Source organism: Scomber japonicus, chromosome 19, assembly GCF_027409825.1.
Source record: "Scomber japonicus isolate fScoJap1 chromosome 19, fScoJap1.pri, whole genome shotgun sequence".
NCBI lineage: Eukaryota > Metazoa > Chordata > Actinopteri > Scombriformes > Scombridae > Scomber > Scomber japonicus.
In genome coordinates this window covers 22,038,404-22,146,389 of record NC_070596.1, presented here as the reverse complement: position 1 = coordinate 22,146,389, position 107,986 = coordinate 22,038,404, and the positions used below count along the sequence as shown (strand labels likewise).

The 107,986-nt window shown below is 39.3% G+C and overlaps 1 protein-coding gene across 1 annotated transcript; it reads left to right on the top strand.

The window, feature by feature from the left end:
* Window positions 1–32,224: 32,224 nt before the first annotated feature.
* Window positions 32,225–100,262, top strand: garnl3 (GTPase activating Rap/RanGAP domain like 3). The gene is made up of 29 exons (XM_053340081.1): window positions 32,225–32,333; window positions 56,035–56,104; window positions 71,829–71,903; window positions 73,845–73,944; window positions 75,666–75,784; window positions 77,916–77,980; window positions 78,658–78,721; window positions 78,853–78,879; window positions 79,406–79,481; window positions 79,590–79,688; window positions 80,270–80,373; window positions 83,117–83,225; window positions 83,348–83,393; window positions 83,552–83,658; window positions 83,753–83,868; window positions 84,361–84,465; window positions 87,229–87,303; window positions 87,819–87,933; window positions 88,242–88,346; window positions 89,288–89,404; window positions 90,841–91,001; window positions 91,352–91,510; window positions 91,715–91,781; window positions 92,141–92,248; window positions 93,576–93,694; window positions 94,164–94,299; window positions 99,112–99,330; window positions 99,893–99,981; window positions 100,074–100,262. The coding sequence occupies exons 1-29, from the start codon at window positions 32,236–32,238 to the stop codon at window positions 100,260–100,262; spliced, it is 3,039 nt and encodes a 1,012-aa protein (XP_053196056.1). The 5' UTR covers window positions 32,225–32,235.
* The last annotated feature ends 7,724 nt before the right edge of the window (window positions 100,263–107,986 follow it).

Sequence of the window (107,986 nt, the reverse complement as noted above, 5' to 3'; positions counted from 1 at the left end):
CTTCTTCTTTTCCTCCCGAGAGGTGGCCTCCATCTGAGCCTATTAAATACCAGACTGCGTCTGATCTGCGATCAATCCGACGCACCTGCATACAGCCAGATCTCAGTTTGATGGTGGCGATTAACCTTGGCTCTGTGGCTTTACATAGCTGCTTAAAGTAGATGGCCACTACTGTCCTTTATGGGCCCATTAATGCTGCTGAAAAGCCATTAGTCTTTATCTAGACAGGAGTGAGCCTGTCAGTGATCAAAGCTTTGTGTATGAGGCTGGTGATCAGAGAGACAGGACTGAACTCACATCACATCACATTCCAGCCCATTTTAACAACCACCAGCAGCAATAAGGATAAAACACTGTCAAATGTGTCTTTCTTGTTACTTTAAGAGCTTTATGAGATTTTCTAAATCAAACATGTCTTAGTACTACATACTGATTTGGATGTTGGCATCAGAGTAGAAATGACTAATGCTTCAAAGACAAACAGCCCCCCCCTTCCTATATTTACACAGGATAATACATTAAGTAAAAACATTATACTACACAATCAATACACTGATGAATCACAATAACAGGGAGAGGAGAGGGAGGAACAACTATGGCACAGTCCCAGATGACTAAGCACAATGTTGATCATAAGGTCTAAATGACCTGTAAAGCAAACCAAGCTCCAAAATTATCTCAGTTACAGACTCACAAAAAAAGATCAAATGTATTACTGCAGCCAGGGCACTGCAGAGCTCATCATCTTTTAATTTCAATTCAAGAGACAATTTGTAATATAGTTCCTGTCTTGATCCCACATTATTCCAGGGTCATAATTCATATCACTTAACATATCTGCTATTCTTTCCTTACCAAGAAGATTTAAAAATTCAAGCAGTCTAAGGCTGACAGCAAGCAGTGAAGCTGAGGGAAAAAAGGATTTCAATTTTTTAATGTAGGTTGGCATAAAAGACATAAAGGCTGTAATACCTTAATTTTATACATTTTAAGGATGATACTGCACTTTGCATGAACAACAACAACATGAGGGGAAGAAGCAGTAGCTAAATACAACACATGTTATTTTAGCTTTTTAGCTTTTTCTATTAATATTTAGATTGATATCAATTTGATCAAAAGCTGAGATTGCATTTACATCTACTCTGCTAAACTATAGTCACCATTTAACATGACAAGTTTAGTGTTGGCTGTTTTTCTTCCTTCATAAAAATTGAAGCTGTGTTTGGTTGTAGGTTATTTTCACAGAGGTTATAGATCTCTATGGCATAATTTTATCATGGTAAAACACGTTTAATTGAGTGAGATTCTTCTCTTAACAAACATTTTCCCAAATGTACAGTTATTTTTTTGCTTTTTTAAAAAACAACTAATGAATCTTGAAAATGAAACAAAACTATTCTCTTTGCAGCCAAAAACACGGGCTGGCTATTTTTCACAATTTGTTTTGATCTTTGCTGAGCAGACAGAGACCCCAGCAGGAAAGCAAGACATTTATCTACATTAAATGAATTAATGATTTTGAATGAATCACTCCTGAAAAGAAGGATTTGAATGCTGTACCCACTCAGAAGAGATTGGATACTTTTCACTCAATATTCCTTCACACTCTGTAGAGGTGGGTAAAACCCCTATTAGTCATGTATCCATTGTAACTGAAGGCTGAGAAATGTTTAATGTTTAGGCTTTTCTGTCTAAATAGATTCATTACTATCAAAGATTAGCCTATAAAACTCAGGAAGTCAAACTGTCATGAGTGGGCCAAAATTTATTTCGGACACGATAAAATCTGTTCTCATTTATTGTATTTAGTGTGTTCACGGTAATGATGCAGGGACGGTGGAGCATCCATCTCTGGCTCTTGCTAGCTCGAGTCTTCCTACACTATGTCGTTGCTTTATTAGGAAGACAGACATCTCAGATATGTAAACACTGGTGTCAAGGAGACGGATGGTGCCGGGAATGAGATGAAATGACGGCGGGATCGTGGAAACATGCAGCAACCAGCTAGAACTTGATGTTCATGGAGCTGCGCTGTTTTTCTGTCTGTTCTCCAAAAGTTGTAAACAATAGACGACCTCTTACATCTTCAATGCAATATTTAGAATTTGCTGGCATTTATTGTCTTTCCATTTATGAGAGGAGTGCCCAATTAGGAGTGGTTAATGTTCCTCCCCTCCACGTGTGATAAAATGCACACACGAACATAATTGATCTGTTCTTGCCATCTTTTTTATTAGCTTCTTCCAAACTCAGTACAAGAACAGACAGGATTAAATTGTTGTTTTGAGTCGCCGTGTCTCTTGAAGAGCTGTTGAGGTACCTCTGAATGAGGGGTGTCTAAAGTCGGGCCCTGGGGGAGACACAATAACCCTCAGCTTCAAACCATTTCCTTTCCACGGAAATGTTTTCCTCTGAGGTCAAGTGGAGGAGAAGTAATACTCATGGCAGCCACCCACTACTTTTACAACCTGCCAAAAAAGGTCTGCTGCAGTCTGAATGCCAGGCGGCTCTTGTTTATGCACGACTTCTGGGCTAATACAACCTGGGCCCTTTTGCAAAGCTAAATATAGCTCATGATGACCAAGACTCGAAAGTGATGTTTGCTTTTTTTTAAGCCAACAGGGGTTGTCTAAAGAAAGAAAAACTACCTCAGTCTGTTCAGTAAGTAGACAAGAGCTCCACAGGACATATTTCTTCAGAGCTGCTGCTTGGCTAGTGAACCACTTGGCTTTCGAGGGGTTGAAGCTGAGGCCAGGGGAGAGATCTGTGGAGGTGGGTTAAAGGATAAAGGCTGGTGATTTTCTGTATTTTTTTATTTTATTTTTTTTTATTGTTAGCAAATCTCATGTGCAGAGCCAAACCAACAAGGGATCTTATCCTGCTTACAATGTTTGTGTATCCAAAGCCTGATATATCATATTCCTCTGTGCTGAAGACCTCTGTTGTCCGTTGACAAGTGAATGAACCACAACATTGCGCTGGGTGACATTTTCCTTCAGTTACGGCAGTTTGTCATATCTGATCACGTTTTCAGTCTCTGGAGAGTAGTTTCATGTGAGGGAGACGTCCCTGTGCGTGCTACATATTACATTCACAACCTTTTGACTTTGTACTGCATAGTAAATTAGCAAATTGCATGGTCAATTTATCACAGAACGCCAGTCAAAAGGTTGTGACATGTAGCATAACAAGCGAGTGAAGCACTGTTAAAGCTCTCCTGAGACTGGAAACATCATCACAGTTATTAATCTTTGGGTCAGTTTCTAAACAGAAAAACTACTACTGACGTGTTTTTAATCGTTTTTGGATGACAATGGAGGTCTACTGCATAGAGCAATAAGATATATCACGCTTTGGATACACATTCAATAAGTAAGATTAATTAATTGTTGGTTTGGCTCTGCATATGAGATATGTTGACAATAAGAAAAATGATAGAAAATAGTCATATGGCTAGTATCCTTTAAGCTGTGATGCCCTGTTGGCTCCCAAAGGGTCCACCTACTATATAACCTGTAACAGAGCAGCAAATCTGTCCACTCGATTCATTTCACTTGTAAATTTCTCACTTTCAATGCACAGGTGAAAATGATACATGTAAAAATACACATGATATAGACAAAGCCAGCAATTCACACGCTTATTGTTTATGAAGCAACATATATTGCAAAGAATAGCATTGAGTAATATACATGTTTTTTTAAAATATGGCATATGAGATTAAATAAAATGTGCAGATGAAAACTGCAGCAAATTATTTTCTCTTCTATTGTGTGAAAACACTGTAAACATTTTGTTGAAAGCTAAATATCCAGAGGGAATCACAGGAATATGATAATTGATGGTTTTGCACAGAGAGTTTGGAATATGGAATTACAGCATAATATTATCTCTGGCAGCCCCGAACTGAAATGTGGTTTCAGCAACTGTTATAGCTGATGGGCAGCAGGCTCACATCTCCTCACAGGAGATCAGAGGAAAGAAAGAGGAGCGAGGTGAAGATTACTGCGTGTTATGGAGGAGTTAACATGAGGTCGGAGGTTTGGCACCCTTTGGTCTTCGCGAGCATGGATGTGGTGTGGTGCAGAATAGTAATGTTAGTATTTTTTCTCTACGTGTGTGTGTGTGTGTGTTTGAAAGCCTTGAGCTGCCCAGGGAAATTTAACGTGTGTCATTAGAGAAAGCACATATCACTGTGTACTGTAGATCTGAGGGAGTTTGTTCAAATCTGATTATTTTTTCTCCTGTGTTTTTACAGCTTTTCAACCTTAACCAGGTAACAAGATGATTACATGAGATGAAACCTTTCAGACTTTAATTTATCCTCTCACTTCCAAACAAAAAAAATCCCCACCTATTCATTTACTCAACCACCAAACAGTCCTAATTCTCACAATATGCTCCCTATGTTTGAAATCCACCAACGTGTAGAGTTTATCCGTTTCTACTGTATATTGCCACAGGACCAATATCCTTGAAAACCATTATGTCTGGTCTGCTAGGTAAACAGTCTTCCCTGCCTGTCACAGCACAGTCAGTATGTTCACAACACACAGACTTCACTGAAAATAGAAAATAGTATAGGACGCTTTGTCCATTGTGACTTTATATTAAATATGGATGGATGGGTGGATGGATGGATGGATGGATTGATGGATATTTGTACTAACTACAATCATCATCATGCTAACATGTTCACAATGACAATTCTGTCATGCTGATGTTCAGCAGGTATAATATATGTTTATCATGTTCATTATCTTTTAATTAATTGTGTTGGCATGCTAACATTTCATATTTAGGACTGAAGTACAGCTGAGGCTGATGGGAATGTAGTTTTGCTGGTATTCAGCCATACCCGAAGTATTGAACTATTTAAAATTTGACCTGATGATGGCACTAGAAGAAAAGTTAACACAGTTCATTCATTCTGTGACATAAATAAATGAATGTCTGTACCAAATTTCCAAACAATGCATTCAATAGTTGTTGTGACATTTCACTCAAAAACACAAATTCCTGTCATTGTGGCTGCTAGGATACCACGCAAACAGGTACAAATGTCATCACAATAGTTTTAGATATTTTGAACAGACAACAATCACTAAACTAATCATAAGATTAGTTGAATCTGTACACTGGCCTGTTCTGTAAGACCCTACATCTCTCATGGCTTAAATAAATCATCCCACTACTGCCAATCTATTTTCCATTTTTGTTCTGTTCTTACCCAAAGGACATATTATCATGCAGCCCTCTGCAAGTATTCAAAAAAAAATCACAAAAGCCAGAACAGAGCCATCCTGCCCGGCCCGCTGTAGAAATCTTCATTACATAAGAGTGATTATTGCTGCTGGTCACATCCCTTCTCAATATCTCACCCAGACTCTTTCTGAGTGGGGGAAGGATGTGTATAATTTGTAAGAACAGTTTTATGTACCTGTTTCTGTTTCTGTTTCCTGTCATATTTACTTTGTGGTAAATGATAAATGTGTTGTGTCAACAGACCACCAAAGCATACCAAAGTCTTTACTAACAACATCCTGTCAGGGATTTTCCATTCTTTGTTTTTCAAGCCGTGACAGACTTTCAATTTTTACTAATTCAAATATTCATATATGGCGCAGCTCATACAATAACCTCTTTAGTCTTGTTTCTGTAATAGATACTTACAACAGGTAACAGTTTGAAATCAGTCCATACTACAAACTTGCTCTTCCATGGGATCCCCTCAAGTGATTTTGACACATATTGTCATACATAAATACATTTTCACATCACCTCTAAAATCCAGCTTTCAGTACAGCTTCCACCTCCACCCATGTAGTTTATCAACAATGAAGAATTACAAGACCTTCACAAGATTTAAATTATTGCTCTTTATGTATATTTTATTTTCCACATTAATTGTGAGAGAGTGCTGTATTAAAACCTGTCCATAGTTAAATGATTCACCACGCACCATAAGACAGGCTGCATCAGAAAACAGAACATAAGGGGAATTTAAAGGTCTTAAAGGATATTTTTATAACTTGATTTTTCTGATATCAGTCAGCTGTTAATGATGCAGAAGCTACTTCAGTGTCATTGTTCACTTCAGCCTTAATAAAAAGACTGTACTCCAAATTATTCAGATCAAATTTCAAGGTTGCTTTTAATTCATTGCTGTCTTTACGTTTCTGAAAATGTTTGTCTGGTTTTATGAAAGCCACATCATTGTATTAATAGGTTCCACTCTTGTTTCTCAGACAGAATGGTCATTGTCTCTGTAGGTGATTCATTTTGGGGTACCCCTGGGTTCAATTTTGGATTATTTATTGTTTTCTGTATTCCATCAAAAGGACAAATGACAGGTACAAAATCAGCTTATAAAAAGGTTGCTTTCTCTTCGTTTACACTCTGACCCTTTTCCTCATCATCCTTATGTTTTACCATGTAGGATATTTATTTAGTCAGTTTTCTTGGGTTAATGATTGATTATTTAAAACAGGTGTGCATCATTATGTCCATGCAGTGAATGACTGGGTGCTTACAAAACATGGAAAGAAGACTATAACTGTTCTGTATTAGACTATATTCTTCCAAAGTGTGTTTGCTTGTGTGTGTCCATGGCCAAATTTGGACAATTGTGTATCTTACATTACTTTTGTTTCCATGTTGTGTGTATTCTTTGAAGGGTTAGGCAGTGTTTGGAGGCAGTGGGTTTCATTTGTTGATTTTATTTCAGCTCTAACTTGCTGTGGCTGAACTGAGGTTTTGCACCTGTTCCATTATCATTTGGGTGAAAAGAGCTACACCTTTTTCAGTACTAATAGGAATTACCATTGAGTTGAGCACACTGATCAACTGCCTCCATGACATAAAATACTGCTTAATATACAACTTTCTGCTAATTATTTCAACTGAAATAGAAGACGTCTTGACCCCTTATGTCAAGCACACTTTCCGAGCACTACATAAATGAACTTGAACTTATTAGTATTGTGCATGCTATAAATTAATACATGCACTGAAATCCTAAAAACTAAAATAAACTGTTTCACATACTTGAAAAATGACAAAATGAGGCTAGAAAGACCTTAGAGACTAAGTCTGCCATTTGTTTCTGTTAGAATAACCAGATTAGCCACAGACAAATGACAAAGCTGAAACAGCTTTTTTTTTCAGCCTGCTACAGTATGTTGACACTGTGTGAATGCAATCGTTTAAATTGTGCAACTGTCACTGTTCCTAAATATACTGTACGTGACACCCACACCCATGAACCCTAAATGAGTCCCCACCCGACATTCAACATTTTCTGCACAGTCTCGCTTCCTCTTTGCGCTGGACAGTGGCCCAAAGTTCAGAGTTGACTTCCCACGCAGCTTGTGTTTGAATTTGGATGTTCAGTTGAAGGAACCCAGAGCTAACTAGTTCAGTGCTAACATTAATGCTATGATAGATAAGATGATGATATGTTACACAGTAAAAAAGAAAAAGACAAAAGAAGAAAAAAACTTTCACTTCTGCAAAATGTATTTGTGTATAGTGAAAACCTGCCTCACATACAGAAGAAGAGCAACTCCGAAGTAACCTACGTGTGAACACTTCAATTCTCTACCATTTTATGAAAATTATGAGTTGTGTCATGGAGATAAATAGTTGCTAGTATTTATTTTCCTGTTGGGGTCATTAAACTACCACAGAAGAAGAGGGTGCAGCTAGATGACATGGTTAAAATAATGACCTAAAAATGGTGTTATGTTTCTATTTCAACTGTATTTTGCTTTTGTTTCCACTGTTTTTTCATGTATAAATTGAAAATGTGAATAAAAACAGATGACTGGAACAACTCTGCTTCCTCCTTCATTGTTTATTGATGCAATGCTGTCACTGAAGTATGATATTCTGAAACTTGATATTATCTCTTGTTTTGACTACGGACTTGCAAATCAAACTGAAATGAAAACACTAATGAATGAAGATAGGTACAAAGATAGAGGAACCAGATGTAGACACAGGGCAGCACAGGTTGGATGGGGGGGAAAAAGACTATAAATGACGTCTGTAAACAAGCTTACACGTTCAAAAATCTGCCAGGTCAAGAACGGACAGAAGGTCTAAACCATGGGCAACAGCAGGAACAGATGGCAGACAGGATAAGAGTGTAAAATGACTGAACACTAATGTCCATAAGACCAAAATAATAAAGATGAACTGGCAGGGAATGAATGACTGAGACCTGTACTGTAAATGTGCTGAGGAGCTGATGAGGGAATGGGGGGCAGGTGAGTGCGGAGGAGGAGCAGGTAGGAGCTGATTGGCTGGGGGAAAAAACACTGAGTGCAAGGTGGGGTTAATGAGGATTGATGCAGGGCAGGTGTGGAGGGGAAGAGCAGGCTGGGGAAGGGGCACAGGAACACAGGAGGGAAACACAGTGCAAAGAGACACACAATAAAACCAGACAGGACTACAACAAAAAACAACTAAGTAGCAGTTCTATATCCAAGTCACTCATTTTGAATAAATGTCAATATAACCTCGAGGGGCCAGAAATACAATTTCACCTCCCCTTGCTGCATTTTCGTCTGCTTTCATGTTTGCTGCACTGTTCGTAATGTGTTAACAGAGAATTAAACAGACTTTTTTCACATGGAACAGTAACACTCAAATAAAATCCTCACAGCAGCAGATTCCTATTGATTTACCAGCAGAGAACAATCGTTTCATTAAGACCTTCTGTGTTTATCTTTGTTTGACCTTGCTTTTAATCTGCCATCTGGATAAAGCGCTGAGCGTGGCTTTCGACACACGGGCAGTGGGAGAGAGATACTCGCTGTTCTTCTTCTGCAATCGAAAAATTTGGATGTTGATGAAATGCCTCTCTTGCACTCCCAAACTTCCCCTTCCTTCAACAACTGACCTAGATTTCTACATAATGTTTCCCTTGAGTGAAATAACAAGGATTTTCTATTATTGTATGTTAATGTGGGATACAGTAATTGCCATAGTCATTTAAGGAACAATATTGGACCATGGATTGCTTTGTTTTTTAAGTTTTTTACATTATTGAGGGACAGCACTTTCTTTTTGTCTTCTCTTTTGATATTTAAATGTCCTGTCCACTCAAAAATGTATTTTACTTCTTTTTCCTGCATACACCATGACTAATTTGGAGCCAATCGCAATGCATTATACAATTTATGGAAGTATGATGTAAAAATTTGAAGCCTCATCAGGAGGAGTAGATGTCATTTTAAGGATTTTAATTAAATGATTGAACATTTATCAGACACAAATTATCATAGCAAGATTTTTTCTTTATATATATTAAAAGTAACTGGAGGGAATCTTTAAAGTACATTTTGATGATAATACTTTCTATTTTTATGTAAGTAGGATTTGGGATGCAGGGTATTTACTTCTGATGGAGAAGTTTCAGTTTGTTTCATTGGTACTTGGATTTGAACACTTCTTCCACCACTATAAAGATCTAATTGGAAGTTATAGATTAGCATTAGATTTGTCGGTGCAGGTCAAAATAAATCATATGTATCTAACACTTGGGAGCAGACAGCTACCCAACAGTGGACAATATTACGAGGCTGTAAATGTTTGAACGATAGAGTGTTTAAGGCCTGCGAGTTCGTGCCATCTTTATTAAATTACACAAAAGCATGAGTCAGCATCTTAATGCCTTACCCCTGCCCCCCCTGCCCCCCTTGCCTGGCTGTTCATTAACTGAGATACCTGTCACCTCTTATCAGACCCTATGTACCTGGTTTTAATTTGTGTGTATGTGTGTGCTTGACAGTAATAATATAAGTGACACAGTGCAGTAAGTCAGCCAGTATAAGCTCACTCGGCTGTGCTGCTTCAGCTCCCTTCAAATCTGATATGTTTTCACACTCAATTTATTTCATCACATCCCGAGAGGAGATGGGATTTGACAGCAGCACGAGAGCAGTCTATATGGAAGAGAATTATAACATCAAGACACCATTTTGAGTTTTATACGAGGGATATGATTATTATTATCATCATTATTATTATTATTATTATTATTATGTTAGTAGTAGTAGTAGTAGTATGTCTTGCTATTAAACATGATAATAGGATGATGAGGATGATGATGATGATGATGATGATGATTTTTAAGTTACTTTTTGTTTTAAATCTGCTGAATATTATTATTAATATCGTTGAATATTATTACATCAAGACTCGAAACATATCCATATCCAAAGCTCCTGCCTTCTCTGTAATTCACTCCAACTTCAACTCTCTACCTTTTTAGTTCTACATTTCTTCTGATTGTGTTATATATTAGCTATTTCATACTTCATGAATATACATCAGTCTTGTTCATGAATATCATATTCATGAACAAGACTGATGAACAGACTGATTTCTGTTCTACTTATCCTGTGAAATAGCTGGGAAAAACCCATCTCCTACACTAAACACCTCATTTACACTCCTTATTATCTCCTATTCCCATCCTTTTATATGGAATGTATCATGCCAGGATCTATTTCCATGTCTATATTTATATTCTGGGGTGTTACACTGTAAAATGTCCTTCAATAGTTCTGTATAGATTATTAAATAAAAAGTAAGAATATTTAAGTAACCCATTATTTAGTTTGAAAAAATTATTTCACTGAACTTTACAATAAATTGATTTTGCAAAAAGTAAAATGTCATGTCATGTAAAAGTCATGACCCACCCACATGCACAAGGCATCTTTTGGCTCTCCTAGCATGCTCTTTACCAATGTATTTATTTGGATATGAGGGGAATACTTAACCTAAAACATGAGTATTCATTTGCATTGTTTACAGTTAGATTTTACCCAAATGAGTGGGATTTTATTGCAGTCTAATGCAAAGCGTCACCTCTATTTCCTCTACTAGCTTTATGCCATTGTTTCTAAGGTAATTGGGTGCCAAAAAGTCAAGTCAAATGCAGTTTCTACTTTGTGTCCTGTTTCCAGGCAACAAATGGCATTTCTTTGTTTGTTTACAACAACACATTTGGCTGCAATATCTTCACAATTGGTGACCTGCTGTCATTACTGAAAACCTATGGTGTAGGTTTGTATATTCAACATTTTTATAGGACAAAATTATCCCTCTATTAGTTAAAAATCATTACTTTTTCTTTGTTACATTTGAATGTATCCCACTACATACACCTCTTTTATTTACTTATTATAATGTGTTCATTCACATCGTCTGAAGAGGCAGGTGGTCAGCTGGTGCTCTTGTTCTTCTGCAGCCACTCGACTCCATTGAAAGCAGCATCAGTGCTTCAGCAGGGGTATCGTGTGGCTGATATTCACAGCTGCATTACAGTGTGCAGTGCAATGGGTCATAAGTTCCTCACTGCATTATGTAAACTGAGGTCAAAAGTTCTTTGCTGCATTTTGTAAACAGAGGTCAGAAGTTCCTTGCTGCATTTTGTAAACTGAGGTTAAAAGTTCTTAAAACATTTGAATATTATAATAATTTAACATGGAATACAATTCAATAATGAATCCAGATATACTTAAATATTAAACTATTTTTGAACTCATCACCACTATTTGCATGACAGAATTCACTTGCTTTTGTTTAATAAATGTTGGAAACAAATTTAGCCTTTATCTTTATTTGTTAAATTTGTGGTATTTAATTATTTGAACTGCATCAGGCCTAAAACATAGAAAAGATCAAATTGGTCAAAATTAATATAAATTTAGTGTATAAATTCAGTCATATCAAATTGTTAATTTTTCTTTTCTAGGTAATTAAATCTGATGTGGTAATACGCTTGACCTGTTTCAGCTCGAGACCCCCCTCACAATGAGCCCACTCTCTTCTGATTGGTTAGCTTGATTTTGGCAGACTTCCAGCAGTTCAAGCGGCTACATTAATAAAATGTAGTAGTCAGATATGATGTCTTTTCCTTGTTCTTTATGCAACACAAACAGCACGTGGGAGAACCTTGGCAACAAAGCCTACACAAGAGACAGATGTTTGTGGGCATGTGCGAACAATCTGACATCATCACGAGGAGGAAGTAGAGGTAACTTTGCAAATGGAGCGTTCATAGACAGCTGAAACTGTAGCGTTTGACTTTCAGGGAGCATTTTTATACACATTCACCTCAAGTTCTGGACTTTTGAGCTTAGACATCCAACATTATAATCATATACAAACTGACAGAAAATCACAATGTCCCCTTTAAATTGGCACTGCTTATATGAATATATTACTCAGCTGTCCCACAAAAAAACTTCACTCACTTTCTGAGACTTTTATAGAATATGTAATGGATTTTAAAGCCAAATGTCTCCCTCTGGTCACACTTCTTTAAATGAATTCCTCCCTTATGGAGATGAATCAGATAATTCAGAGCATAGTGACAAATTGATTGGAGCAATGCTGAAGCAGCATGTGCACCACTCTCAGGAGGGACACATAGCGGGGAAACATCCCGTCTCATTTGCAGCACTGAATCTCATACTTGTCACAAAGGAAAGAGGGCACATGCATGGACACACACACACATCATACTATAAACACACACGTGGACCTAAGCTGAGGCAGCAATAATTTATCTATTTCTGTAAGACTGATTTATGTCTTTTAATTTATCCTCTCTTTTTTATTGGAGGCGGTGACTGTATGATTATGGCAACTTTGTCATGTTGCCAAGCAGCAGCCACACAAAGCGCCACTCATCTGCCATCGCCACATCAAACCCCACAGCAGCTACCACAAATAATGTTCTCATTGTATTATCTTAAAGTGTTGATGAGCTTCAAAGCCTGTTACTGCAGCTGTGTTTTGCCTGCCCAGCAGTGACATCAACCCATCAGGCTCATTCGAATAGATGACTGCGGCCTGTCCGTGACCTTGGTAGGTCATTTGTCTGTTCCACCATCTCATTTATAAAAATTATCATTCTGCCTCAGCTTATCTTCCTGTTTCCAATAGTTGGTTCTATTTAGTCTTCTCCTCTATTCATATTCTACCAACCTCTTCCTATTCATCCACATTTTTGTGCAGTTTTTCTCCATTATCTGTGTAGTATGTGTGTGTGTGTGTGTGTGTGTGTGTGTGTGTGTGTGTGTGTGTGCGCATGTGTCTTGGATGTTTCTCATACACACCTGTTTGCAAGTCCCCACCTGGGAGTTCTTCGTTAGATTACTCGGAAATTGACCGAGACAGATGTAACCTGAAAGGCAGAACATGAAGACTTAATCTGTTTACTCTAATCAACTCACAAAGCCATTTCACTCAACGCTGCAGCTGCTGGACTTAAACGGCTCTGTGCACACAAGCACAAACCCACATCCAACGACACATGTTACCGTGATGCATTAGGAATGTCATGTTTGCTGTAGATTTAGCTGAAGAATAATATGAAGAGTACTTAAATGTTTGATAAGATCCATATGAAATATTCACACATGACATGAACAGCTCATACCCCTGGTGTGTTTTACACTTCATTTTCATTTTTTGACTGAAAAAAGTGCCTTGCCCTTGTTATAATGGTCTCATGCTTAAAGTAAAAGGCACCCAGGGGAATCATTACCCAAATTAATGACAGAGTCTGGTGATCTTCCTGTCTTCTCAGGTTAAAATAAATGTTTTCGTGGTAATGCTTTAATTTGAGAAATGTTCTATAGAGAAAAGATTTTCAACTTTTCACTTTAAGTGTGGTCTCACTCCCACCCACCTGGTGTTATACAACTTGTGTTTTTGTCACTTGTTTTGATGAGCTGTCTACCATATAGCAGGTATCTCAGCTAACTTCTATCTGTGAAATCACAGCAGGTTTACTATAGCTTGAATTATTCTGTTTCTTACTATTTTACACCAATTTTGATAAGAAGATAGTTGATCATAACCAGTTATCAATACAAAGTGCCTATGGAAGATCAGTATCAATGTTAAAGGGGACGTATTTACTGTTCTAATGTTGGATGCCTCTGTTAAACATCGTCAAAGTTCATCAACATATGTAGAAATGCTCTATGCAAGTCAGCAGTCCAGGCTTCAATCTCTTCTGAACGCCTGGTTTGCAAAGATTTTTTCTACCTTACCAACGAACTGATGTCAACTCATTGCACATGCCCATAAATGGCCTTCCGTTCTGCAGCCAGTTTTGCTAAGGTTGTAGCTAAGGTTTTACCATGTATTGTTTGCATTGATCCCCACATCAGAAAAAAACATCCATCTAATAAAAATGTTAAGCTGTCTAACATGTTCCCTTCACTGGCAGCATGGTGCTTCACCCACCAAACAATCCTCTTCAGCTACCTCCTCTTAGCAAACAACAAAGCATTTAGTACGTCTCTTATATCATCAGCTAGAGTAGCACTACAAGGTTAAAATGTGTATCACAGGGTGCAATTTCAATATTGAATTTGTATTTGTATAAGTACTTTAATATTGAGATGTTTACCATGTGAATGCATTTTAAATGATACCTCAGATTTAACAAATAATACAACAGATTCATTATGCAGATGGACATGTTTAACAATAAGCTACAAATTATATCATAAACAGTCACCTCTGAGTAAAAGTGTCTTTTGAGCCAGCTTGCAACAAGTATCATTTCTAATCCAGTCTGAAGCAGGCCTTACAGTGAAATGCATGGGTGGCAGCTTTGTAAAACATACATTTACACCAGCTGGTGCCATCACCGTGGAGAAAAGCATAGAAATAGTTTTAATTGTTTCATTGATTTGAAGCAAGCTATTATTCAGATTCATATCGCCTCTGTATTCTTAAAGTACACCACACAAATCTTGGTCATTGTGTTAATAACAGATGCTCACCACCCACCTGATCACATGTTTAGGAGTGTTACAGAAATAGAATACTGTTCCTACTTGAATCTTATTAATGCTGCAAAATACAATTAAATCAGGAGCTTTGGGAACACAAGACACTGTTATCTTGAATGAGATGTGTTAATAAAAAAAAGAAGATGAATCGGTGGACTCTTGAACACACACATACATACGCAGAGGGAGAGAGACAAGAGTGCAATTCATTTGACAGCAGGAGGAGCAGTCTCTGATGAAAGAACAGATAAAAAGCCAGTTGTTGGTCTCTCTACATTTCTTCTATTGTCTCATCTCTCTGAATACCATCACATCTCTCGCTGTCTAATAGAAAATGCGCCACATGAGATCGTTCTCTTTCTCCTCCTTATCTTGTATTATCTGAATTCAAAAAGGAAAGGACACCTGTGTTTGCACACACAAGTGTGTGGGTGCACTGCATGGGTTTGTGGTCTGTGTGAGACCACGCAGAGAAGAAGTAGTAGTGAGTGAGTTATTGCATATGGAGCAGTAGGCTGTACCTATACTTTTCCCTTTCATCCTCCAAAAGAAGCATCAAACCCTGATTAATGAGAAGGGTGTCACTATTAATTAGTCACCAGTGGAGACAGATTTTAAGCTTATTTTGAAAACCATTCTCATTATTCTGTTCCCAAGAGAAAGACAAACAGGAAACGTAAACTGTGAGTGGGTGCATTTCAGTTGACCAGTTGAATGGGGACAGTTTGTCCAATTGGGGACAAAAGCTGTGTCCCCAATTGGTAAAAAAGCTGATTTTGGGGTTAATGGTTAAGGTAAGGATGACGTAAGTTGTGGTGATGGTTAGGGTTAGGGTAAGTCTCCTGGAAATGAATGTAAGTCTATGTAATGTCCCCAAGAGGGACCTACATGGGTGTGGGTGTGGGTGTGGGTGTGGGTGTGGGTGTGTGCCTGCCCAGTGGATTTTAATGTAAAACATGCATTCCTGTGTTCAAGGGCGAAGTTGAATCTTCGGTTATGGAAATAAGGCGGAAAACAATAAAGAGCCGCCATCACTCAGGGACGTCTATGTGGAGGACAGATTTGATTGTCAGACTATGATTGTAGTGTGAAGACATGAGCCTGCAGCCTTGTCTAGAGCAGTGTGAGTGACAGTTTCCACCCAATTTCCTGTGTAAAGACACAGATGTCCACAGCCTCTTCTAGAAGATTTATCAAATAACACGCAGAAACTCTTGCAAGTTTTTGCACAAAGCATTTGCAAAAACACATTATTTATAGAACATTTGTATGTAATTGGAGATAAAATGTTGCTCTCATGCGGTGCAAGGTGCAAAACAACTGACACACAAGAAGTCGGGAAGATTGGGAATATTTTAGCATTCTCATGAATGCTAATCAATGCTAATGTAAGGTTTAGTAGTTAATTCATATATTTGACTTAATTTACTAAATAATATCCTCATGTTACAATTAATAGGAATGCTAACACGATAACAGCCCATTGACGCAGATTCTGGTTGTTCTGTGGAGAATAACTGCAACATACTTAGTATTTGTGTTTAGCACACCACTGGTAATGGTCAACCTTAATTTGTTTGCCTCTGAACGTGTTCAAAAGCTACATCAATGATATGATAATATCTTTTGGGTAATTACTGTAACTGTGTACAATAGAGGCAACAGATGGAGAACAGAGACTTCAATTTATTCCATAATTTGAGTGAAGTGGCCCTGTTGAGTCACCTAATGTCCTTATTAACATACATTTAAGTTTGTTTTTCCATTTATGAAGAGCAGGGTTTTAGAAATCTCAGACACTTGATGCTAGACAGTGGGCGAGTGGGAGGGATAAGAGCCAGAGAACAGAGGTGATGAGGGACGGAGGAGAGGAGTCTGTAAGTCTCTCCTCTTTTTAATATTACATCTGTATCCCTATGTAGGCCCACACTATAACTGGAGATGGGGAAAGCCCTCCAGCTACAATCTCCCTTGTGGTGATTGACATTTGTAGTGACTGGAAATCCCTGCCTGGAGCGACTGCACCTGTTTACCCCACGTTCCCAGGGTAACCGCCGCAACGAAGTGTGTTTCTGTGTGTGTGCACATCCTATGAACGAATATGTGACCGCTTATGCAAAGTGTTCCCATCTGCTAAATCTGATACACTTAAATGCCAAAAAATAAATTTAGTTTTTAATCTCATAGCATCCAAACAGTCAGAGTGACATTTAAGAGGAAGGATGTGGTCATCACATGGAAGCATCAGGCAATCTTAATCCCATTTCTGAGCACAACTGTGGCACGGAGACCTCATGAATAACTGACATCTGTTCTTCTGAACCGCCCACAGCTCTGGGAAGCCATCAACAGCCAAAGAGACAGGAAAGGGGGAAGAGACTGATTTGCATAGCTGCTGCTTAAATAACTTGTTCTACAGATGAGAGTAATTATGTTGAATCATCCTGTGTAACTGTGCATTGTGTACAAGGGGTCTAAAGCTAATGCAGGCAATCACTGGGAGAGATGGATTCTGAGCCAAGGAGATATTGACAGTTTAATGTAAGTAAAGGGAAAGCTGGAAGACACATGATACCTGAATGCATTTATTCATTCAGTTAGTCATCCATGTCTCCATGAGGGATTTCCTCTGCTGTAACACAGCAACTCACCTAACATGTGTGTATGTTATAGAAAGAATGGATGACTCTATCCTGCATTTCAATATCAGCATTTATGTGCTGGTGATGTTTTTTCACTAAAAGAATAAGCCTGATGATTATTCTAATTCTTAATAAATCCCATGAAAAGATGCAAACCAACAATGAATTGGTCCTACTAACAAATATTGCCTGTATATCCGAAACTTAAGACTACATCTACATTAAAGCGTCTGGAAATGTGGTTTGAAATAGTTAACATGCATATATGATATCAAAGAGGACTGTCTCATTAGGCATCCATAAAAATCTGAGTGAATATTAACATGCATAACCATGGAAAAACCTAGTTCCAAAATAGCTCATTTGGCTGCTCAAACCATTATTCAGGATTGTGAGGTGACCAGATCACATTTGATTGACAACTAATTTTCAGCCCAATGCTCTAATTTTTTTAGAGCCCACGCAAATCTGTATTTATATTCAGTTTTGTACCCCCTGGTGTATGGCACTGATAGTATTAGCATTCTCCATTCACATACTGTATATGCGATGTTTGGCATAACTTAAACATGTTGCAACCAAATCTATATAAAATGGACTCTACATGATTAGAAAGCTTGAATAATCCACTAACCAACAAACTAGGTTAGACATAGCTATGTCAAAGGCTATGTTCTCATATTTTTTAAGTGTTTGCTAAATGTATACTAGATCCCATATTAGATATTGAAGAGCAAATCATTGATTTGCCTTTCGAGGAGCTTTAAGCTATTTTCTAAAACATTGTTTTGGAGCAATAACGACACGCCTTCACAGCAGGAGTTTCAGTTCATTTCTGCAATAACTCCATCCACATTAAAATGCTAAAATGGGTAATTCTTCTTCTACACAGCATTGCCAGAGGACAGATGAGTCAGCCGCAGAAATCTTATTCTGTTTCTTTTTCTTCCTCTTTCAGTGCAATACAAATGAAAAACAGCAAAACGTTGCCTTTCTGTGGAAACTTTCCATCTACTGGTGGTCCTTGAGGAAAAGTGAGAGGATGTCCAAAGTCAGTATGATTCATCCTCTGGAGACCACGAATGTCCAAAACAAGTTGTTGAGATATGTCAGTTTGGACCAAAATATTTGACTGAATAACTGAGCAACATTTGAATCCCAAGAGCCACACTGCTGACATGGCTTATATTGGTGACCTGTTTTTAAAAAATATCTTCTGTATTTACTGTAGTAGGAATGAATGGGCTGAAAGGAAAGGAATGAAAGTCTAAAAGTATTGTGAAACAGTGAAATGCAATGTTGATTGTGCACATTTCATTGGATATGTTCACAATAAGCAGCTTTATCCTTACAGTTCATCATGAATGTGTTGCATTTCCTGTTTCTGCCTCTATGTAGTTTCTTTAAAAAGAAGAGTTCAAACACATTTTAGAGAGACAGTAGGCACACAATTAAGTGATTGTCTTGATCTGACCTCTCACTAATCAAAACTCCTGGAGGGGAACAATTGAGTGGCACCAGATCTGCCCGTTCAAAACAGCTCACTCTTACAGGTCACTCTTGGTGACCCCAAATCCGCTGAGGGTGGGAAAGAGTGTTACTGACATATTGACAAGGAGTGGGCAAATGTGTGTACGTGTGTATTCGTGTGTGCATTTGAGCGTGTCTATTTGAGTGGCTTCATAGTGATAAGCTATGAGTCACCCTGTAATAGGTAGAGGGAGGAAGGAGCCAAGGCACATAGAGACCTGAGGATGGAGTTTACTCAGGATCAGCAATGAGTCAGCAGCGCTTGACTTTCTTTAGGAAGAACTCCAACATAGTTTTTTGTCTTCGTTCCATAAATACACAACTGTACAGCTCTGCCTGACAGCTACCACTCCCAGTTTATTATAACTTTAAACAACAAAACCAACCACAGTGAAAATGGGATTTTCTTGCTCTATTGAGATGTCATACACTGCAAAATACAAGCAGAACACAAATTTACAGACGTGACATAAATTCATAGTAGTATCAACACACACATGCACCCAGTTATTAAATCAACATCTGTGATTACAGACCACCACTCTGTAATTGTTGTGTCTCATTCTCCATTCTGCTGCTGATGAAGGTTCGGGTTTCAATTGACCCTCAAGTACACACAAGGGGTGGATGTAGTGTCACAAATACTTGCACAACCTAATTTAATACAATAATCCTGCATTAAATGGTCAACTAATGTTAGATTTTTGAACACTAGCTTAGACCTCTCCTACTGTCTGGCATCATTTACTGCAAAATGTAGAATAGACCATTTGTGGACATGAACTCAATTTATGAGTTCTTTTGGAAAGTAAGTCACCTCCAGTAACTCTTGGACATAGATTTCTGATGTTTTGTTCCCTCAGTGATTGTAATATAAGACATACAGTAGTGTACCACAGCTGTGTTATGGTATAATTTCCTGTTTTTGATTTTTTTATTGGATAAGAAAACTTTTTTTTTTCTGTCTTCAGTTTCTTCACCCACAGAACCCAAGTAGTAGTTATAAATGGTGGAGCATCTAAATCCCTTTTGTACTTCTAGCTCATTGCAGGGTTGTGTCCTTTCTCCTTTTTATTATATATGAATAGAACATACAATATACAGTATACAGAATATATTGTCACTCAGTCAGATCTGTTACACAGGCACGCAATGCTAGAAATTCTGGACTGGTGCACTGGATCTTTTTATTTTTAGATTTTGATGTAACCAAAACTAAAATAATGAAAATTTTACTGAAACACATAAATACTGGGGAATGACAGATTGAGATTTTGTTCAAATACAGATGTCGTTATGAAATATGCTCGGCAGCATCTCACCCGTACATCAAACTCCTCTGGAGTAGAACAGAACGAGTAGGACTTTTATTGAAAGTAGTTTATCATTTTCATTCACTGTTGTCAAAGGACAAAAGATAAGGTGCAAGGTGTCGTTAACCTCAACTCTAAAATTATTGGCAAACCACACAGAAATCCCAAAGCACAGTTAAATACAGTCTTCAAAAGGATTATCGAACCCATACATGTCCTTTATGATTAAACCAGTGTCATGAAGGATGTGTTTTATATTGCCTAGATAAATAAGCTGAGTTTTTTGTGTATTTTTTATTCATATATTTGTAATGTATATACACGTATGTACATATGTATATGTATATTCATATATTTGTAATGTATATACACATTACACATACGTGTATGTGTAATATGCAAAACCTACTTTCCTCAAATTGGGATAGAATGAAGTACTTTTAATCAAATTGAACTGAATTGTGAAATGCTTCCTTTCACTACATTGAAGGAGAGAGTGATAAAACTGCAATCCAATAAGAAAACTGTCTTACGTGCTCAAATTTCAATGTTATAAACTTCACAAAGGTAAGATTTATTGCATGGATTTCATTATATTGCATTATATTGTCCGCCTGCTTCAGATGGTGTTCAAGCTATATCACACTATATTTATACATATGGTTGTGCATGTGCCTTTATACTTCTGTATGTAGGAGGATGGTGATAAAAGGGCACACAAATACAATAAGGGTCTGAAAAAGTGCAGTAGCAAAGAGGTTGGAGGATTAGTGTCAGAGCAAAGCAGAACTGTGGGTAAAAATAAAAACTCAAGGACTCCTGACAAAGCTGGTTGATCCTGGTGCAAGAGAAGTAGAATAAAGACGTTATGGGGGGTGGGGGGGGGGTGATTGACAGCCAGCATATCCTAATAATTACATTTATGAATGGGAACACTGGAGGCTGTGTGCTCCCATGGGACAGCAGAGATTAAATGGAGAATGAGGACATTACAATTCATTCCAGACACATGTGTGCTATATGAAATAATCCATAAACATGACAGGATTATTTTATATCCAATCTGTGGATGTCATATTGTCAAAAGGGGGGGGGGGCAACAAAACAAAACAAAACCACTGAAGGCAAGTGTTTTTTGTTCTCTTAAGACAGCTGAAAATCAATATAGAGTAAATTTTCAGACTGTGTTTTGTAGACAAAGGTCAAAAACACTCAGCATAGAACATTTTTCTCTCCTTAACAGGTAGTGTAAATGGGATTCTGACATTTTTCATCTTTAGAGGAACATCTTGCATCTTGACTTGCCCAAACAGGCTTGTCAGCAGCAAAACAGTTATGACATGATTGTTTTCAGCTGCAATTTCAGAGAAAATGACTACAAGGCATCAGTATTCAAACGATTTACCATCCCTGCCTGGCTGATTGCTCTGACGTTGCATCTACATGATGTGTTTAAGGTGCAATCAGTTGCTGCTGCTGTTGTGTGCAAATGTATTCGACTCTGTGTAGCTGATGTTCATTACTGGAGGACAGAGTCTTTTGAACGTCTTTGAACAAAAGTATAAAAGGTGTGTGTAGCTTCACCACTTAATGGCTCTTCTGCTGCCGATTTCCTTTAAAAGAATATTCCTTGTGATCATAATTTCCGTGTGTGAAGTGACTCTCTGATTCTCTTATTATGCATGTCAGTGTGAAAGAGAGTCAAAGGTGTACAATCTTTTAATGTAAGATTTGTCTAAGTGTGAGTATGTGTGTGCGTGTGTGTGTGCGTGTGTGTGTGTGTGTAGGCATATCTGAGTGCCGGGCAGTAGAATGAACAGGAGGTAAACAAAAGGTTGCCCTGCGTCACGCCCAACAATGCCCTTGAAGTCTTTTTCCCCCAGCCTGAATGAACGACGTCAACCCCAAAGAAACCCCGGCACCTGTTCACACACAGTCCAGTACACACATACACACACGCACGTACTCACACACACAGACACTGTATGCTAACAGCTTGCCTATAGCTGACAGCCTCCTACGAATCAATTTGAATAAAGATCATGATCATCTTGTAGAGGACTGCAGCATGTCGGAAAGGTCAGTTTTCAGTTTAAAGGGTACATATTACGCTTTTGGTGATTTTCTGTCACTTATATACTGTATTAAGGTTGGATATCTTTGTTAAACATGATCAACTTCCGAAACTTTAAGTGAACATATGTAAAAATGCAACTTTCAAGACAAAATATTGGGCTCCAGCCTGCTCTTAATGCATTATTTGCAACGTTACTTCCTCCTTTTGTCCGTTCTGTAGCATCTGATGGTAAGATTTATCCTTGAGTTGTTAGCACATTCATGCATTCATCACACCACTCATATTTTGAAACAGATTTAGGCTCAAATATATACAGATGTATTTAAGAAGTTTACATTTTGAGTAAAGAACAAGAAAAAGTTGTGAAATCCTACTACTGCTATAGTTTTATGGATTGTTGACATAACCTCTGGAGGTGGTAGATGTCTGTTGAGGAGCAGATAAATCAGAACAGAGTGGGCTCATCAGGAGGGTGGAATAAAGACACGGGCGCTAACATGCCCTGTTTCCGACACAGGCTGAAGTGAAGGGCTGATAAATAAGGAGTATATTTAAACTGTAAATCATGTAAATATATTCCAGCAGAACCCCAGAATGTAAATATAGACCTGGGAATGTGCATTTCTGTGGCAAGCACTGGCAAAGCACTTTAAATGAATAAATAAATGTTAATAATGTAATACCTAATTCTCCATATGTAGACTGACCTCTTTATGAATTGCCATCAATATTGTGCAAAATGGTCACTCAAAATTTACATGAATGTCAAATGTAAACCATTCCATGAAAGATGGTATGAAACAAGGGAATTGCAAGATTGACAGAAAGGAGGAAAAACAATAAACATAGACCAAATTAAATGGAAAGCGCCTGTAGGTCCTTTGATTTAATGGCTCCCAACTGGAGAGTCAGGATAAATCTGAGGGGTCTCGATGGGATAAGACAGAAAAAAATATATTTCTGTTGCACAAAACGTGTTTATTTATTTATTTTATTTTAGACTTTTCTCAAATTTCTTTTGTTTGTACTGTACCTATGTTATTGTCAAATACTGGACCTCTAAAAATCCTTCAGATGAATCAGTCCATAAAAAAAAATCACTCTTTGGTTGAACTGCTCATAAAAACCCGCCCACACAAAGGCCATAATATGTGAAGAGGGGTCATAAGTGCTTCATTACCTCCCTTTAAAGGATCACAAGTCAAAATGTTTTGCAGCCACTACTTTAACCCATAATCACGTCCTTCTCTTCAGCTTTCAGAAAACCATTTCAGTATGACTCAGAACTAAATTGCAGCTTCTCCCACTGTATTACTATTGAAAGTGTGGTCTCTGCAGTGGCATTTGGCCTCATGCCTCTCATCTCTGTACACTGCTGCCTTTTGAGCCTTCTCAGGGGGATGAAAGCCTGCTGACAGTTGTACCCTCTCTGCCAGCCACCAAAAACCCTACACCCCCTCTAAATGTGCCAGTGTTGGCATCACACAGCTAAATGTCACCGTGCTGTGTTTTAGATTTGGGATGCTGCGGCTCGCCCGTGTCATTGATAGACTCACCTCAGCAGTGGTTTGGCAACATCTTGTGTGCTCTGCTCTCCACCTTGCTCCGTCTTTATTGCTCAGGTCAGCAAGACACCGATGAATCAGTCCATTTACAGGCAGTTGAGACTGGAGGAGGAAGAGTTATAGAGGAGGCTCCATATTCATGTTGCCAGTTTGTACTTTTCTCTCCCTATCACTACAGCTATCTCCACCAGCTGCAGGGAGTTGGTGTTGTGTTCATTCAAATATTTGAGATTAGATGACTTTAGAAAATGTTAAATTCTTTTTTCACTTAGCCTGAATAATGTTATCTTTTGTTATATAGCAAGTATATGTTTAAAAATCATTTTTGAGTATTTTTACATCAAAATCCCTGTCTTTTCTGTTTCCAATCAAATGTGACTTTGGGCAACTAGCTAACCACACCCATCACATAAAACCACACTTGACCGCTTGTGGGTTGAGCAAAAAGCTGCAAAAAGCTTGCTGTTTTCATAATTCATTCATTTCTCCCTCTTCTTCCTCCTGCTCTAACAGCATGGGTGAGGGAAGTGTGTGTGGAAGCCAACAGCCTTTTACTGCTCTGTTTCTCTCTGTTGTCCTCCTTTGCTATAGCTTAGTAGCTAAATTATTGTTTTATTGCAAACACATTTTCAGCCCTGAAATGAACATAGGGAGAATTTTTTTTTTTTTAATAAAGAGTCAACAGCTGAATAGTTTAGGTATACACAGTAGCTGCATATTTTGTTTTCTGAGCTTTCTTAACTAATCAACAATGCTAGCTAGCTAACCAGCTAACATTACACCTGATTTTAAAGCATTTTTGCTTATCTTTACTTGTTCAATATAGTGTTAATAAGTGTCATTTGATTATAGTTTTAGATAGTTGCTGATAGTGTGTGGTAAACTAAGACCCCCTTTACATCTTAAATTAAAATGTGTTGTGGATGATCGGATTGCAGTTGGATTGTGCTTGACCACATGAATCAAGATGCAGTCCAGATGGATCAGTCCAATCAGCCAAACCACCTCCAAAGCTGGTCAGAGACACATTGTGACCACAGTACAGATAGGCTTACAATAACTACATGTGAGAAAATATGTAATTTTGTGCAACTGTTCCAAATCAGCGAGGTGCCAACCATTAGCCAAGACAAGTCAAGACAAAATCAAGTGTAAGTTTCCCCCCTCTCTTCAAAAAGCAAGCAAAGGTCCACACAATAGAGCGGCTTCACATATGGCTACCATCTATTTTTTTGGACCTGCTCAAACAAGGAGGATGTGGCCTAAATGTAATCAGGTTAAATCATATCTAGATACAATCTGGAAATGAGATATATTTTAATGCAAAGTGTAATTGAAGTCGTAGAATAATTATTACATTAACAACATTACTGGTCACAACTTGGTTTGGTGCACACACTAACATTAAGAAAATTAACTGTACAATGCCCCTAGTTATACACATTTCTCTTTTTTTTTTGCCTCCACAAACTTTCTCCATGGCGTGCTGACAGTGCAAAGGAGCCCTTTGTTCGGCCAAATACTTCAGACAACAAGGGATGCACAGATTCAGCACTGCGGAGCATCTTGCAGCAACAGTCTTGGTTTCAGCTGGCTGGGAAACTGTTGAGAACTGTTATTCAATAATTACATAATAAATTTCTCTCATTTTGCTTGCTGATGTGTGCCTGGGCCAGTAATAAATATTTTCTACCACCGGCTCTTCTGTGAGTTGTTCAACATTCACTTGTTCACTTTCTTGTTGAAAGTTAAATGAGAAGATTGCTACCATAGAGCTATAGCATGGAGATTGTTAACTTATCAGACTATATTATTTATATGAAGTATTATAATATATAGAATGTAGAAATAACATTTGTGGTTTTACAGGTTATATGCTGGACTATTTCTTCATTGAATCTTGTCACCACCGTGAAGTTGCGTTCACAAAGCAGCCCCTGTTGCACCTTACCCTGAATTTTATTGCTCATCCCTTTCTTCTTCTCTCTCTATCCCTCGCTCAGAGCACATGGGTTGCTTCCTCCTTTAAGAGTGAATGTTGCCTTTCATCTTACCCTCCCATCCTTCCCACAACTGGCAAACTCTGGCCACTTCCTGACTAATGGAGGCTGCAGACAAAATTACACTCTGCTTCTGTCTGGATGAAATGACCCTAAAATGCACATCTAGAGAGTATTGTTTGGTCTGGCTGTGGAGTTTGAGCTATAATCAGAGGCTAAGAGGCTAGCTGTAGTTCAAACACCACACTCAACATGACACAAGCATGTTAAAAATGACAGCCAGTGATTACTGTGTTGGGATGAAGACTTTGCAGAGAAACATTTGAAAGTCACTCAGTCCATCATACATCCAGTCAAGTCCCTGCTGGTTGCCTGGTAACCTCACCATGACAACAAGACTTAAGGAAGTCACCGCACTCGGCCAAGAAATCATCCGGCTCATAACCCCCATTTGTTTTTTTTACAAGTTTGTTTTATTTTCAATTAAATAAACAACCTAATTAACCTAACGTGTTCATTAGTGAGCTTTATAGGTGCTTGTAGTACAACTAGCCAAGTTAACTATTTCCAGTCTTTATGCTAAGCTACGATAACCAACTCTTTGGTATAGCTTCACATGAGAGGTACGGATCCTGTCATCTAATTCTCAGCAAGAAAGTGAAAAATTAAGAGTTCCTTTGGCAACCAGGAATATTTATGAGAAATATTTTATCGCAAGTACAATTCATATTTTAAATACTTACAAGTGACCAATACGCAATATGCACACAGGAACTGATATGCACTTTTATGTATTTATATATTTTATGTATTTATGTATTTTAAGAATTATTTTATGGAGTTTATGGATTCTATGGATAATGCAATTTTTGTATACTGTTAGAAAGGCAACCTAAGCTTAGCACATTAGCAAATGTATAAAATGCATGGTACCAAACATAATTCATAGGTACAGACAGAACAACAGAGCAATGTAACTACACAATATGGAGTATTTAAACAATACATACTAAGTAAGTTGAACAATTCCTAATTATTATATTTTCCCAAACAACTAAATGACTTTAGGCTGCTATAATCAATACTTTTGTTTTAACAGTAAATCAAATTACTGCTGTCCTTGTCATTGGGGTTGCTTCCAATGACAAACCCACAGAGGATTATCAACCTACTCTGCAGCTCCCCCTCAGCTTGAAGGATTGTTTTAGTGTCTTTAAGCTCTTTTTTTTCTTGGTTTCCAGCCTGTAGCTTTACTGTGTGCTTCACTATCACTACTCTCATCACGCAGCATTGTTTCCAGGCACAGCAGGCAGCCACACACCAAATGGCAGACAGACAAAGTTAGTGACAAGCTTGTGAATGTAAGCCTACTTGATCAGGTGGCCAGACACACAACTCCAAATGAATGCTAATATGAAAATAAGTGGCAATTTGCTAACATCTTTACCATATCAACTTTAAAAGGTGATAATATGTCACTGTTGTGATCATTACTTGCTCATTTCTAAGGCCACCAAGTGTCCAAAAAATCAGTTAATGCAGTCAATTTAAAATAATAAATGTTAAACTGGTTTGTAAGACATTATTAAACAATAAACTAATTCATGCACACATCACAGCGACAGGCTAAAAGCAAGAATAATATAATTTAGTCATCTTTTTGGTTCCTGCTCCCCACAGTCAGCGGCAACACTCTAAAGGCCAGAATATGTTTACACTCATTAAACTCATTAAATCTAACACACAGGTCACAGACCCGCACACATTCAAGGCCTTTTAATGTCCTCCGTCCTTGTTCTGTAAATACAGAATGGAGCTGCATAAACTTTACATAACCTCAGCCGTCATCCTCTGGTGTTTGGATTTTATTGAGTCGAGATGATATTCAACACTCAGGTATGGTATTAATTTGGAAAATGTGATTCATATTTTTAGTGTTAAGTAAAAGTTAGAACCAATTCTTGTTAATGGCAAGCAAGTTGTTTCTGAATATCTCTATTCTCTCTAAAATCATAAATCACAGAATCCCACTATTGAAACTCAAGAAAATACATCTTATTTCAGCTCAGGCAGCTGTACTTTATTCTGCTGCTATTATAGTAGCTACAAGTTGAGACTGAAAAGTGGTATCGGTGACTATTTAAAGGCGTCTCACCATAAGATGATGTGGTAAGAGGCAGGAGTGCTGTTGAATCACAGTGAGTCAGAAGGTTTGAGCAACAAAACTGAAGTCTTTCCAATCACACAAACAGGGCCGAGTCTCTCTTTGAATGCAGCTGTGTGAGTCATGTTGAGAGAATTCCTCATCTAAACAGCGGGCCGACAAACTAGACCCAGCAAAGTGTGTGTTTGTGCATAGGTGGGAGTAGTCGCTTCACTTTTTCCTCTGTTAGATGGAGAAGGTGAAGGATACCAACAACCAACAGCCTGCAGACAACAACCATATAACTATTACAGTAACTGATCAAAGTAGAAACTACAGATATGATCTGCCTTTCCATCCTCCTATCCTTGTGAGTTATTATTGAATCCGACCACAAATCCTCATATCGTTTTCTGTCTATAGTCCGTGAGGGATGATTTAACCCCTGGTGTCTGCAGAATGATTTCAGGAGCCATAGATCGAGGGTGATAGCAGAGGAGATTGCACCCTGCTGTCTTGCCACATTATTTTCAGATGAATTACAACCAGCACAGTAACAACGGGAATTAAAGTGATAATTTCTAATTTCTAAAAGAAGAGAAAACACAAAGTTCCTCTAACAGATGAAGATTTGAATTCATAAGCAATAAAACATACGCCTACTTAGTTAGTAGACTGCAATTATAAACGAGCAGGTCTAAAACTGTTAATATGACACTACTACACACAAACACACAAACTCCAAATAAGCTCAATTATGACTCATGCATCAGGTGAGTAATTGTTATTGGACTATTGGTATCCCAATCTTATAATACATCCATGGCTTTCACGCTTTGTTTGCAATGTTAGTGCTACTTCCACCTCATGATGACATCAGATTGTTCAAGCATGTCCATAAATGTTAGCCTTTGTTGATAAGGTTGATACAAAGTATACAAGTTGTCCACTTGTATACTAGTACTACTGTTTGTTTTGGTAGCCCTCTAAAAAACGCCATTAGTCTGTTGAGGGGCAGCTTCCAGAAGCTATCCAATCAGAACAGAGTGGGCCTTAAAGAGACAGGAGCTAAATTAGCCTTTTTCACTCCGTGGCTGATCTGATGGGCTGCATAAAGAACCAATATAAGATAAATAAGAAGTTTTTTTAATTGTAAATCATGCAAAGATATTCCAGTTGAGCCGCAGAATATAAATATAGACCTGAAATGTGTACGTTACGTCCCCTTTTTAAAAAATTAGGGAGATTCAATGAGCTATTATCCCGTAATTGCTATGTTTGAACACAGTGGTCGCTGTTCAGCAGAAGCAAAGCAAGACTACTTGTCTTTTGCAGCCAAGGTAGCTTTAGCAAAACTAATGTTTGCTGAACAGTGGCCACAAACAACAATTATAGGGTAAAAATAAATACTAAAATATGGAAGCACAAATGGAGAAGCGTCATTAAACTGTCTAAGAACCCAGACGAAAAAAGAATAAAAAGCAATCAATCTGACTTAGTGCATATTAGCTATTATTAGCCAACTTAAGTTAATGGTCATATCGCACCAAATGCCGCTGTAGTAGCTTGTGTATTAATCAAGATGCATTTTAGAGAGGACAATTCGTTTTTCATTCTTGTGAAAATGCCTTTCTCAGTCTTATGTTTATAATGTGTCACAGTGTAGAGATGTTAATTATTATAAATGATGATTATTCTCACTCAAGTGTAATTTAGACCGAATATAGACTGAAGATGTCTAGGAGGAAACATATTTATAGTCTGGTACATTATTAGCCTCTTCTGTAATGCAACAGTTAGAGTATTTCCAGTAATTAGACCTAAGTGTATATGTCTTTCCTGTCAAGTATGTTTCATCCTATTTCACACTGTTTTAGTTTTAGCATGGTTAGGACAATCCAAACTGTAAAAGAAAAAGATATAGCAGTTGCATTGTATAGATAGATAGATAGATAGATAGATAGATAGATAGATAGATAGATAGATAGATAGATAGATAGATAGATAGATAGATAGATAGATAGATAGATAGATAGATAGATAGATAGATAGATAGATAGATCCTAATAAAGCAGCACATCAAACCCACACCACTATATTTTTAGAGCTAATCAAGGAATCTGTCTGCACCACCCACAGCTGATTACACTTGCAGCTGAGTCGGTTTGTTTTGCAGCATAAGCCACACTTAGAACATTAGAGCACATCTTGATATTTTGTCTGATTATTAGTTGTACTCTTTGCTCAACTTGATTGAGTCATCTTTATCACCCAAAAAAAACGTATTTAAAAAATCCCCCAAAATCCCCAGGGTGCAATGCAGCTTTCAAAACAGACTTTTTCCTCTTTCCACAGAGTTTGCACCAGAAAAAACACATGTGGCCTGTTTATGTTGGCGTTAATAAAATCATATTTAATTTCTTATTTAACTTCAAAAAGCCTATTGAACATAGTGATGTAAGTTAATACTCCACCATTGACTTTGTAATACCAAAAAAAATATGTTTTGTACTTTTTAAAAAGTGGTGGTAATGTTAATTTAAGGTAAAAGTATTATAATGTTGTTGTTGTTAATTTTATTTTAACAAAACTAACATGAATTTTCTCGCATGGATTTTAGGTGTAGGTAATGAACAGTGATTGTAAGGTAAATCCAGTTTGATACCAATAATTCCAATTTAAGCACAAATACAGTTCCATATATTGATCACTTTACTCTGATTACTGAAGGTAGGTAGAACAACTTCTGCTCAGGGTGTATCCAGATTGAGAAACACTTGCTGACTCGTGCCTGAGTTCAAGTCAGCACTGGTTTGAAAAATACCACACTAGGATTCATTGTCCAAAACACTGTTATACTGTTGCATCAGAACACTAATGATAGGTCTTATTTAGATCTGCAAAAATCATGCTGCATATGAAATGATTTGTTTGTGGGTTTCTTGTTGTTGTTTTGTTGTTATTGTTTAATTGATACTTCATAGTCACGTTTAATGGAAAAGGTTTGATTTCTCAGGATGTATATTTTGCTTTTGTCTATAAAAAGAGATCATATTTAAAAACTGTGTCAATATAACTGAATGAATGAAGACAAAACCTGCAGATTTGCAGATTGTCAAACATACTTTTTAAATGGACGTTTACTTTAATAGACATTTGGTAGAAACATTTGGTAGAAACGTTTTTTTTGTCCAAAGGAACCAATAAATATTCTTGGTGGGATCATTACAGCGTTTAAGACCAAGAGCACTCTTTATTTTAAGGGTCAAAGGCCACAGTTCCCACTGTATTGGAGATCTGCTAGATTAGTTGACTAAATCAATTAGTCCATTGACAGAAAATGTATTGGCAACTGTTCTGATAATCGATTAATCTTTTTTAGCCATCTTTCAAGCAATAACACACACATTTCACGCACATCTAACCTATTAAACATGACAATTTGCAGTTTTTCTTTCTCAGATATAAGTGTAAATTGATATTTTTTAACATTTTAGTCTGTTGGTGAGACAAAAACAAATTGAAAACATCAGTGCGGACTTTATTGTGGCTGTAGGTCTATTAATATCAGTATCTCTCTTCCTTTCTCACGCACAGAGTAGCTAACTTAATTTTAAATTTAACCCTGCTCTCTCTCTCTCTCTCTCTCTCTCTCTCTCTCTCTCTCTCTCTCTCTCTCTCTCTCTCTCTCTCTCTCTCTCTCCATCAGTTTCATGTGGTCACCACCGAGCAGCCACTCAGTGCCGGGCTGAAGCTGAAGGAGCGCTGTGGGCTCCACACAGATCAGGATCACAGTATCTCTGAAGCCTCAGCAGCACAGTCCGCTCAGGTTGACAACTGCAGCAGTCGCCTGCTCCACAAAGCCCGCATGGAGATACCGACCAGCCGAGACCATGCACCTCTGAAAGCCTCAACACACACGTCTTTTGTTTAGCCTGAGGGGGAAGAAAAGTCTGCAGGACCACTTTCCTTTGAGCGTCAAAGGATTTTTTTTCTCTCCTCTTCTTTTTCGGCCAGCCCGTCTCTCTTGCTTCCGCCTCGCAGTCCACTGCTCGATTTTTGACTTTTTTTTTCTCCCCTTGGAAAGAAAGCACTACTGTTTCCACGAGTCTACCTGCTCACCCAGCACCCATGAATTCAGATAAAAATGTGTACCTCGGCAGAGACAAAGGCATCATGCGGAAGAGAGCATTGCTCCTTCGGAAAGGTTGCAGCTTCGAGATTACCAGGTAGGTGCCTATTTTTGGGGAGGGGGGCGATGTCTTTATTTTTTTGTCTGGGACAAGAGGAAGATCAAAATGTACCTAGAAAATACCTAAAAGTGGTACTTTATATGAAGCCGCACAATGAGTTTCTAATGTGTATTTCACCTTGTGGAGTGGTGAATTTGCAGGATCCGTTGAATGTGTGCGTGTGTGTGCGCGCGCGCGCATAGATAAGGAGGGATGCCCCGACACACTGGTTATAATGCATCCAGAGGTTGTGTATTCATACAGATGACTCTGATTTCCGCCCGTCTGGACAAAATTACATCCTGATTGCTTTCGTTTGTCAGCTTATCTTTTTTTTTTTATCTCTCACCACATGTCTTATCATGGTGTGGGGGATGCGTTACGCACGGATACATCTCGTCTGCACCTGACTCTGCAATATTTCTGACACTGCTGTATGAGTGGCAGGACGACGTTAATTGTTATTTTATAGCTAGTCAAAGTCAGGCATTGATTGTCCATCCCAGCAACCAGGATGCAGTCCAACCATAGGGTCCAACCATGCCATAGAGGGTTGAGAATATGCAGATTTCATTTCAACCTAAAAACTCCCACAAGAGATCAATTATCAGTGATCAGTTTTTCTCCAGTCTAAGACACAGTTATGTCACAGAGCCAAAGCTGGACACCTGTGAAGTCACAGGCACCCTGAGGGCACAGACATATGAAGGCAGGGGTCTTGGTGACAGCTAGACCACATAAGGTGCAGCTGATATGACTTCTCAGCATGGTGCAGCTGGGATTTTGGCAAACCCTGCTGGAGGCCTCCTTTGAAAATTTCCAACAGGATGATACCGACTGTGTGCCACTGAGGTGTTTCGATGTCCTAACCTCTGCTGTTTTCTGTGTGGTCCATGCTTTAAGTTAGCTGTCAGAAGTTTCTATTCTTAACGGTGTTCACTTTTACTGATGTCTCACCAGTTCCTTCCTCTTTACGTAATCTCACACTGTCAGCAAGACTTCCTAGCTGAGTATTGTTTGTCAAGAACTGATAGCAGTTGTATTGGAGCGTAATCTTTTGCACATAATATATCAAATGAGTTTGGAGGTGTTTTCATTATCTCGATTATATTGTCTTGTTCAGCCCTCACATCCCACCTCCACTCTAATTTTCTGCTATTTCAGACAGTATTCGGAGGTGTGCTGAAGTGTAAATTTACTCAAGAATTCTGCTTCATTGCTTTCGTAGCTGATAAGTTTGTCTCAGTATGTGTGTGATGTTGAGACTTGTGTGCTCCATCCGGGCTGTCAGGTCTCACTGTCCAAATTGGAGGCTGACTGACTTCAAGGTGCAGGCGGAAGTGAGATTTGGTCAGATTTGTGCCAAGCACTTACTTTCAAATTACACAGACTTTCTAATTAGCTTGATTTATCCTCTGTAGCGAAAGAGCTTGTGTCCACTCTGTGCGCTTTGGACAAAGAGTCACATTGTAAGGCCTCCTTGCAGACCGTCTCTCAGACACTAGCAGCGTAACAGATAATCAATCAGAGTCAAGCCTGAAGTGCCACTGCACTGGGAAATAGATTCTCCACTGAACTGGGGGGACATGAGAGACACTCCAGTAAAGGGGACTGCTGCTGCTGCTGCTGCTGCTGAGAAGTCTGAGGATAATTCACTATACTGCAGAGACCCAACACATTTGGACAGCTTCATAAGCACACATGCAGTTGGAAACCTGCTTTCACGTGCATAACCACACATGCTCACACACAGACACTGGCTCAAGTGTTTCCACATGTTGGACTGTAGAAGTTTGTCATGAGGGAAGCTTTATCTGGACCTTGATCTGACCTCTTTTTCTCCTCCAGGGTTCAAACACTCTGACTGTGACAGACATCTCACAGTATAATAATGTGTTTTGATTATTGTAAGCAATAACTATAATAATAATTTCACTATGCAGAGTTTGTCACTAGGAGACAGTTTCCACATTATTTTTGCCAAAGAAGGAAAGTTTCTCTCTGCTCACCTTATATCTGAGTTTAAGGTGTGTACTTACGAGCACAATTTGTGATCACAGCTTATTTGGAGCCAGTCGTGGTCCAGTAGGCAACTTACACAGGTGTGATGTGGACACTTTAAGCCTCTAGTGCTCTGTAAATGGAGTAGATGTAATTTGAAGGGTTTTTACAAGGTTAGACATTAATAATTATTTAAAGCAGAGAACTTCTATATCTCTTCAAACATGTATGAGAATCAAAGGGAGAACTTGACAGTGTAAAGTTGTCAGGATCAGCACTAATCTTCAGAAGTTAATCTGTTTCGGGATAAACATGTCAGATCACATTATTATATCTGACGGTGTTTTGGACACTGCTTCATCGTGACTAAGCCTTATCTACTAAAGTCAGCAGACTGCCAGTTGGCAGATATTCTCACTGACAGCAGGTAAGTGTATAGCTGCAGGTGAAAGCAAAAATGTAGAATAAACTACTGGAAAAAATGATGTGGTCATTTTCCTCTGCTTTGCCAGGTTTGGTGGTTGCAGGTGATGCATGTTTGTTTAAGATTTGTAGTAAAGGTATGTGTATCTACAGCACATTTTGTGTGTGACCTACTCTTGAGCTTGACAAAAAACAGATCAAGATTGACGTTGGAGTCTTGATGTCACACAGGAATAGCAAATCCTAATCCTAACAAGGTGTCCCCTTCCATTATTTTCCGTGACAATTGTGGCATGCCGCTTTGAGACCATCACTGAACTCTTGGCTCTGGTCTTTCTGTGCTCCTTACAAAACTCTCGCTGTCAGCCGAGGCTAATTGTGTGTGAATGAGATTAGGCTACATGGTGACACTTGAAGGAGCCAAAAAATCACTGACTTGGCTCTGACCAAGAACTGGCAGAACAACTCTACAAACCTAACAGACTAACTGCCAGAGAGGAGAAACGGACAAAGCTACCAGGCCATAAAAACATACTACTAACCAACAATCTAAACAAAGGATGGATACCCGGAATAAAACAGAAAATATTTCAAAGATAATCACTGTGCTTTCTAAGAATCTGACGGCAAAATCAGCAAATTCTGATGCGGTGGAAACTAACCTCATTGCGTTGGAGTGCTTGGGCCAGCTCGTCAATCCATAACAGAACATTTGTAGTTCATTTAAGGAAAGGCATGCACTGGCAGAGAGCCGTTAAGTACGTTACTGGATCATGAGGGAAGAGAGACCCATTTATCATCCAGCTAACTAACGCAGGGCAACGTGTGATTAGAACATGTTACTATGGTTTGATTTTGTAACGCAGACCCAACGAATGCATGGCGATAAGGAGCCTGTATACATAGGAGGGGCAGTTTAGGTTTGACAGCCTGGATTAGTAAGCTTTAAAATGTGTACTGTTCATTAATCAATCCGCTCAGTTTGCCAACGTCCACCATCCCTTCCTTCCTTACCGTACATGCATTCCTCCATTCAGCAGCTACTGAACAAAAAGCTTCTCATAAAGCCTCCAAACCTTCACCCTACATCAACATTAACAGAGCAAAAATAGACTCAGCCACCTAAACTCTGACAGATTCCTTCGCTCCCTCCTCATCCTCCTCTCTCTCCCTGAACTTCTCACTTCTGCTCTCAGAGGTCATCTGAGTGCATTCGCTTTGAAAAGCTATCTGCGTCTACATTAACCTCCCTTGCTGCCAAGCCCACAATGTTTTGTGGCTACAGTTGCCAGGGGTCTTGCCGTAGCTTGCTGCTCGTCAGATTGGCACAAGACTGGATCCAGATGGAGCCGGAGTGCATCTCGCTGCGTTTACGTGCTTTTGTAAATGAACGGGAGAGGGGAGTTTCGAGCATATGTGCCTTTCAGAGGGGAAAAAAAAGAGAAAAGGAAGTATGTATTAGGGCTTGTCCTCTTGAGGTTTCCTGGTGAAGCCTTTACAGTAGGCTTCAAAGCGGTATGTGAACGAAGAACATATGTTTTGAATGTCTGACTTGTTTTTAGATCTAACAGACTGTACATGGACGGGCCCATATTCATATTCTTTTGTACAGACTCAGTGAAAATGGCTGTGATAGGCCAGGCTGCTGGGTTCTCCCTCTGCGTTACAATCTGTCATAAAGCACCCAGCAGGGACTGAACTGATGGACTAACTGACATTTTTGCTGACTTAAGGCACTCAACTTTGCTGCGAATGTGATTTAGTTCTCACACACACATTTGACGCAGAACACCCACAAAGTTTCTTTGAAAGTGTGTTTGCATTAGATTAGAGAGATTGATGAAGCAGTGCCTGAAAGATGACAGACTGCCACTTACATTTATTGTCATTATTGGTCAATCAAAAAATTATGTTGTGATTAGTTGCTTGGTCTTTGAAATATCAGGAAATGCCATAACCATGGGCTTGCCTTAAAATGTTGTCCAAATCCAAATATATTCAGTTTACAATCATAGAAGAGTAAAAAAAAAAGCTAGGAACTATTCATGTTTGAGAAGCTGGAACCAGTATATTTTTGGTTGAGTTAGCAGCTAAAAATGGATCAAAACCAGAAGAGATATTGTCTATTTATATCCTGCATTCTTCTTGTCAAAACCTGGTGCCTACATTACCCACAATGCAACGTGACAGCCAAACTGTTTGGTCAAGGATTCTGGTGTGTTTATACAAGTCACGGCTAACTTAGTCATGATTGATGTGGTTCTTTTTGTTATAGGAAAACAAATATTACATTATGTAATTGTTTGTAAATTGTTTGTGTTTTGCGCTGTTCCATATCACAAAGGGAAGAGCACATATATGTGGTATTAGTTCATGTTATATACTTGTCCCTATACAAATAAACATTAAGTCACGAGTAATGAGCCTCTAAAATAAAGCAGAGGTTAAGAGCGGACTGCAGAGGTCTTGTAAACTCACTTGTTTCCACATCCTCAGATTCTTTTCATTTTCAAACTTGTAGTTTTCAGCCCCAAATGTCACTGACTCATGTGACATCACTTGAGGAAATGTAGTAGACTTTGCCCAGCTCCCCCTGGAGCCCCCAAAGACTCCATACAGCTTTCTTTACATATGCAACACCTGTTAACAGACTTTTATGTATAAAAATCAACATTATCAAAATGGTATCCCCTTAATGACTAGTCAATTATTAATCCTGAGGAAGATGCTGCTTCTACGAATTATCATTGCAAATGCAGCGAAGATGCAATATTGTTCCAATTGTCTGATTCCCATAGAAGGTTGCAGCTGGGATATTGAAATAGTGTGCAAGGCTGGTTCTGCTCTGCTCAGCCGTACAGTCAGTCTCTCAGTGAGGTCTGATAAACACTGGACAGTAATCACTCCCATATGTGGCTGCATAGCTCAGCACAACCCGGCACAGTCCAGCCATGCGCACAATACGGCGCACCAGGCTCATTTAGACAGAAAAATAGACTCAAATTACGAGAAGAAAAATACAAAAAAAAAAAAGAGAGAGAGAGAAAAATCTCTCGCTTGATTACAGCTCTATGTAAACTTTTACTCTTCGACTGGAACATCTGCTTCCATTTAGGGCTTTAAGGCGCATACCTACACATTAAAAAGCACTGTGCACTGCTCCGGGAAAGCTTGGAGGCTGGAAAAACATTTCCCATTATAGTTGGCTGGAATAAACCCAGCGTAGAGCGAGTTGTACTTAAAGCAGGACATGCGGCCACAAGCCACATGCATACATGAGTCATATAATCGAGAGTGTTTTCTTTTTTCTCAGAGTTGTACAAACTTCCTTATTTACCACGGTCACTATCAGGGATGACGCAAAGTGAAAGTGTTTGTGTGTTCAAGTGCCAGAAAGCTGAGTTTAGCCACGGTAGAAGTATAAAAGATCAAAAGACATGTGAGCAGTAGGGGCACAGTCTGTCTGTACACTGTGAGCTGCTTCACACCAGCCAGGTGCCCCCATCATAACCCTTAAAGAACGATCCAGGAGAGACGGAGGAGGAAATGGAGCCTGTGAAGGGTTACTGTTGTACATTTTTACCCTGCGGTTTTGAGGGAGGCCAGCCAAAACCTCCTCCTGGTTAGAGAGTAAGCAACAGAAAGAAAGAATGAAAGAGATGGCAGTACATGTAGAGACATCTAGGAAGGGCATTTTTTTCAGAGGACGTTGTAAAGCTGTGGCTCAAATTAAGTTGTTGATGTGTGGAATGAAAAACTAAAGAGTTGGATTATATTACATGTTGCTATTTCTTCACAACCATTCTGCACGAAGGACTCTGCATGTTCCTATTTTTCCATTTCAGCTTCATTGTTTTTGTTAAGTTAAAAAAAACAAAGCAAATTCATGTAGAAGACTAAAATATCTACACACACACACAAGTGTTGGCCTCACTTATCCCCCTACTGCATTGTACTTCCCTGAGGCAACAGAAGGTCATAATGACCCCGACACCCTCTTATTTATAATTTGTTTTTTCACAATGTAATATTTCATGAGATGCTTCTGATTTAATGAAATGAGTAGTAAATGTGAAGTGGGTATAATGTTGGCTTTTGGTGTGGGAACAACTTTTGAGGAAGTAAAGCCAACCAATGAACACGTGGTACAGTGCCAGAAAGGGGTCAGATTGATGTGAATATTTAACACTTTAACACAGACAAGATGAGAAATACTGTACAAGTATGTGCATGAATGTCTAAATAACAATCATTGATGGCAAACTGATTTTCCAATTGTTTTCTCAAATGTGCCATTGGGTCCTTATGAAGACTCAATGATGGAGACATACTGTATTATGATGTAAAATGACCTCAGTCAAAGTTTTTGCTGTCTACTCATGTCACTGGCGGTGATGGATGTAGGTACTTTGTATTGTCTAAAGGGGTGAAAGGAACCTGATGGAGTGATTTCTTTTCCCAAAAACATTGAGGACATTGAGACATTGATTGACATTGATTCATATTTGCTCTTTACTTCCTTTTGTGAAGAGCTGCTTGTAAGCATGGAAGTAAGGAATATAGAGATTTATCGTGCAGCCATACACATACTTGTATTTCTTATGCAAAGGCAGAGTGCAAAAAGGTGTGTGTCCTATTTCTGTTTCACAATTAAAAGCAGCTGCTCTCTGCTACTGGAATGAGAAACCAGAAAATAAAGAAAGGAGATGATGAAAATAATCTGGAAAATTACAGAATTATTACATAAAGACACAAGTGACCATCTGTTTGTTCTAAAACTGTGTTTCCAATGCTTGTTTTTATCCAACGTGATTAAATTAGTTCCATTCTTGTACACTTTACCCCTGACAAAACCTTTGCCCTGTGTGGGGTGGGCAGGAATGACCTTTTTTCATCAGTCGGTTATCAGAAGAAAATAATAAGGTGAAAATGTTTTCCTCATAACAAAATATAATAATATAATGAAACAATAGAGGGTTAATGTCACTATAACAATGCAATTATAAACAATCAGTGTTCATATAAAGCTTTGAGTCACAGACAATATAAACTGTACAATGTGTTTAAGTTCTTTCTCATTCAACTGTGATAAAAGTTTTAACCACAAGAGGGCAGACTCTTCCTGTAAAAACAGTGACGTGATCATATGCGTGTGACCACTGTTTCCATGCTTTGGATCTTTATCAGTTAATTTGAGCTTTTACTGTGTCTCAAAATCTGAGAAAATTAAAATGATGAGTTGGCAGCAAATTCAAAATGTGCTTTTGTTTTTGTAAGCAAAACAGTTGAATTAGTATAGAAAATACTCATTGGTTACACTTTCCACCAGGAGGAGTAAGATACATGAGGAAGCAATAACATTTATTTGGGGAACAGGTGGACTCCAGTAGCTTCAAATGAGGGTTTCATTTAAACAAGCTCACTGTGTTTGTTTGTGTTCTGCATAAAGAAATATTTTGCTGGAGGCCAGGCAGATTGTTCCCTACTCATGCATCTCATCATATTCATCAATTATTTAGGAGTAAAGTGCATTGTCAGTGTCCAAAAAACACACTTAGAGACACAACACGTTTAGCTTAAGGGCCAAGGGCAGAGTGGTGTCCAAGCCTGGCCTGATTATTGCAGACAAAAGGTTAATTCACCTGATCACATTTAATGAGAGTGCCATCATCAATCGCTGCAGCCTGACACAGTGACATTTCGCAGAGGCCATGTGGTGACCTGCTGGCATTTGGGATGCACTAGAAACAAAAGGGGCAAGGTCTGAATTCAAATCGTGTGTGTGTGTGTGTGTGTGTGTGTGTGTGTGTGTGTGTGTGTGTGTGTGTGTGTGTGTGTGTGTGTGTGTGTGTGTGTGTGTGTGTGCGCTGCTAGAGAATATGTAATCTTCACCCTCTCTAACAGCTGTGTGTTATGCCCCACAGTGCTGAGGTTTTGGTAAAAGATATTCAATATTATGTCTGAGACCCTACACACACTGATAAAACCAGACTAATGATATGAGAAACTTCAAAAGCTCTCACAATCCCAACAGACATTTGTTTAAGGGGACGTATTCTACACATTTCTGGGTCTGTATTAATATTCTGGAGCTGAACTGGAATATATTTGTATGAATTATAGTTTAAAACACTCCTTATTTATCTTATACTGGCTCTTTATGCAGCCCCTCAGTTCAGCCTCTGTCTGCAACAAGCCGTTTTAGCTCCTGTCTCCTGTCCTTCCTGTCCCCAATAAACCCACTACGTTCTGATTGGCAGACATCCACCAACTACGGAGGCTATGTCACCAAACCATGAAAAAAACTATGATTTCACTACTTGTTCTTGTTCATTAATCGAATTCTCAGCTACATCCGTACATGTCTGAGTCAAAATCCAATCTGAAACATGCAAGTGGACAACACGAACAACACATGGAGACACGTCAGCAACAAAGACTACAGAATGAACAGCTTTTTATGGGCATGTGTAGAAAAGAACATTCACATCTGACATAACAGCAAAAAAATAACAGAAAACCAATAAAAAAACATGATATTTCCCCTTTAAATGTTGTATCACTACACTACACTATCACTACAGCAAAATGCCTGTGTTCAATGCGGAAAAGTAAAGAAACACCCACTGAGAAGATGTGGGTCTCAGACATGATCAATACCTCAATCGTTTAAACTATCTCATTTTTGGGGAAAGACCAGATTTGACTCTGTTTGGTAGACTTTTATACAATTCATAGGAGAATACTCATGATAGGATATTTTTGCTTTGTTGTAATTATGCTCAGATGATGATTTTTGTTATTTTTGAGTATGCACAGTATTAAAAAAATAGCTGCAATTTTAGTTGATGGACAAAAAATGTATTTAATTCTAATTCATCATAATCAATTACACTGTTGTTTTACTTTATAAATGCCAAAATGATTGTATTCCAGTTCTAGTCTAAATATTTTCCGCTTTCTTTACTTTGATAGTAAACTGACTGACATATTTTATCATTTTCATGTTCTAGACCAAACGGCTAATCTATTAATCGAGAAAATAATCGTGAGATTGATCGGAAATGGAAAATATTTATTTGTTGCAGCTTCAATGTAAAGCATGCTTTAGAGAAAGAAGTAGCAGACTGTCAAACAAGCACTGCTTACTGTTTGCTGAAGTGTACAGGTTTAAAATCATAAAACTCTTTGCTCATTTGTCTACCTTCTTAAACTCACTGCTTTGCTATGCCTGCTGTGACAGTGTGCAGTGCAGGTGCAATAATATTTGGATCATCCTGTAATCAAATTAAGCTATGTATTGGTGCCGGTTCCTCCCGCAGGTTACATATTATCTAGGGGACAAAGGCTCATCATAGAGAAGTGACATCATGGCACATACATTGATTTGCATGTTGCGATGTTTGAATGTGTGTGACAGATAAAAACCATGCTGTGTTGATTCTTGTAAAGTTTGTGGTTGTCATGCAACATTGCTACTTACTCATTAATTTTTATACATTTGTATTTAACTGAAATGGCTCACAGTATGCTTTCTCTCTTTCTCACACACACACACTTATTTATTATACGCGTGGGAAAGGTGCTGTGGTCAGACATGGCTTACGTGGTGAGACTAAAAGGCCGGAGTGGCAGCTGTCCAGAGAGAAGGCAGCGTAGCTCCGAGGGATTAGCACACTATTGAGTCAAGAGCTCCTGATCCCTGATGAACTGCTGAGGCTAACGTGCAAAGTGCCTGTGCATACACACACACACATTTTGTGTCTACTTGTGCACTGAAACACTTCCTGGCATGGACGCATGGATTGCAAACCCACACGCTATAATGCTTACACCTACATATAAATATCCTGCTCTTTTGAAGTTGCATTTTGTCTGGGGAACGTAAAGCCTGGGATAGTCCATCACTACTGGGTCTCACACAAACATAAGAGTTGAAGAGTTGATACTTATTGAAGGTTATTGTGAATATTTCACCTCCCATCATTCAATAGAACCAAAGTACAAAGCTCACTGGTCATTCAACATAATGAGAATTGCTTTTGAGGTTGAGTGTTTAGGTCTGTTATAACAGCACTCAGTAGCTTGATAATACACCATTGTTTAATATGGTTACACAAACTGTTCAAATAAAAGGCAACGCCATGCCTGAAGATAAAGAAGTCCCATCATTTTGTCATAAATACAGCAGAAATAATTAGAAAATGAATCGACAACAATAATTGATAGTTGTGTTCATTTTCTGTTTCATACCAAAAAGCATTTGGTGTATCATTGAAGCCTAATACATCTGTTGAATGCATCTCCTTTCTCATAAAACATTTGTATTGTGGAAGAATTTTAAACCTACATTATTTATCGTCTGCATCTTGGTAGCAGTTGTGGATCTGTCACTTGGTCTTGTCTCTTCGCATTACTCAAAAAAAGATCAGGCATTATTTGACTCAACTCCTTCCACATTCAGTAAACTTCTCTCACCTTGACTACTTTAACAACCTTCTGGCAGGGCTTCCAGCATGCAGAGTAAAAGCTCTGAAAATGGCCAAAAATGCAGCAGCACGTCTGGCCTTCAACCAGCCAAAAACAGCTCATGCCTCTCTACTTGCGTCCCTATTTCTGGCCTACAGAGCGGCCACCAGCACGGCACACACATACTGTAACTGAACTCCCTCAGTCAGGTTTCTGCACCTTCTCGTTCCCTGCAGTCTGCAAACGAACTTCAATGCAAGGCAGAAAATCTCAGTCTGAACTCTTCCCCTTTTATAAAAGTGGCTGAAACAAGTTGTTAGACTCTATTGGGTCAGCAGAATCCCTCTACGTCTTCACAAAACCACTTGGAGTCCAAATCTGAGAGTACTTATTAACTTAATATGCTCTTTCACCATGTCTCAGTACTTCTCAGGCTCTTTCTCTCATTAAAAATGAAAAAAATCTTTTCTTCAAGTACCTGCAGCCTTGTATCAGGTGGAACATGGAACTGGATTTCAAGGCACTTATTCTCAGAGGCTTCTTCTTGATCTACTGTAGCCTGCAGCTTGTACGTCGCTTTGCTGCCACATCACTACGTTTGCTCTTGGTAGTCAAAAACTCTACAGGGTGTCTTTTAATTTTAGAAGTGATGTTACCATCTTTAATTTAATTGTCTTTCAGTTGGGATTAAGCAGATTCTTCACTGTGACTGTCTGTTTTACGAGCCATGAAAACACCATATTTATCCTGTCAGTTGTTCTGAATATGATCCTCTGTGTCCACATGTCAGTCTGGTCTTGACAACTGTATCCTACCTTTAATGTTTTAACTGTTGATTGAGTAAAACATGCTATTTGAGGAAAGGGAAGTGTTCTTCAGGCAGTCTTAGGCAAAGCAAGACAAAGATTTACATTAATTACTGTTATTATTATATATTGTCTAAAACTTGAGACCAGTTTCATGGTCTTCATCTGGGCAGAAATAGTTAAAACAGATTGTTTACACCTGCTCTAGATAGACAGTACAAACAGAAATGATATTGCATCACATTATAAAGTAACCAAAAGATGTTGGATGTTGGATGTTGGATGTTGTATGATATATGTTTTTAACTATACTACAAAGCTGCAGCAATTAGTCAATATTAATTAGTAATTGTAGTGAAATTCCAAACATTGCTGGTTGTAGCCTCTGAGATGTGAGGATTTGGGGACTTTCTGTGTCATACTGTACATGATAGCAAATATTTGAAGACATCACCATGAGCTCTATATCAGGCATATTCCACTATTTTCTGACTTTATCTAGAAAAATTGTATAATCAAGGAAATAATTGGCAGATGAATCATTAGCCAACATAATCCATAATCATTAGTTACAGCTACTGTATGATTAGCCGATTAATCCATCAGTCGATTGACAGAAAACGAGTTGGCAACTATTCTGGTAACCACTTAAGGTGTTTTCAAGAAAAAATGCCAAAAAAAATGTATTTGTGCATTCTTGTGTTACATTGTGAGGAATCAGCACCTTATATTCATCACCTGGACCACACTGCTGTCACATTACACCAGTTCTTTCTCTCATAGTATTTTTGTTTTGCATTCAGGGTGATATATCCGAGGCTACACATTAACACATTCATCTACGAACAGGAAGTCTTCCCCTCTTAACTTCCCTCATAACTGACTGATGTCATAAACAGCCGTTAGAAGCCAGAAGCTCTTATGCAAAAAAGCTGTGTGTGCCACTGCATGTTAGCGTGTGACAATGGGAGGGTGTGGGATGAAGTTGTGTTTATGCAACATGTATGAAGGTTTCTATGTGTGTACATCTCTGTGACTGGCCTCGGGGCTCTAATTAGAGGTGGGGGTGTTCAGGTATCTCAGGTTGGTTGTTTGTAACTCGATGCTGATGTGAGAAAATGAAGGTGTCGCTTTGTTTTCAGTGGTTCTTTTGAAAAAGTGTTCTCTTTCTTCAGGCTGTGGCAGATTACAGCTGCATTTCAACATGAGCTATTTTTAAAGGTAGTCACATTCAGAGAGAGAGAGAGAGAGAAAATGTACGTTGGTAGCTTTAGGTGTTTTCCTGTGGTGTGGCGTGCCACAGAGGGGGGTTTCTACTGATTAAAAATTGATGAGCAGCTGAGTGCCGTGTAGCCTGAGCCGAGCATTCCTGCACTCTTTCATGGTGTGTGTGTGTGTGCGTGTGTGTGTGTGTGTAGACTGAGCTGGAGACACAGGCTGTGGCTGAGCTATTGTGAAGGTATCAGATTTAACTAAGCTCACATTTCACCTGCTATTCTCTCTTTCTCTTTCTCTCTCTGAGCGTAGAATTAAGCCCTCCTTGACATGGTTTTTACCACATTCCTCTGTTTTTGTGACGTGTCCTTGCTTCACATTTTGTTTTCTTTACTGCTTTATTCTTTTATTCCACAAATGAGGAGTATTTTCTTTCTCATTCATTTTCTCCTCCATCCTGTAGCTTTACTCTGAGTGTTCGAGACCTTAAATGGTAAATGGACTGCACTTATAGCGCCCTTCTAGTCTTCCAACCACTCAAAGCACTTTTACATTACAGGCCACATTCACCCATTCACACACATGGCAAGCTACCAACACAGGGAGGTGGGGCAGCCATCAATAGCAATTTGGGGTTCAGTATCTTGGACACTTTGACATTTGTACTGGAGGACCAGAGATCTTCCAATTAATGGATGACCCGCTCTACCTCCTGACCTACAGCCACCCATACAGAACTAATGTTATGTTTGGGGACCAGTAAATCCAAGACCCCTGCTAACAGTGTAAAAATACTAACTTATAGTCCCCCTCCACTCTCAATTGTGAAGCCTCCAGTGTACAAACAATGAGAACGGACTTTACACTGACCCTAACCCCTTTTAATGAGGGAGAAGGGGGAGATGTCATTTAACTTTTAATAATTAAAACTTTTTCAGAAAAGAAACTATGTTAGAAATAAATTCTTGTGTGTTCTACAAACATCTTAAAACATGTCTGGAGGGGATCTTCAATAATACTTGTGAGAATTGCTTATAAACGTAATTTCAAACTGATAAACTAATTCAGATGTCTGCTACAGAAAGTTGCACATTTCTCCTCCTGTTTGAGGTTTCATAGTGTAAAACTGAGATCTGGATATTCATATTCTCTATTTGTGTGATCACAATAGCATTGACAGAACTACCCTCCCAAATCTTGAATAAGTCTATCTGTGGAGGTCTAATGGGGTGTTTGACTGACTTTAAACATGAGTGATGTCACCATAGGGTACATTATTGTACTTTTAAGTCTCTTAATGACTTTCTGGTTAAAAGAAGACATACTGTATGTGTTCATGCATTGCTCATATAACTTGTAACATATGAACTACTTCCTTATTTGGTGTATTATTAATGCTTTATGGTTATTTTCGTGTTTTGTCACCTTCATCAAATGTGTCAGCCGTTTCTATTAAAGGTAAGCATTACCACATCTGTACTTACCACATGCATGTGGTGCTCTAATAAGGTTAAAGGAAAAAAATGCAGCTATTATTATTGTTTGACATACAGCAGTGGTGTCTGTTGGACATCTAAATAATGAGGTAATAATGAGAAAGTAAAAAGCATCAACAAAAGACTATAGCTAAAAAGAGTTTGTTGTGGTGTGCAAGCAATCAGTTTCAGCCTCTAATGAAAGTAGCAGAATGAGTGTGAGAAAGTGTGTTATAAATGCCAGTCTCAGATCCATGTGTGTGTCCCTCCATGTGTTGGTTGTATGTTCACGACAGACCACGTAGTGTGTTAAATAAGCCAAGAGTTAATCAATGAAAGGCCTCGGAGATCAGGAGAAAGCAGGAAAGTGCATCTTTGAAGAGGTAAAAAAGAGGCGACAGATGAAGATAAAGAGAGGAGAGGGAGGGAGGCTGCATGAGTGAATGACCTCATCATTGCCTGGACCTGCTGTTGAGGGGGATTATGGGCACATAAGAGTGATTGATTGCAGGATCAAAGAAGCCAAAGAAACATAAAGATCTGTTTCTCCTTTAAGAGAAATGTTCGTAAATTTCTTACTGTTCTCTAATGTGTCATCCTTTACGATAAATGATGGCCTGAATCTTACTTAATGCTTTATATATCAGCTATTGATATTAATAGGAACACGCTTTGAGTTTCCTTTGACTGTTTGACTTAGCTGAACCAAAATCCATTCATAAACAGTTTGTAAACATTTATAATTGCAGACTTGATGGATCAAAAAAGACTACCTTAAAAATACCATTAATTGCTCCTTAATTTACTCATGAAATCATACCATCCCCCTTAATCTAAGACTAAGGGGTTAATTTGTGCCTTAATTTGATAAATCAAATTAATTTGTAATGCCCTTAATTTACTTAATGAGCACATTTAAGGGATACATAATCCATTAATGATCAGTTTAAGAAGTTATTAAGGGGGGTCCTAAAAGGCAGAAACTAAACTACACTTGGGTTTTCACCCCTTTTTAAAGAGATTCTAACCACCCATGAGTCGCCCCCAATAAGAACATAAAAGAATTTAAGGTAAAAATTAAGGGTAAATTTAGCATTTAAGGTGTTTTACCCCATAAACCCCCAATACCATGCAAGTAATTACTGAGAAATACATACATTGATTTCAATCCATTGATGAGTCCACCCCCTATAAAAACACATTAAAATGACTTAATCCTATATTATTAATGGAAAAATTGATAGAAGTTTCGAGGTAAAAAAATTAAGGAATTTGGTTCCATAGTGTTATAAACGACTTCCTAACATTTATAACTTCAAAGCTGACGGCTTATTAAAAAGTGACACACTCATTATTGTTTATTAATGAGTTTCCATCATAAATAACTACTCAGAGCCTACCAAAAGGATAAACACCTGCCAATACAGTTTTATTTCTGATAATTGGTCTATAAAACGGTAATCAATTATTAATAAAGCCTTTATTTACAGCTTTTAAAGCCCATGGTTTATTCATTAGAGAGTGCTACTGGTAAATAAGCTGATATCAGAGGATGCACACACACACATTTGTTGCTTTTTTTTCCTGCTCCAAACTGAACAGGAGTCACATTTGATAGAAGAAAAAAAGTGCTCACACCGGATGACATAATGCGATCCATGTAGCCTCAGTCCTGCATCCTGACATCACTTTACGCTCTAGGATAACTGGAGAGGAGCTGGGTGTAAGTGACGATGATGTAACAGCTGCGCTTTTCACATCTTATATTGAGAGAAGGGGAAAAAAGCGATAAGAATAAGCTGCTCTGAATGGTGCCTTTTGCTCTGCGGAGCCTCCAGCAAAAAAAAAGTGGTAGATTGAAATGAGTGTGTGAGTGAGTGGGAGAGGGAGGGAGGGAGGGAGATACAGAGACAGATCACACAGTAAACACAGTTCCTATGGCAGAGCCGTTCCGCTTCAACACCATGCAGTGACCAGTTGCGCTCAGAGAAGAGAGACAGCCAAAAAAAAAAGACTGCGACCACCAACTGGGGGTTTTGATCAGCTGTTGTTGGAGTTTGCGCCGCAGTGATGTTCCTGCGTTCTTAGCGAGAGGAGAAACAGACTGGAGGAGAGAGAGAGAGAGAGAGAGAGAGAGAGGGACAGAGAAAGATAAAGACACCGGTTTGTTGTTGTTGTCGTCTTGTCCACTGGACTGACATCGTATGGGGACATGAGCAGTGCGGATCCAGCGTCTAACAAACTGTTGACTTTCAATCAGCGGTAAAGAAAAAAAAAACTTCATCTTTTCCTGTTCTTGTCTGTGTTTATGCATGCTACCTCTCATCTGTTGAATGCATACAGCTCTCTGTCGACGGTCTGTCGTAGCCCTGCAGCACTCACTGGCAGATTTTATGCAGCCCTGAGCAAATTAGACAAAGCAGAAAACACCTGCTCCGGCGTCTGTTGGTGCGTAAAATACTTGGATAGGCTAATTATGTTTGCAAACGTCGACTGTTTGGGTTAAGTTTAGATACTTTTATGTGGCAATTGCATGTTTTGTTGATCTTTTTTCCTCATTTACTGTTGGGTGACTGGCAAACTGAGCGCCACTGAATCCACAAGTCTCCAGTCTGGAAGTACTGACGCGCCACAACACACTTAACATCTTTTAATTGAACCACTGCGCTGGTTTATGCGCAGCCTTGTCGCTAGTTTTATAAATATATATTTAAATATGCTGTGGCTTATTAATTGAACTGTCCTTTTTTCTATTTTTCTTCTTCTGAGAACAGACATTAGACAGTATGTAGGCTACATGGAAAACAATGAATTATTCATGGCATGCTTTTCAGTTCAAGGTGGAGTGGACGTACATGCAGCTCTAGTAGTATGACAGCAACAAGAATATGTGGCCACACTGAAGGCAGGCATCTGGCTGAAACTGTGTAGCTGAGCTGTAGCAGATGTAGTCCAAGGTTAGGCCTTACTCTGCCGTAGCTCATTTCCAGCCTCTTAGATGGATATGATAGTGCCACCACTGCAGCAGCTCTTTACCAGCTGAAAAAACAATACCATGGAGCTCGGGCTGCAGTGACACTTGAACATACAGATTGAGAGATGAGATCATATTGTATACATGCAACATTTCATGGCATAGTGCCGCCAATACTGTAGAAAGAGTTTCACACTGCACCAAATGTGCAGAGAGTGAAGAGAGGAGGTATTAAATGTCCATTTAATATTGTCATGGAGTGCTCTAATGAGTTATCATACTGCTGTGTAATGAAGTGGCTCGGTTTTTTTCTCATGCTGTAGCTTTTCTATTATTTTTGCTGTAGAAAAATGACTGTGACTTCTTATTCATAATCCAGAGGCTTTGAATGAAAAGTGTATGATGGGTTAGTATTTATGTGTACTGTAGTGCAACTGTATCTGTAACAGTACAGTAGACACATTTTTCGTGTTTAAATGCCCAAACGATTTATCAAATTTCACAAATTCAACCTTACGACTGCAAAACACATCTAATCTGTAGCTTTTAACATTTTCTAGTATGACCTCACATCCCTGCAGTAATTCATAGGAACTGATGCAGCTCAACAGTAGACTCCTGTTTAAATTATTTAGATTTTCACATGTATTTCCCAGATGTGGATGTATGTATGAGACAAACTAGGAAAGCTGGAGAAATGTTAAAAGACATCTGAATTTTGTAGCAGTTGGTGGGCCTTTTATGCGTCCCACAGTCGCTCTCAACACAATATGTTTGGCTTTTCCACCAAGACTTTTCTTTTTAGTGCAACACCCAAAGAAGTCGTTTTATGGGGTGATTTAAGAGTTCAGACAGTCATACAGTATTTAACTTAAACGATAAAAGGATTGGCTTTTTCTTGAGCAGCACTAAGAGGTTCAGTATGATGGTGGGAGGGGGGCTTGATTTATACTTCACATTTCACTGTATGGAGCCTTTCAGTGGCCACTGTCCATTGTCTTGTGACAGAAACCACAATTTGTAACCTTTCCCGTTCTCCATTACTGAGGGCAGCAGTTGAGTAATGAATATCCATTTTACCTCTTTCTGTTTCAGAGCAATTTCTCTTTGGTCCAAGCTTTCAAAGTCATTTTTCTTTGGCTAACAGCCATCACACTGCTGGAAAGTATCTCAACTGTTGTGGTGCAGAGTTCAAGTTATGGATGTCCAAACAAGTGGGCTAAATGCAGGATAATGATTTCAGCTGTGTTAACCAATATAAAATACATATTATGCAGCATGTCAGGAGTATAAAGGTGAAGCCCATAATCAATCACTCTTATTATAACAAGGGTCTAAAGTTGTGCTAGACTGTAGTTAGACACAGTAGTGCTTTTAGCCAAATGCTACATTAAGCATGGCAATGTTAACATGTTGATTGTAAAGTAAAACATATTCAAATGGATCAGGAAAAAATTCTAGGATCTTTGTGGGGGCTAAAAAATGCTAATATTAGCACACTAACATGCTCATAATAACGATGTTAATATGCTGTCATTAAGCAGGCATAATGTTCAACATCTTAGTTTAATGTGTTACCATGCTAAGAATTTGCTAATTAGCACTAAGCACAAAGTACAGCTGGGGATGATGGGTATATAAAGCAGTGTATTGGATAGGGTGACTGTATTTTCAAGCCCACAAACTGGGACTGGGACACTTAAGTGAACTGTACTGTCATCCATGCGCTTATGTGCGCACCATAGGCATTTTCATCAGAATGGGGGACAGTTATTTCAGTACTTAGCACACCTACCAAGCACACCTTTTAACACCATGGACAGCGCATCAGCGGACAAAAGAAATGATCTGCTGTCTCCCAAAATTGATATATTAAAATTAAGATATTTGTCCGTCTGTAAAAGTGCAGGCTGCGGGCTAAATGGTCATAAGTGACACCTTCCCTGACAGCTTTTTTTTTTTTTTTTTTTTTTTTAAAGAAACCAAGTCACAAATCTTTTTCTGGCCTATGAACTGTACAGGCTATGAATTGAAAATAACTAATTTCACAACGCTATGTCACAAAAGTTACTAAAACGTCAAAACACCATTGCATCTTGTTAATTACAAAAACTGAGAAAGAGCCTTTAAAGAAAGTTAACTTTCAGAAGTTTGTTGGGTATGTTATACTTCATCTTAGAGTTTTTTTTCTGGAGCTCTCAGGGAAACCACTGCTTATGATCTTTTATGACGACATTTTCACTGTGCGCGACATAAAAAAAATCTTGCAGTACCTGCAGAATGCAGCATTTCTGTTGGCAGGTACTTTAGGAAGAAAGGCGTAAGCTTCCTAGATCTCTTTAGAAAAGGATAAGGATACAAGGATACTTACAGGTTCTGTCAGAAAGAGCTGCGTGCATCATAGGGCTAACAACAGCCTTGTCAATGGAACATAGATTGATTGACACACATACAGACAAATCAGTGTTGAATTCAGGCGCATTGTTCAGCATTTTCCATACAGGACATAGGCTGTACCTAGGCAGGCCGCCCAGGTAGATCACTCAGTTCTGTTTAGGTTGCATAAGAACACCTTATTTTACCCTTTTTAAACACATTTTTGGTCACATAGCTGTTAGTTTTGTGAGCTGCAGTAACTGAATTGGGATCAGAGGCTTCTCTGTGCGAAGTTGTCTAGCTAGCATCTACTGATAGTCTGCGTGTGAAGCATTTTAGGGACAACTCCGTGAATTGAAGCTACAGAAAATAACCTAAGTTACACTCTCCCCCTCTAAACTGCATTAGTCTCTGCATGCACATTGGTCACATGCCACACATCCTACCACCACAAGTAAAGTATCAACCTACTGTATGGGAAACACTGTTGTTTCTGTTTTTATATTGGGTTAGGTAATAATGAATAGGACAGAATATGATAAACATATATGTAAGTGCTGAAAACAAGTATAAACTATCAGTGGTGAAAACTGGGACAAGTCGGTATTGGATATTGAAAACTGTATCACTGCACTATAAATTAAAGCTGAGCAAAACCATGATTGAGTCCAGTTTCAGCCATTAGTTTGATCGAACAAGACATCTTACAGGTCAAACACTAAGCTCACACTGAGGATCCCTTTTTGTGGCAATGGTTCTTTGTACTTACTGTACTTGAAATCTGAATATGTCATCTCCACTGCATTGCACTCGCAGACCTCCATTGACAGGTACTTGTTCCACATCAGACTCAAGGCACTTAAACTCCTTGGCTCGTTATACCTCTGTAATAGGTGTCAGCACAGTTTAAATGTTGCTTATCTGTTTGCTCTGACAGAAACTACCTTGTGCTCAAACAGCTCTTAGTTCACCACAGGCTACACATCTTACATGTGTTAAAATATATCTTATTTAAATAGCAAAAAAGCTAAAATTGGACAATGAACATTTTCCTAAGTACACAAGAAAGCATTCTCACTCTGGCGAAAACACGGGCATTGCACAGCCAAAGGTTGAGGTTTAAAAGAAAATGTGATGCATGTATTAACTCAAGCCAAAAAGCCAACTAACCAACTAAGGTTATAAAACAGAAAAAAATCCCTCAGGGACTATAGCCACAAGCAAGACGCTGATCATGGTGCATGCAATTTCAAAGCCCAACCCAACTTAAAATGTCCATCCATAAGTACTGTCAAACATCTCAGCAAGCCCCAAACTCATTAAAACCTATACAGAGGGAGAGTGCTTCACTAGGTGACAGTGGTCTTCATTAGGCTTTGAGAAGAAGGTGGGCGGGGTGTTATCACTTAATCATCCCCCTCCGTGGTTAAAGTGTTTTCATTACCCCCTCTCAGAGGACAGGTGAAGGGTAGGAAAGCCCTGGGTGTTGGGGAAAGAAAAACTGGGAGCACATAAAGGTGAAAGCTGTTTGTCTACATGTTGTGATTGACCCCACCCTCGCTATACAGTATGTAGAGGAAGCAAGCGTGCAGGAAGAGATCGAGCGAGTGAGGAAGCGCTGATGGATACATCCTGTAGGACAGATGCACTTTAAAATGTGTCCTTTAAGCTCGAGTGTATATTATGTATAAACAGCTCCACTCTGCCTTCATCTCCTCTGCAGAGAGAGAGAGAAACCTGACCAGAGATGGGAGAGTTAGGTGGAGACAGAAGAGTGAGGGGGAGATGTGGTTCAAAGAGACAGAGGATGTAAAAAGCATGCACGTCATCACCACTCAGACAAACAGACACAGAAATCAGAAGCTAGAAAATCCCCCCAATCTTACACGAAACGAAACACTGGTGGTTACTGAAAGGTAGGAAAACTACAAACTGTCGAAAGTTGGTTGTAGCGAGGTGTGACTACTATGCATACATAATCACCTAAACCAACTTCTCATCTCGACATTTTCCCAGTTTATTCAGTGTCTCTGCTTTGTATGCAAAATTACTTTGGCATACCTTGACACTTCCTCCTGGCAACAATTTTGCCTCACTAATGGCTTCATTTCTAAGTGGATTTAACCAGATTCTTATGACATTTAGTATTCCAAAGAAATCAAATGCTATAAAAAAAGAGTTTAATTGAGAACACTGCTGTTGTGCCTGGCTGAATGTAGACAAATTAATTGATCATTTCAGAATTGTGTTCCAGCTTGTTCTTTCTGCTTAATTCCCCTCTAAGATGATGGGCCTTTCCCAGTGCTATCAAATGATTCTCCTACTTGGACTGTGGTGGATCAATAGTAATATGATCATCATGACTGAAAATAAGGAGTGATACATGGGCTGTTCAGTGATACATGGTTACCATTGGCTAATTCACTGCCAAGACACTGAGCTTTGAGGCTCCAGCAAAGTTCTTGTAGGTGTAATGGTAGCCAGCAGATACAGCGCTGTGCTTTGAGTAAACCTCACTCCTCGACACCTTGAGAGACGTGCTGGCGGCAGACACAACCCCCCCTTGGGTTTCACATGCCCATCTCCCATGTCTGAGGTTGTGAGTTTGAGTCTGTGACTGTGCTTGTCTATGTAGATGACATTATGTAAGTGAACTGTAAACAGGTGTAGGTTTCAGCTGGTTAAAAGCCAACTGTCACAGAGGGGGACAGGGGTGATGCAATATTATGTAAGTACAGGGATAATGGTGCATATTTTCAGACTGTCTCTCTTGGAAGGTGATAATAGAGTGGTACCCAGTTGTTCATCTAAAAAGTTACAGAAACAGACATGAATGGAAAAGAAGAGCTATAGAAATAAGTTCAAACCCATACAAAGTCCCCTCAATCAGCCAAAATACATGGATGGATGGATGGACAAACCCAAATATAATAGGTTTTGGTTTTATAGAGAATAAAACTCCGAGTATGTTTCATTTTCACATTTCTGTCCCAAGATCCAACATGTGGTTGATGGATTTTTGAACTTTTGCAGTGAGTCACATTAGCTGTTTCCCCCTGAGCTAAACTAACTGACTCCCAGCTGAAGCTCTTTGCATAAACATGACAGTGGCATCCAACTTATTCTCAGAACACGAATTAGTGGATTTCTCAAAATGTCAAACTATTCCTGCATTTATTTTTACATGTTGACTCGAGAGAAAGGCATCTGCAAATGTCGGTATTTATTTTGCTCTTTTTGTTAAGATAGAAGATAGAAGAACTTGAAGGCTTTCTGTAAAGTGTATTTTTGAACAGATTTAAGTGTGGAATTGTTTTTTTGGTAGTATTTTTTTAATATAAAAAATAGATAAACAAATATCTGTGCTGCATGTGATAATATAGTCAATTAGAGCAGGTTTTAGTGCCTCATGAACTTTAAAATAATCTAGAAACTGATATTTTATTCATATTGAGAGAATAATCAAAGACGTTTGTAACTACTGTGTGCGTTTTGTTAGGTTTACTTTTATACTACTATCGTGTGTGTGTGGGTGTTTTTTCCTATGTATTTGCCATTGTATCCACTATTTGACCAGCAGTGCGCTCTGCCAGCCAGTCTCCATCTATCACTCCTGGTTTAATTCAATCAGGGCCTGCATCTCAATCAGAACGGGGCTGGGCCGCCGCTCCCAGCCGGTCACCATACCACTGCCAGCCCCGCCACAGCGACAAAGACACAGACAGGAGGAAGGGAAAGAAAGAAAAGGGGAAGGGGATAGAAAAAGACAGGAAAAAAAACAGTGTGTGAACAAAAAGGCCATGAACAAGGAGGACAAAGTGAGATAAAAAAAATAGACTGGAGAAAAGCAGATGCTGCAACTACCACTAGTGTACGAGCGATGTTTCAGTTTATCAATGTTAGTGTGGTGTGATTGAGGACAGACAGGCCGTGTGTCTGACCATGCATTTGTGTTACAGCTCTGCCTCGGAGGACTTGGGCTGCAGGCGTGGAGACTTCAGCAGGAAACACTATGGTTCGGTCGAGCTGGTGAGTCCCACCCACAAAGCATTCATCTGTTTGTTGCCCTCTTTCTGTCTCCTCATCCTCTTCATTGCTTCTTTTCTTGGTGATCTCCTTTCCATTTCTGTGCCTCACTCTCTCTTTCAAACACTGCATTCCCCTCTTTCTGTTGGCATGGATGGACAACAGAGGGGGACTGATGAGTCATGACGTACTGGGTGTGGTCCAGCGTTATGCTTTGCCAGCGTGGATCACCATAGGTGCTTCTTTCACAGTGATGCAGGGTACAGCCTCCAAAGTTCATTTGTTTTGTTTTGACGCTGCTGGTGCAGAGCTGCAGCACAGTGTGTGTTTTTGTGGTTGATTACTAAGCTGTTGAGTCATTGTTGCTCTGGGGGAGCATGTGTTTGTGTGTGAGCGCACATCCCTCTACTGTGAGCTGAGTCTGTAGATCCCGATAGCCCAGAGGGACAGGAAGTCCTAGAGTTTAACACTGCGATCGCACATCCTACCAGAGACACATTGTGGGTTTGTTCATGAGTGCTGCGCGCCACGTGTGTGTCAGATTAGTGTTGAGGAGAAACCACATGCTGCCTATCAGTACAGGCAGACTGACACTACACACACACACTGCTGCGGCGTGTGTGTGTGTGTGTGTGTGTGTGTGTGTGTGTGTGTGTGTGTGTGTGTGTGTGTGTGTGTGTGTGTGTGTGTGAGAGAGAGAGAGAGAGAGAGAAAGTGAGACAGCAGTATCCCAACACAGTTGCAAGTGAGAGCCAGGATGAGGTGACTGAGGTCGCAGCCTCAATCGTCACAGTTTGACTCTTTTACGCTATACATTTGTCTTGACTTGTTAGATGTCATCAGTGGTGTGTTCTCATCTTCCCACCTCTGCTTCACTTAAAATGTTGTGTTTTTGTGGTGTGAACTACATTTATCAAGCTAAAGGATGTACTGTGATCCACTGTGATGAGTTTGATATTGGATGTTAAGACATTATACAGTGATAGATTAGAGTTGATGCAATAAGAGGCACTGCTTCTGTTAAAACTGTCTCATAAGGTGCTCACTATAGGCTGCAACTAATTGCTTTCATTTGTTACTGATTGATTAACAGCAAATTCTATAAAATGTCACATACTGTAATAGTAAAATACCATCAATGTGATAAGGCAAGATGACGTTCTCATATTCCTTGTTTTGTCTGTCTAACAGTCCAAAACCCAAAGATATTAAGTTTGCATTGATGTAAAACCAAGAAAAACTGTAAATCCTCTCATTTGAGAAACGGGAACCAGATAAATGTTGCAGTATTTGCTTGTTTGATGACTTAAACGATTCATTACCATCAATAATGTAGTTAAGTCAGTTTCTGTCATTCAACATATCTTATTAAGCAGTAGTGCTCACTTAAAAAAAAAAACCTGTTTGTTCAGATGCCAACATTTACCTGACAAGAACCTCTATAAATTATGTAACACCACAAAACCTCTTTTAGGGGTTGGAGTGGCTTTATGCTAGCAATGACTCTGCTAGCCATGACTCTGCTAGCCATGGCTAGCATAAGGCTTCCTCTAAAAGCTCCTGTAGTGTATGTTAACCAGCACCACTACGACCTCCTTGGTGTTGGTCAGTTGATATTTGAAGCGTTAAGTAACTATTGCTACCTGAGGAGTAACATCATAGTCTCTCTTTAATGAGCACTAACACATATTGGGTTTAACCAAGTAGTGCACACCAAAAGAAGACTCACATGAACCTTAAATAATAATCCCTTCATGTATGTCTGTCTTTAAAGACACAACAGTTTATAAAGGGGTAAGAGGTTGCGTGGTATGTTTAATAGAGGAGTAAGTGGATAATGGAAAATGAATGGCAGACCATGATAAACCCAGGTTGCTCTTCAGAAGAAATCCTCAGGGAGAATAAGCATCAAGCACATCATGCCAAGCTTATGCTTTAGCAATTACTGTTGGTCCTTGACTCTGCAGTAAAATTAAGTCTTTGTTTTTCTGTTAGAGGAGAAATATAATTGCTTTCAAGTGAACATACAAGGGAAAGTGTGTTTTTGTGGAGTCTGGCGTTCACACTGTTTAAGGCTGCATGTCTCCAGGGGAGGCTTGTGCAAAGTTCGGGGAAGAATCTGTGGAAATTCAGTTCCTGGTGCCTTGTAGCTATTAAACAGCTCCTTGTTTTGACACTGTTGAAATTATGAAAATCTGTGTGCTGTGTCCAATATGAAGTGGGCAAGATAGTAGCACCAGATGTTTCCATAAAAAAAATTTAAAAAAATCATAAAATAATTATAAAAGTCATAATATTAACCAGGTGTTTTGTCTTTGATGTCCACTCTCCTGATATTGGAAATATTTATATTTCTCTCTGAGCGGCTGAAGCAGCCCAGAAAGGGATTCACTTCTTCCAGCTTAGTACTGTAGCAGAGCGGCAAGGACTCTCTCTATCATTGTGATGCTTCGGCCTCATCGTTGGCCTTTGGGAGGCTGTGATGGATTCCAGCAAATTGTCAGTGCAGCAAGAGCAGCATCCAGCAGAGACTCTGTTGGATACAGTCTGGTCTTTCTGGATTGCTGACAAAAAGGTTTTATAACTGGACAGATGGTGGTTTGTGCTTTATACTGGTTTGGCTTGCTGGAGATGGATGCAGGATAATGCCTCAAGTAGTTGGAGAAATTACATTTATGAGCGATTGATACTGTTTTAGTTTCATCAGAATCACAAGTTTTGATGGAAGACTGTAAATACTCACGTCTGCTGAACCTAATACACTTACACTTTTTAGTTTTACAATTTCATGCTACACTTGACATAAAACTCCCTTTATACTTAGTTGTCACACTGACCTTTTATCAAGAGAAATTCAAGTGAGTCTTAAGTGGAACCAGGGCCATATTTTACAGATGATCTCACACAGCAATGCTCACAATTATTTATGTTTTTCTCATTTAAAAAAAATAAATAAATAAACAAACTGTTCAATTATATTGCTAGTAAATGTCATCCTCCATACTTTCTGGATATAATTATGATGTAAAAAAATACTAAATCCTTTACACCTTGCACAAAAAAAGGTTAAGTACACATCATTCACCTTTTCATTTATATTTAATGCAGTGTCACACTACTAACTAACAGCTACATGATGAATGTACAATAAGTTACATTTTGAATCTGTTACATGGATCCCATATCACCTCTACTGGTGTCACCTGTGGAACTTGTATTACATTTATGCACAAATTGGTCTGAAATGGCTTTATATTTTTTTCTAATAAAGTCCATAAAGGAATTGAATTTAACTCAATCTTTACATGAGTGATTTTACTGTCTTTCACCAAAAGGAGAAGATATTGCAATGTGACATGAAAGATCTTCTTCACAGAGAATAAAAGACTCAAATATTCGACTTAAGATCAGTTATTTAATAACTCTTTCTATTTGAAAACAGCTATTTGGAAAGAGAGTTAATAATAAACTCTGATCCTTTTCCCTGCTGCACCAATGAAGTATTGTGACCACCTTGTTTACCCCATTATCAAATGACTTTTCCCCTTTATGTCGCGTCTTTTTGAGACATGAATTTGACTCCAGAGCTTTGAAGATGCTGTCAAAATGTCTCAACACAAGTGGGAGATACAGATTCATAGCAGGGTCTCCCTAATAAGAGGAACCAGCGTAAACAGAGCTGTGACTCATCCTGACTGTTTTCTTTATTTTTGGCAACATGGAAGGCGGCACTAGCGGTTGCCAATAAAGGCAGGTACCGCCACAGACACCATTATGGTGATATGATTCACTCTAGTACACACACACACACACACACACACACATACACACCAACCACATTTGACATTATAGAGCTTTATTGGGTTCACCTATTTCAGTATGCTTATGAAGAGCTGCCAGAGTTTTAAGCTGAAATTAGAGATGCAGCTATTAATTCATCAGTAAATGGAACAACACTAGGTATTGAATAGGAGTATTTTATCAAAAGGAAAGCAAGAGTGCAGAGTCGGTGATGTGTGTGTATGTGTGTGGCTGCTTCACAAAATGCCTGAGGACCTTCCTTTAACATGGAAAAGAGTAAGAAACAAAGTAGGAAGTTTAAATAACTAAATACACCAAGGAATATGGAAAATCAATACTCTGCTGCTGCTGCTGCTGCTGCTGCTGCTGCTACACCACACACATACGCAGGCCATCAGCCCATATTACATGCCCAAGTCACTCTAGTCAACACATTTTAAAGTTTCTATTAACCTCTGTGCCAACATACACACATACACACACACACACACATTTTGAACTCTATGATGGCATCTGCACTCACACAAAGAGACAAATAAAGCAAACACAAAAGCAACTCCCACCACGTCTTGTCACTTCAGTCACTAACACCACCACCAACTAGCAACAATTAAAGTCGTTTCATCGTAGCACGACAGCATGGGAGGCAGCAGTGTTTTTCCAATGACTTGAATTATCTTTATTTGCGGCCCAGAGATGAAGGCGGTGACAGATAGATGAGGTGGGCGCTGGCTGTCTCATAAGCTTTGTGGTCGACCACACAGGAAGACAAAAAAAAAATTGGAGGTATTGAAGATAAAGTTTACAGCAGCAACTGTGACTGAGACTGTGTTAGAATCTGTGTGTGTGTGTGTGTGTGTGTGTCACCATTGAGAGGTTAGATGTCGGTCTTGCACACAGACTGGTGAGCAGACGGCTACACTCCCACCTGTCTACCAGTATTACTGTCACTGCCCGAGATTCTTTTGACTGCACTGTTAATTCATTCCCACTTTCAGCGTGTGTGTGTGTGTGTGTGAAAAAATGTGACTTTCGTAGATCGTGGCCACTGTAGCCGCAAATGTCAATTACAAGAAAAGGGGAAACTCAGTTTGCCATTTTCACAGACTGTAAATAGAAAGTGTGACATCACCCATTGATTTGCTTTTGATCTAATTTGAAACCCAGACTTCCTTCTTATGATCGTGCATCTTTTCTATTTGGTTGATCAGCAACTGTTTTGATAATCAGTTGCATGCCAAGTCATTTTTAGGCAAATATGCCAAAAAAAAACTCACTGGACGTTGCTTGCTGTTGGTCGGACAACTTTTGGGCTTTGGGATATTTTGAATGGCAATTTTCACAGTTTTCTGAGGAAAATTTGTCAGATGAATGAATAATTGCAGCCTTACAAAGAAGCATCCTATAATTTGAACAGTATTTTAAAATTCATAGTTATTTGCATCTGCGCTACAGCCTGAACCTATGTTAAAATTATACTATGAAAGAAAGCAGCAACTATGATCTTGTAAGTAATTGACCCTGTGATCAATACTCACAACAGTCCACTTTAGCTTCTGTTGGCTTTAAACATTGCTCTGCTAACACATGCACATGCCACATCTTTCTAAAAAGTCAAAAAAGTATTGAAACTAAAGCACAGTCAAAAGTTCAAACTCGTGAGTCATAACTAAGATACTGAGGTTGCTTAGTTGACAGTAATAGAGAAAGTGGGTGGATTTTGTCACCCAGATGCACACAAGAACACACACTTCACAACTGCTGAGGAAATAAGCTCTTGTCACCTTGTTTATTGTCTGTGAATCTAATGACCACAGTGCTAAGAGGCTGCCATTTGTAGAAACCCTGTTGTGTGCTTTTAAGCAGTTTAGTTTTTCTGATGGGTCTCAATTGCCTGTCTTTCATACTTGAGTGAAGCATTAAGTAGGGACTGATGGATCCCAAAGCTTAGGGTTTCTATGATATTCTGTTCACATGAATAAAACTGCAGTGTTTCATATCGTAATCAGAATCACATCTGACTCAAAAATGCTAGCTCAGAGCATCAAGTAATTTAAAATAACTCAAGTAATAACAGGTGCAGTAGCCCTGCTCCTCCAAACATCCTAAAATTAAACACTCTCCTTCTATCTCTTGCTCTTGTCTCTCTATCATTCCCTCCGTTTCCCATTTTCTTCGATACATAACTAATGATCTATTAAAGCAGCTGATGCATGGCGCTCTACAGTTCGAGGCTTCAGTGCAGCATCTGCCCACTCTTGAAGGCCCTCATAGCTGCTGCACCCCAGCAGCGTGACTCCTGGATGGGTGGGTGGCCCTGATGCCTTCAGTCCAAGTCATTAGATTAGTCATCGGAAGTGTTGCTGCAGTATATGGGCAGATATTGATGCGGTGTTGTTGTTAGCGTGGCTGGATTTGTCCTAGCCACAGGCAGCTCTAATGCTAATCAGGTGCAGTCAATGGCTACATGGCAAACAGCCACAGTACAGTCATTGTTTGTCTTTGATTTGAATTTTCACCTCTAATTGTCCCCTTCATAGGTCTTGGGTTGTAATTTAATTTCTGTGGGCAACATCATGCATTATACATCATTATTAGCATTGAAGGATTTTTCCAGAACATGTTGTCCAGTGATCGGTTTGTCTGATCGCAGCTTTAAAATAACACGATTTAAATTCAAGACCATGATTATCTTATTGATTGAAATGGTTAGATCATAATTTAGTGGACTAAATGTCTTCTGTAGCTTTTAAGATCTTTTCCAGTGACGGTAGGATTAAACTTATTGTTAATGGTATTTAATTGTGAGCTACAATATCTTGATGAGAGAAATTTGTCACAATATGGAGTTGATTTGAATCATCGCCTAGTCCTAATGTCTAGTTTACGTGATCAGTTTACTGAGTTCTGCACACTGGATTTGTAGTTTTAAATGAAACATTTCAAATTAAATTATTGATTGATCAAAGTCAAAGTCTCTGTGTGACATGAATACAAAAAGTCCTTTTTAAAAAACAAATAAATAGCCTTTAACAGTTTGGATGTTGCATGAAACAAGTCATGAGGACACCTTCAACAGGAGTGTTTATCTCCTCATGGTTTCTGTATCAGTGAACGATGAGGATTGAGATATTTTATATTTTTATTTCAGTCTATTTCTCAGTCTGCCAGCTTTTTTGTGGCACTCAGTCCCAAGCCCATTTGTTCCTCCTAAAGATGAAAGTCTCGAATATATACTTTTACCTTTTAGAAAACTAAATCATTTATAAATAGTGAATTTGTTGGGAACTATTTTCAGCTGTGGATTTGTCACTCTATGGATGGTGTATGTGGGATCAACTCTGAATGAACTACAGTGCCCATATTGATGGTAATCAACCTGATGTGACTCATTGATGTGTTTTTAATAGTTTTTGGACAGCAGTGTATCTCCACTGCATACATGAATAAACTGTATGAGGCTTTGTATACACAGACAACACTTTTAAGTATCAATTAATTGTTGGTTTTCTTCTTTTTCTCATTAAAAAAATGCAGAATATCACAGGATGTATCCTTCAAGTCTGGTTCAGATAAGGTTCAGGCAACATGCAATATGAATGTAGGCAGTCTGCTAAAAGAAATAATAAAACTCGGCAACTGTGTGGCCACTGGACCACCAAAGGTGGTGGTGTTGCGGCAGTGGCACCATCCCATAATCGATCTATGAATAAAATATGATCAGGTCATTTCAGGAACGACAGACAGTACACGGTGAAAAGACAGATATAATAGATATAATTTTATATTTGTTTACCACACTCAGTGATTTAAAATGCCACATTTCACTTCCTTCTTTATAAACAGTTGCTGTAGTATTTTTGCAACTGTATTTTTGCGACTGTCTGAATCATTGGATGAACTACATATATGTGACAAAGTGAGACATTCACATCCGTACGCCTCTCTGTTTCTCTTTTCTATCTGCACAACGTTTAATCCTAACTCTTCTGAACTCTTCCACTCTCTCTCGTTCCACCCTCAAATAACTAGATATAAAGACTCACATATTCATTGTGTCCTAACTGACCATTCACTAAGCCCTGCCCTTCTGACTTACTGTTGCTATCATGTACCATGCTATTAGTGTGTGGCACGTAATGACAGATTCACCAATCTAAATTCACTCTTTTGAAACAATTGGTCTTTGATTTCATACCAAAGTAAACAGAAGCAGGCTTTGTTTTACTTTAAAACCAAAAGTCAGCTAAACGGCCTAAACATGCATTCAATGGCTACATACATGCACTAAAAGACTGAGGCTAAAGCTATGTTTGCAGTATAAGACATGTTTGAAATTTAACTAGCATTGCTCTTGTGTTCTAGTTAGCCCCAGTTCAGTATTATTTATAAAAATATAATTAAAATGTTATTTGTTCTGATATAACCCACAGATGGTTTGGTTGCTTTGTATAGAAAAACATACTGGATCAAGCAACAGTGGTTAGATTTGAAGTTTTAATGTCCATATTTTATGCTTCACTTTTACGGTAGAAAATTATTTGATTATGTGGAAAGAGCCGCTGTTGTTACTCCAAAATCTGATTTATACCAACTTGACTCCCATGTTGTCCCATTCTTGAAAAGGTTCTTTTATAATATATGCTTTTGGAAGTCATGCTAGCTTACTACTGGAGGTAGCTGGGCAAGCTAACATTTGTTGAATACACCCAGTTTAATGCATTCCTTATGGTGTGCTCAGACAGAACAAAGATTAAAGATTTTCTTCTTGCGTCATTCGTGTGTGTTTGACAGCTGGACCGTCTTGTGTTTATTCACCCAGAAATACCAACTCTTACCATGTCTAATAATGTGTTTGTTTGTATTCGACTCAGCTTCTGTCTGAACTCAGAACTCACCAGAGACACCCGACACACTATGAATCCTGCATTCAATGGAAAGAAATTTGCATAAAAATTACATTTTTATATTGTTATGGATTGAGTTGTAGCTAACCCAAGTTGTAAAGGTTGCAAAATGAGCCCATTCAGTGGAGCGCATTGACAGATAGTGTTAATCTCTCAATACACTATGATGCTTGTGCAAAGGGAAAACATACCAAGTTGCAGAGATTTCACACATGAAACCAAATGCATAGCAGCGCTGCATTAAAGGAATTCATTTCGGCTAGCTGCAACACAAAAACACAAAAGTGTCCTTAATAAATCCACAATACCATAGGTTAATGTTGTCAGTTTTTGATAATGGAAGCAGCTACATTGCCCATGAACCTCCGAGTCATGAGCTTTCTACTACTGTTTTGGGTTGTCTGCCATCGGTGGGCTCCTAATCGGCCACCACCCAAATCAACAACTATTGTAATTAACAAAAGGTGTAGGTAGGTATAGCGTGTGATTCTAAAATGTTCCTCATTTCATTTTATATTTCCAAGTATATGTGGTAGATATGGAGAAAAAGAGGAAAGAAAAAAGAGAAGCTAACAATGATTCCTCTACAGCCTCTAACCTTTAAATTATATTTTTGATGAGAGCTTTCTCTGTTTCGTCTGCCGGTCTTTTCTTTTATTCATCATTTTCTGCTTCATCTCTTCTCCTCTTCCACTCGTTATTTCCCTCTTAATTTTTTATATTTCTTCTTTTTTTCATCTGTCACATGTATCCTCTCCCCCCACATCGTCTCCAACTGTGCACCTGCCTCTCTCTTTACCCCCCCCCCCCCCCCGACCACTTACTACTTCCCTCCTCACCCTCTGCCGCTTCCTCCCCTGCTCTGCCGCCTACGCCTCCCGTGTTGTCTGCCTTCCTAGAGGATTGTGAGTGTGCATGAACAGGCCCACTGATGAGATCAATTATCTATCAGCAGTCACAAAAGTATTGATTTAATACCCCAACACACACTCAAATCCTCACACACACATACATCTCTCTCTCTCTTTGCAATGCGGCGCTCCTTTGTCCCCCGTGGGCCTTGGGGAAATCAGAGGCTCTCTGAGTACGCAGTGAGCTCAATTGTGTTTGTGAAATGTTCAAGTCATGCCCTAAAATGGGAGCTGTTTAAGTCTGTGTGTGTGTGTGTGTGTGTGTGTGTGTGTGTGTGTGTGTTCCCATGGGGTTATGCATCGTGGAGACGGCTATTATTCTTTTATCATTCTGCTTTTTGTTGTCATTACACATCGCTCTTTGCCTCTCTTCCCCAGTGGCCTCATCCATTCAGTCCCTCTCTCTCTCGCCATACGTTTAATGCCCCTGCTCTTTTTTTCCCCCTGCTCCATCCCTCCACTATTGCTCCCCGGCATTGGTGAGGTGTTTTATGGGTTGTTTGTTAAAGCATAGAGCAGAACAGACTCCCCTTTTTTCCCCTGTTTCCTCTCCTCTGCCTCCCACTGGCCCACAGGGAATCATTGGAGTGCAGCTTTTCCTTCTTGCCACTCTTCTGTTGCATGATTTAGATGCAGAGGCAGTGTGATGCATGCATATGTTTGTGCACACACACAGACACACACACACACACAGACTCCCCAGAGCGCTTAATCTCTCCTTTCTCCTGCCATTTTTCATTCTTTCACCCAAAAACAGCAGAGAGCCTTTTCACACACAGCAGCACAAACACTTACCTAAACGCACATTTAATACAGAATGTCAGACGTTATGTTCTCTTTCACTCTCACACATGCAGACACACACACACACACACACATATACACACACACTAGGGAGGCGGTGCATTGCTCTGTCTGAACGCTGCATCGGTTTCCCCTCCATTATCCTGCGATTGGACAGTTAATGTTGCAGGCGGCAAGAGAAATGGAGGGAGATAGAGGCCCATAGCTTATACATTTACTTTACAGCTTTTAATGGAATAGCAAAGCTCATTTACAGTGCAGTCTCTTTCTCACATATTAACTCTATAGCTACTAACTCACTGCTATACCAGGAAATGTGTAGAAAATATATTTGTTTTCAAGTCTATTAATATGCATATGAAAGGATGAAAGGCAGTATTTTTTTCTGCAGCGTCTCCTAAGACACAGGCAATTATTACACAGAAACCTCTCTGTCGTTTATCAGAGCTTCACACCTGCAGTAAACATGCTTGGCACTCTATCTATTGGATTGTGTTATCTCATTATACACAATATACCTAAGGGAGAAAATTCAGCTTCTGCTTAAGTTCTGTGCAGTATAGGAGCATCACGATATAGCCGTGACATTTAAAAAAAAAAAAAAAAAAAAAAAAAAATATTAATATGACATGGTGTAAATAATCCAGCACATTGATCATTTTCATGTCTTTCTGTTATCACTTTGTCTCCACTCCCTCCATTCAATTACTGACAAAAGTCATACATGTAAAAAGAAAAACAACTGATTTTCTTAAAGTGTAGTTGATGTATAGTATAGTATAGTATAGTATAGTATATAGTGATTGTCGATATATAGTGTGGGGTAAATGGGTTAAATGGTATGACACAACCATAGACGGTAAAAAATATTGGACGTAGCCACCATGATGCCACCCATTAGTTTGCAGACTCCTGTTTATAAACCTCAACCTTTTGACCACCACCATCTTGGATTTTTTTAAACCAGAAGTGACCATATTTGGACAAGAGGGTGGAGCTGACTAACACAGGCTACTAGCTTGGTGTGCAAACTGTTTAGGGGTTTTGTAGTGCAACCAAACTTTGAACAAGATCTTTTCAAGCCACCAAAATTTTACAATTAATGTTCACTAACTGAAAACACACTGACATAGCAACACCTCAGCCTATACTCTGTGAATGTGGGGTTATGCCATGGTTACCTTACCTATCCAACATTGTTGTTGTGGTAGTGACCTGCCTGTGATGGCACCCAGCTGTCACCCAAAGCAGACATTACCTTAATTATGCATAACGTTACGATTTAATACAATTTGAACGAGCGGGTTATATTAAAAAAAATCACCCCACACAGTTGTCATGAACGGGGAAATTAGCTAGATAGATAAAGACCAAAATCATTTTTTTGTACCAGGCTGTAGACATTTTATTTCTGCTGTAAAATGTATAGAGATTTAGAGCCAGCCTCAAGTGGCCATTTGAGGAACTGCAGTTCTTGGCACTTCCCTACTGGCTTCATTTTTAGCCCCAGAGCCTGCCACTCAGACACAACACAAAAACTAACTATTTACATATTTGTTACAATATGTTTGACTCTCTTAAATCCAATTCCAGTAACGCCAAAGTTGCAGTATTTCATTAAAGAGCTTTCTAATCCCCCTGCTACAGTACCGCATATCAGATTTAATTTAGCATGAACAATAACGTTAGTGTGACAGTCCTTAATGATTTTCTTTTTTCAAAGTGAAGCTCCTGCCTCTTGTCCTCACTTACTCACTGGAATGTTTTCAAAGGACTTTAACCCTCTCGCTCTCTTTTTATGATAAGTGCTCTCTCATCACTGTCCTGCTCATTGTACTGTCTGACATGATCTAATGAGCTGCTGAAGTAGGGCACGCTACCTACTCTCCAAACTCATAAACATTGTGCCCTGCTTCGTTGTGTACAGATTGTGTCAGCGGTTCACAGTATGGTTTTTAAGCTATCTGTTTATCATTGTGCATAATTCTTAGACCTTTACAGCAGGAAAACCTCACTTTAAAGCATTATCTGAGGTGTATGAAGCATTATGTATGTGAGATAGTCGTCTGTGAAGGGGGAAATGGTTTTCTTTCCTTCTTTCCTCTATTTGGTAATGCTTTAATTTACAGGTCCCTTCATTTTGGTCATTTGCAAGTATGTAACAGTTAATTTTAGGGCATTTTACAGAAAGGGTGGTACTGTTTGCCACAAGTTATAAGAAAAATGTTGGGGGGAAAAGTGTTAGTTACTTGATGAGTATGCACACATTATGTTAGGGTCCATAGTTAGGGTTTGGGGCTGTTAATTTGCAAAAATCTCCTTTGCTTTTAGTGTGCAGCTTTATGTGGATGCAAGATTAGCATATATGGTTATTTCTTTAAAAAGTCTATTATGAGTGTCAACAATTTCGGTAACACATTATTCTACGGATCTGTTACTTTCCCACCAATTTCTAGGGCATTTTTTCAATCATCTCTTAAAAGTCACTGCTGTGTAACGGCCACTTCTTTGAATATGTAATTTATTAGTGTATGGGAAATAAACTTCAATCATTATAGAATTAAAGAAACAACCTTATATGCTAATGTGTAGTTTGGCACACAAAACTACCTATGAGCCCAAATATAACAAGTATAACTTTTTTTCCTGCTTTTTTTAATAATTCGTACAAAGTCGCACTATCCTTTTAAATAAAAATTAACTGCTAAATACCTGCACATTTCCAGATAATTAATACAAATTTAGAAGACCTGTAAAATAAAGTGTTATCCTCTATTTCAGTGTGGCATTCTAACATTTCCAAGAGGTCAATTACACTCAAATGTTAGAAGCTTATCATGTCTAGTCCTTTTCCTAGGAACGTCCTCTTTCATCCTCTTCATGTTTTGCTCCTTCAGACCATTTCGGGCCATCTGGTCCCCAACACACACACACACACACACACAGATATACCACATCATGAACAGGGATACACACTACGACATTTACACGTCGGCAGAGCAGAGACCTCTATCGGCGAGGGGAAGCAAAATAGAGCATGACAGTCAAGACAGTCAAAGAGCAGAGGCCAGCGACGCAGAAGGTAACGAGGAGAAAGACCAACAAGGGAGGAGAGGCTCTGCAGTCCGTTGCCTGGCAACCAAGCATCATTCAGCGCAACAGCGTTGGGGGGGTTAAAAAGGAAATGAGGACGTGAAGAGGAATAGATTGAAGGTGGTTTCTAGGTGTCCATAAGGTAGAAGAAGATGGTAAATCAGTTGACAGCAGCATCACTGAGAGACCTAACACTCTTCTTCATTCTTTTATGTATTTATGCAGTTTTTACATTAATATTCATAATATCAATATTATTTATATTTGTTTGGTGAGTGTAACATGTTTGTTTTCTACACTGAAGCAGTCATACATCAGTCACACCAGGTTCAGACGAAAATGTATTGGCTCAATTGTTACAGGTCTAAAAACATACAGATCACAACCTGACACCGACCAGAGACTGCAGCCTACAAACACAAACACACATATGTATAAATACATAGCAAATGAAAAACACATGAACCAGCCAAATGAGACAAACTTCTGTTCTTTCCAAGATCAGGGAATTGAATCAGCAATGTTTATTATCTATATGAAAGTTAAAGGAGCAGTTCAACATTTTAGGAGCTATTCAACCACTCTTGTCGCCAAATAATGAAGCTGGTTAGCTTAGCTTAGCATAAAGATGAGAAGTGGGGGGGAAACAGCTAGCCTGGATCTGTCCTAAACTAACAAAATCTGACTACAGTACCAGCACTTCTAACGCCCACTAAGTAAGGTGCTATATCTTGTTTCTTTAATCCACACAAAAAGCAAAATGTAAGTTGTGGTTTTAAAGAGATTATGTGTCGGGCCATGCGTAGTGACTTCCTTGAGTCAGTGAACCTCATTTGTGACCTAAGCACTCAATGTTATACCATAATTTGGACACATAGCATTCCCTGCACAAACCTTAGGAAAAAAAGTCAAACTGTTTGGTCTTTTTAACCTGTTCTCCAGTAGTGATCTGTGTCTTCAAAGGTATTTTTGTGATCTTACATACTTACATATTTTTTGCCAAGAAAGATAAAATGTTCATCCAGGGTAAAACCAACATTTACATCCAATATTTCCACAGACTACTGTATTGATGTATGTTCCAGCAAAGAAGAAGAAGGGGATTTAAACATGATTTTAACCAGGCAAACACTTTATATTTCCATCCAGATGTCTTTGAGATCACGAAAATAACTTTGATGACAAAAACGGCTGCTGGAGAACAGGTAGAACAAGACTCAGAGTCTTCAGCCTGGCCAGTGTCTCTGTGAGGCTGTAGTCAAATGTGAGCATATCAACATACTACTGATGTTTTAGTAGGTATGTTCACGATTTACACCATCTTAGTTTAGAGTATTAGCATGCTAACATTTGCAAATTAGCTTTAAACAAAAAGCACAGCTGAGACTTGTATGACAAATTGAAATGTGCTAACGGTGGATATGAACATCCAAACCAAATTTCACATCCTATAATTTTGAAGTATTTAATGTTTGGCCAAAGTGGTAGTCCAGTGACCACTGCCACTAACTAGCATGTCTACAAATAATAATTTGACTTTCATGCTAATGCTAACATTGTGTGACAGAATCTTAGAGTAACATATACAGTGCTGAGGTGAAAATGGGGCTAGCCAACAACCAAACTCTCATCTAAATCTCGCCAAGAAAGTGAAAAAAGCATACAGTACATTTCCTGAAATGTCACACTATATCTTTGCATTATGTACACAGAATACATTTTGTTCTCCTCCCCCCTGCCCTCTCTTGTTTCTCTCAGTCTCCCACTATCATTAACTGTCCCATTTACGCTTTTGTAATGTCTCCTCTCCGATGCTGTAGTGGAGAGAGGTGAGTCAGCAAGAGCCAGATAATTGGGGCGATAAGTAGAGGGTGGCAGATGAGAGCATGAAAAAAAACAAAAAAAAACGAACATCAAAACAGGTTATTACAGGGTAGGGAGTTGCAGGAATCACAGCAAAGATTTAAGTAATTATTGATGATTAAAGAAGTGTGGTGATTTCATACAGAAGGGAAGATGCTGTTTAAGGATGGGACTCATGCTTCTGTCCGTTGTCACATGGAGGTGATGTGTCTGCCATATTTCCTCTTTTGTCAGTGATGATAGCCAGTTTCAATGTATTTGTGACCTTCTTATTACTGTCTGGACTGCACAAGTCATGGTTGGTCAGGTGTCTAATTTTAAACATGTCTCTCTCTCTGTCTCCCTCAGCTGATTTCAAGTGACGCAGATGGGGCCATTCAGAGGGCAGGACGCTTCAGGGTGGAGAATGGGTCTTCAGATGAGGTACATAAAACATAATGCACTCTGTATACACATGCATCTCCTATCCGTCCACTCACTACTGTCTCGCTCTCAGTTAACCTTAGGAAATGATGAGCAGAACAATTAACAACAACAGGTAGTAAATGGCTAAATCTATTTTGGGGTGACCAATTATGGAAAGAAATAGAAAAAAAAGAAGCTTTAACTCACATAAAAAATATTTCAAACTATATACCAAATTTCAGAACCACAAGTCTATTTTTCAGTCATAAATACCTGGGCAGTCATTAATTAATTAGTGAGTCATCTTTAATGAAGCTTTCAGAGAGCAGAGAAAGTGTATTCTTTAGGTTTTAACCTATTTGTTGTTTGTAACATTCAATCACACTGTAATACAGTGTTATGTTACCTGAAAAACATAAAAGCCATCACGAATTCTTTAAATGTTCTTCAATGTAAAGAAGGTAACATTTTTGAATGGTGATTTTTGATGTTTTGAATAAATAAGATCAAATCTCAGAACACCCTCTATTGTATGTGCAAAAATGTGTGTCAGCTGCACAGAAAGTATACAATTTTTAATGGTCTGGGTCATGTTGGGAAAAGTCACAAAATTTCGGGCTAAAAGGGTGTATTCATTGCTCTGACATGTACGTGACGAGAGAACAAGCAGAGAGCGGAGGTATCGGTAGGCAGATGTTTTTACCTCAGGAGCAAGCCAGACTAGCTGTCTGCAGTCTTAAAGCTAAGCTGTTCACCTCCTGGCTCCTGTTTCATGCTCATAATTCATCTTCTCATCTAACTCTTGGCAAGTAAGCTTTCATTTTCCCAAAATGTCAAATTTTACAGCAGTTGCTTATTGCAGTAGTTACCAACCTTGGAGACCCCTACAGCAGGTCAAAAGATCTATCTGAAGGGTCACAAGATGATTAATGGGATCGGAAAAGAAGAAAGGCCATCGGTCTGCAACATATATTCCTCCTATCTTTGCTCTTTCCTTGCAAAATAATGAATACTCTTCTCTCCCTGGTCATTATCATTTATTTAAAATCAAACAATCTGCGCAGTTTAGAGGATACATTTCTGTTCTTCACACAACGTATAGACATAAATGAGGAGTCGCAGGTATAAAGTGCTTCTTATTAAGGGGTCACAAAACGAACAGGAACTGAATTAAATGCAAAAAGTAACAAGTCAAAGTAAAGTAAAGGTCAAATCATATGATCACTGACTGAAAGAAAACATAACCTGTATTTATATTGATAAATGAATCAATATGCGTTCATGCCATTTCCCAGAACAACAGTTCTTGAATATATAATAATATCATATGCGTCTGTACATAAAAGGTTTTTTCACCAGCCATCTTGCAAACCAGATCTCCTCATGTCATTTCCCTGACTTAAAGTAGATTGACAACACGTTATGCCTTTGTCAGCAGCCAGCTTCCTGTTTTATGTCATTACAGTCATGTTACCAGATTAGGGAACCATCAGCGCTCTCTTCCCATCCAGTTTGGGACTTCTGTCAACTGACATTGTGCTTTCATCAAGCTTTATTTTATTATTGATGGCTCATTCTCAGTGCAGTTTTAACTGATCTCAACATTCTGTCGACCTGTTGCCAAAAATGGTGCTGCCTCTCACATCCTGGTATAATTTAAGATGTCATGTTACATAAGAGAGAAAAAAGGCTCACTCCCAAAAAACTTTAACCTCGCAATTTCAATTATAATTCTTTATGTCCTCCAGATTATTCATGTCATGATCCAACAATGGTGATTACATAAATACAGTCTCGAGCTCACTGTGCTTTGCCACCTCTGATTTCCTGTACTGTCATCTTGTACCGCTGCATTGTGTAACAGTTTTCCACAGAAAAGACTGCTGTGAGTCAAGTGGTGACCATCATGATGACACTTTGGTATGTGTGTGCGTGTGTGTGTGTGTGTGTGACAAACAGACTTCGGACTACACTCCAGGAACCTGGAGGAGAACTGATGTCCATCTGGAGAATCCAGAGTACCACACCAGATGGTTCTTTAAATACTTCCTGGGAAAAGGTCAGTGTTGATCTGGTGCAAAAGCATACAGAAAGTGTTAAATGGAGAGAAACATACAGCAGGCGGCGGTGAGCGAGAGCCTGTAAAGTGGCTCTTAGACACTGCAGAAATAGAACATCCTCTGAATTTCTTCCTTGGTCCACAGGACGTTTCTTATCTTGTGAAGTCAGCCTCGTCCTCACACTGCACTGCTCTTCATTCAAGGCCAAAACTTGTTAGCATACAGCCATATCCCCACCGAGAGTCTCAACTACACTCTAATCCCATACACCACCCAGGGAGGAAGCCTGTGGAGGACACACAGGCTCACTAGACAGAGCAAAGGCTTGCCTCCAACAGATAACACAATTAAGATTCGACTGTTGGCTTCATGAAATTAGACTAGTGCTGTGTGTGTGCAGCAGCAGGCTAGCAGGAGCCGCACACAGGAGAAGCCTCTGTGAGACTGTTAAAAATACATTAGATTGTCACCTGCTCCTTTACCTTTCTGACCATAATCATCTCGCCACCCTCATTAACACCCTGCCTGTCCTCAAAGTCACAGTGTATGCTGCACAGCAAGTTACGCAACAAAAGATGATTGTCCGGGCTTTCTTTACCGTGACTCGAATTAGGAAGAATGCCTTCAGCTGAAAGGTTGAGATAAAGGACAGAGCCTGAGTTAGAGATGGAGATAATTGTGAAGGAAAGTTAGACAGCAAAAAATAAAAAGTCAGTGAGTGGGAGAAAGAAAAAGCCTCTTATCCACAAGCCAGGGTCTTTTCATACAATGGCATGGCCAGTTTAAAATGAGCCATGTCTCCAGAAACTTGGCTCGACCTGTTTGGACTGCAGCTGAGCCATCTGTGTCTCACAGCCTGAGCAAAGCTGACTCCATCATACAACACAACACACTATGAACTCTAGGCCAATTATTCTAACATGAGCATTTCCTGTCTAATGAAGTACCCTGTTAAGGAGGAACAGCGACATGAATTCCTTCATGATTTGATGAGGAATAATGAAACTCTTTGTCTTTGTTCATGTATAAAGATCTGCAGAATGTTTTCATAAGAGAAAGACTTGAGCTGTCTGGATAATAACTGTAATAATTGCATCCCAACCTTGCAAAGTCGTGGCTTACCCAAAAGTGTAAAAACATGGCTCATGGAAAATTGAAATGGTAAATGAAAAAGAAATTCTGGAATAAAGACAAAACATTGAAAGAAAAGAAAGCATTAGATGAGGACAAGGAGAAAAGACAGCAGTGCCAGCAGAGACCCTGCCTTTAATTGGGTTGGGTGGTCTGTTAGGTGTTGTTTCTGAACATGTTTCCCTGTCAACCGAAGAGGCACAGGCATGAATGTTGTGACTCCTCCGGAGATCTTTGTCTGTAGCCATGTCACACACAGAGAGAGGTGGCAATGGGGGGTGTTTCATGAAAGGTAGACAGAAAATACAGAATGAAAGGGAAGAAGGGGGGACCCAATTGCATAGAAAGACAGGAAGGGGATCAAAGGAAGGATTGAAAACCTTAACATCTTAGTTTCAGGGGAAATAATCTGTCATTTAGAGAAAACATTTATATGAATCACTTTTATGTCTTGTGCAAGAACTCACATTTTCTACCTAAATTATGTGAAACTAAAGCATCAGTCACCAATCTTTGATATTTTCACTGTGACACCCACACATGAAATATCCTGTATAATTTTATCTGTATATTATCTCGTCTCCCTCAGTCCACCAGAACTACGTGGGCACAGATGCAGAGAAGAATCCCTTCTACCTGTCAGTCGTCCTTTCAGACCAGAACAACCAGCGGGTCCCTCAGTATAGAGCCATCCTTTGGAGAAAGACGGTGAGTTCACCATCAGATCCTTTACTGAAGTACCATTAAAAACACTTAATTACAAGCACAAGTCAAAATCCTACTTAAATAAAGCTCATGTATTATCAGCTAAATATACTTCAAGCATCAAAAGTAACAGTACTGGCAGACTAATATGGCCCCTGTTACTGAATACTAAATTATGTGTAACATTACAGTATTAGATCATTCATATTGATGCATAAGTAACACTTAACGGTTGTAGCTGGAGTTAGATTCAGGTAGTAAAATCCAGCAATGGCACCACCAAAAAAAAAGGGTCACAAAATAAAACTGAGGGCCTGTGAGATGATTAATGAGCTAGAAAAAAGTTCTGCCATACAAAGCTTTATTCATCTTTTGGACTTTTCTCTAATCTTTACTGTATTTTCATGCTGTACTTATTTGAGATTCGAACAGTTATTTAAATGAAACCCCCCAAGATGTTAAAAGGGGAAATCTCTCTTTGGGGGGGAACTGGTAATAATAACTTACGAACATCTGAAACATGACAAGAAGCCTCAACTACATGCTGCATTTTTTATAAAGGGGGCAGAAGCCAAAATAGTTTGGAACCACTGGTTTGATCTTTAACAATGTACTAGAATATCCATCATTTATTTATTATATTAAAGATTGATGATCCAGCACGTGCCAAGAATGGTTTTGACCCCTTTCCAAAGTTCTTCACAGTTTGAGGCCTGTGAGCACATGTTCAATGACACTATCAATCAGTCTGTTTGGTGACTATGGCACATCTAGTTTTCCACAGTTTGGATCAGCTGGAGCAGTTTTTCTTTTCTTTCTTATTTTTTGTTTTGTTTGGAATTCGTCTTTTCATCCAGCAAACCATACATGACAGAGTTACAGTTAAGTTAAATACCAGTCCAAAGCCTCTCAGTATGAGTCAGACCTCCTGATCTCTGTAACAGTCCATCAGGAGTGTTGCTGTCTCATTATTATTACAATAAATCATAATCACATGCTTTTGTTCTTGCATAACGGCTCTATGAAACAACTGCTCTAACATGAAGCCTCTCAATATGTCAACTATTGGGATTCTTATTATTTTAAATGTTTTTAACCTTAGTGCCTTTGTTATTAGATAACTTTTTTAATCTTTAGTGAAACACACCATATTTAAAACCTGCCAAGTAAACAGTATGCTAGTGTCCTGAGGAGAATTGGCCTAGTTATAACTCCTCATCTTTAGGGCCTAAAACCTTTGCATCTGTTGCTATAACTATAATAAACTACAGTTGTCAGATAAATATTTACCTCTGAAATCTAGCAGAAGTAGAAAGTAGCATAAAATGTAAATACTCAACACAAGTACATCGTGCTTAAGTTTACCTCAGTAAAAGTACTCAGCTACCTTCCTCCTCTGACCACAGACCCAAACAGAAGTGAAGGTACTAAAACACACAAATTAAGCCTGAACATGGAGATTTATTTCATTGGAATACGCAGCTGTGGGTGGTTTCTTTTTCTGTCATTAAACATAAGAAAGAACAAAATGGCATCTTGCGGTGAATATGCTACTCCACTTTGAGTCACCGTATGTGTGTGTGTGTGTGTGTGTGTGTGTGTGTGTATGAGTGTGAGAGATGCATGTACATAAATGTGTGTTTGTGGTGTGATGACTCAGCTTCATGACCAGGATAGCTTGGATCTAATTTTGGCCTCCAGCCTCATCTGGAACCTGATTAGAGTGGTGCACCTCCGCTGCCTGATCACATTGATTTGTCTTGTTTCTGTCAGACTCTAACTGGTACAGGATGTTGTTGTTGTTGTTGTTGCTGTGGAAAATAAATTTGACAGAACTGTTTGGTTTAATTTGGTTCTCTGTAATTATTCTATGACTGATTATACAAGGTGTACTGTGCGCTTTTAACATCTTTTTGGTTGATTTAATAGGTTATTCCTTTAAAAAATGACCATTAGTACAGTCAAATTTATAGAGGAGTATTTTAATAACGCCTCTCAAATGACCTCGACGATCAATTCTGAGTTACAACGAAGCATGATCTGAGCGAGTGGCTCCTCAGAGAGAAGAGGCGATTGAAGCCCACTGTGCTGAGAGTTTGTAATCCCTGACCTGTGTCCTCCTTCTTTCGCTCAGGGCACTCTGAAGATCAGCCTCCCCTACAGCCCGACCAAAACACTATCAGTCAAGTCCATCCTAAGGTAAGAAGTGCAGACCTGAAGCTCTGAGCCCACACAGTTCATTCACTCTTTACAATACAACACATCTACAATATAAGAAGTCAACATTGCAGCTGAGATGTTGCCAGAGTTGACACCAACTAGCTCAATTTTGAAAACACACCCTCACAGATAACTATTTTATACTGTTATTAAGTAAAGTGTTGACTTTTGTGTAGATGCAGGCATATTGTCTGTAAGTGTGTAGCAAAATATCATATAAATGCAGACCTAAATGACGAGGTTTTTAAGTTTCCACCAGTCGATGATGATATTTTGTTACAGTAACACACACACACACTTACAAGTACACTACAACAGTAAATATTTAACCTCAATAACATACGTAACTGTAATGGCCATTATTTTGTCTGCTCTGTAGTCCAAAGACAAACTTCAGATCTTCTATTTTATTAGTATCAGTTAGGAAAACCCATAGTAGTAATAATGAGGAGAAACAGGAGACTGGAGATAATGAATACCTCAGACTGAGCAGTGTCACAGCTCCAACTCTAAATGAGTACAAATAGTACAATCTGGATCAGGTCTCACTCATTTTTTCTGTGTAACCCTTTTGGCTATATGTCTTATAACCAAACTTAATCAACCCCCTTTTTTATTTTTTCTTCCACCTCTCCTCTCCTAATCTCCTGCCCCAGTGCAATGAATATGGACAGGTTTGAGAAAGGCCCCAGGGAGATCCTCAACCCGGAGATTCAGAAGGTGAGAAATAACACTGATGTCAAGTCTGATCTTCAGTAGCGGCCATACTGTTAATCCTTGGGCTGCGTCACCTCAACCCGCGGTGTTGGTCAGTGTGAGTGATAACTGTTCTGTCCTCCTCTTATCCTCAGGACCTGCTGGTGTTGGAGGAACAAGAGGTATGTGATGACACTGCTTTCACAGAACACTTTAGCTCATTCATTGACAGATTTTTGTAGTCATCTAGTTTTCTTTCTATTACACCTTTTTTCTTGATATCCTGTTTGATTCTTTATTGATTATTTTTCTAGTAAATGAAAACAATCTTTTATATTGTTTTTAATCTCCTAAGTACTCTTACCATCTAATTGCACAGTAAATCCATGCTAATGATCCTGTGTTCATGTTGGTTAATTACTCTCTCGGTGTATCTTTGTCATCATTATTTGGTAAAGATTGATAATAAGTTGCTCCTGTGTATCTTTAGCATCATATTTCATATGTTTACCAAGAACATGTGTACACGAAAATTGTTAAAATGAAGAATTAAGATAAGATACCTGAAGAAAAAAGCATACTAAAATAACTAAAATGACTTAATAAAGATCACATTTTACATAATATCAGCGCTTTATGTCAATAGAAATAATACTAAATAATACTAAATGTATGGCTTGTAACTTTAACCCAACTTGAATTTCGTAGGGTTCTGTCAATTTTAAGTTTGGTGTCCTGTATGCCAAAGACGGACAGCTCACAGACGACGAGATGTTTAGCAATGGTAAATCCCACTATACCCAAGCTTTATTTTTAGTAACTATTATTATACTGTGACTATACAATGAAAGATATCCACTGAGTCAAAAGTCCTGCGTGTGCTTGTTCTTAGAGACGGGGAGCGAGAACTTCGATAAGTTTCTCCACCTGCTGGGTGACGCCATCACGCTGCAGGGGTGGGCAGGTTACCGCGGAGGGCTCGACACCAAGAGTAAGAGAGTTCACGTTTGCTGAATCACATTTTATGATATATTATATTCATCTTTACATGTCCAAATGTGCGTTGTTGGTCACTGTAATTCCTTCCTGGCAGTATAGCACAATCCTTTCCTAATGTGATTTCAATATAAGTTCAGCTAAAGTTGACATGAGGCTTTAGATGATTGAGCTTGTCTAGATAAGCAGGTATCTAGTAACTGTATCTGTTAAGTTAGTGTTTTTGGTACGAAATTCCCTTTTTGAGAACTATCCCTACCGCTGCAGTTCAGTTCAATGGGGAATATCGTACAAAAAAGACTAATTGGGGAAGATACATTTTGAATTTCACTTTCACATACAACAAAGATTGAGAATTTTGTCCCCCATCACTTATAGTACATTGAGTGGTACAAGAATCACGTTTTAAAGTGGTTTGTTCACAGCTAGTATAAACAGGAGGAACACTTACAGCAAACAAAATCTCTTTTGATGTCCACGCTCGTATTGGAAGTATAGTATCACTAAGATAAGATCTTCAAATACGCCAAAGATTTCTTATTGTCTTGTTCTGTTCTGTTCTCTTTTTCTTTGCAGATGACACTACAGGAATAAAGTCCATCTACACAGTGTATCAGGGCCATGAGCTCATGTTCCACGTGTCCACCATGTTACCCTACTCTAAAGAGAACAAACAGCAGGTGTGTGTCTGCATGTGTCATTGTGCATTTTTAGTCATGCAGTCTGTCTGTCTGTCTGTCTTTGCTCCATCCAACCTGAAGTATTATCAACAATGATGGTGCATTGTGGTGCAGTTTAGTACTGCACACAGGACGACTTGCAACTTTTTCTCTTGCACCATCATCAGGTCTGGATCTCACTACCTTTAAAACTAATCTCCCTTAGGTGTAGAGCTCTGTTTTAATGCAGATATTAGGATGCTAACTCCTTTAAACTTACTAAACTAAGATAGTAAATATTATATGTGGCACAGAGCTGCTACCATGGCTGTAGCTTCTTAGGCTAGTCCAAAATAACCCCCTATTTATTAGATGGTGTACCCACATTTAACCTCTATCATTTTATTAGAGTGTCTGAATGTTGAGGGTGACACAAAAGGTAGGTAGTCAGAAATCTTGATTTGCTGCTCACTATTGAGCAAACTATTTAATGTCTACATGGAGTAGTGAAAGAAGGGAGTGATTTTGTACACAGTTATTGTCTCGTTAAATGTTGATTAGGCTTGAGCGGTATATATCTTTTCATGCCGTCCTGACATTTTACACAATAATATGACGGTATCTGCATTTTAAAAATTAGCGCTAGGTAGAGGAACAAGACAAAACTTAATAGAGAAAACAATTACCATGAGTCTTACCTTTTCATCAGGTACCACAGTGGAGAAACGGCTGAATACATGTCAGGAACAAAGTTACTGAAGGCTACAGGATGAATATCAGATTAAACAAAGATAATTCGAGTGGGTTTCAGTCACCACAAACATATCAAGACACGATTAACTAATATTTTCGCTAAAGTTTCAGGAAAGTTAGAAAGGTTGAATGACTTTTTCTGCAGTCTTTACTTCCGCGGTGTCAACGAGCGACAGCGCCACTGTTTTATTGCAGCCCACATAGTGGTCGGAGGTGGTATTACATGCTGCCTTCATGTGCCCGTAATACCGTGATACTGTCCAAGCCTAATGTTGACTCATCTAAAAGCGACAGAGAACAATGTGGAATGTAGAAAATTAGAGAGAGAGAGAGATATGCAGTCTAATCTTGATAAATATTTCTTCCTGTCTACTCTCCTTTTGTTTCAGTCCAGTCTTTCTCTGCCTCGCTCTGTTTCTGCACTTCTTGCATACATTGCACCTCTTTCACCTTCACTTTTCACCACCAGCTCCTCACATAGATCAGACTACTCTGGGTGCGCTGGTGTTACAGAAGTTTCAGAAACTTTAAATGCTCATTGGTCACAGGTCTTTATCTCTCCCATTTCAACAGTACACTGATAGGAAACCTGTACAATCGAAGCCAACTTTGCAAAAATATGGTCACTTTAGAAAGAAAAGGAGAAGAAATTACATTATTACCTCACTGTAGAGCTCCATTCTATAATGCCAATAGCAGCGGTCATGATTTAAAGCACAGGTGCTGGCAGGTCTGACACATAATTGGATTTCTTGTTCTGATAAAAAATAATAATAATACATTCTGGCGATCAATAGTAAGAAACACTCTGTGCTGGTACTGAGTGTGGCTGCTGGCCTGTCTCTCATCTCCCATCCACCTGAGTGACAAGAAATGCATTTGACAAAATGTGATTGTAAAGACAGCATCCTAAAAATGTTGACCTGCTTCTTAGATAATGTAATAGGTTGTGTACAAAATCAATATTTTGGCCTGTACATTGCCATGGAAAAAGCTCACAGTGTTTAAAATATGGGGGCGGGGCGGTCCACCAATCAATCACCCTTTGAGGACCAGGAGAATTTGGTTTTCATTATTTAGTTTTGCAAATACCTTCTCATGAACTAAAGCGTTGAACATGGGTCAATTATGACTAGATGGTTCAGCAAGCCACATGGTCGGGCAAGTCACCAAAATCAGTAGGAATCATCCATTTGTTGAGATGTTAAAATCTAAATTAAACATCCAGAAAGATAAAAGGACATTAAAAGAGAAACATATACAGTATTAAGTTGGGGAGGTAGGTGACAAAAGGAATATCATAAAAATAGCAAAATAGAGATGGTGAAACAAGCAGGTGAGACAGGAGTGAATGCAATATTGATGTTGCTGCCTCTGAAGTTTTGAGATCAAAGAGGTGAAATTATCACTGCTTCCTAAAGTATTTATGGTGTTGAGCATGGGAGATGTTTTTGATGTCAGAATGAAACCCTCTGCCACACCAGATGGACCCACTGAGAATTATCACCCGGGTCTGCTATTCCCCTCAACTCTGAGGAGCTTTTTAGCATCTTTCGGCTAATAGTTTTGATTTCACACCCCACAACTTTGCTGTTTTGGTTCAGTCTCAGCTCTCTCATGAGTGTTTTCTAGCAACAGGGAGATGTATTGAGCTAAATAAGCTCTGATAAACCCTCTGGACACTATATGCCCAACAGCAAACAGCTGACAGACCAAGTTAGCAACTAGTTTGTGAAGGCTGTGAAGCAAAGAGCAGCTAAAGAGCCACATATTTCCCTCAAGAGCTGGAGGAAACCAAAGAGAACTAAAAGGGGGAGAAATATTTGATTTAGATTTATCAGGTCGATGGAAACACAACTCTACTCTGTGTCTGCTGGATGTGTGAAGGTGATAATATGTCAGTGTTTTGTTTATAATTTGTTTCTGTTCCACATGTGAATCACAGGGTGTAGAGGTTACGTTGTTGGGTTTCCCTCATCTTTGTGTCTCTGTGGTCTGTCCTTTCTGGCAGGTGGAGAGGAAGAGGCACATTGGAAATGACATTGTTACCATAGTATTCCAGGAAGGCGATGATGCGTCGTCGTCCTTCAAACCTTCCATGATTCGATCGCACTTCACCCGTATCCTTCACGTGGTAGTCAGTGACGAGAGAGATGTCAAATCAGCCCTTTAAGACTGAAGATGTGTGGATTGCCACTGTGTGTCATTCATAATCAGTGTTTTCCTTTACGTTCACCTCCAGATATTTTTGCATTAGTTAGGTATAATAGCCAGAATGACAGTTACAGGTGAGTGGCTTTGGTTAATGCTGTGGTTTATGTTGCTCCAGCCCCAGATCATAAAGTCTTCTTTAAAGTTTCTATGATGTCCTTGATTTAATAAAGTTGACTATAGTTGTATCAGCTATACATCCATCCATTGTAAGTATTTCTGTTCTCTGTCACAGGTTGAAGATATTCTCAGAGGAGAGCGTTCCACTATTTGGACCCCCTCTCCCATCTCCATCTGTATTTACTGATCACCAAGAATTCAGGGACTTTTTATTAGTCAAATGTAAGACAAAAACGAAAAAAACAGCATCAGAATATGGCCAGAATGTATGCGTCATCTGTTTTGTTCCTAATCAGATCTTTCTTGCTTCCTGCAGTAATCAATGGAGAGAAAGCCACACTGGAGACGCCAACGTTTGCCCAGAAGCGTCAGCGGACCCTTGACATGTTGATCCGCTCGCTCTACCAAGACCTCATGCCTGACCTGCACAAGGTACAGCTGCTTTCCTGACCGTCAATCTGGTCTAGAGATCTGTTCTTGCCTATTCTTGGATGGATGTACTTCTCCGTCATCCAAGCTGTCCTGTCCCCGTTGTCACTTCAGTCACTGGCAGCAACTGTCGTGCCTGCTGACTTGCGTTCTGCTGTATTCCACTGCAGCCCCCAGTCTGCCTCTGCATACTGCACCACACAGGCTGGATACTGCTGCAATGCTGACTTTCTCAGCAGGGCTCTCTCTCCTCACATCACTTTTGTTCTCAGTACTCTTGTTTTTTTCTCCCCTCTTTCTATTGTTGCTCCTAACACGACTCAGTTCTCTGCTGCTGTTCTCACCCCCTGCCAGGGTCAATCTTTCTAAGACCCCCTCTCTGCTTTCTTTTTCCCCTTCATGTGTACATGCGTATACGTGTATGTGTGTGTGTGTGCATGTGTGTGTGCGTGCTACATTTTGGTGTTCCATGTGCAGGTTCCTTTTTCTCCCCAGAACATGTTAAACCGGCGGTCCTTCAGCGACGTGTTGCCAGAGTCTCCAAAGTCAGCGCGTAAGAAAGAGGAGGCACGGCAAGCTGAATTTGTCAGAATAGGGCAGGTAAAGAAATATTAAACACCCACATACAAACATGCAAATACACGAACACCCAACAACCAGAGCTCTGCAGCGATGAGATAAAAACACTGACAAATACAGTAAATACATGTCGGGCAAGCACATCTGATTATTAAGATAGATGCACAAATGATGGTGATTATTTTCTGAGCATAATATCAGTGCCTGTAACACTGTAACTGGTCAGGAATATCATTTTATATGTACGTTTATAAAAATTCATATTCACATTACATAATTGCCTCAGCTTGTAAATTAATATCCTCTCCCAACCACTTTAATGTGCTATGCATGTCATTGCTGTATCATTTAATTGGTTTGTCAGTATTCAATTCCTGGTTAATTAAACTCTGATTCTTTGACACAATTGAGATCAGTGACAAAGGTGGAAATGAGTCAGGAACGGTATGTTTAAGCAGAGTTTTGACAAATCACACGGAAGACAATAAGTGTGTGACACAAAAACAACCTGTGCAAAAACATGGACAATTTCAGAAAAAAAACAGGAATTGAAGAAGGAGCTATGTTTGTTTTACTTTCTGCAAATATCTACATGAAAGTACATTTTTGCACTAGTACACCACTGCATTGTCCTGTTGTTTATGTATTGCCATGTATCTTGTGTTTGCAGCTGTGTGCAGCACTTTTTGCACAAGTGTACTGCATTATCTTGTCAGTCAAATATCACTCAGAATATTAACATTTATCTTATCTTCAATATCCAACAAGATCTGCGAAGTCAGTTGGTGTAAAAAAAACAGAAAAAGTATAAAAGTATACAAATAATATGTACATAAGCTACTGCACATCACATCACAGTGAGAATTAATACATTAACCCACTTATACTGGAAAATGTTTGGCTGTTAAATGTAGATTGAAAGACTTATGAAGACTTATTTCATCTCATGCATAGAAGAGGTGATCCAGGGTCTGATGTGGTTCTATTGTGGAGAACGCTTAAGAGTGGAGTTAAAATCAGGGGCTTAATTCACAGTGAGACACCTGAGATGGATTTTCTGTCCATGCCGGAAAGCAGTTCATTGTTTATGAGCCTCATGTGCACTCACTGCTGCACTCCTCTACCAGCGCCGGTGCATTTTTCAACTGTAGTGCAATTTTGACACCACGATGAACCAAATAGAGAAACTGCGGCTATAGAAGAAGCTGCTGAAGAAGAAAACTAGTGAAAACTAGTGTCTCTCATTTGTTAGGAAGATCTGTGACTCTTTGTGCTATGATAAAGTTATTTAAGAGCTGTTATTTTTTTAGTGGATATCTGAGTTGAAGTGGACACCTGCTTCCAAGAGGATAAGGATAGAATAATAAAAAACATGCCTCTGAGCCCAGTAGTCATTATCGGTCTGATGTAATCATTATTACACCTCTGTGGTAGATGCTGACGTAACTTTAATTATACGGGAACAAAAAACCTCTTAAAACACATGGAAGAAAAACACTGTCCGTGGTGCTGAATGCAGAGGACGTCTGGTGTTTTTGAAATGATTGGTGTCAAAATGAAGGCGATGTTTTTTGGGCAGATGCCTGTCCTGTTATGAGCTGATATACCTAACAATACTTCAGACAGCTTCCACTTTAACTGAGTATTTAGAGCATTTGGTGTTGAACCTCCAGGGAGAGCGTGATTCCTCTAAATTGACTGATTTAAGGTTGATAAAAATGAAAAGAAGTGTCTGTGAGTCAGAAGTTGTTCTTTCTAGTCCTTTTATCTTCACAGTCATGCAATGTGGTTGCCAGAGGAAATTGGGTCAGAAAATTCAGTGCCTTTTTAAAAAAAATTGGGTGTAAATATACATGTTTATGCTCCGACAGTAAGCGATCCTATCTCTCTTGTCTCCTTTGTTTGCTAACTGCTTGCACTAAGCCTTGTTCTCGGTTACTGTTTGTGTTTTGCACCATGTTTCCTCTCGTCTTGCTCATTCTATGCTCATAAACACAAAGCGGAGGCATCGACACATTGTGCTGTAAAGCATGAAAACAGAGTAAGGTAGACATGTTGAGTCATTGATTATCCACTTTGGTATAGACAAGGCATTTGTCCTCAACTCAACTGACTCTGTATATTAACTCAATGTGTTATGCCCATTATACACAATGATTTCATGTTCTTGTAGGTATGATTATGTATTTTTTTATGGATATTTTGTCATGGATGGCAGAGTACAACAGCGCTGCCAAGCCATTGTTCTGTTGGTCGGTATTGATTTCATTATCTCCAGATTGCCTGTTTATGCGTTTATGTAAATGGAAACGGCTGACTGTGCAGCTCGGATTTACAATTGTCACTCTGATTAGATGGTTGCTGTTTTGATTGTTGCAGTTCTTTTTCAAAAACTGTCCTCTGTATACATTTTGAAGCAATTACACCTATTTATTAAGACACTTTTTTACTGTTGGACTATGCATCTTGCTTGTATAGATCATTTCCACTATTGTGAGCTGTCTGCCACAGTGCTCTGTACCTAAATAAGCATGGAAACAAGGAAACAAGAATGGCAGGCTGGTTAAATATCAGTGATGGAATACAAGGTGCATACAAGGCTCAAAACACTTCTGTCATTGTAGTGCATTAATATGTATTATTCACAGGCACATGCCAACAGCTCCTGTCCATGTATTGTTAAAATATCAAGCACATTATTTATTTGAAGACGTTGCTACATATATACCGGTAATGAAGTCAAGCCAGAGTTTACTGAATTCACATGTCTCTCGTGCTCTCCAGGCTTTGAAGCTGAAGACCATCGTAAGAGGAGACGCCCCGACCAGCCTTGTTACCACAGGCCTGTGCCGAAAAGAAGTGAGTGCTTACTTTGAGACTGTCAAATCTTCATCTGACATCATTTAATCTATTCCTGATCCTAAATTCTTATTTTCTTAAAACAAGTGAGTTTTTATTATTAAAATCTGATTTAAAATATCTGTCAGCAATATCTCTGCCAATATTAATATTTTTTACATTAACACATAACATGAAAGAATAATTCTTGATGAAGATCCTTTAATTTTTTTAATATACATTTTGGAATCAATATATGAATTGACCAGGACGTATAAAGCAAACACTGTTTCTAAATTACCTCAAACATTTCTTTGACATCTCTGTAAGGCAATTTCTTGTTACTTATTGACAAACATATACACCAATGCCAATTTAGCTGCAGTGAACTATAATTGGATGATATACTCTATTGGATTTTGCAATATGTAGGTCATAATCTGGAATCGAGTATTATATTGATTGACAAAGCAGTTGGATATTAATTCCAATATTCTTGTCTCTGTGTGTACTTACATACATGTTTGTATCTGCAGCCATGGGAGTCCCAGTTGTTCTGCAGCACATTCCCCTATGAGATTGTGTGTGCTGACTCCTGGGGTCAGTCTATGCTGGCTGCTACAGAGGCAGCGGGGGTCATGCTGCTGGATGGTGAGGTCATCCTAATCGATATTTCCTTATGCCCTCTAAAATAAAGCCACCCATCCATATCCATTCAATACTGCACTCAGTAGAATGCCAAGGTCGACAGCTAACATGATGATGATAATGATGTTGTCCGTGTTTCAGGCCCTGATCCAGCTTTGTCCAACGCTGGTGAGTGCCACGCAAGATCGATCCTCCTGTTTCTTGCTGAGAGGATTTTTCTTCTTTCTTTTTTTTTAGCAAATATTTCAACCTTATTTGTCAGATTTTACCCAGTTCTCTTCCCTAACCGTGATGTATGTGTGGTGTTTCAGAGACGCAAGCTTTGCCCCCAGTGCAGGTGTTCGACAAAACTATGGTGGTGAAGCAGATGCACGTTCTCGAGCCTCAGGACCTGCTTATCACCAGGGCTGACAAAGGTAGGCTGAGACCACAAAGAGAAAAAAAGGAGGAGGAGGATGCTGCATAACAGCCCCTCCCTGCATGACAGATACCGCTTCCCCTTGGTACCATCCTCCCTTATTCACTCCTTCTTTTGTGGCGGAACAGTATTTACCGCACAGCTTCTTTTCTCATTATTCCATTTCCTCGCTCTCTGTTTCATCTCTGTCATCGCTCTCTCTGTGTTGTTGAGTACATACTTACCCTTTCCACCTCTGTTGGTCCAGTGAACACATTGATCTCTCGCTGTGATCTAAGGAAGCTGACCTATAGAGAACCAACCCCTGTCTGCATTTTGTGTGTTTGTGTGTTTGTGTGTTTGTGTGTGTGTGTGTGTGTGTGTGTGTTTGTGTGTGTGTGTGTGTGTGTGTGTGTGTGTGTGTGTCTGTTTATCCTATGAGACCGGATTGACTTGGAGAGTGGAGTGGTCTTGTAAAGGACCGACAGATATGCAAGCAGACAAACAGATAAAAACGAAACATACAGACCTAGATTTAAAAAACACACACATACACACACACACACACGCACACACACACACACACACACACACACACACACACACAAATAGGATAAACAAGAAGTCGTTGTGTACTAACAAACAGCTGTAGGATGCGTCTCATGTTTGCTTCAGCCAGAAGAGCATGTAATTAATTACCCTGCAGATGATTAGCTAACCCTAATATTGACAAACAGGGTTGACTCGGTTTTGATAGTGATTATGTGATGGCAGCGCAAGCATTTGTCATGACTGTGTGTGGGCTGTGATAAAGCCTCTGAGAGAGTTTTAAGAAGCCTTCTAGTAATCCTCCTGCGGTACAACGCCATTGTCTGGCCGTGGGAGGATGCTAAAAACGAGATGGCAAATAAAGAGTAACCTTCCTGCAATACTGAAGCGCGGCTTTCACTTTGTTTCCAGGGAAGGACGCTCGCCTCTACGTGTTCAGACTGAGCACGCTCAAGAGAAGCCTGGAGGAGAGGCAGCTGGTCAGAGGCAAGTGCGACAGCCGGGAGAATAAACTGGAGAAAACTAAAGGTACTACACAAGACATGCAATGATAGACAAGTGTTGCACAAGTACTGCACAAACTCCTCCATAAAGAAAATACTACACTGGAATCTAATCATGATACTCTCTAAGCAACGAAACTTCATCACTTCCTTAATTAAGGTGCTTGAAACTAGATTGTCTTTTAATTCAGATCAAATTAGAGGTGAATACCTTTCGAATAGGATATGGATTATTCCACTAACACACAACGACGAGGAGCTTCACCAAACTGCTTCATCAAAGACCTCTTGGTTGCTATCACCAACCTGCAGGAGTCGTTATTTTTGGAGCCTGACTTTAATAATTGACAAGAAAGGACGCATTCAAAAATGGTGGAAGACATACTCATAAAATACTCATAAGTATTATCAGTGTTAGTGTAGTTTAAGTATTGCAGTAAAAGTAGTGGTTTGGTCCCTCTGAATAGTTTGAACTACTTTATATACAGTTAGCTAGTTTAGTCTACTGGTTCACCTAGGAGTCAGGCCCCTCCAAAGGGTCAGCAGGCAGATGTGAGGGGTCGTGAAATGATTAATGGGAGAGGAAAGAAGAAAAAACAAATACACAAATCTGTTTTCAGTTTTTTGACTTGAATTTTTGGTGAAATATTGGATAGACACAATGCTTTTTATAAGACATCAAAAGCCAAAATGGTTTGGAAACCACTGGTGTCGTTTTTAATAATGTGTTGTACTACAAAATTAGTGTGTTAAAAATAATCAAGACTAGTTACCTTCAAGTTTTATAATCTAGTGCAAATTGTGCTCGATAGGATCAGAACAGTTTCAATCCTAAAAGAGAATATCATGACGTGACCTTTGTAAATGTCATTTTTGAACATGCAGTCTTTGAACTGCTGCTGGTGTCATGCCAGCTGTCTCTGCTGTATGCATTGATCTGTGGGGTCATCCCGGGGAACAGCACAGCACATGTTCAATGTACTATATGACCCCGTTTACACTGTATTGGAATAGCCGATACACACATATACTAGTTACTGACTGTATTGGAATAGCCGATACACACATATACTAGTTGCTGACTGTATTGGAATAGCCGATACACACATATACTAGTTGCTGACTGTATTGGAATAGCCGATACACACATATACTAGTTGCTGACTGTATTGGAATAGCCGATACACACATATACTAGTTACTGACTCTATTGGAATAGCCGATACACACATATACTAGTTACTGACTGTATTGGAATAGCCGATACACACATATACTAGTTACTGACTGTATTGGAATAGCCGATACACACATATACTAGTTACTGAAACATTTTTGTGTTGACTGTTGACTCTTTAGCCTGTAATAAAAACAAATCTGGTCCTTGCCTGACCAAAATTTTTTTTTTTAAATGCATTTTAAAACAAAGGGTAAACCTATGTCTCTCTATCTCTATCCCAGGCTGTCATTTGTACTCTATCAACACCCACCATGGCTCAGAGCTGAGGATAGTAGCAGCCATCAGGAACAAACTCCTCCTCATCACCAGGAAACGTTTTGAAGGCTTCAGCGCCATCGCCACAGGAGCAGACTCACCGGTGGAGGAGTTTCAGTATATACGGGTATGACACACTCTAGATGAATGAATAAAAGAATAAATTCATGAGTGGAAAAAATGACTTCATGAGGGAGGCAATTAATCAATAGGTTAATATAATGTTAATTCACTTTTAAAGAATTTGTGATTCAGTCTTTTTTTTATCACAAATGCCAAAAACTGACTGGATCTAGCACTAGTTTTCTTTGCCTTATGTTATATTACATTAGATATCTTTGGGTTTACTAGGGTACTGATTGGACAAAACAAAAAAACACTATTCTCTGACATTGTATAAACTAAAACAATTAATAAATGAATCAAAAAATTACAGTCATTAAACTAAAGTAATTGTGCGTAATATCCACCCATTAGGAGATCTGTCTGTGTGACCCGCCGGTGGTGATGGCGCTGGTGGACGGGCCGACGGGTGAGAATGATAATATGATCTGTGTGGCCTACAAACATCAGTTTGACCTGATCAATGAGAGCACGGGAGATGCCTACCGACTACACCACGTAGACGCCAACAGGGTGAGGCACTTGTGCATGCGCATACACTCTCTTTTTATAATTTGCTTTCATGTAATGTAGAAATGTATCTTTTATATTGTCTGAATGGTTTCTCAGTACCTTCAGGATATATCACCCGACATTATTTGTTAAAACGGTGACTCATATCTGACCTTTGGATGGTGTTGAAATGATTCTCCTAAACCGACTTGTCTTTGCCTGCAGGTAAATTTTGTAGCAGCCATTGATGTGTATGAAGATGGGGAGGCAGGTCTGCTGTTGTGTTACAACTGTGAGTCTCCCTTTAACTCCAAATGTTTCACCTCTCTGTCTCTGTTGTCAAAGAGAAGCTTTAATGTTCTTCCTCTGCCACAGTGCCTTTTACTGGAAAAAAAAACAAAAAAAAATCATCCCACAGACTGCTCCAGAATATTAAGAGTCACAAAGGGATTTTGAAAATGTAGCAATCTACTTTAGCTTTTGTCTTCTTCTGTATGTGTCTGGGTAAAGGGACAAACAGCTCCTAAATTTTAATTTAGTTTCAATAAAATGCTGCCTTCAATTCATGTTCAAAACAGACAGAAAACCAACAGTAAACAGAAGAAAATGAAGCATTTCATTTTAAACTTGTGTCCTCTTTCTCTTTTATAGATATTTGTTACTATAAGAAAGTTTGTCCGTTTAACGGCTCCACACCGATGATCCAGTCCAACACCTCCGATTTCCACTTCAGCTGGAACCAGATGCCCAATGCTATTGGTAGGTTACCATGGCAACACCGCTTGGGCCCCACCCTACCCATGCTGCTGGCCTGGCCGGAGCTTGCTGTCGCCATGGAAACACCATGTGTGGCCACACGCATCCAATTGGCCTGTGTGATTATTTGTGCCATTGTGTGTGTGTGTGTGTGTGTGTGTGTGTGTGTGTGTGTGTGTGTGTGTGTGTGTGTGTGTGTGTGTGTGTGTGTGTGTGTGTGTGTGTGTGTGTGTGTGCATCTGTGTACATCTGTGTGTATCTGTGTTTGAGTGTATTATCATTTATGCAGAAGGTGATGAAAAACAAACACAGTTGGCACTAAAGCTTCAACTCTCAACCTTTTGATAATATTATGCTGCTGTGAATCCTATAATATGCCTACCTTTTACACACACTCAGACACACTTAAACAACCAATAATGATATGTATTTGTAATAACTGACTCTCACTCTCGCTCTTATCTAACTAATATTCTGCTGGAGCTCTGATAAACCCGCCACCGTGACCTGTCGGCACCAAAGAACAGTTTAAGTTAGCGACATTAGTGAGATATTTAATTTCAGGAGTTTGTGGTGACCAAAAACAGAACTTAAATGGGGGTTGAATATTGGACTTAAATGTCAGCCTTGTGTTTAAAGCTTGTTGCAGTACCAACAAGTGGCCAAAACATCAGTTAATGTATAACTTTGAAAAAGTTTTCATGTCAAGGACACAAATTTGAGAAGATTTTATCCAAGGGTACCCCATCTGATTTTTGCTCTTACAGGTTTTATTACAAAAAGTGTATAAAACCAATGTCTGAAATACTCTTACATTCTGTCATTGTGTTACTTATGGATTGAATTAGTGAAAATGAAGTGTTCCCCTTTTTGCTGGGGACCCCCTGGAACCCACTCAAAGTCCCCAGACTCCACTTTGAGAACTGGTACAGGAGATATAAATGTCACGACAAAATTGGACATAAATGTCATTTCCATATTTAGTTTTGGTCCAGTCACACAAGTCTTATTATAATTTACAGAATTTTGTTTCTACTTTTGAGATCTGTCTTTGCTCTCACCTTGTTGAGAGTTTAACGCCCCTCTGAGAGATGTTCAACATGATTGTCGCTGTCATTTTTCTGCATTAGCTAATGATGATATTTCAAAATGACACTGGATGAAACCACTAAAGGCTCAGTATTCTGGTAGTTGAAAAAGTTGTATCTTTTTTTCTATAATAATAATAATAATAATAATAACAATAATTGTCCCCCCAGTGAAATCTTGGTTGGCCCTCTGTTGATCATGTGCTACTGGTTTTAATCATATGCTCTTGTTGTTTTTGCAGTTTGTGCGTTTCCTTACATCCTGGCCTTCACAACGGACTCCATTGAGATCCGACTGGTGGTCAACGGCAACCTCGTGTACACAGCAGTGGTCCCAGAGCTACAGTTGTCTGCTTCACGGGTCAGTACGAATTACAGACAACTTTAGTTAAGGCAATTAGATATTAGACTTACATTATGTTGGTGCCCTCAAAAAATGTGGTTTCACTACAGCACACACACTTGAGCTGGTGAGTGTTATCAGCATTAGGAGGCCCAACTCTGCGTTATAGAAGTAGCTGTCTCAGCGCTCTCATTTCAATCAATCTTTATTACCCCAGTGGGAAATATGGCTGGCGATCTGTGTGGCTACAAAGCAATAATGCACTCATAATTCATACACATGGATAATTTAAAATAGGCCACAGTGCACCTGGCATAAAACAAATACTTTTTCTACCTTTATCCCCATTCAATTTTTTTTTATTCACCTTCTGCTTCTATCCTTTCCAGCCCTTCCCTCTTAATATTTTCTGGCATCTCCACATGTTCACAGTCTCCCTGTATTGATCTCATTCACTCTCTGCGTCCCCCTTTTTTTCCACCTACAGTCGGACATCTATTTTGTTTCGTCGGCTCCAATGAGCTCAGCCTCCAACTGCAGCTCGAGAGATACCAGCTCCCAGAGTTCCCCACAGACGCCCACCGGCTACGAGATGCCTGTGTTCCCGTCGCCGCTCGGTGACGGTAAGCCCCGCCCAAAGAAAAGCACCGGAGGATGTTGATATTACTGCTTCGATATTAAAAGTTTGTAAAATGACGGCGTTGCCTACAGACCTGTTTGACTTTGAACGCTACAAGAGCTCGAGAAGCATTTGCATAAACTTGTCTCAGCAGAATGGTTCATTGAAGCTGCTGCCTTTCTCCTCCAGGGTTAGGGTTAATTTCCCACTCTTTAATCATGTGTAGTTTTCTAGAGCGAGATATTTAATTGCAAACATCTCTCCCATGACTGTTATATCATCCTCCGCTCATTACTGTACGTATTTACTGACAGAACGTACAGTTTTATGTCAAATATTAAAATGCTTGCACTGTTGGCTCCATTCATAGTTGAATATAACCATACTGATGGTTTTTAAATATTTTACCTACAAATGTTGTCAGCGTTAACATTATAGTAGACCATTTTTCAAAGCACACAGTAAGATGAGCTAGTTTTCTGCCTTAACTGCAGCCGTTTTCTTCTATTTGGTTTAATACACGACGAAAATCAGCTTGCAGCAAATTGAAACAGTGCAGAATTCATTGCATTTATTGTCACTGACAAATTTTGTCATTTCAAGTACAGATCAGTTTGAAAATTCTTCTTGCCGATGCGTTCAGGGAGCCCCCACTTCCAAGAGTATACTGCTGATGTGCTATGTTTTTAAGAGCTAAGTTGTTGGAAAATAAACTGAAGACAAACAAAAGTGTAAGCTGAAAGGATAATGTGAACTTTGGACATAAATATGTAGTTTTTTAAAGCTTAGTAATGAAGCTTTGAAGTAACAGCTGGGCACTGTGGTTTTTAGCTCAAACAGGAGTAAATAGTGTATTTATTGGGGACTATTTTCAGCAGCGGAATAATATACATTTTGTTCTCTAGTGGCTATTTACTGCAGCAGGATGGTGTCCGTGGGATTTACTCAAAATGAGCTACAGTTCTTGTGTTCGTGATGTGTTAATAATCTTTTTTGACAACATGGGAGCTCTACTGGCACAGACGAACAAGCTTTATCAGGCTTTGGCCACTACTTGTCACTATACTTACGTTTGGGCAGCCAACTGTCAGATCAGGTAGGAATTCAATTTAAAACAGTTGATAAAGAAAATGGTAGGTAGTTATGTGTATGCAATTTGAGATTAAAGCGCTAAAACATGCAAAAAAGCATCATTATGATCCTTTAAATAATTACAATGTGGAAGGAAGACTAATCACCCACCTCCACCATTCAAGGGACACAATAAGTGTCCTCAGAGGCAGAGAATGCTTTCAAGGATGATTGAGGATCAATAAAGGCCCCTCCCTTCCACCCTCCAACCTACTTTCACTCCCCTCTTCCATCTTTCATTGTATATTTGACCATTCAGAGTCCTCCCTTCCCCCCCGAGGTTGACCTCTTCCAGATTGATAGAACTGTCTGAAATTGGGTACATTTGTGACGCAAGGCTGTCGTTAGTGTTGTTAATAATATGAATGTTTGTCACTCAGCCTGAGCCTACAGATTGATGGATGACGGCAATGTCAACTCCTCCGTGTTCATTAGAGTTTGACTTTTCTAGCTGTTAAAAGGGACACAAAGTCATCCTCAAATGCATCCAAGGACAAGGCTTGAGGAAAATAAATATTAAAATGTCCTGGTTGTGTTTCTCCTGCTCCAGTCTTTTCCTCTTTTGCTGAGGGGAGTGGGTATTTACGGATCCCATTAAGGCTAACAGGGAAGAAGGTTTGGCTGTCGCTGCTGCAATTAGCCGAGGACTGGCTTTATGCTTTTAGATTGGTTTGGGGTAATCATTTCTCTCAAAGATTCTCATTTTCTTTCCTGTTTAGCTGGTTATATATGTAGATGATTTTGCATCACTGGGAGTCGTACACCTAACCGAAAACCTACTGTGTGAGTGTGTGTGAGTGCCTAAATGTATGTACTGTGTGTGTTCAGTTTGTGTAACCCTCTTCTTCGTCCCTGGTTCAGATTCTATACGGATCCCCTATGGTACCAAGCTTTCCCTGTACATGTCTAAGGATGCCGAAGGTACTGCAGGATTCTCCCGCAACTCGTCCTCATAACGCTGCCCCACTAACATGCACGTGCTCCCAGAGTGTATCACCCTGTCTGCTCCAAGCGGCATGTTGACTTGAACGTTGGTTGAATGTTAAGTGAACATTATGTCTTCCCCATCCCCCTTCTGCCTTAACTAATTAAAGCATTAGCATGAGGAGAGAATGAGATGAAGGAGAAGAAAAAAAAGGTGATACACAGAGTATAAGAACGAGACAGAGGAGATAGTGTCGATCAAGACGGAGGGTTTCAAAATTACAGGGGAAAGGACGCAGGAAAGGTATGCATGAGTGCGAGGAGGAAAGGGAGGGGTTGTGTACAAAGAAAGAGGTTGGGAGAGAAGGAAGGAGAAAAGGGAAAGAGGGAAGGAGAAGACACGTCTGCCGCAGCATGATTTACAGATTGCACTGTCGCCATGGAGACTTTTGTCAGCCCTCTCTTCGATCCAAAGTGGTGGTCCAAACAGTGGTGCCACAATCTGAGGGTGAAGGAGGGGAAGGGAGGGGAGGGGGTTGGTATGGACAGCAGAGGGAGGGGGGCTGAAGAAGGGTGCTGACAAAAATCCCATCCTCTAACTGCCTATGTGCCTGCCGTATCTGCTCCTTGGGGAGGGTTTCATCTGATGTAATCGCATCAGTAATGTGAACAAGATGCTGTTACTGATGTGGCTGCCAGCCGCCACCCACCTCCACTGGCTTAAACACACACTAAAGACCTGCAGCAAAACACCTCTGGAGAATTTGATTTCCAATTAGTGCTAAAAGCTCACCTAATATTTATATTTTCATCGTGTGACACTTCCCCTGGTCCAGAAACGCATGTGGAATATATTGATCTATGTGATTGTATATATTCCTAATAACTGCATGCTTTTCCACATTTGGTTTATTGCCATTTTTGCTGTATGACAGCGCAGGTACAGGAGACAGGATCTGTAACAACACTAACATAGTGTACCTGTCAAACATCAGCAGTGACCCTCTATTTTTCACCGTGGCTCTTTCCTCACCTCTCACCCTCTGACATTTCAGATGAGACGTTCCTCTTTGTGCAGCGTATCCTCCACATTGATTCAGTCCCATCCATGTCACAACCAGCCTGCCTCACAGGAGCAGTGTGGCTGCCTGAGCTGCAATACTGCTCCCTGATGGCTTAATCATGCACTGCAGTTTGGCACGCTGCAGCTTTGTGGGCAGATTGTGCCATTTCAAAAACTCCAAACATCCATTTAATGTGTCCCAGACAGACTTTAAGCATTTATATCATCTGCTGAATAAAAGATAGCCTTCTGTAAGTGACTACAACTGAACAGTTATATTACATTAACTCATTGTAGTAGGGATGATTCATTTTAATATCCCGTCAGTGAATAAGATTCACTTTAATATCTTCATTTGAATATGGAGGTCTGTTTCTGTTGTATCGGCCGTCAACATCCAGACTCTTTAATTTATAGGCTAATATGAGTGCGTGTGAATGAGAGAGAGGGATTTTATATGTGGTCACAAAAAAAGGTTTAGTGCATAAACTAGCCTACTTTTCACATGTACTTTACATTAAAGTTACTATTTAACCATTTCTTATGTTCAACGCAGCCACTACTTATCATTCATTTTAATGTTCCATTCAAATTTACTTGCAAATTGAACTTGCTTGCTTGAGTCTGAAAATGCATCGCAATAAACATTTTGTATTTGTTTTGTGAATTGTGACATTTTTCTCAACTGGTGCATTCAAGGACTGTGGTTTAAAACACATCTACACTATGTTTGCTTGCTGCCTGTGTTGTAAGTGTGATTTTCTAATAGTACAGCAGCACATGACAGCAATGCTTCAATCAGCCAAATGTTAGAGAGCCTTTGAATGCACCAGTGAGATGGTTTTAAAGGAATGGATTGACATTTTGGAAAATAAGCTTATTACACAAGTAACATAAGAAACCACTCTCATGTCTGCATGTCTTGTGTCCTTGTACACGAAACTGTAGATTAAATGTTGTGAGTGATAGATAGAGAAGAAAATGAAGTAAGAAGGAGATAGAACTTAGTTTAGCCTAACAGTTAAAAACTGCTAGCATGGCTCTGTCCTATCAACATACCTAAAAACACCTCCATAAAACTGCACCTTGTCATTTTTAGTCTTTGGTTTTTGTAAAAAGTTAAACAAATAAGATGTAAAGTGATCATTAGTGAGCTTTATTGGTGCTGGTAGGCATATTTTGTTACTTTTAGCTTAGATTGAGTCAGGCTAGCTGTTTCCCACTGCTTCCAGTTCAAGCTAGGTTAACCGGCTGCTGGCTTTACTTCACAGTAGTATTAATCTTCTCATCTAACTCTCTGCAGGAGCGAGAATAAGCGTATTTCCCAAAAAATGTCGAACTACTTCTCTAAAAATGGTCTTGCTACTGCATTACCAGGCAACAGTAATGTAATTCTGAGAGAAAATTGAATAAACTGACAGCAACAAAATGTTCAGAGGCTGCATGGAAAGTCTGAAAAGATATAGTATGCTTTATATCCTGCTGAATTTTATGGATAAAACATGCAAAACACAGTTATTATTATGGCGTTTCATACATTTCTCATTAACTGCCACACATTCTTCCCCCTTTATATCCTTCCTGACATTTTGTTCCCATCTTTGCTATTTTTTAAATCTTGTTTCATGTCTTCTCTTGTCATTTCCTGACTTTACCTGCCTTGCTCTCCTTATCCCACCCCTCTCTTCCTCTTTGTAGGTGAATTGGCATGTAAACACATCTTCAAGATCCCTCTGTGTAACTTGGTCGGCCGCAGCATTGAAAGACCCCTCAAGTCCCCTCTGGTCAACAAGGTGTTGACGACTCCGGCCCCAGCCATGGTGCCCCCAACTCCCCTTATCTCGGCCACACACTCGCTTTCCCTTTCCCGCATGGAGATCAAAGAGATAGCCAGCCGCACACGGAAGGAGCTGCTGGGTAAAAAGTTTTAGACACTATTTAACAAAGTTACTTTGTGTTAATGTTATGTAATAACTGCATTAACACTTTGACATTTTGACAATGATGTTTATTTACTTTCTTGTGCAGCGTTAAATGAGAAGAACACTTTGACATTTTGACAATGATGTTTATTTACTTTCTTGTGCAGCGTTAAATGAGAAGATGGATACCAATCTCATATCTATTCATCAAATATGCAGCTACAGCCATCAACCAGTTGGCTTAGCATAAAGACTGGAAACAGGGGGAAAGAGCTAGCTTGGCTGTGTCTAAAGATCAAGAATCAAATCACCATTATCAACACCACTATAGCTCTTTAAGTCTGTGTGAAACCACAGGGAGTTAATTCTGTATTTTTACAGATTAAACAAACAAGATAACTTTAGGTGTTTCCCCCTTTTCCCAGCTGCTGGCAGTAGACTTATGACTGTGCCATCAATCCTCTAACCTATCTATCTGCAAGAAAATGAAAAAGTGTATCCCAAAATACTGAATTATTCCTCCAACTCCATTTTCTGTCATCTCATACCAACAAAAGGCTTGACAGAGGAGCCAAGTGGGAAATCAGACAGTGGGACAGTCAAACAGAGGAAGATGAGCAAGAAGAACACTGAGGAAGAGCCCAAAGCACGAGCACTAACATCAACAAACAGTGACAGGTGACAGATTCAACAGTAGCATTGTATATTTAACCACCACTCAAAACACTGTCATTTGAGCTTGATTCATATGTGTCTGTGCACAGCAGGTTAGCTTCAGAGTCCATTGAAGCAGACCTGGATGTTCATTGTTCGTCAAGTTCAGAGGCCGAGCCAGAGAAGGTGGTGTTGCGAGCCGAGAGTCCACCTCTCGCCAGCGCATTCGCCCTCTCCACATCCTTCGAAGAGGATGTCCTGGACCTAAAGTGAAGACAATCCCCTCGTGCACTTATTTGCCCAACCACTCCTGTACTGTCACCACGATTTGATTATTTCGGTTGGTTTGCTTTTAAGTTGTTGTTTGTTGAGTTGGGTTTTGTTTTGTTTAAATCCCTTATCTTTGGTCTCCCCATTCATCAGAAAAGATGGGTGCAGTGAGAGTTAGAGGATGTGTCTGTGCGTGTTTTTTTTCGTGAGCTGTCCCTCTGCCACCGTGTGTTTGGGTGTTTGTGTTGCCCTGCAGCAAATAACCCAAAGAGGCAATGAGATTGCGTAAGATGCTGTGGTTTATTCAGAGTTCTGTAACAGCCTTGAGATAGCGTTAATGGTTTGATCCCAAACCACAAACTGAATGTAAATCTGCGCACCGAGGCACGTCAAAAATCTCTGCATTCACCATGCCCTCTGAAGTTGTTAGAGCTTAATATGTGTTGTATATTATGTGATTATTTCCAACCCACTTTCAAATGTTGTATGATATGCATATGTAAGTGTACATCTGTTTATACACAAAGATGCAGACACAGTCATGCCTGTGATGCATATTTATAGATATATTATAAAAATCCATTTTATTCCCACATTTAGTAAAAGTATGATGTTTTATGCTCTCTGCACATATTAGTCCTTATTATTCTCCTTATTCACAGTACACAGGTAGACAGGGCTGGAGGCAAAGTCTCCCACAAGTGCCATTTCCCAGCATCCCCCACTGAACTACACCTCTTAACAGCCACCTTATTCTGGTGTCTGGCAGTAGCAGCCATGATTGTAGTCCATGGTGACCCACACCTCTATTCAGTTAGGATAATTTCAGCTGACTGAAGCTAATCTCTCAAAGCCACACACATTCAACATTTCGCCCCATAAGAATGAGCCGACCTTAAATCTGCATGACCCGCCTTTGCTACAAGTGTTGTGTCTCCTGCATCAAAAGGCTTCTTTGGAAACCATGAGGTCTGCAACGTCATACCAGAACATAACAGCATAAAGCAAACCACGATGTGAGACGAGAGGTAGTAGGGTGTTAAAAGGATAATGAGCCTGTTTTTACTGACTGTCATGTTTGATGGCACGAGGTGCAATGGTGTTTCTCTGCAGCTTTAGGTGAAATGTACAGCAAGGGTATTGATATAGAAAAACTACAAGTAAAGGGTAAAACTACAAGTTTTAGACGAAAGATACATTTAAAATACAGTATATAATCATAAACTGAAATAATAGTAAAGCATAATTTTATCAAAAATTATAAATGAGCTAAAACTATCTTGACTAAAAAAATACTATAAGATATAAATGTATGTAAAATATGTAGTTTTTGTCTTTTTCAATATGTGAAAGGTACAAAAAGTGGTGCATCTTGAAGGAATCTTGTTGAAATTTTTGAAAACCATTTGTTTGTATTAATTTATTGTTTATATTGTATAGTACCAATTCCAAATAGATACAGAATGATTTTTATTTAGATCAACATACAAATTAAAACATTTAAAAAAACTTTATTAACAGTGGTTCTAATTCCTGATCCTCAAGGTCCAGAGGCCCTGCTAGTTTTCATTGCAAATGTCCAACAAAAACCTGATTAACAGCTGAGGAACATGGAACAGGGTTGAAATGATGAATTATGGGCCAATTCACAGCACACTGGTTAACACTGGACACCCCTCTAATGTCCAGTTATCCCCCACCATGTTTACAAATACACACCCAGAAAACCAACAAACCTGCTCATATTTTCAGATCCTGATGGCATTAATACGCACTCATACCAAACTTGAAAATGTTGGTTCTTCTTCAATCAAACACTGTCTTGGAAAGAAACTTTTATAGTCCTGTTTTGGGTTTTTTGTAAAAGGTTACAATTGTATAAAGGTAATAATTATGTTGTTTTGAATCTAATCCTGTTTCAAGTCTCATTTTAAACTAAAAATGTAAGCATTTTGTGCAAATATACACTTTAAAACTACAAAAGGCATGTTGTCTGATTACTTTAGAGGCAATCCCTCTTTTGGGCAATCAGCACTGCAGAGTAGGTGTAAAAAAATTGCTGCAATCAGTTAACTGGCAGCATAAAAAGCCTGCAGTATTCTCAATCTTGAACAATCAGCTGTAGCCTAGAGGCCACAGCCAAACAAATTTAGACAGGCTCTCAGTGACATATTGAAGTAATCACTTTGAAACCAATTATATCAGCTTAAAATTTTCAAGTTTAATTAGTCTTATCAGTCAGTGTGAAGGCCAAATCTAACATGAAACAGGGAAAATGTCCTGAGTAATGAACACTAGACAGTTTGTAAAAACAAAAAGGATAAAGCTTTAATGATCCACAGATAAGTGGTGCAACAGACTGGCAGCAGTGGTTCTGACTATGCTAATATGGGTATGAGAGCGCCTCCGTGTGGTGGTTTCACAACACAGCAGCCTTCAGATCTTGCATGAGCCTCCTCCTACTTTTCCCTCACACCTCTCTCCTCTGTTCTGTCCTGCCTGTCTCAGTGTGAACCCCTCCAACACTATAACACAACTCAGAAAACTAAAAAGGGAGGAAGAAGAGTGGGGTGGGGGGATTTTTACAAAGGTACTCTACTTTAGTGTTTATTACTCTGATTGAGTGTGGGTGACTGGGAGATGCCCGGCAGTTACAGTTTGTAACGCTGCTTCTTCCAATTATGTTGTTCCTATTTCTCCAGTGTCGAGTACTCTTTGTTTCTACCTCCCCTTGGCATTTTCACAGTTTTTTTTCTTTTTTGTTTGTTTGTTTTGTTTTGTTTTTGTTTGAGGTTTTTTGTATCTGAATTAATATTTACTGTTTAGACTGTTGCTGAACCTCTCTGTGATATCAAAATGAAAGAAAATGAACAAAAAAAACACCAAGTGTCTTAAAATATTGTATCGCCATCGTTTTTAATGCCAAGTACTACTTGTAAATGTTTGTGTATCAAATGTGGCCTCAAATGAAACTGAACTATATTATTATTATTATTATTATTATTATATTATTATATTATTAATATTATTTGAGCAATTATTTTAAACAAGTGCTGTAGACCACTGCTGTGAAAGTAGTAGATTCTGTTCATTGATATGTAATAAATATTTATGAAATTTGAACTCTAAACTTGTTTTTTGTTTACTAATGTTCTATATTACAATGGACATTTTCACACAACAGAGTCGTTAATTGAATTTAGAATAATCAGTTTCCCACAAGCAATCACAAAATACAGAGGTGAGCAGCTCACATAGGTCCACGTTTTGAATGAATGTTAACGAGCCAAGCACTGTCTGAGATGTATGACAAGTTGTTTGTTGCAACCAGGCACCAATACAGTGTTAGGAGGAGAGCCTGTGATTGAAAGATCACAGTGGAAATCTTAGTTGGGGCAGGGGGGTATTTCAGTGTTCAGATGGTCACTTAACTAATGTTTTAAGACAGACTTGGAAAAACTGTGGACCCCATCCATTAACTCTGCATTTTTCTCTTGCACACCAAGCACTGGCATGTCTTCCCTCACTATATCCGTAAACTTCCCCTTTGGCATTTATCTATTGCCTTGCAGCTCCATCCTCAGCATCCTTCTTCCAATATCACCAAGATCTCTCCTCCACACATGTCCATCTCAATCTCACCTCTCTTGCTTTGTCTCCAAACCTTCCAACCTGAGTTGTCCATCTACTTCATAATTTTGTCCATCCTTGTCACTCCCAATGAAAATCTTAGCATAGTCAACTAACCAGATCTACCTCCGGTCTTTTCATCAGTGTCACCGTCTCCATACCATACAACATAGCTGGTCTCACTATCCTTTTGTAAACCTTCACTTCACTCTTGCTGGTACCCTTTTGTCACAGACTTTCACCTCTCCAGGCTCTCCTTAACCTGTTACCTACTCTCACTACAGATCACAATGTCATCCACAAATGTCGTAGTCCCTGGAGACTCATGCCTGATCTCGTCCATCAACCTGCCCATCACTATTGCAAACAAAAAAGGGCTCAGAGCCGATCCTCGATGTAATCCACCTCCACCCTGAACCCATCCATCAGTCCAACAGCACACCTCACTGCTGTTGTACTGTCCTCATACAAATCCTGAACCACTCTTTCATACTCCTCTGCCACTCCCAACGTCCTCATACAATACCACACCTCCTCTCACGGCATCCTGTCATATGCTTCCTATACTACTACATTAACATTCTCAAAGCAAACATCTAAAATGCTTTTTCCTGGCATGAAACCATACTGCTGCTGAGAGTTTTTTGGTATCCTACAGACCGGCATGACTTGCTTCAAAAGCGGTACAAACACCTACATCTTCTGCCAGAGCACAGAGTACAGCCTCAAATGCTCATTGGATCCAACATGGTCCACCTACTGGTCCCCTTACAGCCAGTGAGACTTAGTTGGACATTGTAGGGCCCCTCAAGTCTCATGGAGACCCCAAGGCACAAACAGCAATGTCTCTTCACTAAGGTAGTTACCCCAGAAGCTATGTTACCATGCTGAGAAGTTGCGACTGATCGATGTATTATCTCACTAAAAGCGAGTGACAAAATCTAAACAAGATCAGCAAGCCCTGGAGCTCCTTGTCTTAGCCACTACCAAAATCAAAGTGACTGGAATGACATTATGTGACCCTTATCCTTCACAAACCTAACTCCCAGTATCTGCAGGAGGCATTTCTACTGTACCACTTGTTGGCTGTGAAAAGAGACTCCTCAAGGACACAAGGCTGCCAGAAGTCTACTGCATACAGATGCAGAAACTGGAACAGAATGAGTATGTGGCCAAAGTACCACCTAGGGATGTCAAGAACTCAAAGGATTCCTGGTATTTGCATCATTATGGAGTCTCACACAACAGTGAGGTCAGGATTTCCTGTAACTGTTCATTTACAAGGGGCAGTCACTGAATAGTCAGTTGTTCCTACGGCCCACTCTCTGTCCTTCGCTTCTCTTGGTGCGCCTTAGATTCCACCAATCACCAGTGGCTGTCAGTGGTGATATCAAAGCCATGTTCCACCAGGTGAGGCTTCTTCCTGCTAACAAGCCACTGCTCAGCTTCACTTGAAAGCATCTGGTGAGGACAGAAGAACTAATTGTATTATGTATGGCAGATGTTGCCCTTTGGCACAACTTGTATTCTGTGCTGCCTATGCAACATGTGCAAGACAACGAGACAGGCAATGAAGACATCTTGGAGTCCATTGACCAGATGTTCTATGTCACAATTGCTTTCAGAGTCTTGGAACAGTGACTAAAGCCTGGGAACTGGTGAACAAGATGAGGGAACTGCTTTCTGTGGGTGGCCTTGAGATTAGATGACATCACTGTCCATTGACCACCTGTCCTGTGAAACTAGAAGTCAATGCTTTCTCGGGAAAGCCCTCCAGGAATCTGTGTTAGGCCTACTGGGGGACAGTTTATACATGTACAAGTTGCTTCCATCTTAATTTGATCGATTACTTACTTCTATGATCCATTTTTCCTTCCAGGTTACCTACTTCCATACACTACATATACCATGGTTTTGTTGCAAAATCTTTGGAAGATTGGGCATTGTTTGGATGACCCTATTCAGCAGCAGGACCTATAGAAAGATGCCAATCATGGGAAGTTGAGCTATGTGACCTAAACAAAGTGAAGATTTCTCAGTGCCACAATCCATCATGTGGCAACTCTGCTGCAATTACAAGGGACCTCCACGTATTCATGTGTCAAAGAGAGCCTATGGGGTAGTTGCGTACTTGGAGTCTGTTGGTGAACAAGAGCATTTCCATACAACCTGTTTCATGACAAGATCTAATGTGTCACCTAAAAACCAGCTCTCCATGTCCCATCTCCAACAATTCAATCCATCATCCTGTGGTTTGACTCCACAACTGTCTGTCATACTGATTTAAGGCTGAGTCCTAGTATTTGTTGGTATTTAGATAGCAGATATCCGGGAACATACTGGTTCAGCTGACCAGAGGTATGTGAACACTGCAAACAACATGGCAGACAGTGTTAGCAGAGGGCAGACTCTGATGGATCTAGTGCAGTAGAAAATCTTTTCATAAGGAACTTACAATGTAAGTGGGATGGGAGAAAAAATCCACAAGCCTAGTTTTGGGTAAACATATTTAAAAGTTTATTTGAAACTAAAATGAAGCTTCAGTTGTCCAGATTAGTCAAATAAAGTGGATATCTGTCACCATTGCTGTCTTTTTAGTTCCAAAGTCCCTCTTTTTGTTCCACTGCAGCTCAATAGGGAAACACCATCAGAACAAACAAAAAGAGGTAATTTGATGAAGAATGTGCCAGGTATCCACTTGACATGACTAACTCAAACTGATGAAGTCTCATATATACTTCAGATAAAGTTTTAAATATATTTTTGCACAAAATGATTTTGTGGAAACACTGTTTAATCTTTTCACAACCAGTATGAACAATAGCAATGAGTACAGTGAAGAAAATCTTATTCAGTGTTAATTGTGTGAGGTTTTTCTTGTATATTTACTCTTCAGTTCTCTTGTTGAGGTACTTCCTCAATCTCATTACACACACAGAGAGCGAGAGAGAGAGAGAGAGAGAGAGAGAGAGAGAGAGAGAGAGAGAGGGGGAAAGTGAAGAGTAGGAAGGAGTACCATTTCCTTTTGCCTGAAAGCTAAAGGCAGGTTGAGACAACCACACCAATGACGCATACTGAGGATATAGACACACCTCTGTCCCTGGCATATCATTAGCTTTATGTTTCACACAGATCGTATGTATTGTTGATGCTCGCTCATTCAGAGCTAAGGATTAGGCTTTCTTCAGTCCTCCCACACTCGTGGGTTTGTTACAATTCTTTTGTTTAAAAAGAAAGATCCCATGTTGACAAAATATTCCAGCTCTGTAACTTCCAAGTTTAGTCATCACTGGAAATAGGATTACTGGAAGTACATACGATTTGGGGCTGAGTATTATCGTTATTGTTACTGTCAGGAGCCAAAAACAAATGACAAAGGAGTGAGGAAACAGGGTTTTGTATGAGATTGAGAAAAAGATGATGTTATAACAGATGGAAAAAAAGAACACAACATACTGTAAACCTGTTCAGTATTTAATGTCTCCTGTCTGTTCTGTCAGTAAGTCTATATGGTCCAGCCCCCCCCCCCCCCCCCCCCTTCCCTGCCGGCCCCTCAGGATACAACAGTGAGCAGAGCCCAGCCGAAGGTCTTACATAATTGTGGAGGAATGCTGGAGCTTTGCCGTGGACTTCTGGATCATCTCACCCTCACACACACATGCACGCACAAAGTGGGGCCCTGTCCCTGCAAAACTAGAACATACTGTTTCTGCATGACCAGGCAAAGAAAACAGTGCGATGTCTCTCCAAAAAGACAATTAAATGAATGAATGAATTACTGATGGACACATCACATTAAAGTTCAGAATATGTGTGAATTGTTTTATTACCTACGAACAAGAATGTATCAGCAGAATTACAAACATCACTAATAAATTATTATTATAATACTTATAAAATACACTGATTTAAAATTCACAGATAATTAAATATTACAGAAAAGCTCTTCTGCATTTTGTTTTTTGTTCTTTCTGTCTCAGCGGGTTGTTGCATGACATTTATTTCTTAGTTCATTATGAGTTTTGTTGGAATATAGAAAATCGACCGTCATATCCTTTAAAAGGAACTTGAGACACAGTTTTACTTGCACTGCTGGA

What these genes read in the sequence shown, in the direction of transcription:
- garnl3 (XM_053340081.1), top strand. Translation starts at nt 32,236, where the DNA reads ATGAATTCAGATAAAAATGTGTACCTCGGCAGAGACAAAGGCATCATG. An exon ending in CTAAAGAGAACAAACAGCAG is followed by an intron (nt 80,374 to 83,116) that starts GTGTGTGTCTGC and finishes CCTTTCTGGCAG; the next exon opens with GTGGAGAGGAAGAGGCACAT. An exon ending in ACACTGAGGAAGAGCCCAAA is followed by an intron (nt 99,982 to 100,073) that starts GCACGAGCACTA and finishes CTGTCATTTGAG; the next exon opens with CTTGATTCATATGTGTCTGT.